General features: G+C 27.6%; 9 protein-coding genes across 40 annotated transcripts in view; 3 read left to right on the plus strand and 6 right to left on the minus strand.

The window, feature by feature from the left end:
- The window catches only part of LOC126552485 (uncharacterized), a 4,962-nt gene extending 25 nt beyond the window's left edge, over positions 1-4,937 (minus strand). Inside the window, exons 1-2 of the mRNA XM_050207185.1 lie at positions 2,376-4,937; positions 1-2,297 (exon numbers count right to left, since the gene is read on the minus strand). The exon at positions 1-2,297 is cut by the window's left edge and continues 25 nt beyond it. Coding sequence (XP_050063142.1) covers positions 1-2,297; positions 2,376-4,937 — 4,859 coding nt within the window. The remainder of the gene's footprint in view (positions 2,298-2,375) is intronic.
- Positions 1-5,879, minus strand: part of LOC126552159 (uncharacterized) — a 14,568-nt gene extending 8,689 nt beyond the window's left edge. For 14 of the 16 annotated variants that reach the window (XM_050206776.1, XM_050206788.1, XM_050206789.1 and 11 more), the window contains exon 1: positions 5,597-5,879. The gene's annotated coding sequence lies outside the window, so the exon portion shown is untranslated. Of the gene's footprint in view, positions 1-5,592 lie in introns of all 16 variants that reach the window. The other 2 variants (XM_050206777.1, XM_050206778.1) reach the window with 2 other exon arrangements.
- Positions 5,880-33,777: 27,898 nt separating this feature from the next.
- On the plus strand, positions 33,778-39,334 carry LOC114121019 (uncharacterized). Of its 3 annotated transcripts, none has more exons than XM_027983159.2 (7): positions 33,778-34,016; positions 34,097-34,269; positions 34,342-34,622; positions 34,692-34,724; positions 34,791-34,922; positions 36,085-36,356; positions 38,084-39,334. In XM_027983159.2, exons 1-7 carry the CDS (start codon positions 33,881-33,883, stop codon positions 39,223-39,225), a joined length of 2,169 nt encoding a protein of 722 aa, XP_027838960.2. In that variant the 5' UTR covers positions 33,778-33,880; the 3' UTR covers positions 39,226-39,334. The 3 variants fall into 3 exon arrangements, with proteins under 3 accessions (XP_027838960.2, XP_050063444.1, XP_027838962.2); XM_050207487.1 differs by having other exon boundaries at positions 38,087-39,334; XM_027983161.2 differs by lacking the exon at positions 34,097-34,269 and having other exon boundaries at positions 33,918-34,016.
- Positions 39,335-41,928: 2,594 nt separating this feature from the next.
- On the plus strand, positions 41,929-45,726 carry LOC126552683 (uncharacterized). The gene is made up of 2 exons (XM_050207397.1): positions 41,929-42,189; positions 44,429-45,726. Exons 1-2 carry the CDS (start codon positions 42,178-42,180, stop codon positions 45,095-45,097), a joined length of 681 nt encoding a protein of 226 aa, XP_050063354.1. The 5' UTR covers positions 41,929-42,177; the 3' UTR covers positions 45,098-45,726.
- A 5,932-nt stretch (positions 45,727-51,658) lies between these two features.
- LOC114121021 (uncharacterized) lies at positions 51,659-59,849 on the minus strand. The gene is given in 20 exon segments (XM_050205299.1): positions 51,659-51,957; positions 53,734-53,810; positions 53,893-53,951; positions 54,104-54,189; positions 54,251-54,379; positions 54,467-54,592; positions 54,653-54,872; positions 54,989-55,115; positions 55,201-55,408; positions 55,482-55,750; positions 55,856-56,143; positions 56,205-56,309; positions 56,391-56,501; positions 56,576-56,610; positions 56,680-57,017; positions 57,111-57,331; positions 57,539-57,790; positions 57,793-57,831; positions 57,927-58,326; positions 58,905-59,849. Coding segments are annotated over 19 exon segments (3,147 nt in total). The 5' UTR covers positions 58,282-58,326; positions 58,905-59,849; the 3' UTR covers positions 51,659-51,855.
- Positions 59,850-60,048: 199 nt separating this feature from the next.
- On the minus strand, positions 60,049-68,531 carry LOC114121011 (uncharacterized). Of its 4 annotated transcripts, none has more exons than XM_050205309.1 (4): positions 68,226-68,531; positions 66,098-66,184; positions 63,698-63,763; positions 60,049-63,614 (listed from the first exon to the last, which is right to left on the minus strand). In XM_050205309.1, exon 4 carries the CDS (start codon positions 63,556-63,558, stop codon positions 62,371-62,373), a length of 1,188 nt encoding a protein of 395 aa, XP_050061266.1. In that variant the 5' UTR covers positions 63,559-63,614; positions 63,698-63,763; positions 66,098-66,184; positions 68,226-68,531; the 3' UTR covers positions 60,049-62,370. The 4 variants fall into 4 exon arrangements, with proteins under 4 accessions (XP_050061266.1, XP_050061267.1, XP_027838946.1 ...); XM_050205310.1 differs by having other exon boundaries at positions 63,693-63,763; XM_027983145.2 differs by lacking the exon at positions 66,098-66,184.
- A 3,034-nt stretch (positions 68,532-71,565) lies between these two features.
- LOC114121010 (uncharacterized) lies at positions 71,566-79,501 on the minus strand. The gene is made up of 14 exons (XM_027983144.2): positions 79,314-79,501; positions 77,672-77,723; positions 77,465-77,568; positions 76,167-76,358; positions 75,467-75,616; positions 75,210-75,404; positions 74,898-75,126; positions 74,554-74,830; positions 73,636-73,829; positions 73,082-73,189; positions 72,888-73,014; positions 72,149-72,379; positions 71,910-72,074; positions 71,566-71,832 (listed from the first exon to the last, which is right to left on the minus strand). The coding sequence occupies exons 1-14, from the start codon at positions 79,322-79,324 to the stop codon at positions 71,687-71,689; spliced, it is 2,181 nt and encodes a 726-aa protein (XP_027838945.2). The 5' UTR covers positions 79,325-79,501; the 3' UTR covers positions 71,566-71,686.
- A 1,652-nt stretch (positions 79,502-81,153) lies between these two features.
- LOC114121012 (basic salivary proline-rich protein 1-like) lies at positions 81,154-85,999 on the plus strand. 10 transcript variants are annotated; one of them, XM_050205306.1, is made up of 6 exons: positions 81,154-81,538; positions 83,252-83,348; positions 83,436-83,699; positions 84,552-84,659; positions 84,775-85,183; positions 85,355-85,999. In XM_050205306.1, the coding sequence occupies exons 1-6, from the start codon at positions 81,536-81,538 to the stop codon at positions 85,704-85,706; spliced, it is 1,233 nt and encodes a 410-aa protein (XP_050061263.1). In that variant the 5' UTR covers positions 81,154-81,535; the 3' UTR covers positions 85,707-85,999. The 10 variants fall into 10 exon arrangements, with proteins under 10 accessions (XP_050061263.1, XP_050061264.1, XP_050061265.1 ...); XM_050205307.1 differs by having other exon boundaries at positions 84,775-85,129; XM_050205308.1 differs by having other exon boundaries at positions 81,158-81,538; positions 84,775-85,354; positions 85,589-85,999.
- Positions 86,000-88,071: 2,072 nt separating this feature from the next.
- Positions 88,072-99,450, minus strand: LOC114121015 (cysteine protease ATG4B-like). Of its 3 annotated transcripts, none has more exons than XM_027983153.2 (10): positions 98,547-99,450; positions 94,126-94,306; positions 93,158-93,322; positions 92,288-92,465; positions 92,140-92,219; positions 91,926-92,050; positions 91,302-91,380; positions 90,505-90,659; positions 89,114-89,303; positions 88,072-88,893 (listed from the first exon to the last, which is right to left on the minus strand). In XM_027983153.2, the coding sequence occupies exons 1-10, from the start codon at positions 98,643-98,645 to the stop codon at positions 88,832-88,834; spliced, it is 1,314 nt and encodes a 437-aa protein (XP_027838954.2). In that variant the 5' UTR covers positions 98,646-99,450; the 3' UTR covers positions 88,072-88,831. The 3 variants fall into 3 exon arrangements, with proteins under 3 accessions (XP_027838954.2, XP_050062239.1, XP_050062238.1); XM_050206282.1 differs by having other exon boundaries at positions 98,799-99,448; XM_050206281.1 differs by having other exon boundaries at positions 98,766-99,447.
- Between the last annotated feature and the right edge of the window lie 2,836 nt (positions 99,451-102,286).

The raw sequence follows: 102,286 nt of genomic DNA on the forward strand, positions 1-102,286 counted from the left end.
GCATGTGCTGTGTGGGGTTGTCCTACCAGGAAGTGCCCAGGAGTTAATGCACATAAATCGTTCGGATCACTGGAGACACTTGTGAGTGTACGTGAATTTAAGATTCCTTCAATCCGAATAATTAGTGTGGTCAATTCCTCCATGGTCATTATTTGATCACCGATGACTTTTCGCAAATGTGTCTTGACACTTTTAATTGCCGCCTCCCAGATCCCTCCAAAATGAGGGGCTGCAGGTGGATTAAAATACCACTGACACGGGATCCTACTCATTAAAGAGTCTCGGGTTTTTGCTTCGTTGAACAAGGATTTCAATTGCCGAGCGGCGCCTACATAATTTGTTCCACAGTCAGAACGTATTTCAACTGGAATTCCACGACGAGCAGTGAAGCGATCGAAGGCAGCAAGAAACGCTTCTGTGGATAAGTCGCTTACCACTTCCAGATGGACTGCCTTTACTGACAGACACACAAATAGAGCAAGATAAGCCTTGTTAGTCTTAGCACCTCGTCGACGGCTTTCTTTCACAATAAACGGTCCACCGTAATCCATGCCAACGAATGCAAATGGTCTATGAGGCTGTACTCGTACTGGTGGCAGGTCTGCCATGACTGGTTGTGGGCAAGCAGCTCTATGGCGCACACATCTAACACATGTATGTATAATTTTCCGAATGGCGGCACGTCCTGACACAATCCAATATTTCCTTTGAATCATACCCATAACTAATTTTGGACCGGCATGTAGAAGGCTCATATGATAATGGATTATGATTAACTGCGTAACATGAGCAGCCTTAGGGAGCAACACCGGATGCTTAGCTTCCTCGGTCAGAAGCGAAAAACGAAGTCGACCGCCGACACGTATTAATCCTTCCTTGTCTAAATATGGTGACAACTGAGCAAGTGAATTGGGGGTTATCGATGCCGATGTATTTTCTAACTGCTTCCGTAAGTCTTCCCAATAAAAATTTTGCGTAAGCTTAATAATGTTAAGAAGTGTTCGATTGAGTTCAATTTGAGTAAGTGGGCCCCTGCTTACAGGCCTCCGTTTGCAACGGTCAATGAGGCGCCATACATACGCAAGTGTTCGCTGCATTCTCGTTAATGACGAAAAACGACGGAAAATCTCTTCTGATTCTTTACATTTAAGGATATGCAACACACACTTGACTGGTTGTTTGTAATCTGGAAGTTGCTCGGAAGGAAGTCTTGTTAAAGTTTGACTCGGCCATTGTTCTTCAGCCTGCCGTAAGAATTCCGGACCGTTCAAATGCAACGGCGAAGCAACTAATTGGCTTGGGAGTAACCCTCTTGATGCCGGGTCCGCTGCATTTTCCGTAGTTTTTACGTGATTCCACTCACATTGTGGCAGTAGCTCCTTTATTTTGTTTACTCTATTTGTAACAAATATTTTAAAATCCTTGGGCTCGGCCTTTAACCATGACAAAACAATCGTTGAATCAGAGAATGCTTTGATGCCTTGTACAGATACTAATTCCTTTAACAGTGACATCTTATGTGAAAGGAGACGTGCTAACAAAAGTGCGGCACATAGTTCTAACCGGGGTATGGTCAAAGACTTATCGATCTTGGATGTCTTTAGCGGAGCAACCTTTGACTTGCAAGCAATGAAATGCACTTTAATAAGACCTTGATTGTCCGTTACTCGTAGAAATACCGTCGCAGCATAACCCCTTTGTGACGCATCTGCAAACCCCACTAGCTGAGCCCTTATGCATTTTCCAATGCTAATATGACGAAGTAACTTCAAGTGCGCCAACGATGTAAGTTCTTCTATGAACATATTCCACTTGGAAGAGATCTCATTGGAAATTGGAGTGTCCCAGTTCAGTCCTTGGTGCCATAGCTCTTGCATTAGGCACTTAGCCCAGAAAACCATTGGGCCTAATGTTCCAATGGGATCATATAATCGAGCGAGGACTGATAGTACTGATCGCTTTGTAGGTTGCATCTCTGTAATATTTGACCTGTATCCGAATGTATCTCCATACGGGTCCCAGTAAAGTCCCAATATTTTTATAGCCAGTCCAGAATGAGGTTCATAGTATGGGTTACTGGCGCAGTCTTCCTTCGCAATGCCTTCCAATACTTCGGGGCAATTACTGGCCCATTTACTGAGCTGAAAACATCCTTTCTGTAACAACCCAACGACTTGACATTGAACCTTCAATATGCCTTCCCTTGTATCGGCCCCTGCAATAATGTCATCCACATAGGTATATGACCGCAGAAATTGCCTTGCCAATGGAAATTCTGGACCATTATCTTGTTCCAACTGGAGAAGACAGCGAATTGCTAAAAACGGTGCTGAATTTATACCATAGGTAACAGTGCACAACTCATATTCCTGTACTTGCTCGTGTGGTGAACGTCTCCAAAGAATGTGTTGGTAAACACGGTCTTCTTTTCGAACGAATATTTGTCGATACATCTTAACTATGTCCGCTATGAATATGTACTTATAGAATCGACAACGCAACAAGATGTCACCGATATCGGTTTGCAATTTAGACCCAGTTGCTAAGCAGTCGTTTAGAGAACGTCCCGACGAAGAAGGGGCGGAGGCATCAAAAACAACTCGAATTTTTATATCATTCTCCTTCCGTTTTACAACTGCGTGATATGGTATGAATATTCTCCGGTGCGTTCCAGCCAACTTCATATGGCCTAGTGCAATATATTCATCCATAAAATCACGATAGGCGTTATATAGCTCTTCGTCCTTACTTAGGCGACGTTCAAGATTATATAAGCGATTCAGAGCTAATGCCCGGGACGATCCTAGGCCTAATGAATGAGCGTCATGCTTTGTATTTCCCTTATCCATTGAACTAGAAATTATGGATTTGAAAGGCAAAGCAACATGGAATCTTCCATTACAATCCCGCGATACTGTTTCTTGAAAATGTCTTTCACATGCTTCATCTTCTGTGCTTGGGCTATGGTTTATATCAAGTTCTTCAACTTCCCAAAATCGCTGTAAAAGCTCACCTATATTTTGATTATCTGATGCCGCATGAACCACCAACGATGAAGCCGTAGAGTATTCTCTTGACCCTTCTATGGCTCCGACTATTACCCATCCAAACTGTGTGTTCAATGCTGACGGCAGACCGGGACTATGGACAATGTCTGATCGCGATTGCAAGATGAATGGATATAAATCCCCTCCAATCAGCATGTCTACTGAACCTGGTACATCAAAATCGGGGTCAGCGAGTGGAAGATGCCCGTATCGCTCACGAATTGAAATGGGTAATTTTTGATTCGGCATAAGAGCGGTGATTTTTGGTAATATTACAATGTTGGTGGCCGATATTTGCGGTGCATCATACAACAAAGGAATAAAGCTACAATTGGTTGAACCCTTAACAGTTCGTACGGGCTGCTGTGCCAGACCACTAACCTCTACTCGTCTCTTATGACGTGGTAAACCAAGTTGGATCGCACACTGATTGGTAATGGCCGAAATTTGTGATCCAGTATCTAATAAAGCTCGCACTGGCACCAGCTCACCAGATTGGTCTCGTATTCTGACTATCGCCGTAGCCAGTACAACACTAACATCCGATTTCACAGCGCCTGAAAAGTTAGTAGCTGTACAGTTCTGATCCGTGGTGCTTTCAATTGGTTTTGAAATTGCCATTGCATTAGGTGTTGATGTTTTCCCTGAACCCTTATGTTTTGAATCTAAATGGAGTAATACACTGTGTCGTTCTTCACAAGTTTTGCACAAGTACGCCGACTTACAGGAGTTTGCTTCATGATCCGGACGTAGACAAACAAAACATAATTCTTTCTTAATGACAAACTCCCGCCGTTCGGCGACCGATTTCCTCTTGAACATTAAACATCGAAATAACGGGTGATCACGATCGCAAAACGCACATTTGTTCTTGGCAGTGGCAGTAGTCGATAATGAAGTCTTCACGGACGTCTGGTCGCCCTTGCCCTTTCTAGAACTACTGTTGCCCACTGACAGTGTACCCATGTTAGCGCCGACGTTTTCTAAAATCTTACACCGATTCGCGGCAAAATCCAACAATTCATCCAGCTTTGGTATGCTTTCTTGAGGTACACTTGCTTCAAATAATCGACGAGTATCAGGATCAATGACGCGGGCTCCGATGTAGAATAGCAAGAATCCAGACAAATCAACAACACCAAGTGCCTTTAGCGCAGCCACATTCTCACGAAAAGTATTAACAAAAGATGATAACGAGGATACCGATTCCCGTTGTAAACGTTCAAATGAAAATAATTTATCACAATGTGCTGTAGCAAGAAGCCGCTTGTTATCATAACGATCCCGAAGCGCACACCAGGCGATTACATAATTATCTGAGGTTAGTGGAACTGATTTGACAATGTTCAAGGCCGATCCTGATAAGCAAGACACCAAATAATGAAAGCGCTCTATATCCGTTATTGACCAATTTTCATGCACTAGTGACGTGAACATATCGCGAAACGCGCACCAATTGATAAGACTACCGTCGAATTTTGGAAGCTCAATCTTCGGCAACGACAGCGATGCACGAGAATTATACGTATTTTCGCGTTCTACGATTGCACCTTGTTGTGTAATTGAAGGATATCCACGTAATTTCGAAAACACCACTTGAATTTCTCCACACATTTTTTCCATATCCTCGGTAATTTCTAAATCTGAACTTGTAAATTCGTCAGACCTGTTTAATTCAACCAGTGAAGAAAGAACATTTCCTTGCTCCGCTTCAAACGACTTAACCACACGTTCTAATGTCCCGTGACGTGCGAAAAATATTGGTCGTTTATGCTCATCCGTGTCCGCTTCCATAGCCAGTGCATGTATTTTCCGTATTGAATTTAACGCCGCGTCCCTTGCGACGCGTGCTCGCGTTAATTCTTGTTTCGAAGATTTTGAAGGTGCCATATTGATAACAAAATATCCGGCTCGAAGGACCAAAAAATGTAAGCGAGGTCCCTAGCAAATCGTTGTTCGGGGTAACCACGCTTTAAAATGAATATGTCTAACGACAAGTGGACTGTATGTATAATTAAGATATATATAATGTGTATAGACAATGAGATGTATTAAAATATAATATAACAAAGTCAATATAAATTATCAATTAATACATCAAGATATAATTGTATGAAATTACAATACAATTATTACAACAAATTATACCAATATATATAAAAGAAACAATAAAACAAAATATATTAAACAAAGTTATAAAAAATTGTACCAATATATATATAAGAAACAACAAAAGAACAAAGCTCTTACCGCGTACTGCGCCACTGCAACAGCCGACAAAAAACACCAATAATTACGTGGAAATTACCAACGCAAAAGAATACGGTGACTAGCGAGTCAAACGGTCGCGGCGGCTCATATATATAGGGACCGTCGTGGATAGATCAGCAGCGGGGGAGGGGGTGTCGCGTCTAGAATATTCGAGTTTGTCGCAGTGGCCCAGGCGCGTTTATCGAATGATCGAGAATATCGTCGATCATTCCAGAGCTGTATCCAACAAAATCTAATAAGTAAACTCAAGCTTCTAAAGAATAGAAAAACATACTTACGTAGACATTAATTCATCCTCTGAAACATCTAGTTGTGGTTTATGTAGAGTATAGACGTGTAAAACACTAGAACACCACTGCTAAAGTGCCCAATGAACAACTTTCTTTATCCGTCTTTATGACTCTTCAAATAGGAAAATAGAAGTAATGAAATATTTTATAAACAGAATTTGGATGGATGAACTATGTGAATTAATAAATACTGTTTAACAACTTCTCTATTTACTGTGACTTTTTTTTCGTTCATTGAAATCATTACGATTATTAAACATTTCCAACGAATAGCAACGAATGTCGGTTACCATAGATGATACCTATATATATTATAATATTCAAATCATGTGTTGTTAACATAACTCTATATTACTATTACTAGCTGACCCCGTGCACTTCGTTGCCCGTTAAAAATGCCAATTCTATAATATTATTTTAACTCTGTTTAATTTGTTATTTAATAATCGGTTAAACGATGTTCAAAACTTAGGCATTTTCATTGACCATTTTAAAGAAATTGTGCAAGCGCCACTTTAAAATATGAATTTCGTAAGATTTGTAGCAGCCCACGTGTGAGTAATAGTAAGCGATGTTCAATATTAAACTGGTCCTACTATTTTGTGAAAACATTTTGAAATAATATCACAGTCATCAATATAGCGGTGAACAATTGTGTTCACATGAGCGAACACGTTTGCTCTGTGTCACTAGATGTAATTATATTGTCATCGTTTTGCGCGTATCTAGCAATTCTACAGCTGCATACGGTCTTAAACACGGTTACTAGACTACAATATCGTTTTGTTTATAGCCCGATTTCGGCTCAGCGCATTTTCTTCTATTCCTGGCCGAATCCCAGGAATAAAATATATAATCAAGTCCTCGGCGAGAATAAATTAAATATCAAGGTGTGATGACTAATGGCGACAGATGAATATTACTAACAGTTTCTTTACACCGGTAGTCGCATGCCTTGCGCGTACAGTTTAACGAAAATACTTCTTTCAAAACATTACAATGTGGACTAATAACAAGGAAAAAAAGTTTTTATTAAAAACTCAGACCGCGCTAAGTAATAAATTCAGACACATTTTCGTTAAATTAAATATTATGCTGGTATTACGTTAATACTTCATTTTATACATTTGTATGGCTTTGGTTCTTGTATGAAATGCGCGTTGTATCTGAAGGGTTTTAAAAAAAAAATAAGTACATAAATACATAATGTCATAATGATAACAAATATTATTCGTATGCTTCCTGTATTCAGTTATCTATAAACACAGTATACAAAGCAAGAGAACTTAAAATTCAACCTTCGTTGTCCTAATAAAACAATCAAGTACCTAACATATGGATAGGTCCAAATATAATGTGTAGTATAATCCTTTAAAAATTAAATAAACAACGATTACAATAAAGTAAACGCTAATAGATAAGTTGAAAAAATGAAATAATAATTAATTTAAAAAATAGCTCATAACAATAAAGATTTTAATAGGTACTATTTAACGCCCTCCCCTATAAGTAATAGTTTTTTGGAAAAAAAAACGCATGAAAAATAAATATTTACATAATATTTTATTTTCAATTAAATAGTTGCATATTTACATATACCTAATTGATACTACGATATGAATCATAAAACTGAATATTTAAAAACACATGGTATAATTTATAAAACAAATATAACTAATAGTTAAATAAACAAATAAAATAGTTGACAAAAGGAGTAGGTAATATTGAAAAAACCTTCAAAATATGATTATAAAATTATTAGGTATTAAAGATTATGCTATAAAATATTTATTTATTCTTAAATATGTGCCTACTTCAAATTTGAAAATAGATACAATAACAAAATTTTAAAAGTTACAACTGTCAATTAGTACGAAGTCGATATTGATTGATGTACATTCGGATAACCACATATTTACTATCTCTAAAGTAATAAATAATAAGATTCAAGGATCGATCGATTTGTTGTCTGAAGAGTGCAAATAAGTCTACTTTATTCTATTATACCTTCGATGCAGGTTGACACTCGATGTTTTAAAATAATTTTTATTTCAAAATGTAATTTGATGTAGGTAATCATATTGAAAATACTTGATAAAAACAAAAATTATGTGCTATGAAAATTACAAATGTGATTTAAATATAAAAATGTAAAAAGTTAAAAAAAATATTCAAAAAATATATGTAAAATTGTAAAATAAAATGTGTGTTATTTTAATTAGAATAGTTTAAATTATGCAAATTTCTTATAAGATTTAGTATTATGTTACTCAGTAAAAAGATAACTTGATTAATAATACATGTTCTGATAGATACACGTTGATGAATAATACTTCATTTACGTACCATATTCAAAAAGAAATTAAGAATCAAAACTATAATATTGTGACAAACTGACAGCTTAAAATATCCTAATATCTATACCGTTTAAATCATATAATACAAACCAGTAACAGTATTGATAATAATAAATATTTTTAAATTTAAATTGTTATAGGTACCTACTGTTTATTTCATTAAATGTATCTATATTGTATATAATATATTATTATATCGATATATTATATTTTGTTGATAATATATATCACTATACCTAATAATTTATTATAACGTTGCCTTATACTTATAATAACGTAAATATAAAAAGATTATTCTATATTATGAATAAAGTATTAGTTATACTCGTATATTAAATAACGTTGGGCTTAAACGTATGTCATCTCACCTCACTTATGTTCAAAGTGTCAGCCATATTAGTTTATAACGTTATTAATTGACAGATGCACTAAAATATATAGGTAGTAATTAGGTACCATATTATATTCATAATATTACAATTTACAATCAATATTATATTATTATTTGAATAAATATCAATATTAATTTACAATTAACACATCATTAAAATTCGGTGATTTTATAAACGATTATAAAATAATTTTGATAAATAATATGAATTTTACATTTTACAAAAGACGTTAGGTATATAGTATAAACTATATAATATTATGTTGTTTAAAAATATGCTTAAACGGATACCGGGATACGTGCTGCACATTATAATATTATGTAAGAGTTCTTATTAACGTAATGTTTATAATATACTAAGGTATATATTGTTATTGCTTTATTATTATAATTTTAAAATATAAACTAATATGTCTAAATATTATAAAATACCCCGACTATCTTAAAATTAATGATTTCGAAAATACCTGTATAAGTACCTACGTTAAACGTATGACGAATAATAACACTTTTGTTTTAAGTTACATGTCAAAATACGGTAAATTTAAAAACGTAATTTCATATTAAATATACCTATTGAAGGGGTTGAGACGACTTAATATCGATTTATACCCGTGGGAAAATTGAGAGCAGATTATATTCATAAACCAGTTAATATAGGTTTATTGATGTAACCCTCACTTTTTTCGAATTCCAAGTTTTGATTGAAGTAAATAATAAAATGATCTTACGATTCTTATAACTAACAAAACTTGGCAAACAAAAATATAATCGTTCAACTGACACGGAACTCCAACTATAACATATCAATTAAGGTTATTGGTTTGTTACGATGTAGTTAGACTTTTTATTTTCAATTTCTTGCCTTACTGAATATAATTATTAATTATCTATTTTAAAAATTCAATTTTAGTAGGTATAATTTATTTATTAATATTTTACTTGTATAATGTACCTTTATCTTATATGTGTTTTATTTCATTGTCGATAGGTAAAACGCCCTTGACGAGTGTACAAGAAAATATTATTATTATTAATAAATTATTATCGATGGATTTTCAACTAAAGCAACGGAATTTCACTATCGTTCAAATGCATGACGTGGAGCACGTGCATATTATACTTTATTATGATATGGGTATGTAAATAAAATAGTATGATATAATACACCCACAATATTATTATACACATATTATTTTCTCATTTTTCATACGTATTTCGGCCATTTATCACGGTTAGTCATACCTCGTGTGTCACGTCGATCGGAAGGCTGATCACTCTCCTCCTGGCTCCAATATTAAAGGTATATTTTAACTGCATTCCGTATATCAAACCTTTTTTTTTTATTCAACTATTATACATTCTGCAGTCGTTAAACAATATAATATAATATAATATAATATACGTGTTACATGTTCAGGTTTATAAGTCATTATTGATCGAGGTTATAATATATTATATGGTGGTAGTCAGTAAAAATGTCGTGTATATACTAGTTTAATATACTCTTTGCCATATTTTATGTTGGTTTACTATTGATGAAAATTTATTAATATTTTATTAACTCAAAAACGGGAAAGTTAATGAAAATAATTATCTTAAGTAAAGTTAAAACTACCTAGTGAACACAAAGTTATTAAAATAATATATTTAACTGGCCAAATTGAAAGATAATATGGTTAAAAATATTAAATCAGTTTAAAAAAGTATGTCTACTTTTTAAATGAGTGGATCGTATAATGGACTATTTTGTGTCAGTATAATATTATTTTATCTAAAAACATAACAGAAATCATAATATTACCAATATTACCTGTAATGCACAAAAATTACATATTGGATTGCGTTTTGATGTTAATTTATAAGTGTACTACTTTTAAGTGTATACTATATGTATTATAACAATGGATATTTTATTTTTGCGTGTATAAAAGGAAGCCAAACTGTAATAATTTAATAGTTTAAAAATATAGCAATATTACTCTTGTAAAGATTTTTACATATTCTGTATATTTTGTAAAAAGTGTCAATGCCAGCTATTATTATCTCAATATCATAACTATCAAACCACATGTATCACTGACAACAATTTTGACGGTTTTCCCAATACAATTGATTCTCTTTTACTGGTAATTTTTAAATATAAATGTATAATGTATATTAAATAATGTTATAGTCTTATATTTGCATGCATGTTGATCTGTCGTGAACAGAAGTCAGCCACTCCAGTGATCCATGTTAAAAATGGAATGGTATAGCAGTTGCAGTATTTCTACTTAATTAAAGGATTTAATTATAGAATAAAATAAACAAAACCATTCGTTATTAATTTGCATTGATTTTTATAAAAGAAGTTTTGCTTAATGGACAAAAAAAATATATACGTAAAATATAACCTAATAGCGTAAAGTTGTTAAAAAAATTAATAAAATAAATAGACAAAAAACGGATAATTTTAACAACATTAATACACCATTTATCATAATTTAAAATTAATAACAAACAATTAACAAAGTTATTATTTTTTTTATTATTATTATGAAATCAAAAACAAAACATAGTATAATATATAGTTCAAAATTAAATTAGTTATAGAATTGATTAACCTACCTGCTACAGTAAACGTAGGTATGCAACTTGTGTTGGATATAGAGAGCTATGATTATAATGTTAAACAAAATAAATAAAAATATAAATTAATGTTAAAATTCAAAACTAAAATTGTACAAATTTAAAACCTTAAATTTAAAATTATAAAAAATATTCCTAGAAGAGAAAATAAAGTCATAAGTTATAAAATATAAATTTCAAATAACATCACGAATAACGTTAATAAAATTAATGTTTGTGTTTTTTTATTAACTACTATTATATCAATGATGACATTATCATCATTCCAATGGAAATTTTGAAAAAAAGATGTGATCAATTCAAAGTTGGACATATTCTATTCACAACATTTAGATAATATTTTATTACCAGTTTTTATTATTGTTATATTTTATTAAATTTAACCAATTCTTATGTTTATATTTAATTTCATTGATGTTAACTATTTTATTTTTATTTTTAACATTTAACGTTTAACGTTCAACTAAAACAGCACTTAAAAAATATAATATCTTTAAACAAAAAAATAAAATAATATGGAACATAACATTTTACAACATTTAAACACTTAAAAACGTAAAAATTATTTATATTTATATATATTATAATTATTTAAGCCCTGATATAAGAGCATATTTTTTCATATTAAATTTGTTAACATTTTAAGGTTTTTCGGTTCAAAAATGCATGTAGGTAGGTATTATATTTTTAAGATTTATAAATTCAAATTTTGTGTAAGCATCTAAATAATATGTAGATAATAAGCCACATGCATAGTTTTTATTATAAAATAGTTATTATTTATTTATTTATATTATAAATAATGATACGCGTTGACTTCAATATAGAATTATTATATTATAATGTAAAATAAATATGAAATACACGATACTATATATTTTTAGTAGGTATTGAATATAAGACTCACCTATAATATAAAAAAAATAAATAGTTTAATAAATAAAAGTAAGAACGCTATTAAATTTATCATTATTTTCTGTCGGCTGTGTATATTCAAGGTTTACGTTTAAAGCTACTGAAGACCGTTCGCTGCGAACAAACAATAGTGAATAAAATACCGAATTATTGCTATAAGAATAGTATCGTATTACTCGAAGAATAGCGTGTCATCTACTCGTCTATCGTCTATGACCTATGTGACTGTGTCTCATTTACTTGTGTGCAAGGGCTTTTACCAGAGTCCACACAATTAACAATGTGTAAACTAAGAACAGTTAATGCTTTTAGTTTGTCTCGGGGAAATTTTATATTTTTGGAGATGTATGATAAAAATAAACTGATTAACAAAAAAATAAATATATATTATGTATTTATCGATATGATCATAAAACTGTTGTATAACTATCGTATAGTATCAACAATCGCAATATTTTACACAATCATCAACCATTGTACAAATATCTAAAACTCTAAATCATAATTATATTACGGTGTAAATTATAGTACCTATAGAACATCGATAGTGTGATTAAAGCATAATATATTTTTATATTTTTCTTATTTTTTTTTTTTTATTAATATGCGATAACTGATTATTGGAACATTTTGAGATAACTCGTGTAGAACCCCAGGGATAGACCAGGGTTATCCTAACCTAACTCATTGTGGTACTCAATGAAGATTTTTATTAAATTGTTTGCTGTTTTCAAAATCTGGGTTTATTGAAATTATTTTTAGAATATTGTCTTAAATTAAAAAATAAACAATTACTTGAATTGTATTTTTTGTAAAATTCACATAGAAATCGAGATGTGACATTCGCTCGTTTTTCACGCTCGAGTCGACGATTTCAAAAAAGTGGTGTATCACATCGATTTGTATGAGAACTCTACAAGATAAACGGTGATGAAATTTGTTTGTTGTTGTTTAACATACATAATTAATTAACACAATGTTCTACATTGTACAATTATCATAGTCATACTATAATATTATAATATACCTATAATATTATTTTGAAAACCAATGTTTATCAATAAAAATATTCAATGCGACCTCTGTTTACTTCGATGCACTTAACCTAACCATATCTGCATATTAAATGTTAGTGTATTCAATTATTCAAAATTTAAATAAAAAACTTTTAAATTTTAAAAATGATTTGAAAATGTACAATGGTTAACGATGGACAAAACTTCAATAAAAATAACTAACGTTATTTATGCATGAAGTTCGGTGAATTCAATATTAACGATAAAAGTACACTAATAATAAGTATAAATAAATAAATGTTTATCTAAACGAATAAAAACAATTATTTTACAATGACAATAAGACAGTGATAACCAACAATTTTTAATTTCAATATAATATACACACAAATAGTTTCTTTTACCTCTAACTTATAAAAATCAGCAGAAAATCTCGATCCCTACGAGAATACTATTCAAATGTTGATTTATACATTTAAAAATAATATTCTAAAAATAATTTGAATAAAACCAAATTTTGACCTGACAGGCAAAAAATTCATTGGATCACCGCACTGAGTACGATTATATTACTGACTATGTTCGTTTCAAAAACACTATGTTTAATCCAATAAAAAAATTGAAATATCTTGATTTTTTAAGATAATAACATAAATAAATAAAATAAAAAATACCTATAAAATACATATAAAAAATATTTGACATCGAGTTATAAAAATATATCAATTTGATTTTTATATATTTCAATGTATAAAAATATATATAGATTTATATATAATACAAAATGTGTGTTTTATAAAAGATAATATAATATGTTGGTTAAATTGGTTGGCATTGTATTGAATAATTGGGTGTCTGGGTCCCAGTTATATTATTTGGTACCGCTCTGTAATTTAAATGATACTGTTATTATTTTTAAATATATACGGTGTACGATATACGTGTTTACAGACGGTAAATTAATTGTTAGTCATTTTATTAGTATATAAAATTAATTTTGAAATCGAAATACAATTAAGAGTGTTAAACTGATCAAAGAACATTGCTAAATACCTGCCATGATCATTCTGTTAATTATCTACAAGTGGGGTTGTCCCTAACCTGACAAAGTTCTAAACAACCAGATTAAATACTCTAAACATATACCTACTAAATTTAAGACTAACTACAATTTGTTTTAAACCAAATATATAAAAACTGTTTAGCGAAAAATAAGGTAAATGTAAAGACCTTCAAATTCAGTATAAAACAAACTTACACTTTTCCGCTTTATTTTTCGTGAAAATACGTAGGTACGTAAATATAGAACCATAATGTTTGTATCGTTTCCGCATTATAATAACGCGAGATGTTGATTCATACCAATAATGATTATAACGCTGTATAATAATAAATAATAATTAATACTTTGTGTAAGAAAGTAGATACCTACCCAGTTTGTCATTTTATATTTTTATAAAATAATTTTGTATCACATAATTATGATGGTATTTAAAAAAAAATTATTACAAATATACCTTTAAAAACAGAATCGTTTTCAAAATAGATATTTATCCAATAATCGTTTCCATTGCCGCACTATTGCACTAAATTAATTTCTAACCGCTTCATTCTGCAATCATATTGGCCAAGTTTTATTATTTTTGTCTATGTGTTTATACATTTATTTTGAAAACTTTTTTCTAGTCTATAATGTTAACATAACTGCGTGCACGGTATACCTTACCGGAAAACGAATCTCAAATGTTACTGGAGGAAAAACAAACCCATCACGTACCTAATTTATATACACGGTGCATTAAAAAATTACCGACGTTTCAAACAATATATTGTGTTTCTAAAACTGAAAACTTTAACTATTTATTCTTTATTCTTTTCATTGACTTCAGTTTATAGCTGTTTTAATATTGGTATTCTATGTTTTACGGGGCCAAACTTTTTGAAAGTTTAAATTATGAATTATTCCATGATTTCGTGATCCAGAAATATATCACGTAATAAGACATACGCAATATTTTAAAAATGTATTTCGCGTGGTCAACTAACAAAACCGTATCTGTTTGTATACCATTCACTATTTGATGTGTAGCACTTTCTTCGAAAAAAAAGGCTCAACAATAATACTCGGCAGAATACCAAAAATAGTTTGAAAAATAAGGTAAAAGATAATGTATTCGAATGAAAAGTTCTAGAAATGTCGTTGGTTTGATAAAACTTATTGTGTTCGTCGTTCGAGTATGTTCATGGATTGAATTTTATATTTTTTTTATTATTGTTGTTTCATGGTTCAAAGTATATTTTAAAAGTTTTATGTATTAATTAAATTGTTGGACTTAAATCATTGTTTTAAATTATAAATTGTACATCGGCATAAGAGCTATAATATTATGTAAATATTTATGTTCTAATTTTCTAAAACCAACGTCTTTTACAGTTTTACATTATGTGGCTAATCGTTTTGCTTTATTTTTTTTAAACTTATTTATGAACCTGCTTTGTATAATCCACGCAATATTATTTACCGTTTTCACTTTTTTGGAACTTTGACAACAATTTTTGACTTCAGACTGTTTTAATATAAATCTAATTTTAAGTACTTAAAAGTAAATTTACTAATTTATATATATATTTGATATAGGTACCATATAAACAATAATAATAATAATAAATATGAGAATGTATAATTCGTAATTAAACACCATTACTTACTACTAATGTACATTAAATTATTTAGTCAATTAATATTTATTTACTTTTTATTATTTATTATTAATCGATCATTATTCACCCAATCGATCTACTTAATTTTATATAAATAAAAAAAATTTTAAATAAATTTTGCAATTTTTAGTACCTAATTTAAAATATTTTTAAAAAATTGTATACAAAATAATTTATGAATAGCACAGGTAATCCAGTCGGTGTCGACTAGAAACATAATTAAATGCATAAAAATACATAATATCGTCCAATATGTAAATTAATGAAATCAGTACGTGAAAATCAATCAAGATGGTAGCTAAATAAAGAAAAGATATCTTAAGTTGATACATAATAATATACTTTTAAGTATCTAATTTTTGAAAAGACGATAATTATATTATTGTTGTGTATATAGTTATCAAAAAAGTTAAGTTATCATATTATTTATTACTCATTGAATTTTCAGCAGCCGTTTGGCGTATATATTAAAAATAAATAAATATAGTTTTTAATTTTAACTTGTATACATAGTTTTAGGAATAGAAAAAAAATGCAGATATGATAAATATAATTTAATATAAATATACTAGAATGTATCTATTATTACAATATAATTAATATACCGATAAAATTAATATAATGTAAACGATTTTACTTTTATCTAAATGATCTAAACATTTTTAACTATAACTAAATTTATTAAAATATATTAATTAGAAAAGACTTTTATCTAATTAATATCATGGATAAAAATTAAAATCAATTATATAAATGTATTTAATAGATCTTATAATATTGCAATGGGTTATGAAAGCAAAAATAATATAAATAAAATAGAAAGAATGTAGGTAACTACTCTTTTATACAGAATGAGTAGAGTATATTATCTCTTCAATGAGTATATCACTGTAATGTATGCGTTAAGTTTTAATTCAATAATAAATCATTGAATATGAAAACAATTTTGAGTGTAGAAGGTATGTCAATTTATATTACTAAGTATATGATTCGAGATCATTTTTTTTTTTTTTTTTGATAGCTTTATTAAAGTAATTTATTATACTTTATCGGTAGGTTGATTTTTTTTCTTCCAAAAACCTAGCATTTGATCTATTTTATTAACATTTAATTACTTAATGTATATTATTATTATTATTATTTACTTTTGAGTCAATACCAATTCGCCGTAATCATATTAATGTTTTGAAAATCGAAATGTCATACTGTATATAAAAAATTTTAAAATACCTAAACGTTTCAAATTTCAACGAAATACGTTTGAATTACAAGAAAATAGCTAAGATCTTTCTTCCTCGTTTAAATAACTAATTTCGTCCGAATTTTAACTTCAAGTATCTATAAAATAAAAAAAATGTTGAGAAAATAATCAAGTAAAAAATGCTAGTATAGCATTTCATAAAAATTTCAAGTAGGCACCTACCTACGTTTATTCGTTTTTAAATTACAAAAAATAAGATAGTAAAAACTCGATTTTGTCGAAAACTGGTTAACGGTAAAAATATCCGTTCTTGGTACCAACTACTAAAAAAAATATGGGGAATTTTTCACTTTAAACATCCCCTCTACCCCATAAGTTCTAACTTCATTCATTTTCTTATCAGATTTTTACTGCTCGAAAAGGCAATTACAGACATAAAAAACACATTATTCAAAAGCAATATATTTACTGTACCGTTTAGAATTTAAAAAATGTACAACTTGAAATATGTTTGATGTGTTGAGTTTTCACTCATTTTTATTATACAATTGTTCAGATTATTTAAATATAATTAAAATAATGTATTTTTAGTAACTCAAGCATTCGCGTCTGATGAGGTCACGACGTAGTAGACCTGAAAAGGATTATTTAATGATTGGACTAGAGCTTGGTCCAGTCTTTGATTGTCATATTTGACTCCGTGATCGAAAGTTAAAGACGCGTGTAGTATCTGTCGAGTATCCATACATGCCACTGATTTTTTATCCGTTATTAAATTAAATACCTAAGATACACTTCTAAATTTACAGCTAGTTGAAATACCACAAATAAATATTACTATCCAACAGCTGAAGCTACTAAGTATAAGTATTCAACACGCGAATAACAAAATCACAATGTTGTTTGAGTAAGTTAACGTGATTAACGAGTCGAATAAAAGTATCTTAATTATCTTATATAGTTATATATTATTGTATTTTAACATAAACAAATGTATAATTTAGTTGAATTTATTTATTAATATTATTTTTTTAAATATAACTATCGATACCAAAGTTAATCGTGTTAATCTTATCGTCAATCCGAAAATCTCGTCACCGGGAGGAAATCGTTTTGAAGTCGTTCAAGTAGGTACTTTGAAGCGATCCATCGCTGTCGATGGGAAACCCTGAACAATGCACTCGCGTACTTATTTGATTATTCAGATAATAATCTGGTTTTATTTAACAATGTCTTATTATTATTATTATAGTGCTTTCGTGTTTCCACAATGCATAGTATTCACTAAACTACTAAAACTATGTTGTAGTGCATATATAATACAGGTACTCGAGTATAGCCAATATAGGTCCCATATACTATTGCTATAGCCATAGCGTCGTCGTCTGAACTCATCAAACTAGGATTTTAAATGCATTGTTTTATAACTAATTAGGTAAGTACGATACTTAAGTTACCGACTTAGTTGTCTTAGAAATTCCCGTACAGTTGACCCATTTTCGAGAACGTTTATATTTGGGTAAAAATAATATAAAATATTAGTGTTTTGGTATAGAATATATATTAATTGTATTAATGTATATTATATTGATTATTGAAGAGGTTTGCGTATTTGCGCTTAATGCATTTCATTTTAATTTCACATTTTATACCTAATATACTTAATAAAAGTGTATAATAAAATGTACATGAGAGATTAAAAATTGCATTAGATAATATCCGTCCATCATTTAAATATCTATTTATTATATGTGTGTATTGATATCACTCAAATCTAACATAACCTTGTTGATGTTGGTTTTAATAAACCACGTAAAAGTACCGATACTGTTATAGAATATTGACTCCAAATTATAAATTAACATTTTAAATGCAAAAATATATTTAACCAATCAATCAGTAATCAATTACTTATTGTTATAATAAATAGGTAATCACTTATAACTTATAAGTCTTCAATTTTCAATTATTTCAATATAGGTTTATAGTTTAAGTATAATGTATGATAAGTCAATATTGGTGAAATTAAATGATTAGATAAAAACCGTGTTTTCGTACCTGAAGTTAAAACTAAAAGGTAAGTGCGATTTGCTTATTTATATAGGTGATCAGAATAAAATTTTTTTTTGCTCGGGAATTTTTTCCCGGCGCTGTTCTTTGTTATGACGCATGCGAAGGTAATAATCAAAAGGCAGCCGTCTCTGAGTTTTTTAAGTGACGGTGATGGGTTGGCCAATGGGTAATAATTTAGTATTATTTAACTAGTGTTTTAGTAATTATTACGACAGGTAGTTAAAAATATGACAGTAAATGCCTCTACCCGGTTTCTAAGTGGGTGGAATATTATACCATAGCCTCTGAACAATTTCAATTTCACCACGCCCGCACCACAACCACTGTGTATGCGCACTAATAATTTTAATTTTAAATAATCATTTCTTTTCAAAAAAACGCATCATGACGTAATCTAAATGTTATAATAATAATGTTAAACAAGAAATAAAATCCTATTCATAATACGGCACATGTCAAGCTTGGATAATAATTACGATAAATACGAAACTGAGCTCAAACATAAATCAATTTCGAACGTCTTTATAATTTTTCACAAAATACACATGACACTTATTTACGATGGATGGTTAACTACCACAATAAAATACACGCATATATAATATTATAATTGAATAATGCTTTTGAAACTACCGTACTAAAACTCTTATAAAAATATTAGTTTTCTCTTATTCATGTTGGCGGTGGTAGAACTAGGAAAATGATTGAAAACTTTAAAAAAGGGTCAAAAAATCTAAAAGTAAATTTTTTTTCGTTGCGTTTAGTTGAAATTCAATTTGTTCCATACACAGTTCAGCTCATTCTTTGTAGAAACCTTTTTTTTATCACGGTGACTATGCTATAACAGCTTCCCAAGATCCATTTTTTTCTTGTAGAAAAATATTATTTATAACGTTTGAAGTTATCAAAGTTATGCAGAATATGGAAATGATTATTTCATGTTAACAATTAAATATACTACATTATTTTTTTTTATAATAATAAATTACTTTCAAAGTCTCGAAAAATGTATTACAATATTTTCGTTTATAGTTTTTTATCATTTTTACAAGGAAGTAATTTTTCAGGCCTGCTAATCTTATATAAACTATTATTTGAGCTCAATTTATTCTTATTTTATATTTTTAACATCTGCAGAAGCTAAAACGTGTTTTTTATTTATACCTAATAGGACTTCAATGCCTTAGTTATTATTTTATTTTTGTGACCCGTTTACAACAGAATATCAAATTTGCATTCAGCAGAACCAACCCTGTGTTCTTAGATTTAATATTAAAGTGACTTGATATGTTATCAAACAACCTAAATTTAAAAATGTTATCTGCGTTAGTCCGTTGGTTTTTAGTGTTTTTACACGATATTTCTATTTTTCTATTGATTATGAATATCTATTTAAGTATTATAATTTCTTAAATGTTTACATCTCGCTTTATAGGTAATCGAAATATCGTAAAAATGCACACATTTTATAAATTGTACATAGGTATATCTTTCAATTGAGAACACAAAAATTCAAATTTTTGATAAAAATTTTAATCAACCTACTATAATTTATACTATTGGTAAAATAAATTACTTTATATCTAGTAATATTGACAATCGACATAAAAAAAAAATAATAATTAGAAACGTACCTACTTAAAAAAAAAATTTAATTCGACGTTTCCGTTCAGAACCGTTTTTTCATAAACAATGTTATATCATCGAATTCAAATTTAATACAATTATCACAATGACCCATTCGACAGCATAGAAGAGCGATATCACGTATTTTTTATTTTTACAGTGCGTGCTTTCATGTCAATACCTACATATTTTTGAAAAATATTCATTAAATACATAATAGAACTCGTCGTATTCATTAATTTGAATGAAAAATACTTCAGATGTTTATGGTTAACACATATTCTATAACATAGGTACTTATGATCATTGATTAAAATGTAAATTGAAATCTTATAACATTATTTGGTAGTTGGAAAAACAGTGATTGTGTGAAAGTGCATAGAGATCCATCATCGGCCATAATATTTTAATAACTATAATCATATAAATACCTATATATTATTCAATGTAGTGCGCTTCGAGAAGAAAAAGTACCCGATTTGATCACATAAATCGTTGACTCCAGTGTTGAATCCAGGTATATTTCAGAGGGGGGGGGGCGAATGCACCCCATCAAAAAAGTGAGCACCCCAGAGGAATTGTCTGGATTCAACACTGGTTTACTTTTATCAAATTTATGAATTTTGAATTAAGATGTTTTTGTTTTGTTCACTCATATATATTATAATTATTATTATTACTATATCGTTATTGTATAGCCCGGTGACCTATATTATAATATTACGGTCGTAATTTTCGTATTTTTATACTAACTATCATTATTACACCCAGTGACGCTGAACACATACATAAGGTGGTGCATTTGCATTTTTCACCACCTAAAGGGTGGTACTGGGTCTATATAATTTTGAAAAACTTACACTTAGAAGTAGGTACTTACTTAAAATGAACATAATTATAATACAAATGATCATTCATGGCCAAATGAAAATAATATTTTTGAGGGTGTCTAGGTAGGTAAAATGTGTATTTGTACCACCTACTAAAAAGTAGTTCAGCGCCACTGAAGCACACCCATACTATTATCTACTATTGTGTATAGGTGGGTGTCCAATACACATACGGTAAATACGGACTTGCATCGTTCTGTAATAGGGAACCCCGAGAAAATTTTCTTTTGGAGTCGATAGCGCATAAATTATTTATCGACTTGTTGAATTTAATATATTATATATTTATTGCATAGACAATAATAGTTCGTGCAAATACGCTATGGTCGCCTATAAATTATTATTTATTATTATCAGCCTATAGCCTTATTCGAAGCAGCTGCCAGAGCGTTTATGCTAGACTTATTCTGATTTTAAAAATAAATAAAAATATGCTTTGCCACGTTTCTAATACTCTAATACCTAACACGTATTGTATTTGAAAATCTATACTCTCACGGGAAATCACAAATGAAACCGCATAATTTACAATTTCAAACCTGTTCGCGTTGTAGAAATTTTGGCTATACTCTATATTATAATATGTAGTATACACCAATAATAAAAAAGCCGTCTACAAACATTAAGTCCATTAATAGTATTCTAAACTTATTTGAAAGTATTTCAATAATTGCAAAAGAAAGCAAGATGCAAAGTTGAAAAATATATTTTGCGTGTTTGATGTGTTTGTATTTTAACGATTTACTACTTTTTTTTTATTAGATACACATTTGAATTAGAAAAGTTGTATTAAATAATAATGTTATAATAGTGTCGGATGAGAGTAAACAATTACAAATATATTTGAAAAATTATCGGCATAAAAATAACAATATTTGACCTATTGCGAGTTAGTGTCTGACATAATATTATATACGAGTAGGTATTTTGGTCAAAATGAAAATACCATAAGCAACATCTTGTATCATAAATATTTATACATGCAACGATCACAACGCGTGTAGGAAATAAACTTGTCCAGCATAATTTTTTAAGGGATTATCGTCATGCGCACCCACGGAGAATTTTCACCACGTTTAATACGATGTAGATGTCAAGAAAAAACAATTAACTTTAACGTTTTTAATTTTTTCGAAGTGACTTTTTTTTAAATATTTATTATAATTCATATCATATTCCAACTACAATAATTAATTAACTCCGAATACATTTTTTAGAACACATTTAAAATTTTCAAATGTATACTTCGTATTTTTTAAGTGCACAAGCTCGTACATATTTTGGGAATTTTAATTGATGCTATAGAATTCCTCAGCTCTAGTAGAAATGTGTAGTGTAGAGCTAATAGATGAGGATCGTATCAATGGTTGACAAATACTCACTACACCATCTTTCAAGTTCTTCTGCTGTGATCAATTTTTGGTTTTGATGACGTCCGTTGAAGATAATGTTGCTTCAGAATTCATTTACATAGGATGTAAAAATGGCAGTAAAGCATTCATGAAACATAATTTTTATTTTACTACTTATCAAGAATTCAAGACAATACGAGTCAGGTAGCCGTCGATAAGAAAATCGTTAAAATGTTCTTACTATTGAAATAGTACGTAAAATGTTTATTATTAATAACCATAATGACATTTGGCGGCACACCTGTGGATGCTTCACAATACATCGATTGGGAAACGCTTACGCCGTTTTCACACATAGCCACTCAACGTGGACGTATGATGATTAATAACTATAATATACTTTGTTGTTGTGACAAGTATTGTAATATATTTCTCTGGTAAAATAAAAACTGGTCAACGAGAAAACAATGATATAAAATCGACAATGCATTTACCTCGTGAAATAATTCCTAGTTTCGTATTAATTTTACTACTGACAATTACGTACCTTTATGTCGCTTGTCTAAGTCATATCATAATCAATTGGACAATTTTTATTTAAATTAAGTACCTATTATGCTATTTCTAATTGAAAGAGTTTACATTAAAATGAACGTAATTAATAATGTATTACACTTTTCAATTATGATGATAGTCATCTGTTGATCTATATTAATATATTATTTACCACCTTGCGGGTGTTAAACCCTCGAAATAAATAAATAAACCACACCTTTGGAATTCTACGCGACTGGTATATAATAATATTACAAATGTCGTGTGTTTTATACTCGAGTATAAAATGACAAAGTAGATCACAGCTGCAGATATCTCAGTCGTGATCACAATAATAACATCTTTTTATTTTTTCTCCGGCCGTTTCTTTTATTCGATTTTGATTTTATTACTAGTTCGATACGACAAAATCACTGGCTCGAAATCCCCGCAATGCCAATAAATTTTAATAAACCGAATTGTAGACACGGTAAACACGTCGGCGGCGTAGGTAGGTACATCACGAAAAACAAATACAAGTAAATTACATATATATATATATATAGGTTAATAGATACGCCTGTACTTTGTCAACTCGCGGTGAACCTACTTAATACATTGAATGCGCTTGACGTCGGGTGATGTATGCGCAGGGATTATCGTCGCTGTGTAGTCCACGAGTAACCGAAAGCTCCGTGTGGGCCGAATGACAGTTATACCGGCATTATACCAATAACCTGGTGAGCGTGTCGTTAACTTCAATGAAACTCCGCCGGACAAGAAACCGTACACTGACGCGACGTGTGTGAAATTACATTTACGGCTAAATGACAATTTGACAATAATATAATTGCCGTTCTGCAGACCGTTCAGTGGCAAACGTTGTTTCGAAGACGTCGCACGTTTCGTCGTTTTCCATTTTCCATTTAAACTACCGACAATTCCCGAGTATTGAGTAGATGTAGATACACTGGAAATATTTTCGAGTTAAAAATGATTAGAAGCAAACTTTGGTACTGGCTGACGCACGACTACGTAATCAATGCAATGTTTTTCTGAATTTTTATGTTCAATATAGCTTGCGTTTTATTTAAAACAGTTTTCATTAGTTTATGTCAATCCTTTGTCACGGATAGTTCATTTTTAGGGTTCCGTACTTCAAAAGAAAAAAACGGAACCCTTATAACATCACTTTGTTGTCCGTCCGTCCGTCCGTCTGTCAAGAGCGTTTTTCTCAGGAACGCGTGGAGGTATCAAACTGAAATTTGTATATGATACTCAGGTCTACTGTCCCTGGAAGCTGTAGAAAAATCAACCTTCTAAGCCAACGCAATCAAAAGATACAGCCATTTAGGCCGCAAATTTCCGCAAATTTTCGAAACTCGCACGGGAATCAAAACCTACAGGGTACTTCCCGTGAACTTAGAATCTTGAAATTTCGTACGAAGTCACGTCATATAGTACAGATATAGGAAAAATTACGAAAACCGTAAATTTTTAGTTTCATCATATAAAAAAAAAATATTTTTGAAAAATATTTTTGACAATTTTGAAAATTTCAAGTTACTACTCCTTATCTCATGAACGCGTTGAGGTATTAAATTAAAATTCATATTAAATACTTAAGTCTATAATACCTTTAAACTGTAACAAAATCAAACTTTTATGTCAACGCAATCGAAAGAAATAATAACAATTTAAGCCGCATATCGTCCGTCCGTCTGTCAAATTTTCGAAACTCGCACGGGAATCAAAACCTACAGGGTACTTCCTGTGAACTTAGAATCTTGAAGTTTCGTACGAAGTCACGTCTTATAGTACAGATATAGGAAAAATTACGAAAACCGTAAATTTTTAGTTTCATCATATAAAAAAAAAATATTTTTGAAAAATATTTTTGACAATTTTGAAAATTTCAAAGTTACTACTCCTTATCTCATGAACGCGATGAGGTATTAAATTAAAATTCATACTAAATACTTAAGTCTATAATACCTTTAAACTGTAACAAAATCAAACTTTTATGTCAACGCAATCGAAAGAAATAATAACAATTTAAGCCGCATATTTTCAAACTCGCGACTACTTGCGAGGGAATTAAAACCTTCTCTGTAAACGATATTTGATGTTTATTGAAAAAATACAGCCGTGAAATTTCATTTTGCAATAAAAATAAAAAAAACTTTTACTTATATACCTACAGGTTTGTACGGAACCCTCGGTGCGCGAGTCCAACTCGCACTTGCCCGGTTTTTTATTATGAATTTTAAAAATGTACGTATGTTTTAGAATGCAATCCATATAACATCAAGTACAATTAGCCTCGAAAAATAGATTAGCTGAAAAGTCTATATCAATATCAGTATCGTTAGTTCGTAAAAAATTAATGATGTTAATACTATTGTCATTACCTATGATATTATAATATAAAAAAAAAATAGTTAATATGTTTTTATAAATGCCAAAAAAAGAGAAGTACGAGTGATTCGTATTTTGTGTAGTCTTACCAATTTTTCGATTTCGTACGTTGTATTGCCTATATATGAACATTTTACAGGCGTTCATAATATTTTACGATTTGTACATATTAATATTATAAATTATAATAAATTAGGATAGTTGCTGTTTGGGTTTACATTTATGTAATTTTGTAATTTAAATTATGTAAAATCATACTAAAACTAGTTACTAAGTAATACAACTTACTATAGTAAGAAGAAATAGTAGGATAGATTTTTATTATTAATAAAAAAAAAATTACGTAATCACTATAATATGTACCTATAAAGCAAGTAGTAATCACAAAAATATAGAATTAACTTATTTTCAACAGAATTAAGTAGGTATATGTTAATTAGCTATTAAAAGCTTTAATAACTTAAAATTTAATGTTCCTAACTTTGGCTTAACACTAACTCTAATTTATACGTTTCAAATGTTTCAATAAATGACCAGGATACGTTATTTTAAAATTTTACATGAAACACGAAACAATTTACCAACATTCGATCGTCACGACCATATTATAAATACTGCCAATCATATCACTCGTATTTTCGCAAAATACTATTTATTTTAAATCGCTATTTAAACGTAACATTAAATAAATAATCATTAATATATATTTTATTATTTTTTTTTGAATAAAAATTAAAACAATTGGGTATAGGTACATATGTGATATGCATTAAAAAAGGATTATGATTTATGACGATAGTAATAAATAGAACGAAACTATTAGGTATTTATAGTAAAATGTAAACCTTTACACCATTACAAATGCATCGACAGCTTTTTTGAGACAAATGTTGTACAAGGTTCTTTTCTTTTAACAGCTTTAACCATCATCACTGATCGTTAAGTAAACTGTAAATATAAGTGAGCTTTAGGAAATCATCCATTATACATTATTTTATTTTCATTTTGCACGGGTAAAGTTCGAAATTATCATAATTGTGGGTTTATACATTTTTTAAATTTCATAAAATGTAGTCTAAAATTTTGATGGAATGTATTTTCAATTTTGTAAGTATTGTATAATATAATATTAAAATATATAAAATTGTTTTTTTTTTTTTTATTGAAAATGATTTAAATGAAGGAAATTAATATTAAACATATAATTTTAAAAAAAAACAGCACTATATTATACAGTAAGAATCTACACTTTATTAATAGTAATTATTATATTATAATCATTATAAAAGTGCCTAAACTTTTATCATCAACAATATCTTATTAGTACTATCAACGTATTATTATTATCATCATCATCTTTGCTAGCAAAAAACGCACTTATATATTACTTATCAATTTTAAAACACTACGATAATATAGCTGCAGATCCTACAGCATATTATTGTGTTTTGATATGCAGATGGATTTTCGCACGCAGAGTAGGTTTTTACCCATGCAAAGCGTTTTTTTCATGTTTATTACAATAATTATATATTTACATATTACACACGTAACAGCAAACTCCGTCGTCCGTACGTGCCTTAATATAACTATCTGTTATTATTATACATAATTGACTTGTACACGGATAGGTATATATCATAATTACTGTAATATTAGAACGCTATAATAGAAATACTAGCCAACTGCAAGTTACATTCGCCAGGAGAAATCAGCGCCTTTAATCCATGGGTTGGCAGTGCTTATGTACGTATGTACCTCAACTATTTTACGGTTTAAGTGTTAACTAATAATATTGTTGTCTGCAATGAATTTAACAAATTAACAAATTATTATATTCTCCTATTATTATTATATTTTTTTGTAAGTTTTGTTTTGAGTACAATAATTGATAATATATTATGATTATTATTATAATTATTATTAAGCATTTACTAACTTTTTATAATTGTTGTCTGCATTAATACACAAATTGTTATGTTCTTCTATCATTATTAATTTTTGTTTTAACTTTAAAGTATAATTGATATATTATTATTATTAAACATTTACTAACTTTTTATTGCTGCTTTTAATAATGTACCTACTAATTACTCGAATTATGGTGGTGGTCAACAAAGGCTTAGGGAGTAAACATTTTCGAAAGATGTTAATTAAACAAAATTTTAAGTAATAAACTGGAGTTTAATAAAAAAAAAATTAAATGCATATTGTTGAAAACACTTTAAAAATTAAAAGGAGGATGAACACCAAAGCTCTCTTTGCATAACTCAAACAAAATATTATTCTCCCCCCCCCTTCCCACTATATTAATAATTCTGGTCATATACCGGCACTGAGAGATATTACATAATAATGTAATTATGTTTTATTACTATTTCCTTGACGCGTGCTTTGTGTTTTTTTTTACTCCAATAGGTAATTTTTTCATATTAATAATTATTAGTTTCAAGAAATTGAAAATTTAAGAAAAATACCCTGTAGTGTAAAATAAAATTTAATTATTATATGTCATACCAAACGAATCTATAATTTTTGTATAAAATTTTTGACTTCGATAAAAAAAAGTAACATATAATTTTACAATTTGTATTTGAAATAGCACAATGTGCATTCAGTTAAGTTAGACAGTAGACACAAACTGTTCAGTTGATAACGATAAACCCTTACTGTCTAACTTTTTTTTATTCTTTAACATAGTTATTCTAGGTTATTCTTAATATCCTAGTTTAAAATGTTTAAATTATTATTATTAACAAATTAGTTTTTTTTTTTATTTAACCTTTAATTTATATTTTATACATTAAGAGTGATGCATTTTTCCTTTTATCAGTCATTGTTATTAATCATAAGTATTTTTAAGTCAATAGATATACAAATAAAGTATAAAATAGTTAATAGTACCAATATGAAAAACTACAATTTAAAGTATAATCGTACTAAGATCCAATTACTCGACATTAAAACATGATAGAACAAACTAGATTATACCAGTAAATCAATCAATATAATATAAAACCACCTATGTAAGTACAGATTTCGTTATTACTTTCAAGTATCATCTGGTTTTAACACGTATTTATGGGATATAATATATGTTATGTTATTATTATTATTATTGTACTTAACTTCTTATCGAATATCATATTATATGACCCCAAAAGGAAAGTAAGTTCTTAACTGTATAAAAAATGTACGCGTGAACATTGTGATCCGAATAACTGTTTATCATAAGAATAGTTGGTTGGTCGTAGATAAAGATATCGGGAAATCTTGCGGGTTAAAAGTATATTTTTCATAAGCGGTTAAAACTGTTAAAAATCTATTGCCGTGACGCTGTGGTCACCGACCAGTGGTCAGTCATATTACTCATATTCGATAAATAAAAAAATCCTTAACAACAGCATGGACGTAAGCACCTATAAAAAAGGATGCTCAGTGCTCGCCCACATTTTGTTCTTTAATTATGAGTACAATCCAAATTTTAATTTTTGGAATTTTAAGTATATATTTATGAGGATCATATTTTCAAACACTTAGATTTTTATACCATTTACGAAATGTCCTGTATAGACTAATACAAACATTTTTGTAAAACAAGAATCACTTATTTTTCTATACCTAAACTTTATTAAGTAACCTAAAATGAAGACGAAAGTACATAAAATGTGCTGTAATGAATAATAAACAATTCATAATTAAGTTTAGGTACGGTACTTATATTTATATAATTTTAATGAACAACAAAGTCAAATTTAAAAATCGTATTTTAATAAAAAGGGCAAAGTCGTTTAGGCGTGCAGTGCTAAAAAATTTACGAAAAATTACAACAACAAATAATATAGGCCCGCTGTAAGCGTGTACAAGTTTCACACGGCTCTAAGAAATAATTCACGGCTCAACACCATTGCTGTCAGTCGAAATAATCTAAATGAAAATGCGACTGTATAGGTAATATATGGTTGTTCGGACGTTTAAAAACACTTCCATGGTGTCGGCGAACAATTTACCTGTTAAGTGTTAAGACTTTGTATTGTACACTGAATGATTTATTGAGTATAGGCATTATATACGTTATGTTAGATTTTTTTCGATGCGGGGCAACGTCTTACAAATAAAACGTTCACTCTATTTCGTGTAACTATACATATACCGATCGACAATACCACCTCTAAACCGCCTATATTCCCATTCATGAAAAGTACACGATAAGTTGCGAAAGTACAAACTTTTGTCAAAATATAAACAAATTACACGGTAAAAATGAGTATATCTAATGCTGGTATAACATTATATACAATAACGTACCTATTGTATAATGGAGGACGTTTAACAACTAGACGAAACATTATAATATTATAACCTATACACGTCTATTAAAAAACACATTGACACAAGACGCATTAATGCATTATAGTGTAAAAAAAAAAAGAAGAAAAAGAAGAAAAAAAGAGCTGTAATAAAAATACTTTATACATTATTTTATACATCACTTTTAAACGAACGATTCGACAGTCGGTGACACGAACGAAATAAATAGTAGTGAAACTTCTCGCATATTAATATATTAATATTGTGATCGTGCAGAAAGTGTCACGGGGAATAATATAACACACATTCACGTCGAATAATGATATAGAAAAATACGCGTAAGCTTGAAGTGAATTTGTTTAAATGTCGCCTCACGCGTGTATTTTTTTACTTGAAAGTTTTTTACATAATTATTATTATTACTGCTACACTACCTATACTGCGGGTTTTCTATCGATTCGAGAACGTTCACGCGATTGTTTTATTATTATTTTCGTTTATTTATTACGCACTACGCAGATTGAAAACTCTGGTCAAACACTCTCGCGGGAATTTCTGCCCTTACCTTTCTGCGAAATCGTTGTTAAAACATTTAGGTACGTACTTTAAAATAGAAATCACAAGTATACAACAACTTCATTGACGGTTGATGATGTTATATTATTCATTAACTGTTATAAACTTTAATATCAGTGACTATTCGTAAACGAACAGTAACTATATATGTATATTGGGTATGCAGTACTACTATAATACAGTATAATATTATCTCGTTGAGTACAGCATATACAAATCAAATATTAGTGTTGAATTATAATACATCCCATATTATATTTAATTCTAAATACTTAGAAATAAACTGATTATAAGCTCTATTATCCAGTTTATAAAACATGTAAACATAATACGAAATGAGTAGTACATTCAATATGTTGTTAAATGGTACTTAATTTTAATATGCATTTAAGAATTAAACAACATGTTACTGTACCTAACATTATTCCTGTACAAATAGTTATAACTTAATAAAACTGCACGTTAATATTATCTACTTAAAATATTTATCTAGCAAAGAAAACGATAATACATAAACATTTGTTGAACATTTCAAACGTTTAGTTAAATAATTATTTTCAAATCTTCAAATGGCTTAATAAAACATTAATTTGGCTTTCTGTTAAAATTAGTTATCCGTCCTCGAGTTACAGCAAATAAAAAAACAAAATCAATTTTGCCGAAAATTATAGGTTTGCATTAATTTATTTATTTTTAAAAATATGAGGTATAGCGTTTAATTTTGATTCCTCAAAAGTACAAACTATACATCCTATTTTCTACCCAAAATCACCTTCATAATTATTGAACGTCGAAGCATTTATCGACTACTATTATCGTGTACAGTAGCACACAAAAAAAGACCACACACATACTATTGCAAAAATCGATACATTGATCCACTTGGTCCACTCAGAATCTCAATTGATTTGGTGCAGATTTTAAAATCAGTCACAACGAAAACGTATACAGACACCTGCCCATATACAATGTTTACCGCTTATATTATTAGAATCATACCTGTAATAAGTAGATCGCTACCTAAGTACATAACTCCGTGCTTCCGTATCAGGTATTACACTACGTATTATATTTCGTATAGCGACGTAATACCGCGTGTTCATCGCAAACTGTCAAGAATAATAATATAATTATAATACGTCATAATATAATATAAATATAATTACGGAAATTATGATTTTTATGCTCTGACGATTCGACGTCGTCCGATTATAGACGTGTTTGGTACCTACACCGGTGAATGTGAACACTAATAACAACAACTATACGTGTGTGTAATACATACATAAGGCAGCAGGTTCCATAATAATCGTAACACTATAATTATAAAAAATAATATGGTCGTTATGCACTTGCCGTTAATGTTATCACTATGATATCCTACACCGTTTTGATGATGTAAAAACGGGCGTTTAATCCGTAGACTGTACTACAATATAGAGATGTTTGTTTACTCGCCGCACGCATTGTACTCAGAGTGCACATCCGACTTTCAGATAAATATAAGTACCTAAAATAATACAATAATATACTCACTATTGTTGTAGATATACAGAAGCCCTCCGAATAGAGTTAGATCTATAAACGAAAGAAAGAGGTGTCTGCACAGTGCACACAAAACATTCACTCATAGAAAATAAAGATTATAATATACTCGTATTCAATAGGTAATTAATAAGGCATAGAATTATATGCAAAAAAAAAAAAGTAAAAATCGTACCAAATATGCCTGCATTAAGTAATTATGCATTTATTGTCATTCAAATTTGATAAATAAGCTAAATAAAAAAATGTTCATACAAAATTTGGTTGTAGAAACTGTTGACATTAATTAATTTAAAAATTAAAACAATACAATCTATTTGGATTAATTTTAATTAGCTACAACTAATGTTTGGTAGTAAATATTTTGTTGAATTGTTTTAAAACTGAATTATATTTATCATCAAAAATAAACAAATAAATCTAAATTGTACGACAATACCTTTGCTCAGTAAAATAGAATTTTGAATTGGGAGGTTATAGCGCTATGGTATTAGGTGTATAGATATATATAAACATACAGACTCGTATTTATATTTTTGTGTACAATTGTGTTGTAACTTATCAGTTTAAAAAAAGAAGAAGTACATATTATATCGTTAATAAAATATATTCTTTTGGCTTTAATCAGCAATTCAATTTACATATTAATATAGCAAATTTATTTTGTTGAAATGAAAAAATAGTAGAAGTTACTTAAAAAAAATTCAATAAAATTAATTTTAAAAATCCTCCAAGCAAAATATTAATTATTCATTATGTCTTTATACGGTAAATAAAATGTTCACTTATTTTTTAAAATTAAGAATGAATTTATTAAAATTCTGATTTTTGGAATTTTTAAAACATATTATTATTTATTATTATCAAGACCTTATTTTAAAATTTTTAAGATTCTTTATACTGGTTAAGGAATGTCCAGTGGTGTAAAACTTCTGTACTTTAATTAAGAACTCTCCTTTTTTATTGTAAATTATTTAGTATACATATATATTATATATATATATATATTTTTTTTTTAATTTTGCTAAAATTAGAACGATTAATTTTTCCGTTATTAAAATGTTGGAAATTAGTTCTTAAAAATGATCTTACAAAACTAATATCTAAATGTAGTATTGGATCTAGTATTTATTATACATATTACTTGAAATAAATTATAAATACTGATAGATGATATATAAAATGATTAACATTTTCTAAATATAATATTTTATTATTTTAACTCTTTATTTCCGGATCTTTTGAATACATTATTACTATCCTTAGTACCTATAATATAAATAAATTGATTTAAATAACTCAAAACCTACTAGTTCATATTTTAATTTTTATGTGTCAACTTACCCAGGAAAATAATACCATAAATAATTTGTTGTGTCTAAGTATGATTGATGAATCATTCTGTATTTATACAAAAAAAAAAAAAAATGTTTTGTAATTCTATTATAATATTTATTGGTCTATACAATTTAAATGATTAATTTATTATAGTCGTAATTCTAATCATATACATTTTAATAATTTCTCTTATTCAACGTAGTTTTTTTCTTCAAAAACTCATGGCTACTAATAATACAAACAACAAATAGCTTATTTACTAACATAAATATAACAAATCTACTCCATGCATTTTTTATTTCATGAATCAACAAATTATAAAAATTTGATACTTTTAACAAAATCTTAATTTTAGTTTTAATTTTTTTTTTTTTATAATGAATAGTCGTAATGAATGTTCACCTAGAATTATAAAAAGAGTAAACACAAAAAAACCAATAGACAATGCAGCTAAATATGATTTTTACAGACAAATTAATCATCTATCTATTATGAAGCTAGATAATGAAACAGGTATTCTAAAGAGAAATAATAATAATATAAGGAGTATCTTCGTTGAAGATATAGTTAATATATAATAAAATTTATTCTAGATAAATTGAATTATTCTTCGTGGTTAACTCGATTAGATAATGAAAATTCAGATTTAAAGATGCATCTTATCAAAATTTTATTTATATCATTAAGAAGTGATCGATCACTTCGAATGTTTTTAAAACCTCCTCCCGATGATCTTAACGATTTAGAATTGATGTCTGATAATACAGTAAAATTCTTAATCTGATTTATTTAATCAATTAATTTAACGTTCGTTACATATAAATATATAAATACACAGATGGAAATGGTTAAATACTTACAAGATAATAATGTAGCTGATGAACCTATAACCAACGAGAATGACCGAGAACAACTCAAACACAGACGTTTTGCAGCTGTAGCTACAGATATGCGTTCTTATACAACAACTAAAACTGCTCCTTACTTCGTCCAATCTTTCTATGTAAGGTCGGACTTCCCAATTTATACATGGTATAATCCAACGTCTATTAATGTGCCAAGTAATTTTGATCATAACCAATGGGAGCTATACTTAAATCGTTTTCAAATTTTAACCGAGTATGTATTTTAAAGAAATTGTTTCCTTTAAGTAAATCCGTTAATTATATAAAAAATTTAATTTTTCAGGAGTAAGAATTTCAATAGTAAACACAGAAACCGGTAATTATAATCAAATTTAAATATTGTATTAAGTGTTTAAATTTCATCGTTTTTTGTTCTTTGTAGATGTGAAGATATTATTCCAATTGACCAAATATCAAAAGAAGTTGCAACCGCTTTTAATTGGCATCCTTATAGTATTCTGGGCAATGAAGAAAATAGACCCAAACGAACACCAGCCTTTATTGAAATTGATGTGTAAGTAATCTAGATAACTATAATAGCTGAGCGATTGATTTTACGATGATGTGTGTGTTATTTTTTTTGTGTGTACTATGTATACAAAAAGGGTAATTTAAAAAATGTTTCAAATCCTAACTTAAATGGAGGTTTACAATTTTCTTTATTGAAATATGTGGGAAAACAAATAACAAGTAAAAAAAAACCAAAGTTTTTACGTAAATCTAGTTATCAACAAAATCCTATTTTATTATTTATGTAACTTGAAAATGAATAACCCTAAATATTTGAAATGTTTATCTAATGTTTATATGAACGTTTCCTTTACATAATATACGTTTTTTTAATATCTTGATTCTCTTTAGTTTGCTATTTATAGAAATTTGAAATTTTTCATTATTTTAGTTTTTTTATAAATATCAATAAAAAAATGTTTGCCGTATAAAAATATTTAAAAAATATAAAATAAGATTTCTCATAGGTTGATTATTTGCCAATTAAAAAATACTGAAATTTTAAAAGCACAATCATTTTTTATAAACATTTAAATTTAGATTATAAACAAAATTTGTAAAAATCACTAGAAAATTTTCAAATAGTTTTGCAGTTGAAAATTTATAAGAATTTATATTATAATTAAGATTTGACAATTTAATAAAAAAATTTTTGTGAGTAATTTATAGGGATTAAAATCTAAAAAATATCTTTATTAGCACAATTTTAAAATTTGGATAAAATTGTATAATTAAACTGTAAATAACGATAATCAATTTTTTATTTTTTTTTGTTAATATTTAAAAACATTATTCATTGGGGCATAGAACTTTTATATATATAATTATATGTTATACTTACTCACAATAAAATTTTAGAATGCACTGTTTTAAACAAAAATTAATTCATTCTACTGTATTACGAGTAAAAAAACTTACTTTATTATTATTTATAACTATGTATCAAAAAATATAACACAAAAATAAATATACTTAGTGATATTATAGGCTGATAGACAATCTTCGCTAAAAATCGTTTTTTTTATATAAGATGATATGATCATTAAATTCAAATATAAAACATCCTTCACAATGACTCACTCAATATCTACTGTGTACAGCGAAGCATACCCACTTGCCTACCTTTTTTTAAATTTTTAAATTAACATTAATTTTTAATTTTTCAGAAATATAGCAAACCAACAGTGCAATCAACAGCAAATCGATGATGCTGCATTTGCAATAGTATATTGTAAAGTATTCCCTGGTAACAAGATTTTAGAACCAAAACTGTATACTACTACACTAATCCCGGACGCAAAATTTATTTTTAAAATGACTGGTGTAACATTAGTTAATTATTCAAATTTCAAGTCAAAAAAAGAAGAACAGCCACCGAGTGGTTGCAAATTAAAACTAAAAAAACAGATTACAGAAAAAAGCTCTGATGATAATGACGGTATACTATGTCAGGGTTCAGTAACTTGTTAAAAATAAAAATAAATTTTTTTAGAGGCCATAATTCGAATACACCTTATTTTATTCAAACAAAATATTATAGACGTATCAAATTTAATTTATTTAAGTTCATCACTATTTCATTTATTAATTATTGAGGTATCTACAAGGTTTAAATTATAATTACTCGTCATAATAATAATAATAATAATAAAATACATATAGTAAAATATAACATTGGGTTTGGACCCGTTGAAATAAATAAAAGTTAAAGTGGTTTTTGAGTTTGAATAATATCAACAAGCGTATTGATAGGATGTCTGGTTTTCGATATAGAAATACACCGTTTAAGGAACCATTAGTTAATTACCATGCATACCTATTTGCTTTTTCGATTTTTCATTAGAGAAAAAATTTGCTCACAAATATACGTGCTTCCAAACACAGTCAACATTTTTTTTTAGCAAAATATTTTATTTTGCTAAATTTTGTTTCACAGAGACTCGAATAAAACAGAACTAAGTTATGGCCATCGTGAAAAGCGGTTTTAAGACATTCGTCACTTTGAAACTCAATAATTTCCATTTGTAAACAACTTTGAATGTCATCAATATCAACTACAAATGGGTTCCAAAATAATTTAATTTTGAAGTCAATATTTTAATTTGACCGAAAATGATTTATTATCAGTCATCAGAATACATATCTGGTAGGAACTAGTTTTCTTTTCCTCGTAATTTTACATTTAATTCGTTAAAAAAAAATAGTTATGCCAGTTTAAAAAAGCAAAGTCGAGTAACTATTTGCTATCAGATAATTGGAGTACCTATAATTTTCTTTTTCGTTCATATTTATTTCCTCCCTAAAAGTAAAATAACATTTTAAAGCTGCGCTTCTCATTAACTGTCAAACTTTCGTAAAATAACATCATTTTATTCAACTTCAATTTTTTTTAAAAATTGTTGGAATTATCGATGGGCCAACCCAATTTTTTTTGTGTATAGTTTATGGTTGATCTATATCCATAACATTTTTTCAAACTAAGAATTCGCAACATAATGCTTTTAGGTAGATATATTATGATACAATAGAAAAACCATAAAATTTCGGATTTATTAGGTATTTATCATTATTGTCTTGATTTACCAAAAAAAAAATCTTGATTTATGCCACTCATATTATTTCTTGCGTCAGTAGAAATAATACTTATTAAGTCTTTCAAAGAAAGCTCTAATTTTTCGAATGAATTTTAAATGTTTTTAAATATATCTTCACCTGTTTCAGTATTCTCTATACTATATATGTCTACCAACTCTTCATAAATATAAAACTCCTTGTCTATACCACCTATAAACATTAAAAGTTGAACTATGCTAGAAATTTCAGTGCTATTGAGAAAGCCTAATGGCGGTATGATATTATCTTTTAATTGTGAAAATAAATTATTTCCCAATTCCTCAGTTCACCACACACACAAGTTCGGAGTCGAAACACCGATTTTTTTCAAATCGTTTTATTTTTTCTGGGCATGCTTCACTCGCTATAACTAACATGCATTTTTAAAAATAACTCAATGTCAGTAAAAAGACGATTATTTTTTTCCAACGTTTCAGCAACCACATAACTATTATTCGTACAGACTACTCGTTAAGTGTAATTTGAGGTTTAAAGATATTTTTCTGGCTATTATTAGAGATATGTTCAAAAATGTTTTGTTTTGTTTTTCAGCAGCAATCCCGAAACAACAGCCACCACCAACGTGTTTGAAGAAAAATGCCATTCAGCGTGGACAATCCAACCCAGACGTCAGTTGTAGCCTTGTCAATTTCGAGTTTTCAGACAAGCGCACTGCAGAAGACAGGTCCCGGTTTCTGACGTCTGAGAAGACAGTCAACAACCGTCCAGCGGTAACGCATGCACTGCCGTCACCACCATCACCGTCGCTATCACAGCCACCGCCATCGCGGCCATCAACACCATCACCACCGTCGCGGCCATCAACGCCATCACCACCGTCACCGTCTCCATCAACGCCATCTCCACCGCCACCATCAACGCCATCTCAACCGCTACAGAGAACGCCATCTCAACCGCCACAGAGAACGCCATCTCCTCCACCATCGAGACCACCGACGCCGACGCCGGTCAACGATTTTCACGCACCAGCCGTCGACTGGAATCCAGACGTCAGTAGCTATTCCGCTTTTTCAGACAGGCGCAATACAGAAGACCCATCTCGGTTCATGACGTCCGAGAGGATAGCCGACGACCGTTCAGCGGAAATGTGTACACCGCCGTCACCACCGTCGCCGGACAACGATTATCGCGCCGACGACGCCGACCAATCGGAGGACGTCAGCTCTGCCGCTGCGAGCGATTGGTCCACCGAAACGGGGCCCGAACGATGCAACTCGAATATCTTGCAGACCAGCCAACTCCATCAGGACGACGACTACGCTAGTTCGTTGTCCACGTTGACGTCGGCCGACAGTTCGATTGAAATGCAGCTCGCGGGACGTCGCGATCCCGACCCGTATGTGAATTACGATCGTCGAACGGACAACTTCGCGCTGGACAACAGTGATCGATATCCGTTCGATGGCAGAGAGACGTTGAACACTAGCCACGACTTCAGCTTCCAAGACGACTTCAACCGTAGCCCAGACGAATACACGGCCGACGCCTGGCCGCCCCGTTACAATCTCGTCGATGACGTGAGCATGCCGGGCTCGATGGTTATCGGTCCATGGTCGTTGTCGGGCAACATGTCCAGAAGTGGCCGAGATGCGGAAATCGATAACTCAAGAATTCCGGATCAGTACGATACGTCTTGTTCGGAGAGTGATATCGCGTCGGAGCCGGACGACTAAGACGATCGCCCGAACATCTCAAAATACGAATGACGACAACACGACGATACTAGTTTAAAAAATGGATTTCAACACAAATGTTCGAAAAATAAACTTAAATAACTTTTAACTTTTAACCTAACCCTTTTGAAAGGGTTAAAAAATGTTATTATAATCTTATTTTGGGAACGTGTTACGCCGTACTTACAGATAACACAATATTGGTGAACCGCGTTGTACGTAAATAGCTCTCAAATAATCAAATTAAAAATATATGTGTATTGTATATAATGTAGGTAGTAGGTACATTGAAACATGGTACGTGATGAGAAAATGACTCGTTAAATGTCATGAAGACATTATGAATTTACCAAAAATACTTATAACCTAAAACGAATTTGTTAGAAATGTATGTACTTTAAAGTATTAAAACATATATTTTGTAGTTTGGAAAACATAGTATCAGGCGACAGGCAATCTGATAATCTAATAAATAATAATTAATAACATTAGAAATTTAAGATGATATTACCTTATACATGAAATTATATGATATGAGATTTTTTAAGAAATAAAAAACCTTATTTTATAACATAATTATGTGAAAAATACTGAATTCCCAATATTTAATATTTAATAAATCATTCAATTTTCATCTTACTAATTTAAAACTATTATCAAATGAATCAAATACTAATTTTAGTAATTTTACACATGGATAATATTAAATATTATACATACCGTCACCTTAACTGTTACAGTATACTGTATCAATATGGTACTATATAACAGTCGATAATCTAGTAAATCTTGTAACTTTGATTAGATATAATTTAGATAGACATACACGTGCATGATACACACAATAGGTTTATAATAATTTAATAATTTCCATCAACTTAATTGTACAAAAGTTTCAATAAACAACATTTCTTTAAAAATTAAGTTAGGTATATAATAAAGTCATGTTTATATTACTATGTCCACATATTTTATTTTTTAATATTTTAAATTAGTTATTAAATTTCAAAAAGGGTTACCCTTGAATCATAGGGACAAATCCCACGGGAGTTGGTAATGAAACGAGCTCGGAGCAGAGCTACCTAATTTTAAATTCAAAAAACTTCTAATGCAAAAAAACAAAAGTTATTTCATATATCTCATAATGTCAGATCTTTGTGTTGCATCCATATATTTGTAAATATGAATTGCTTACGTTTTTTCTTACTACATATAACACATACTTTTCATTTGTTGTTATAATTATTAAAAAAATAAATTAAATAAATTATTAGATTTTAACAGTTTTTTGTTTATCTAAAAACAAAAATTGTAAATACCTATATATAAATAACACGAAATGAGCAAAACAAATTGTAAAAATGGTAATATGTAAATAGTTAGTAATACTATTGATTATACATAGTATATACAATCAATGGTATAATACTTATAAATATTTTGATGAACATTTCAAATCTCTTCGATAATTTATTTTTGAATCAAGACAAAAATATAAAATGAATTACAAAACGAAAAACTAGTTTTGATTATCAATTCCCACTTTAACCTAATTTTTTACTTTAAGCCCACTTAAGTAATAACTAGATCCAATTCGCTACCAAAAGTTATTTTTTAAATACTTTTTTCTTAGATATAAGAATAAAAAAATTAATAAAAAACATTCACTGTAGTGCGTACTACGTAGTATATAACAATACGATCATCGTTCCACTTAGAATCTATAACAATTAACAGTATATTTTTATTTTTAGTAAAATTACAGATAACGTATAACTTTTTGATATTAGTTATTTAATATACACTTAACAAAAACAATATTTATATATTTGAAGGTAATTAAAACGATTAAAAACATAGTAAAATAATGTGCAATTTATTTATTTATTTTTTTTTTTGTTTTATGTTTATCAATAATGTTGTGTACCTATTCTTATAGAATATACGAAAAAATGTTAAATAATTTGATGTAGAAGACGAAATAATATTATGCTGTGATCGAACAAAAATGGTTTAAGAGAAAAAACCAAAGCCAAAGTACCCAAAGCGAGGAGGATGTTTGTCATTGACTCGGCCTCGGCGACTAGGATCAACGATTTTGGGTTGGGCTTATGCGTAACACCCTACGGCAATTATGACCGTATGATCCGGCAAGTGGACCGTCCATTTGGTACCGTCTTTTTCTTAAGGGCCGTCGGAACGAAGACCCCGCGAAAGTTCTCCGGTGGGAGGTACTCATCTATCATTATAATATAATATTGTAATGTATTCGCGGCGACGAGAGGGACGTAATTAATTTTTCCGTCATCATACGTATACGGTGCACGCGCACAAATAAACCATCACGCGGGTACGAATAGAGTTATACATAATATAGGTTAGGTCCCACATTAAAAAAAAAAAAGTACCTAATACGTATAATATAATAGCCGCGTCGTCGTTACGCCGCAGTTAGGCGAGTAACCAACTATAACGATATTATAATGATGTGATATACTCGTATAATATGCGTAGGTATAATATATAGTGGTCGACTCGAAGATCGCGTTTGCCGCCACGGCGTGTGCCCGCCGTCATCTCGTCTGAGGAAATAAAAATATACATCGTCCGGTTACGCCGACGTGCGTATAGGTGCCTCATCATACATAACCGTGTTACAGTGCCCGCGGACGGGGATTCGCATTTGCGGACGTGTATAAAAGGCACGTCGTGCTGTCGACCGCCGTCATACCCAGCCCGAAGTTGCGACTGCAACGTTCGAAGTCGACCGGACCGCAACACCGAAATAATAATATACCTATACGGTACGAGTCGGTTATTCATAGGAAATCATAGGTAGGTACCTACTTAATTATAATACCGTATAGTCGTTGCGGTGCCTGCAAGTCGGAGATATATCGAACGATTTTTATTCGGGAAGAAAACCCGCTTACACGAGACGACGTCGTCATCATGACTGCCGAGGTGAGTTGAAATGAGTTTTATATTATATTATTATATACTTGTAAACGTGCTTACGATAATAATATTATATGGGTATAGTTAGAGAGCCTATATAATAATTATTATACAGGCTCTCTAGGTACCTATAGTTATACCGACCTCATCTATCGGTAAAACTGTGAATTTTATATTTTTTATAATTGATGATATAGTTCTATAATTACTTATCTATGAGTAGAGTTAAGAGTTGTACATATGTAAACCAATATAGTTAATAACTTACTAAATGTTATCTAGTGGCTATTTGTACCCATTAAAAAAAAAAACGTATAAACAGACAATAGATAGTTATATATAACTATACAACTAATATATATAATATATTCGCACTGAAAAATTTCTGGCTAATGGTGGCCACAATAATTGAATTTAATAAACACGTTTTTGACTTCGTATTTTGTGTAGGTAGGTATTATAATTATACCAATTACAGGCTACAGCTGTACCTATTGTATTTTATTTGCATTTAATTATGTGTAAATAAACGTATAGCTCGGATTTTATTGAAAGTTACTAGTTACGTTTATTTTTTAACTCGTTTGCATTTTCTTCTCGTTTTTCTTATTCTCTTGTGTATTAGACTTAAGTTTAATAAACCATAATTTGTTTTTAAAATAACTCATATAGATATATATAATATAAATATATTATTAGCTTATTAATATATATATTATATTATTATATATATATTATTATTAATACCCATAGGTAAGCAATGGGCATTAACAACTAATTAGTGAATTTTTTGATTAACTTAATAACCAAACAACAGTTTAAGTATCCTTGGTAATAAATAATAACATATACTCCGATACTCGTAGCTATTTTCTGATTAATTAAAAAAAAAAAAAACTTGTATTAAGTTACGTATTGAGTTTATACGGAGTTCGGAAAGTTTACTTGAAAATGTAATTCCTTTACGTTCGCGTTCAATGCAAAAAAAACTTAAATAGTTTACGTAAATTTGTTTTTAGAGAAACGTCAAAATAAATTTTCTTTAAAAAAAATAAACTCGTTCACGTGGACGTATGTTTTGATGATTATTTTACAAAACCTTTAAATACAACTTTGAAATGATATAAATTATACTTTGAAAAGTTGATTTTTTTTTATCTAATGTACCTGCCTATAATGATTAACATATACTCTGTATTATTTATTAATAAAATTAGCTATAAAATAAAAAAAACCTTTATCTAAGCCCATTACTTATAATCACAAAGCTCAAAGCCAACTTTAAAACTTAGGTACTAATATGATGTAAAATATATTTTAGAAATGTCTGATAAGTTAAAATTGTATCTTTTCTCTAGATATCAACATATTTAAATAATATACACTTAACTATTATAGTATTATGTTTTATAAAAATGAATTATATACCAATAAGATATCTTATAAAATACACTCAAGCATTGGCTTGCATGAAATAAATTTAAAAAAAGTATTTTATTATATTTTTTGACTTCGTAAAAAAAAAATTGTAATTTATTAAATAAACAAGTAGGTATCTACCACTTATTACAATATAGTAAATAAAAGAAAGTACCAACTCTATGGAAAATAAAACAAACATAATTATACATTTTGATAACATTCATGGGCTAGATACTCTCAAATAATTGATAACTTCGGTACAAATATTTATTAGCCACCTTCGAGCACTGTCATTTAAGCACATATTTTAAAGCATAACTGCTAAAATACCTGACGGCAACAAGATCCCGTAATGATTTTATTATTTAATTTAAAAAAAAAATTGTATCTTTGAGCTGTATTAAATGAAAAAGAAATCGTTTTAGCTGATGTTTTCTCCTTCCTTCTTCGGGTCGACTATAATAGTTATCTCGTGCAACACGTCATTATCATAAGTATCTCGAACAACGATTATAAAAACTATATACCTATATCCGTGCAGCTGACGACTGTATATATATATAGAAGTCGACCTGGGTAAATCGTTCCCACGCCGTGATTTTTCCAATTCTTATACCGCAAAAACTCGGTAGATTTAAGTACCACCTGTAACTTACCTGTATATACCTATATTATAGTGTGTCCACTTTCGTAATGACTCGAACACGGTCACGCGAATCCGTTAGGTTAGTCCGACACAGCAGGGTTTCATTTTTTCGTAATGACACCGCCAAAAAAACGACGATAAACATATAATAATCTCGTGATCGTCTTACCTTTACAGCCGCTGTTCTACGTAGCGATGGCGGCCGCGTGCTGTGCGATGACTTCGGGCAGGCCGTCGCCGTCGTCGGCGACGCCGCTTCCGTTCGCCCCGCCGACGGAAGTAGTGTCGACCGCGTCGGAAGCGCCCGCCGGATACGACTTTGGCCATCCTCGCGTCGACGTTGCCCATCAGCATCAGTCGTCATCGTCCGACCTCGTCGACCACGACTTCGGCTATCGCGTCAACCAACTGCAGCAGCCGTCCGAACACGACGACGATCGCTTCGATCACCTGCAGCACGTAGACGAAACGCCGTCAGTCGGCTCGTCTTATCGCTTCGCGTACGCGGTGGCAGACCCGCTGACCGGAGACGTGAAGAGCCAGAACGAAGTGAGCGACGGCCGCGGAACGGTCAGGGGCACGTACAGCCTGGTCGAACCGGACGGGTCCACCCGGGTGGTGGAGTACTCGGCCGACGACGAGCACGGGTTCAACGCCGAAGTGAAGAGGATCGGACCGCAGCACAGGTACGCTGCGAAGTCCGCCGACTCGTCCGACTTGGGATTCGGCCGACACGTTCGCGGCGGCGGCGGCGACACGTCGGTGGAGATAATACGGTCCACCGACCAACAAAACATGCACTTTTACCTACCCGAACAGTACGTCATCACGTCAGTGAGACGATGATTTTTTTCTCGTTTTCAGTTTTCGACCCCTAGGAAGTAAAGTGCCGTGACCGTGTTGTATACCTATATTCATAATATGTATAGCGGAAAATGAAATATTATTAATACACGACAATATTATGACCGACTTAGAGCTCGGCGCAGGTTTTATTTTAGTTTCTATAGTTTTATATACGTATACGACACGAATCGCTAGTACTCTGAATTAAATTGGGTAGAAAACTTAGCGACGAGACTTAAATACTTATTTATTTTATTTTATTTTAAACTAAGCATGTGCAATTCCTCCTAAATAATACCATCACCACGTTCTATGGTAACATAATGCGTAGCCATAAACATTTTTTCTTTTATCGTCAATTATGATGATAATAGGTAGGTAATAATGAAATTGCGTGCCTACTTATCTAAATTTTTATTGATATACGAGTACGTTTATATATTATTATCGATTTGAGTTATACATTTTTAAAAAATAATACATTAGGTAGGTAGGTAATCATCGAAAAAAACTGTTTAAAAATATGACATCTTATGCTATTATTGTAGTTACAAGTATATAGGTATTGTATGAATTGTTTATTTTTCAGTTGTTTTTGTTAATAAAACGCTTATTATTTTAGCTACCTATCTATTGTATTAATTATGTTGTGCATTTGTTACCAATCTGGATTCCTTATATAGTTATATCAATTAATCATATAATATATGTATCATCTAGTAACTATATTATATAATATATAGTGTACCTACCTATATAATATCTTAAGAATTATGATCATAATAATAATTAGCCAAATTCATAACGAAGAAAAGTCTTAGATTTATTTTAGTAAAAACAACAAAATTGTATTCAGAAATAAATTATTAGGTATAATTTAAATTATCACAAACGTCTCCGAAAACCAATCACAGTGAAAAATATTACATGAAATTTATTCGTAATCATGAATACAGAATTAGAAAAAAATCTTTGATATATTTTAATTAAAACTAAGAAATAACTCTTGATCTTAGGTAAGTACCTAAATATGCTTTATTGGGACATTCATGAATTATGAATATTATTATTTATTCAAGTATCTTTATTTTATTGTATGTAAATAAATCAAACTAAAATAGGTTTTGTACATCATATTGCAAATCATAAAAATCTACCAATATTTATATATTGTTTGTCAACGTTTTGTAGATTATGAATAACTGTGTTTCATTATTTAAATTATGTTCCAACCTGTCAAAATTCCACCCAGGCACCAAGTGACCAGTGTTTGAAAAAACATATACGATTGATCAAATCATCAAATGTCTAAATACTTTTTAAAGACTGTACAATATGTTATTTTAAGATAAATTGTATCTTATAGGAAAGTCTAGCAGGTTAACTACATTTTTAACCCATTAAGTTAAGTCAATAAAAATAAAAATAAATAAATAAATTGAGCTTTCGACATTAAGTGTATTTCATAATATTGCTATGAAATTAATTCATTTTACTTAACTAAGATTGCGGTAGGATGATTTAATGTTTGCTGAAAACGTGTATTTATTATATAATATATTATTAATATTTAATTAAACAATAATATCTATTATTTTATTGTTATTGACTTTTGAGTAAATATCACTTTACTGTAAAACTTATACTTTGTATAATTAACATTTTTCTAAGTAAACTATTTTTACCAACATACACAGAAAAATAGTTTTAAAAAAATGATAGTTGTAAGTGTCTATGTATAAAAGGTTAACAGTTTATAAGAAGTCAAAATGTTTTTAAAATGTTATGATGTGTAGAAAATGGATGTTTGTTTTTGAGTTAGGTACACCAACATGTTTTTCCCTGTTATCTTAAAAAGTACCTACCTATATACAATCATTTAATTTTTTCCATCCAAAATACCAAATAAATCTAATTTTTAATGCACCAATGTATTCATTTACCAAATACTTATAATGACGTGTTGTTTAGAGGTCAAAATTAAAAAAAAATTAAGAAAAAATAGAAATTATTAAACATATTATCTAGCGTTCAAATTACTTATTTATATATATTTAAAATTATCCATTTTTTTTTTGTTTTATATCCATGATTCGAAATTTGATACAAAGCTTCTTATAAATTTTAAACTTATAGTTAAAAAAAAATTCTATTAAGTCAAAATTAATATTTTATGAACGTTGAAATTCAAATTTTTATGATATTGTTAATTCACTTTTAAAATAACTATTTCTCTTCAGACGTTTTTTGATATTTAATTGTACTTAAAAACGAATAAACATAGATATTTAAAATGCTCACAAGTTTTATATAATTATTATTTTTATACGTGATAAAATTTTAAATAATATTAAAATTTTTTTTAGTTTATTATTTCTACAAATTTTTATAATTTTTGCTTGGTCATAAAGCTTGAAAATGTAATACAAGATCACATAGGAGTTGTTCTTATAGATATGTAGGTATATAAAAATATTTAAAATACATATACATAATTTATTTTTACAAACATGTTCAATTTTTGACAAAATTCATCAAAATCACGTAAATTTGCAAATTGTTTTTCATTTAAAAATGTATAAAATGTACAATTTTTAACACTTGACAATATGATACAAAATTCTTCATAAGTACTTCATACTGAGAAAAAAAACACCAAAAAATTATATTTTTTTTTCATATATAGATATTTTATTTTAAAGTTTGGACCAAATTAGGTACATATTTTTAACTATAAATAACGATATTCACTATTTAAAAAAAAAAACATTACACGTGAAGACATAATATCTTTACGTATGTTATTATATTTTCAAATGTAATGTTTTCAACAAAAAATAATTTAACCTTATATTATATTAACAGTAAAATAAATTACTTTACCTAATAGAAGTTTCGCAAAATATAACATCCATCACTACAGAGACCCACTCGACACCTACCGTAGGTCCAGCAGCCTCGCACAGTATAGGCGTATTGCGGTACCCACATCTTTTTTTTTATATTGTTGGCTGTTGCTATATTTGTTACAGAAAATAAAATACTTTTTGTAATAGAATACAATTGTAGGTCTGTATTTCATAATAACGTAAAAATAGGAGGATAAGAAATATTAAATTAAATAGCTAAAGACAACTAAAACTTGAATAAGTCTTATTGGACTATAAGCCTGGAGGATTATACCCAACACTTTAAGTAGGTACTGAAAAATATAATCACCTATCAGATACAAATATTAAATTCACGTTATTACCTTCCTACTGATCTTCGGAGGGCTTCGAGGTCATTCATTCGAGAATTTGATCAAGTACGCAGTATAATAAAATGTGTATATTATATTAACTATAATATTAATATGAAATGTATAATAAACATGCACCTTATCTGACTCGCAGCTGTGTATATTTCGTGCTGTAATATAGTAAGGCGTACATTATCGTACGCAGGATCCGTAGAGAGGTGTCGCATGTGCTATGCATTGGCGAAAAAGACGACATGGTCATGTTGACTATAGAAAATGTCTGTCGGCTTTATATCAAAGGCTTTTTAACCCTTTCGTTTCCAATAAACTACGTTTCTCCTTGCCGGCAGAGACCCTAATTCGGCTATCCCTTGTCTCTAGTAGTACATAAGAAAGTCATACATCTTGTGCAAAACAACACAAACGCGTGTTAGTTTATACGTAACCTTACAATGCGAATCGTTCCTTCGTTGATTTATATAAGGAGTTACCGTTATCTCAACCCGATAACCTGGCCATTGTTTGTTTATTATTTTTAAATAGTTATACAATATATATGTGAGCATATCATTAAATTTTATAATCGGTAAAAAATAAAATTTAAATAACTTTGTTAAAAATCTGCGAGTTATCAAGCTCTGCCGCGAGACTACTTGTTCATAATAGGATGCCCACTATGTATTATACTAGCATTAGTATCAACACTTGACATTAATGTTAGCGAAATTCCTATAAATTGACTAAGGCAATTTTCAATGGTGTAGAAGGCTTCCCAACTATTTTTGAAACACTAAAAGGATAAATATTTGTCTTCACTATAAGGCAATAGCAAGTGGCTCCAATTGCATACACAGATTTAAGATGCACTGCTACAGGCTGTGCTGAAGGGAGAAAATTCTCTTTCGCTCTCTTGACGACTAGTATTAGAGTTACAGTAATACAAGCCGGAGTAGTTCAAATTGCACTTTACAAACACATAAAGTGGAACAAAGCAAGTTGTGAAAGTCTGTCCACAGCCAGGACTCAAATTAAACCAACACAACTTCAAGGTGGCTGGAATGTACAGGATTGTGACATGTGTTAACCACACTGTTGGCCACTGCAACGACCAATGATATAATTATCATACTTATATAGTTGGTATTTAACATTTATTTTATTTTTATTTTTATTTTTTGCATTTATTTTTACTTGTTAATTATATTATATTCACCTTTTGTCTAGTTATTTCAGCTACAATTTCTAAGTTCAATTAATGTTTTGTAAATATTTTTATCTAAATGTTTCAAATAGTCTAGACGTACCTACAACGAGCAATAAGTATATTTTTCCTTTACTTTGACACACACAAGTACCGTACTTAAGTCTCTAGGTTAAATTATATTAATATCTGCATAGTAATTGCTTTTTTTGACTGTTTATTGATCAATTTTATTATACTAAATAGTCTTGTACGCATCATGTGGGATGCTCATTATTCTTATTATTATTGTTATTTAATGAATTGAATGTATTAAAATCATTTTGTACGTCACCAGGAACATAGGTATAATATTTATTATTTACAGTCCCGATAAAGTAGTTAGGTTACGACTGTACAAATAGTAAAATAAATTATTTTATACTTCATAAAAATATCTAAAAATATAACATGAAATATACTTAGTGGTATACCGGCTAATAGACCGCCTTCTCTCAGAACCATTTTTCATTAACCATTGAATTTAAATTTCACGTATCCATCACAGTAGCTCACTCAACACCTACTATACAGCATAATAGTACTCAATATTGCTCACCTTTTTTTAAAAAAAATTTTTATAAAGGATTATCCATGAATATTATTTTTCTGAGTACCTACGTCTTATGTAATTACCTACCTACTAGTTTTTGTTAACATATGTATTAAAAGTGTGCAATTAACTCGAGTTAGTGTGATTCAATCATTAATTTTATAATAGAAGTAACAACCTATCCTATCACAAAATCAATGGTTAAATCAGAAGCTATAACTTAATATAAGTAATTCCAAAATAATATATTTATCTAAAAAGTTTAAAGTAAGTATGAAAAAATTAGAAAAATATACTTAGTTAAAAAAGGTAACTGTAAACTTTTCCAATGGTACTCTCCCGGGTCTACTACGGTACTCCCTGAAGAATACAAGTAAACTCTTCTGAGTCTATAATAACTTCGTTTATATATTATGTTATTATGAACATTCAAATTTAAAAAACATAAGGTGTCTATTTTTTGTCTTTAAAGTACTTATATAACTTTTTCTTTACTTTTGGTATGAGAGTTTTTATTTGTTTTATCGTAACTTTGAATTTTTTATGCATATTTCAATTTAAAAATCTTTTAGAGCATTAATAAGTACAAACAGATATGGACAAGTATTTAAAAAATATAAATTGAAACGTAAGTTGAAAATGATTACTTAAGGCCAAATTACTAAAGGATATGATGCATCTTCATTCTTCATCAATTATACATCAGAACTAAGAACAAAGAAAAAGTTGCTAATTTTTTATTTTTTAGAAGCATTATTGCAACTAATGTTGCACCTAATATGAATAAACATTTTCATATTTGTTTAGATCGATGAAAACTAATCCAAAAGTATAACAAAATCATTTTAAACTTCGGTAATGTCATCTCTGTACATTTCAAACAGCTTGAGAGAGTTTACACAATTACTTCAAGTAGACATTATGTTGACCCAAGAAAGTTTATCTCCACCAATTTTTTTTTTCAATTATCATTTATCACTGAGATCACACATAAAATATATTAATTATTAGTAAAAATTGGGAATATAATAATATATACATAACTCATTGGATTACCCATGCAACATTAAAATTTTTCAAATATCAAACTATTTTATACTATAATGTTTTATGCAATTATTATATACAAACTACTGGTAACTAGACATACATAAAAAAAAACATAACTCAGTATCTATAGCTGACACTTAATCATTTTATAAAATTTATATACACAATAAAAAATAACAACCTCCATAAACAATAAACTCTCGTAATAAATTAATGAACCTATCACTGTAACAAGCCATTAATTATTAAATTTACTATTTTTATTTATAAAAGTTATGTTTGTAAATATATATATATACTGAAAAATTAATTGTTAACTATATCCTTTAAAAAAAAATAGGTAATGTGATGGGTGTTGTTGCTATTGAAGAATCAATTACTCGTTCAGAAATAATTTCTAGTTTAAATTAATATTATTATTACTGTAAACTATATTAAAACAATTTTAATTTTTGAGTAACCAACAAATGAAATACATTTGAAAAATATGGGCTACCTTTATTTACAAAATCCAAAAAACTAAAATTTAAACATAACATGTATGTAAATCAAATAAGTAATATAAATTTGTTTAAATAAAATTATATGATATTAATAATATTTTTGAACATAATATTTATAAAAACCAAAATAAAATAATATATTTAAGTATACCTATGAGATCAGTTATCAGGTTACTTGATGACTGTTCGATGATAGTCACTTATTTTATCACCACTTGATTTTTCCATCATTTTTTCCACTTCAATTTGCGTATTTTGGTGGATGTTGCAAGTCTAACAGATAAAAATAAAGTACAAACTATTAACTAGGATAATGTATAGATAAAGAATAATTTAATAGAGTATAACTTTAAGTGTATTATTAAAATATTAATAGTTAGGTAATTTATTTATTTACTTATACTTAATGAATTATTGTGATAATAGTTAAAAAATAATATCAGTGGCGTATACAAGGGGGGTGTTTGGTGGATATGACACCCCCTTTGAGCCGTATCATATATTACATTATTATTACATATATTATATTACAAAAAATATACAATTAAAATAAAAGTTTTAGTTTATACGTATTATATATAATATTTAATTTTTATAATTAACACCCCCCTTCAGAAAATCTTAGCTACGCCACTGAATAATATCATTATTAAATATTTAAAATCAATTTTATTACAAACACATATTTATCCAATACCCACTTAAATATTGATTAAATAACACTAAAACCAACTGACTAAATAACTAAAACAAAAAACTAATGTTTTGCATTTAAAATGTATATTATATTACCAAACATTAAAACACCTAAAAATTTAAATTTAACTTATATAAGTATTTATTTTTATTTGCGTTCTGATTTTGTGTAAGCAAAATTTATTTTAACATTAAACAAAATATTTTATTGAAAATTAAGACTTAAATCAATCCATTCAGATTCAGAAACATAATATGAATTTAAGTAACAGTTCAAGTATTTAAACATTATGATACCTAAATTATTTGATGATTAATATCAACTATAAACATGTATTTAAAATAATACTGATAAAATGTGATTGAATTATAACTACTAATAGCCTAAACTTTATAAATTATAAAAAATAGGTAATAGGTACTAAGAATTTTACTTATACCTACAGTGTATAAACAAAAATAAAAACTTTAATGTTTTATTTTATCTGATTTAAATCTAATGTACCACACTACTTAATACAACATGATTTTTTAACATTGTTACAAAAAGCTAATAGAAAAAAAACATTGATTTAAATGTAAAATGTTGAAGTATTGATTTTGAAAATAATTATAATAAATTGCAATTAAAAAAATTAATTTTAAACTTAACAAAATTATTATACTTAAATGTGCGTTTCAACAATAATATTAATATTTGTTTTAACTAAATATTTGTTTTAATACAAAATTTTATAATAATAATTAGTATAGTATATAATAATTTATAAGTTATAATATTATAGGTATTTGAATAGGTTATAAAATTACTACTTATATTTTTTTTTTATGAAAACCAAAATATTTCATAAAAACTCAAGTAAAAAGAAAGATGTTTGTTTAAAATATATATTTTTTTATAATAATTTTTAATAGAAAAAAAATGTACAGGTTTAACAATATTTGTTTTGTCTTATAGAGACAAGAAAAATACTAATTTCTTAAACTTAAAGAGTGGTTTTGAATGAAAATTAGATTAGTTTAAACTTTAGAGTTAGATAATATGTACACAGCTCCAAGTTATATAAAAAAAAAAAATGAGCTTAAAATATTCACCCAATTTTTTAGTTTTTTCTAGTGAAATTAAAACTACAAAAATAACTTAATACTATAAACTAACACAAAATTAATAGTTAAAGTGCGTTAAATTAAAAATAGTTATAAATAGTATGACTTGTTGCATTTTTAATTTATTGACAATTTAATTAAAAAATAAAAATATTTACATGACTTATAAGTACTTAATTATTTTTCTTTTATAAATATTTTTAAATGTATTTATAAATAAATCTTAATAATTGTATATTATGTTACTTTTGATTGTTCATTATCATTATCTGGAACTTCCAGGTGAACTTTTGACTGGCATAACTTTTCTAGCACAGCAATACCTTAAAAATAAAATTATTATTATAAACTTTAAACTTTTGAAGTGAATTAATATCTACTTTAGGTTTTAATAATAGTCCTTACCTTCTCCTCTGTTGTTACCATATTTATTTTCCCATGCATCAAAAAGAATATTATAATATCTGAAGCCAAAAAAGTATTTATGATACTCAAAAGATGAAGTGGTTGGAAATATTTTTTGAAAACTAAAATTATAAAAATCTTTGTAGTATATTTACCTTAATTACCTAAGTTATAATTATAACTAAAAATAATGAATTGATGAAATACATACGAGCCAATTTGTGTAAGTTCGTCTTCATATATACACAGATGCCGAATATCATCTGGTAATAGATTATCTAATATGCTATCAATATACTAAAAAAATATAAAGTCTATAATTAATTGATACTTATAATTGTAGTTAACAGTTTAGTACTTCTTCTCTAGATTTAACATTTTTAAAATATTCTTGTTTTTCTTTTTCTTTAACAGATAAATTGAATGTATATAATCTCTTATCATAACATAATGGGGTTTTGACACCTAATACCTTGAGTAAAGTATTCTAAACAAATAATTTAATTTAATAAAAATATTTATTGAAATTAATTATTGAATTAAATAATATTTGTCTAAACTAATTAAAACTCACATGTGTACTACGGGACATTTTGTTTGGGATATGATAGCCAGCCATATTCAATAGATCTTTCACTAATGGTCCTTTGACAGCTAAGTCAACTGGAGAAGATGAATGCAATGAAGGAGATATATTTACCTAATATTTAATATAAAACCGTTCAATAATTCAATGTTATAATCATACAATGTCAATTACCTCTAATATCCAAGGCTTAAGATATTCATCGAACAAAACATCTATTCCAAATAACTCGTATGCGTTATATCTATTGCTCAGATTTGAACGACATATCTGACTCATAGGTAATTCACCACTAATGACAGTTTTTACTACCACATCTTTTAAGCTATCCCACAAATTTTTAACATCAATATTGCGTTCTTTCTCCATATATGTCCATAATGATCGTAATGTCCTAAGTCATTGTAATTATTTAATAGTCATTAGATTTTTTTTAAATATAAATCCTAACATTAAATCTAAAATAAATACACTTGAATACTTAATACAATATATAGGTATATTGTTTACCATTTATGACCTTGGCATGCATCAGCATCTTCATTTTCAGTATAATGGCTACTAAGTCTGTTTATACTATAGTTTGTTAAATGCATATATCGATCACATATTGTGGTAAGATTAGATGAATACTTAACTATATAAAATACATAGTAATATATAATAATCAAAATTGTATAAAATATGTGATGGTCACAATCATAAAACAAAAATTATTATACCTGAAGCAAACCGTACAAGCCCATTATCATAAAGATATAGACGAAGTGGATTGATTGATGTGATGAGTATATAAAGTCTTAAATCAAATTTGGTATCATTGATTAAGTATGGATTATCTATGTATCTCTGTACAACTAAAGGTACTTTCTTTGGTATTTGACCCCATTTTGATATAACACGAATTCCAGTTCCTCTATATGATGCTGGCTGTTGATTAAGAAAAAAAATCCAAAATCAGAAGTTTTATCATTATTTTGAGCAATAATATTAAAAACAATACTGGTTTAACAATCCATTTTTCTTTATCATTTTTCTCCCAAACTTGTCGTAAAGTTTTAGCTTGTCTAGGTAATATATATGAAATGGGTATGAAGCCAAATTGTTCTTTACCATATTTTAACCTTAATCTATTCAAGTTTTTCCATAACTTATCTTTGCGACCAATTTCAAAAGTACCAGGAAAATGGTTAAGTTTCTGCTGTTCCCGAAGTGTTTTGAAACAAAATGATTTCATATGCTTACCCCAAGTTCCAACCCAATCATTAGACTCTTAAAAATAATAATAAGAAAAACCAAAACAGTAACTATTATTATTATTAAAATTTGTAAAATACAAAAAGAGTAAAATGTAAAATAAAGTATAGGTACACTCACGAGATCGAGGTAACAATGGTACCATCATTAATTCATTTGGTGGAGGAACTACGCCACAGAAAGCATCAACAATAGGAGGTGTAACACCATAGTCAGTTTGTAAAGAAATGGGACTTTGATTAATTTTTTCAGTTACAACAGAAGGATCAGTAGCATTTTGAACTAAACAATCTTCACCCCTAACAAGTTTAAAACCACTATTTTGAATCGTTCGCCGTACAACAATTGGGGTTATAGAACTTAGTTTCCACTTTAATATATTATGCAAAGATAATGGAAATGATTCACCTATAATAATAATTATTGAAAAATAATAATTTTAATCTAAATAATTATTAAATAAAAATACCTTTAATATCATGTGAATAAAATCGTATGTATGGTGGCATATAAGAAAATAAACTAGGTCTTAAGGCTGAATGATAATCAATATTACCACTCTGTTTTTGAGCACCTGTAATTTTTAATATTTTCAAAGTTATCATTATAATACAGGTATACTGTTTACATTAAATTTTTATTTGAAACATAATACCTGAAAACAAGTGATTAAAAACTATTTTAATTGGTTCTTTAATTATAAAATCTTGTTCTATACTCTTGTTAAGGGTTTGCATAACTGGAGATTCTAAGCTTTTTCGAACATCTATTATAGAAACAGAATGTAATTTAATATTAACATATACATATGTATTAAGACAAATTTTAGTCAATATTTACTTTCTGATGTTAAGTCCACATGTGTTTTTAATGAACTGAAATTAAATATTACAAGAATTAGATTTAAAAATAAAATGATTATGTTTAATTTATTTTACCCTTACTTAAAAGGAAATGCAGTTATGTCATTTATATTATCAGATAATTTTGATTTTTCAAAGATATCAGTATTAAGTAATAATTCTGGTTTTTGACTTGTTTGTTCTAGAATTTGTTTATCTTTTTTAGTTACCATTAATGATTCTTTTACCTTAGAATTATCTGTAATATTTTTAATAGATATAAATGTTTCTTTTGATTCGACAGGCACAAATGTAGCTCTTCGTACATGATTTGGAGTATCCATTAGATCTTTATTCTTTGGATTTGTATGATTAAAATGACTATCTGTGTTTGAAGAAGAGCATCCTATATGTTGAATACAATTTGTAGAAATAGGCGCCTTTGGAGAAACCATTGATAGTATATAAAAAAAATGATTGTTTATAACTTAAAATATTGATGAATAAAAAATTATTTTTACTTCAATACTTACCATGTCCTGACAATAAGTAGGCACAAGTCTTGTATGCATATCATAGTTTTTAATTGATGAATAATTAAATTGATCAATACTTTTTAATTCATCTTCGTCTATACAGTTTTCATTTTCTTCCCATTGTCTTGAATTATTATTATATTGAAAAAAATCATTATATCTATCATTCTGTTTAATTTCATAAATAGATAGTGTTGGATAATCTTTCTTTTTATTGCCTTGAAAAAAAAAATTGGCATTTTATTATTCAGATATTCATAAAACTATGTAAATTTTAACTTTTTTATTTTAAAAAATTCAATCTTTTCTTTGTAGAATGTAATATATAATATGACACATTATTAATCAATAATATAAATTTTAGTAAAAAAAAAAAAAAATTTAATTATCTAAATAGGTAACTAAAAATTACTGATCTTATTTACCTAATGAATTAGAATATCTGGAAAATCTATTTGAGTAGTTTAAATTGTTTAACGTAGGATCAGTATCCAAAATTAAATAAGGATTTAATTTTAGCTGTTTTTCTGAACTATGATCCGCTGTTTGATGTAAGTTTGTATGAAGAGTTTGTAAACGATTTATAGGACACCAATGTTCTTCAGTACTATCTGATAAAAATACATTATGTTCTTGGTAGGTATCAAATGTTTGAGATCTTTTTATTCCATTCATATAACATTGCAAACAGAGCAAGAAACATTTTCTGGTACAATTCCTACATTTGATAGATTATTAACCAACAGTATACATTATGAGTTTAAAATAAGTATTTTTCAAGAAATTAATTTAAAAATTAATTTTCTCATTTACCTAATGAATGAGAATATCTAGATAATGCATTTGAGTATTTTAAATCGTCCAATGTAGGATCAGTATCCAAAATCAAATAAGGACTTAATTTTAACTGTCTCTCTGAACTATGATCCACTGTTTGATGAAAGTTGGTATGAAGAGTTTGTAAACAATCTTTAGGACATAGACATTCTTTAGTCCTATCTGATAAAAATACTTTATGTTCTTGGTGGGTATCAAATGTTTGAGATCTTTTTATTCCATTCATATAAACATTGCAAACAGAGCAAGAAACATTTTCTGGTACATTTTCTTTATGATTAGAATTATTGACAATCTGTTTAGTTAATATTGGGTATGATCTATTGTTCATCTCCTATTAACTTGTTTATTGCTACAAAATAATCATTAGATTTGTCTGTAAAATGAATAGCATAATAAAAAATTAAAATATAAAGATCATAATAAAAATATATTAGAATATAAAACCATGTTATAAATCTTAACTTAAAAAAAAATACTATCATTTAAAAATATGTTATTGAACAATATAGAAGAGTATGTAAGGTAAAATGTTTATAAATAAACAGTAAACTGGGCATAATATTGAATAGGTACTTTGACTTATACCAATTAGCACTCTATAATTTAAAGAATAACATTAACAAATGTTATAGTTAAAATTATTTAATTGAGAAATGTCTTTTAGAATTCTTTATGAAATTCAATAAAAATTATTATATTTATAGGAAATCAATTAGTATGTTAACATTAAACATAATATATACCATATTATTAAATGAAAGTAAACAAGTAGGTATTTGTAATATGTTGATTAAAATTTCGAATTATCTTATAAATCTCGTTACAACGAATTGTTGGTTTATGCTCTTGACATAACGAATTTCCGAACTTCCGTAACATAGTTATATCGCGAGTTGATTATAATCTATAATAATATTGTTAAGTGTAACTAGTACTTGACTAGGTACTTACAATGATACGATGTAGGACTGTCAGGTATAGATGTTGTAGCAGGCACCCACTGCGAACTCGCAATCGATGTAAAACCAATTTTAAGATTAAAAAAAATAATTTATTCAAACATTCTGTAACACATAAAAAATTTGAGTTTTATTTAAACAAGTGTACATCGTAAAAAGAGCTATATTAACTAGGAAATAGACTAAGGAAAACATGTGAAAAAACTCACTATGGATACGATTACGATGGTAGGTAATACACAATAATAATAAATTGTTCGACTAAACTTTAACGAATACGGGCGGGACCTTTTTCCTCCAAAAACGAGATACCGTTTTCCTCCAAAAAAAAAAAGTAGGTTTCCATTTTTCTCCACATTATTTTTGACTAAAATTATGTCTATTTTCCTCCAATATTTTAGTCAGAGTTGTAGTGTTGCGTTCCGTATTATAAAAATAGAGTATGGCTAGGATCACATTTTGCTACCCCTTACTAATTTATTAACTTATTTATTGATTGATGCATTTTTATCGACGTGCCTACTTTTTTATTATGTTTATTCTCTTTTTACTATATTTTATATTTTACATATTGTCTACTTACGTTATCACCAATCCCTTATTATTAACTAATTTTTTATTATTATTTTATTTATTGATTGATGTATTTTTATCGACGTGAGTACTTTTTTATTATTATATTATTTTTTTTAGCCACCTGCCTAATTCAGCGCGTACGGTGTATTATTATATTATAATTATACTTTACCTAAATATTTGATTTGTTCTTTTATTTTTATTTAACATTCTGTAACGAATGACGATTTGATTATTTTATTTATTGGAGGAAAATGGATATATAACACACATTCAATAATATGAAATTGTTCATAATATCTGTGAATAATTTAACGTTGCCTCAGTTAGAAATGTTAAATATAAATTTGAGACAATTAGATGAAATAATTTTATAAACATAAAATTATATAACTAACTCGGACTTGATCAATACAATTATAAGTTTGTTATATGCACCATAAATGTCATTACGGTATATTGTATAATACATACTACTATTAAGATTTTTAAAAACTAAAATTATTAATGCATATCATTGTATTAGTGGAAAAATACATCAAACCAAAGATAAAATAGAATGCAATATGTAGATAAAAATGTACTCTGAATAACAATTAATATAAAAAAATGTATATTATAAAAAATGTATTCTGCATAACAATTAATATAAAAAAATGTATATTATAATATAATATATCGTTTAACAATGTTAGATATATTTTGATTACTTAACAAGTATTATAATAATACTTCAGCCTATTAACATACACAAGTTGAAATAGTCTCATTGCTAGCTCTAAGTATTGATATTTGATCATCACATAAGTACATTACATTACATTAAAATTTAATTTAAATATTTGTATAATTTAACTCAGTATAGCTAAGTGCATAATATTGCATATATATAACAGAAAATCACCTAGTACTTATTCTACATTTGTTATTAATTTTTCAATGATACACCATACAAGAGAAAGGCAATATTTTATATTTATTACTTATTCCTAAAGAACATCACCACACTCCAAATTTGCATTCAGCAGATACAGTATTGTGTTATTAGTTATAATATTTAAGTGAATTGTAATTTTTTGAGAACATAAACAATATATAAATATATAGTTTACATATAATATAATAAATATATATATATAAACTGAGTAAAAGTCAGTATTTAACAATATTTAAAAAAAAAATCAGTAATAAATATTTGTTACAGAAGGGAATTATAAATCAGCTGTAATGTAGATTAGAACAATTTAAAAGACTGAGTTTAAGTAATTATTATTTATTATAATTTTACATGGTATATAAATATACAATGCATGGAATGAATTAACTTATGATTTTATAGGTTTTCTTTTTAGTTTTTCAAAATAAAATACAAAGGTTATAGATTAATATTTAATTCTAACTTAACTTGCTTAAAAGGAAAAGTAATTATAAACATTTTAAAACTCATAAACAATATTGAAATTTACAATTACTGTTTAAGTTTTCTTTAAAATTAAAATAAAAAAAACCTAAGAGATTCACTAAATAATAATGTTATATTTAAATCTAAATTTAATAATAAGTACATTAATAATCTGTAACATTAAGTATACAGTATTTAAATTAATATTTTAGGAAACACAATGAATTATATTAGCGGTTCTCAAACTTTTTTTTTTTTGCGTACCACTTAAGTGTTTATTATTAATTAGTCACACTACACTATTTTTAATTTTTCGTTCTACACCATGCAGCCTTCCGCATACCACCATGTTGTCCAGTAATTCTCAACCTTTTTTTATTCATGTCACCTTTGACCCCTAGAATCAAATACTAGCCACCCTAACATCAAAATAATAAACAATCTTAGGTTTATATTTAAAAATTATTCTATTATTAAAAAAAAAAAAAAAAAATACAGTACACAGAAAACAACATTCAAAATATTGATATTAATATGAATATAATAATAGAATTTTTTGGCAAAAATTTATTTATTTTTAAATTTATTTTCCTTTTCTCTTTGATTTATCTTGTCACCCCTGAGCTGGGTTCATTTCACCCCGGTTGATGACTACTGATTTAGTCTTTCGCATACTACTAATGGTACACGTACCACAGTTTGAAAACCGCTGTATTATATTATAGAATTGTAAAACGAATAAGAACACATGCATGCATAATGTCTTACTAAGCCTAAAATTAAGTCATGTGAATATAATATTTTAATATACCTAATTATATATTTTATTCCAAAGTCAAAAATGATTTAACTTATTATTGATTTATTATTTACTAATACATAATAAAGAAAACTTGGAAATTTTTGTATCATGCATAAATATATTATTTATACTTATTATAGAAAATGCCCAAATTAATAAAACTTTATGTAATGTCAATTGAAAATAGCACTTTTAACTTACTTAAGTTTTTTTTTTAATATTCCCTCCCTTAATAAATAATACTGTGCATTTAATTTGTTACTCTTCAAAATGATTGATGTTTTATCAAACCTTTTTTTTAAATTCTTACAGTAAAACAATACTAAATATACTTGAATTAACACTTTACTTATTACAATACATTTTTATAAATTATAATTAGTTTAAGTTTTTATTTTGGATTAAGTGAAATTCTGTTAATTTAATTATCTAACTAAATAATAAAAAAAAAAAAAAAAAAAAAAAAAACAATAAAACACAATTCAAACCAACTTAATTCAGAATTTTTATATTAATTTAAATTCAAAAGAAATATTAAATAATATAATAAATCAAAACCTTACTAAGCATTTTTTACAGTATTAATTAAAATTATGTACTATTCCTGAAAAGATTTCAGCAAATTGATAAAATAATACTTATATAATTACAATAATCCATCTGTTTTTCATAAATTAATTATAAACAGTCCTCAAATTGTCCTTGATTGATAGCCCATCGACGTGTTTTTTCATCCCATGGACAACCATTTTTTCGAGCGTATCTTAAGCAATCATAGTGTCCATTCACTGCTGCCATATAACATGCATCTATATGCCATGGACAACCATTTTCGTGGGCATAACGGAGGCAATCTAAATGTCCAAATTTTGCAGAGCCATATGTTAAAAATGAATCCCAACCACATTTATTTTCATGCAAATACTTTAAACAATCCAAATTTCCATTTCTACCGGCGGCATGAGCCGTTTTATCATCAACCCCACATCCATGGGTAAAAGCATAAATTAAACAATCTAAATTTCCACTTTCAGCAGCACAAAAAGTAGTACATTCATCCCACGGACAACCATTTTCATGGGCATACATCAAAATATTCAAATGTCCATTAGTGGCAGCCACGCTGCATGTTTTTTTGTCCCATTCACACCCGTTTTCATGAGCATACTTTAAGCATTCTATATTGCCTTTTATTGCAGCTTTGGTACATGTTTCAATAGTCCACGGACAACCATTACTATGAGCATACATTAAACACTGCAACTCTCCACTACTTGCAGCCCATTTGCAAGTATCTTCAGCCCATGGACACCCATTTTCATGAGCGAATTTCAGACAGTCAAGATGTCCATTATGAGCAGCCAACATGCATGTTCTTTCATCCCAGGGACATCCATTTATGAATGCGTATTCCAAACAGTCAAAATGTCCAGAATTTGCAGCCCAGTTGGATGTATATTTGTCCCATGGGCATTTATTCTCATGAGCATATTTTAAGCATTCCAATTGGCCATGTTTTGCAGCAGTATAACATATGCTTCTATCCCACGGACAACCATTATTATGGGCAAATTTTAGACAATCTAAATCACCATTTTTTGCAGCTTTCATACAAACATCTTTATCCCATGAAAAACCTAATCTGTGAGCCATTTCTAAACAATCTAAATGCCCAACATCAGCAGCTATAGAACATACGTTAGTATCCAACTTACATTGATTTTTTTTTTGTCCTTTTAAGTATAGTATTAAAGTTACGCAACAAGGATGGATAACAATTTTAATTACATTATTTGGTGTAGTATTATACCAATACTTTTGCAATTCGTTACTTTCAAAATATGCTAGTTTTGATAAGGCAAACATAGTCAAATTTTAGTTTCCAAATGTCCAGATTTTTTTAAAATACTTGGTATATCAACCTAAAACATTAAATTAATCATCATTAATTAATGATACACATAGATTATTATGATAGAAATGTAATTATGATTAGAATACTTACTTTTGAATTATTGTTATTTATCGGCTAGCTTAAAATCAAATTGATTTCCACATCACATTGTATAATCTATAAATAAATACAAAATATAAACAAGTTAGAGGTTAGATTTGCATTAATAAAAGAGAAATAATTGTTAAAATTTAAAGAGTTAATTATACTCAAAATTAGATAAAAAATCCTCCCTCTTTATTAAAACACTACAGATTTTGTTAAAAACTAACAATAAACTGGTAGTTGGTATATTAATTAAAATTGTTTTATATTTTTAAGGAGTGCTTAATTATACAAGACTATTTCTAGTATAGACATCTGTGAATTATAGGTACATACAATTATTAAAAAATTAATTAATTTAAACAGAATTATAATGAACCATAATTAAGGAATAAAAAAAAGGTATAGAAAAATAAATACAAACAAATAAATTTTAACGACATTATACTCATAAGTTGTCGGTCCTGAGTCCTTGGATGTTTTATTTTCCAATAATGTAGTATACAAATAATAAACAAATTCTATTGTTTTGTTATCCCTGGATATACAATTTACTGCTTTTTCAAACATTTTATCAAACACGTGAGTATTTTAACTTAAAAACGTTTAATTCTTTTTTTTTTTACTTTATATATTTCAAACCAGGTAGTTTGGTTTATATTTTATTTTATATTAATTTTTCTTCCAGGCTCAATCAACATACCAGATACAATGAAATCGATGTACCTACCTATTGTAAAATATTTTGTTGTAGAAAACTCATAACTCTCTGATTTCAAAATAAATATTTTTAACACAGCTTTATCAAAATTCAATTGGTAATTATGAACAAGTTTGGGAATCATTTACTCCTGTCATCAAGAACTAAATAGTTAAATTGAAATTATACAAGTTTATTTCATGTGCCTCATCAATACTAATTACATCATTCCCGAATCTCCAAAAGGTTAATTTTGAATTTTTGATATTATAATATTAATGCTTGCTGGACAGTACCCATTAATTAATTTTGTTAAACTAATTTATAAGACTTTAATAGCTGTAAATTTTATTTTCAATCTTGGAAAAATCAAAATGTTTAACAATATATTATGATTAAGAAGAAACTTCAACTTGACTTCTCATCTATATTTAAAAAGAGAGCAATTTGTCTTTATATAAGCTTTAGATTTTTTTTAATTTTAACGTGTTTTAGATTTAATAAGTTAAAATAATTTTATACCTAATATTAAAATGCATCTATATAAGACATATTATACTAAATATACATTTATTCATTAACATTTTTATTTTCAAAATTAACAGCATTCTTTTACCTTTTTTTTTATTTACATTTTTGTTAATTGAATTAGGTTGTGTCCCTAGATTAGGTTAGGTATAGACAGAAACATATTTTCTATGTCTGAAAGTAAAATTTAACAGGTTAGCACAATTTTTATTATATTCTATTTGTAAGTTCATTATGTCATAAATACAAAAGAAAAATGAGTTACAATCAAATTATTGATATGAAATAGAGTAATTAAAAAAAATACAATGAAAAAAAGTTGAAAATCCCAATTATAATACAAATTTATATAAAAAATTGATTATTAAACTTTAAATTATTTACTTGTTATTATTATTATAAAATATGTATTTTAAAATTGAGTTAAAAGAACAATCTATTTTTTTTTAATCATTTTATGCAATAATATTTATAACTATTATTAATTAAAATTAAACCTAGGTTAATTTTAGATGTATAATTTATGTATTTATTAAATGAAATATACTTACCCAGTATTATGTATTTAGGTAAACTAAATTAATGATTAATTATTTTTATTTAGATATTTAAAAATATTCTTAAGTGCATCCCTGCTTTATGAAAATCCTATCAATATTTTAGAAGATTTTAATAATCGCCAAAAGTTAATAATTTATTAGGTATTGTGATCTATGCTAAAAAGCAGAAAAAAATTATTGTTAAATTACGTTAAACATAGTAGAAAAACTTGAAAAATATATTATAATAACTAATAAGATATTATTATGGTTGGTGTTGTTATATATTAGTAGGTATGTATTGTCAGAGAGCTATTTTTATGTGTCCTTATGTTTGATAAATGGCCATTAATAAATAATGTGTCCTATACTCAGTCCTATAAGAACTTTATCAACGGACAGAACAGCAAGCTACTCTGTCACTCGCTATGCAGAGTTCGGACTATAGCATTCCTTATTGAATTTGATAAATATATAAAGAATATATAGAAAAAATCAGAGATGCCAGAGACGGATTAACCAAAAAAGTAGTCTCCACAGATTCTGAATTTCATAATTCTATTGGTGTTATTAATTTTTTAAATTATATTAAAGAAATACAATTATTTAGTAATTTTTTCAAATTAAAAACCATCTTACTTTGTAACAAGCAGCTGAACACAGTTAAAATGTTTGCAACTACAAGGTACAAGGAGGGAGCTTTCTTCAATTCATTCACATCCTTAGCTATAGCCAAAATAAAAAAAAAAAAATTACTCAGACATAAAAAAATGTGTAAAACCTAAACTTCCATTGAGGCAACAAGATTGTTCAAATAAGGCTTAATAAAATTAAAATGTCAATATTTTTTTGACCTTCCCGTTAGATAGTTCTAGAAGATAACAGTTGGAACCACCTAGGAATAGGACACACATCAATCACCCATCGACATTTAATGACAAGAGAAAGCTGCCACCCAAATGTCTGACCTACAGTGTTCAACTGACTATCAAGTGTATCCTTACTGAATGCCGCAATCACCAAACAGAGCAAGTAGAAATTTTTCGCTTTATACATTAACATAAAATTCTCAGTCTGGACCCAAATAGATACACTTCTTAATATAATAATGTTTTTAAAAAAATTAAATTTTTTTCACAAAACATGAACTCTATTAAGTTATATACATATCTTAATGTAGGTATTATATGTTATAATATTTAAGTTACTATACCAATATAGCTGCTGTAGTGTTATTTGTTTTAAAATAAATAAATAAATAAAGTTAACAAATGTACAAAAACTGATGGTCAGACATTAGCCAGGGCGGCTATATTACCTAATAAAAGTTATGAGTGGCCCAGATTTGTGAAAAAACAATTCATGGCTTTTGCACCACGTTAATGCACCTGCCACAATTCATTGCTTGTTTGTGAATTTTTGGCCAAAAACAATACTGTAACAATGCCATAGTCTCCATATTTGCCAGACATATGGCTGCGTGTGACTTTCTTCTATTTCCAAAAATAAAGAAAACCTTCAAGGGCAGTCTTTTAACAACCATAGATGACATTAAAAGCACATTGCTCAAAAAAAAAAAGGTTATTTCAAAGATCGAGTTTGAGACGTGTTCCGACGATTGGAAGAAGCGACGGCACAAGTACATAATATCTAATGGAAACTATTTTGAAGACGACAACATTAATGTAGACGAATAAACAAAGGTGGGCGAGTTAATGAAAATAATCAGTGGTCCAGGGGTGGGGTTAAGACTTAAGAACCTTCTCCCTCGGAATTTCTCCAAGGCCACAGTACTCGTTCACGTCGGTACAACTGACGATATATTATAATGCATTAATGTAAACCACCCCCCCCCCAAATTTTTTTCTAGTTGCGCCACTGAAAATAATTAACAGTTAAAAGTTAAGCAAAAAATAAAACTAACTTAACTCAGTTAAAAGTTAATTTTTTTTCAAGTCATAATATTCATGTCATAAATTAAACTGGCATTTTAATTTATACAAACATTTACCAAGACGCTTAGCACTGTGTAAACATAAAATTTAAAATTTTTTATTATAATACATACTACATTGTTACTAGAAACTTATAGGCTATATCTATACATAAAAAAAATTTAAATTAACTGAACTGTAAAACAATGATAATTAACTATAAAAAGGCAATTTGAAACCATATAAAATTTAACTGAATAAGTTAAAAACAAAAATAACTAATTAGTGGAGTTGAAAAGTTAAAAAAAAATTGACTTTTTAACAAGTCAACGTCCACCATTGCGAGAATAAATTGATATTTTTTTCACACAACGAAAATGCCCATTATTTTATGAACACACTTCGTACCTATATAATAATTAAACCGCGTAACACAATATGGTTAGATATTCATATTATATTATTATAACACACATTACTTCCGAGTGTATATAGGTATTACTGTATTTTCAGTATACATTTTTTGGTGGAAAACACCTCAAACACAGACTTAATAATTACTCCACTACTCCCTTACGCCCGTCGCACCCACACGGCGCGCGCGCGCACACACACACTCACACAAAGACTTATGACGTTTTTCGGAAAAATCTCGAAACGACGAACAAAAAACGACATAGATACCTAATCGACATGCTAATCGCACGAGAGAGAGGGGCATCAATCGAAATACTTCGTCTACGAAGTCGAGTGCGATATGCGGACTCGGCGTCGTTCGTCATCAAACAGCACGAACGTAACACACTCATACTATTTTTCATAGTCACACTCACGTATAACGCGTAGCCGGGGACTCCGGTGTGGACTGCACTGCAAGCCGGTCGTCGGTGCGATTTCTGACGAATTAATATTCTCGTGTCGACGACGTGAAACGAAACGCAAAATCGTTCGGGACTGACGATCGATCGGACGGTGACTCGGTGACGCTCAACGGATATCCGCGATCGTCGAACAGTCGTAGAGAACAATAAGCGTCCGCAGCGAACTATGCAGCAGACGGAGAAGTCGTCATCGACGACCGGCGATCGTCGGTAGTCGCGCAGCCGCCGATCAACGGATTCCACGGTATTTCCTTCCGTCGCGACTGCGCTCGACTCGCACGACAGTTGTACGACACCTCGCACGGCAGTGTTAACTGTTGTGTTTTTTGTTTTGGACTTTTGGTCTACGACAGTTGTATTGATAAAACGTGTCCCGTTGTCGGAAAATCCGATAGTCAAAACGTACGAAACGTCTACACCCCGTCGGAATTCTCCAACAATGCAGTAGGTACTATATATAATATTGTTATAATAATTAGGAACGCCGAACGCCGCGGCGGAAATCGTTTACTCACACAGTCACACACGACGTTGTTAATATTATAATATTATGGAGTGTTCGATATTACGAGTTTGGAAACTGTACTGTTTATAATCAGACTAATCGAGACCAATAAACGATAATAACACAATAGAAATAGAGAATCACGGACCAAAGTCCGCGGATATAACATAGTATAATAATATGTTCATGGGCACGACAAATAAGATTATTATTTAATTAGGTACTATTATTATCATCGCTACGTGGAGACGGAATTGTTGCACGTTACTTGGTCTCAAAATAATAAATATATACCTAATCATCAAAAATAAAATAATATAATAATAATATTACAATACCTACCCGATTAATGGAGTTATTCAATATTTTGAACGCACCGCTGTGTTATCTATATTGCCCCGAGAAGGCATACGGAAATTAAAAATTTCCAAACTCATTGAACGCCTGTTATACACATTGTATACTTTAAGTTGGAAGTTTAAAACCTTTAATTTTAAGATCTACAATATTACAGGCCACTATCATAATGTTTTTTATAATCTCATAACATGGATTGCACGGAAATATTCCATAAAGTATAGTTATACGCATGAACTAAGATTATGACTTATGTACCGACTTGTATAATAATATAATGTAAATAAACTGTATACCTACTCAATATTGAACTGATCGGTAGACATTCGATACACTTTTTTTTACTTGAAAATCGTAATTTTTAAATCTGTCTCCTGATTACACGGAGGCAAATTTGGATCAAGGGATTATGGATGCTACTCGTCGTTCAAGAAGATTATTTTTCGAGATCGTTTTGTTCGTCTGCACGTGATTAATAAAATGATTTCTTGATAGAATCATTTTTAGAATCATCGCTTGACAAAATCGGTACTTTTCGGTTATCCCGACTACCGGCCGATGCCGCGACCGTCGTCTTCAGTCGATCGCGACTGAACCTAGCCAAATAATTATTACCAGCCGTTGTTAACAAAATTATGGGCATCATTTTTAACCCTGTGACCATGGATTAATCCTTGTTCGTGACCTACTTTTGGTGGTGTTGCATTCGAGGCATATTTTCGTTTTGAATGTCCGAGCGAGCGAGTGGCAACGGTGGCCCCTAATTCACATCTAAGCAGTTATTTAGTTAAATTCATTTGGTGTCAAAGGCACGATAATCCATTTATAAATGTTTTATTTTGCACGGCTGAGCATTTTCATCCTTGAGTTAGTTATTAATTTTGAATTTTATTTTTAGTTTTTGTAATAGTCTTGATAATTTTTAATTCATTTTTTAAAATTAGGTATGTCGTATAAAGAAATATAGGTAGTCGAGATTATGTGATAATAAAAGTTATACTATAATATACATTATATTAATTATATAAATGACAAATTCATGTTGGTCAGAGACTTTGTCTAGGTAGTCGAGATAATGGGATTAACGGGACTCGTGGAAGTCGGGATAACCAAAAAGTACCGTCAAAAATCTTAGTTATAAATTTTTTGAAATTCACAAATTCAAAATCATTAGTCTATATCGACTATAATTAAGTTTGAAATATGAAGGGAATGTCTAACGGAAAAAGTCTTTAGACTTGAGTTATTTTAGTTTTTAATTTTGCATTATGCATTTAAATTAACTGAACCAAATTTTAACAACTTTTTTTTATAATCTTTCCAAAACGGCACTATAAAATCTGAATACATTTCTATGAGTAGATTTTTAATTGGAATGAGTGTAATTAACTGATGTCATATGAAATTTACTACGCATATTATAATAATCCATTTTATAGACTACATACACAAATAAAAATGTTTTCAAAACCAGTGAGATTAAATTTTTTTTACGAATTAAGTTTATTATAGTAGCTACCTAATACCTAAACTCGAGAATTCAAAAGTTATTTGTTTTAAGCAAATAAATTGTTTTCTTTTATATGGAATATAATAAGTATGTGCATAGTCTATCCCATTTATTACATTAACACATATTATAATAGTCTTAATCATAAGTAAAAAAAATTAAGGATTTGGTTAAATTTAATATACTCGAGGCTTACACATCATAACGAGTATAAAATAAATATCAATATTAGAACTAACGTCTAACATATTATTAAAAAAACATTTAGTTTAAATTTTCAAATACATTTTTTGTAAAAAAAAAAAAATATAAAGACCTATTTTAAACATTCAATAGGTTTTTAAACTAACTTAATAATTTAAATGATTAAAAACTTACAGCACTTACAAGTTTAATCTGTGAAATCATTCATTATGGGGAACACAAGTAATAAGTAAACACAGGGTTCCAATTGTTCAAATAGAAATACTAGCAGTAAAAGCAGCTGAAGCTATGAAAAATTATAAAACACCCATAGTTAATAAGACAATAGTTGAACATCAACAATTTGACTTATTTATATTTTACTTAAATATTATACTAATAATGATTATTAAAAAAAAAAAAAACATAAATGTTTTTAACAAAATTATTTATTTTATAAGACAAAATAATAATTTTTATTCAATAACAAAGCCTTTACAACTTTTGTAAGTGATCAAATATCAATTATGTATTCAAAATGTTAACCAAGTTAAATTAATAAATAATATAAAAAAATTAATTATTGTATTACATTTATATACTAATTTTGAGCTGTTTACCGATGTATTTAACTTGTACTAAAAATTATTAGTTAAAAAGAAAAAGAAAAAAACCTTTTTTAAATTGATTACTATCAATTTTTAGAATTTAAAATAATGAAAATAGTAACTAAAAAATATTTTTGAATGTAGCTTATAATAATTAATAAATATAAATTGTTTATGTTGTACATATACATTAATTAATCTTAAAACTAAAAGATCAATATCACTGTTCTTAATGCTAATATATAAAAAATCATTGAAGAATATTTTCCAAGAATGGACAGTTGATTGAATAATGATTTTTACCTCCTAAATTTTTCACAACAGTTACTTCACAGTCTGTATTTTCATATTTTTTCAACGATTCTATATTTTTTTCATTTACCTGAATGGAAGAATCTAAAACATCAAACATGTTACTGTGTAAATAAACTTGACATTTATATAATTTTAAACATGAACAATTCAGTATTTACCTAAAAGACACAGAGCAACATGAGTTGGTTCAAATAGTAATTCTGCTGGAAGTTTTTTTAAATTTCTAGTATTCAAATGTGCGACAATTCCCAGATCAATAGAATGTACTTTTACCAATACACCAGGTTTTACTTGATCACAAATTACTCTGTACCATTTACCATCTAAAATTATAAAAACATGCATGTATAATATTAAATTACTATACAAATAGTAAATAGACTAAAGTAATAAATACCTGGAAATAGACCAAGGCATACTTCATTAATATGTGGTAAATAAGGACTTAAATTCAAACCACAATACTCTCTTATCATGTCAGATAAAACTGAAAATGACTTTCCAAACAATTTGTCTCTCATATAAAAAACTCCATCATAATGCACAACAAACGTCATTTTTAAAACAGATTTTTCGACTAATTCAGTCCTTGATAATTCCATGTATTTAAAATAGTGTACAGAATCATCTATATTTTACAAATTGAAAAATAAATTAAAACTTAAAATAACAATATTCATAAATTGGAATGATTTTGTAATTAAATATTCTAATATTAAACTACTGTTTTAGATTTTACAGCAAATATTATCATTAAATTTTACAGATATTATAGATAATTACATGTAAAATGATAATAAATTAAATGCCAATAGGTAAGGTTCTATTAACATATTCAATGCTCAAAAAAATAATTGAACAATAATAGTTACACTGATAACTTAGAAGAGTATTGTATAATATAAAAAAAAATACAATTTTTGTACATAAAATAATACATTAAAATAAAATGCTTATCAATCAATTAAAAATATAATTGATTTAAACAAAAAAGGTTAAGATTAGAACATTTCATTTTGGCATATTTGGAGTTTAGCTACTACTTAATTTTAATTCTTTTACAATCTTTATTAAATACATTATTTAATACTAAACTATGTTAAAAATAAGTATTTATTATACAATTGAATACATACCATCTACGTCATCTTTCAGCCATATAGGTTCAACTAAACCATATAATATAGTATTGAAGTTTTCTCTTAAAGATTTTATAGTTAAATCTACATTTTTCCATCCATCTGCTTTTGATTCGTCAAAAACCTAATAAAATCATTTTTCTATAGTTAAAATTATTCTAAGTTTTTTTTAATTTGAAATGTCAACTTACTACAGAAAAGCGAACACCAGTAACATTATTAACTAAACATTGAGCGTCATACTGGACAGGATAGGGTAAAGCATCTTTCAGTCCTACTTTTAAAACGCTTACAGGCATCTATAACAAACATAAATTACTTAAAAATAATCACACATATTGAAATTGCTGCTAAAAAAATATTCTTGTAGCATACATTACAATATAATAAATATATATATTTAGCCTTATTAAAATATTTTAAATTATCAAACAGAGAAAACAAAAGCATTCAAATTTTTTACTAGTGCCCAATGATACAGACAAATATTCTTTTTGGCCATTTTCCTTAGGGATAATAGTTCTCAATTATATTAAAAAAATATAAATGGAGTAAATAAATGTTATAATTATGTAATCAATTTATATAATTTTATAATACAGCCAAAACTCAATTTATTGAAGTTTGTATTAGATCATTTTTTTTTTTTTTTGAACTAATTTAGTTTAATTTGTATGTCTTCTGTTTAAATAATTAACAAGGTACATGAATATAAGTATATCAAATTATTGCCAAAAATACATACAATTTTGTGTTCAAACTGTAATAATATCATTTCGGATGATCTGATATTTTCTTTAAAGGGATCATCCATATGTTTCACAGAATATAAGTCGCCTCCTAAGTATTTATGAACTCTGCCCCTGACATAATTTTTAGTCAAAGTAGATTTAAATCCTACAATTTCACCATAAACTGGTTCTCTATTTAAATGTTGAGCTAAAAAAAAAAATGTTTTTAATAATTTAGTACAAAAAAATATAATATGCATTATGAACTATACATTGACTGTACAATTGTTATTTTGAATTAATAATATATTATGTATTTATTTTTATTTGGTTATCATGTAAAAATAATGCACTAATTTCATGTAATAGTTTGGTGAAGGAATAATTGAGAGACAGAGCCTCTGTGCTTGTTTTAAGAATAGTGAATAGATGAGTTATGACCCGGGGATAATAATTTAGTATTAACTATGATAGGTAGTTGGAACTATAAAAATAAATGTCTTTACTAGACTTTAGATAGATTGGTAAAATATTAAATTGAAGCCTTTGAAAAAATCAAATTTTACCAAACCACAATTTAATCAAATAATTTTTGAAATTTACTTCACTTTTTTATAAAAAGCAATTAATTGATACATATAATATATAAAATTAATATTAATAATTATAATTATATGGTAACAACAATTGTATCAAACAGAAATAGTATAAAATAAGAAAATACATTTAAAGTTAAAAAAATATGAGGGTAACATTTTTTCCTAAATAAAAAAATAGTTAACTTGTAATTTTATTGTGTATAAAAATATAAAATTAAATATTTACATATTTTCAAAATATTTAAAAATTTTCGTGTACTATATTAATTAATATGACATGGGGTAAAATACGTATACAAATGTATACATAATTAATATAAAAATTATAATTACAGTTTTTATAGCAATAAGCAGCCAAATTGTTCCAGCATGAAAAAAAAAATTCAAAATGGTGCTTTTCTTTTGATCTAATAAATGCAGAGTTCATATATTTTAACTTGAGCAATTCTACTGAACTATTGCTCTTAAAATCAATATATGGAACACCAGATTCTTCTATAGTAGGTTGCCATTTTTTCAATTGCACTTTAATTTCTTTATTTTCATCAAGTAAAATCAACACAATCCTTTCGGGACAAACACTACGCACTTTGAATAAATAAGAAGTTTTCTAAAACAAAAAATAAATAGGAAATTACAAAGTTTCTGATTAGAACTAAGAATAATTTTAATCTCACTTTTAATTGTGGAACATAGTCTCCTTTGGTATGTACTTTAAATGCATAGGCCGGTAACTGAGTATATTTTGTAGGCAGTGCTCTAAGTTTTACTGTATTTATTACTCTACCATAATCACTCAAAGCAACATTTACACTATTTCCAGCTACCAAAGTCACATATCCACGACCATACAAATTAGTTGCACTATCAAATGCTCCAACTAACATTCCATACTTTAGATTATTTCTAAATTTCATAACGAATAATTATCAATTTAACATAATATTAACTACTTACTAATAACTAATTATAACAAATTTATCACTTACATATTTAGAAGATCAGAGTTCTCAATATCATTGCTAATAATCTTTAATTTATCTTGTACATTTTCACCGTTATTAAAAATTGTAGCCAAACCAGTAAACATATTTGGACTTAACTTCTTTCCAATTTTAATTTCACCATCCGTACAATTTTCAAAACGCTTATAGAAATCAAGATTATTTATTTCAAATTCAGGCCTGCAATTTAATCAGTAATATTTTGTAAAATTTTATTCAATTCATTATATTATTATAAATACTTCTTTATTTCTTCCCATTCTGTATTAAGAGGCCTCCCAAAAAGATCATCATTTTCCAAATTATAAGGTATTTTTTGATTTGTTTTAAATCGTTTGCATTCCTCTATTAAGCTTTTTCCAGAAATATCAGGTCCGAAATAAACTGAAGCTCTGAAAACAGTACAATCAATTATATTAATCAATGATAGGTAAAACTATATATTATTTATCAAAAATAAGTGTATGAAAATAAATTTAAGAAATATATAATGTGGATTTTAATTGCACGCTTAACAGTATAAATAATTTATAGAATTTTCAATTTTTAAGTAATAAATAGTTAACAAGAATTAATGATCAATAATTATTTACTTTTATAGTAAATGGTCTATTATTATTCTAAAAAAATGTCATTTTCTTCTAAAAGAGAGTTTTTAAGACTCATGTATTAAACAAATATTTTCAACTTCTACAGTTGATGATGTCAATGGTGAGTTTTTAAGGAGCAGCAAATATGCTTGAATAGACTTGCTATTTGTTAAAATTCTTTATATACTCATCCATTAATTATTGATGTTAGAGAAAGAACATAAATTATGGAAACTCTGCTCAAAGAATTGTTTTATCATTAACAGAACGAAAAATAAATTAATAGTAAATCACAAATAGCTAATTAATGTTATTTTTGTAACACACAATTAATTAATTATTAAAAACTAACCCAGTTTCAATTTTATTACTTTCATCTTCATAAGCACTTATTTTTAAAGTGCTATTAGATTCACAATCTTCAACATCTTCATTATTTTCTTTTTCAATTAATAAATCCATCTTTTTTTGTGTTCGGTTGGAAAGGTCCACTGTTATGAAAGATGGAAAACTTGATTTTTCATTTAAAAGTTGCAACGCTATACTGTAAAAATAATAGTTATTAATGCATACTCCATTTAGGTTAAGAAAATAATGTATAAATTATTTATGTTATATTTGTTTCTATATAATATTACACTTATATCAACTATATACTGCCTCTATGTACAAGTAAATTAGTAATTAGTAATTAATTATGGTTTTTAACTATAATTAAGTATAAATTAAAAACACTTTTCATGTTTCTCATTTTGTATAAAACCACGCTAAATGAGTCAAATTATACCATATTATGAATATTACCAAGAAATTATTGAATATTGATCTAATATTTATTTTAATAAAAAGTTTAATATGAAGTATCTTTAATACTGTAAGTAATGAAAAAAAGCCTTTAACGGGCATTGGATTAATATTTTCATAGTAATATTTGTATTAGGTTATCATATCAAGCCTTAGTTAAATTATAATAAATAAAAATGATATTATTTTTAACATTTTGATTGCTATTTGATAGTCATACTTTAATGTTTATCAACATGCTACTTATATTTTTTCATTTTATTCCTAGTTTGCTAAAAAATAAGAATAATTTGTTTTAAATGAACTGTAAATATTTCCATTATGTTGCTTGGTTTTTTTTTAGTACATTGTTATAGCGACATAGAAAATGTAATAATTTAAAACCATATTTATTTATGATTGACGGTAATTATGTGACATAATAGTAATAATCAACTATGGTTTCCATATACCGGCAGTCACAAATAGTGTTGAATCCAGGTATACTTCAGGGGGGAATGCTCCCCCTGTAATTTCTTTTACACCCCCTGACAAATACAACTTTCCACAAAATGTACCTATTTATCAAATGCACAATACCCCGTTACGATTACCACACCTAATGGTATTCAATAAAATATAATTTATTTATATCAATGTTTTTATACCGTATTGCCAGTATAGGAACTGATAACTGACTGTATCACAATTCACCAATGAAAAAAAAAGTGAGCCCCCCAGATAAATTTTCTGAATTCAACACTGATCAAAAAAGTATAAAATTTGAGAATTACAGATGAATGTAGATGGTTACATGTTATAAAACACCAATTGTATGTTTCATTTATAAAATGTAAAATTACTAACTCATTAGTTTCAAACTGAATAAACGCTTGATTTTCATGAATTGTTTTATGAATAGTTATATTTTTAACTGGACCATATTTTTTGCATAAATTAATAAAGCCATCCTGAAATCATAAATAAAACTAAATCAATTTTTTATACAATAATAATTTTAAATTTAAATTAAAATTTATTTGTAAATTATAAAAGTTATAATTATTAACTGACCTCCAGTAATTTTTTTGTCGAATCAACCATACATATCTCATACTTACAATCCCTGAAAAAAAAATCAACTACTTTAAATTTTAATCATAAATATTTAATGTGCTTAAAAGTATATAGCATTACTTAAAATTTAAGTCACATTTTAATGTGTAGTAATGATATTCATACTTTTTCATTTTTTTTTTTATTGCTTTTACAAGTTACTATATGTCAACAATATATACAATTTTTCTATGTAAATCAAATGATGATGTCTATATATTTGTGATTTATAAAACCAAAAACTACTAAACTGATTTTAATTTAAGTTCTCAAGAATGTTCTTAAAAATGTCCAGAAACTCATCATAAAAAACTAAATATCTGTGCAATTACATATTTCCATATGACATTTTATAAATCCTATAAAAACAAGCTACAAATCCAAATCAGGAGATGTAGATTAATTTAAAGAAAGTTTTATTTTGTACATAATTACACTCAACAGATTTTTTTTTTTATATATATATAAATGTACTAATTACCTAATACTTTCGTACAAATATTTTTGCTTCATAATCTAATTATGTACAGGGTGATTCTTTTATCAAACAACACTCATTATTTCAAAAAATCAGTTGACTTTTTTCTAATTTTTAAACACATGGTTTTCTACAACTGTAAAACATTTGAATTTTTTTCACTTATATTAAATGAAAAAAAACTATTAACTTTTGATTTTCAAATGGCAACTTATACTTAAAATTTCATTAACTAATAAAGCTATGTTTTTTATGAATTATCACAATCAAATTTTCATTTTTTGTTAATCCGTTGATTTTCTCAAATCCAAAAAATGTGACTGCACGTGTTTTGGCACATTGCTCCGTACAAATCGAAAATATCCATCGATTTACTATGTAATACCAACTCCAGTAGGCATTGGATTAAAAAACATTTTAGGGTACTACTTTTATAATTCAAAACATTAAAAATAATTGCAAAAAATCTCCAAATTAAGTAATTACTGAGGTATTTAAGATGCATACGATATACAGTAATAATTATAAGTCGTCATAACTTAAAAACTAATGATTTCAACCAATTTATTTCAGTTCCATCGCTCTTAACTCGTTAAAACACCCATTTTCAAAAAAAAAAAAATTGAAAAAATATGTTCGCGTGGTAAAGTAGTCTTATACCGAAATAATTATCAAAATTAAGTTTATAGGTATCTACTGCGAGCATACACCTACACTGAGCATGTGTTAAATTATTTAATCTATAAGCAAAAAATTCACAATAATTTTAAATAAAACAAAAATGTTGACAAAGATATTTTTGTATAGTATCACAAACTTTAAAATTAAATTATATATTATATTAAGCGGATATTATGATTTTAACATACAATCATAAGTTAGTCATTATAAAACAATATAGATATTTAACTCGTGTATAGTCGGTTATTGTAAACAAATATTGATCTGGGTACCGTAAAACTTAACATCGACTCAGAATTAGGTTTATTTATTAACATATGCAGTGTAGTGTACTAGCGTAAATTACCAACTAGATACAGTAGTAGTAATAACTTTATAGCTGTAAGTATATTTAATAAGATATATTGTGATAGAAATTATAAAAACTAGATTCTGACTTACGTATTATCCATTTTTCATCAAGAATTAACACGTGTATAAACGTTTAATTGATTCTGTTCTACACCGACGTCTATCGACTTTGTAATCAGAAATCGAAATGATATCACATGAACAAACAAATACTTGTGAAAACAACTAGATAACTAAATAAAAAAAACTAGTGCACTGTAGGTACTCGTACTGTAAAGTATAGCAATTCACGACAATACCACACGGAGTTCGGACAATGAATAACTGATAAGTGATAAGTGATGAGATAACATTACCTGTAGTCCACGTTGTAGCTGATAGTAATACAACAACAATCGTGGTCCGCATCAAAAAAACAGGTGACTGATCGTTCCGCTCCAAGCAAAGTAGTTATATAACATTATATTATATTATAACTGCCTTGGCTCCGAGCGGATTATTCGAGGTAATGGTTAATAACGATTTATTCAATTTTGTAATGAATTATCTGAGTATGACGATTGTCTTAAAAAAAACATTGATCTATTGTAATTGTACAGTAGCGTCAGTAGGTAGTAGGCATGCACTGCTGTTCCGGACCACAACAGCTATAATAGTGAGACGATTGTAATAATGTAATGAGAACAGTGTCGGATTTAACCGTTGTGCCGCTAAACAAATTGCCGCCTTTTAATATAAATATTTTTCTAGTTTAATAAATGTTATTAAACTATTAAAACATTACAGTTTTTCGGTTAGGTAATCAATACATAGGTAACATATTATACGAGTTATATAGCCGTATCCACTTGTCTGTTGTCAAGTCGTATATTTATGTATATATATATATATATATATATATAAAATATATGTATGACATGATAACGAAAAATTTATAAATAATGCAGCAATGCTATACATATACAATTTTTCCATTTAACGATTTTTTTATAAATCTTTTCATAATAGATTCCTATACTGGCTTTACTACTCTAAACCTATCCTGCAGCGTTGATGTCCTCAGTCAGGTTTTAAGTTTTCACGTAGCAGAAAAACTTCTCTCACACTTATCCGAGTTAATAATAGATACCTATTGTTAAAGCTGTATTAAATAATTTGTATATATTTGGAAATATTAAATAGTTTTCAGACAACCTAACCTTCATACATTTATTAAATGTATATTCGTATCAAGCCCAAAGTTTTAAACAAAAACATTCTTAAAACTAAGATTTCTTAAACACTGTTGTGTTAATAATTTTTCCGATTGGATAATTGTATTAAATTTATTACCCAGTGGCCAGTAGTAAATTGTAGTGTTTGTTTCTATTATAAAAACCTACTGTCTTATTACTAGTGTTACTGTGTTAGGAAATATCTAGATAAAGTTCAAGTCAGTTATATTTATCTTCATCTAGATAAAATTATAGTTATCTATGAGCATTTATCTAGATGATTTATTAAAATTGACTAAAAAAAACAACTTGAAGTTACAAAATATGATCTTATAATTTCATAGACCGCTATAATTGGGTTGCAGGCGAAAAAAGTATTATTTAATGGTATTAGGAAATAGGAATAGCTATTGCTGTATTTGTCAATGTGCTTTGGTTAAAAAAGAAGATCCATCCAGTCATTTATGTTTTTTAAATTGGAAAAAAGCTTCAACAGCTATGGAAGCCGATGCTATAGACCTATAGTAGAAGGGTTTACACAAAGTTTCAATATGCATGGATTGCAGTACCTACAACAAACTTATTGGCAATTGAACACACATTTTTACTGATTTATATTGCATATTTGCATTTACAATTATTATATTTGTATATTGTTTTATATAATATACTATATAGCATATCTTTAATTCTTAAATAAATATAGAATTATAGATTTTTGGATTAATAATATAATATTAATTCATTACAGTGCTACCACTAATACTTGTAAAATATAACGTACACTATGATCGAGAGATAATTCCTCTAAATGGGTCATTTGTAGATAACCTATAATGAACTATATCATGCCTTCCATGACTAAACAAGTTGTGTACCTATTATACGCGCTGCTATTTTGTTATTTTCTACTGAGCTACATTTGCTCACTAAGTGTAGTCAATTCAGTTGAGAGTGTTTCTCTAACTTACCTAAACTTACAATAGACAAAAAAATAAAATAAATTAAATTATTCTATCATTTTAATGAATTGTGAACATTTAAACGGCTTTACTCAGCGGTTTATTGTACGGCATAATTTTTGCGACAAACATAATAATGGTAAGTACATATTATACACTTGGTTTCGATAATTATAAAAAGCTATGTGTAGTACCTAATTTATTTACTATATTTATCATCTTTTTAATTATAATTTATAAGAAATTAACGAATTAACTACCTATCTTATATTAGTGGCATAATAACTGGTATTATTATTATATGTAGGGCTCGGAAGTTGATGACCTAAAAAACAATAAACAATGATCTAAAGAAAGTACAAATATTAGTTTTAAATCAATAAAATACATTTTTTTAAATATTTTACTCTATTTTTCTATAAAATTCTTTATACATTCATCAAAGCTCCGGATTACTCAAGATATGACATAAAAATGACAAAAATGTCCATAAAATAAGGAAATAAAAAATTTAAATATTTGTTTGTCGTAACTTCCAAATTTTAAGTTATCGGCATAATGGTCGATAAGAAACCATAAGAAGTGAACTAGTGTCAAATCATTAAATATGGCTAAAAGTGTGGGAAAATGACTTTAACAAGTTAAAAAAGACTTAAAAAGTAAAAAACACCAAAAAATTCAAAATAAAATTTAGTTATTCAGATTCATATACTAATGAAACAGATTTGTTGTCAGGAGAGCATCGTCTAAAAAGTTTCAAAAAAAAAAAAAAAAATGCAAAATGGATCAACTTCCAAGCCTTAATTAAATGATATTATATTAGTAGGTACCACCACTCAATTTTAATGTATTAAAATTACATATTTGTATTATTATAGTTTATAGACAATATATTTATATATTTATATTATAAGTAATCCATTAGATTATAGATATCATACCTAAACGATTCAATTCTAATAAAATTGCACATTGTAACATATTTAATACATTTATAACCTTTTTGAGAATAGTGGTTACTTAAATTATTTAATATAAATAATATTAAACAAATTAGTCATTAATTTAGTAGAAATTGATTTAATTGATTTGGGAGTGTCATTTTAGAATTTTTTTGTGAAATATAGAAAATGTAACAATATTATCAAAGCCGCTAGTAAGTATTAAATATAAAATAACTAGGCACTTTCAAATTAAAAAATAATTATTAAATATTACAATATAATAATAATTGGACTAGTTAAACAAGAATAATGCAAAAGTATCATAAATATATTTTTTAATAAAAAATAATTAGAAAACTTTAAATTCAGAAGATTAGATAGTTTATATTAAAATACATCAAATAAATGTTTAAATAGTCTAATAAATATATCTATAGCTACTACAAGAATAGAAGTTAAAAAAAATAATCAAGTTTAACATTTAGTATGATTAAAATTTAAAACCACCAAAGTATTATTATTTATGTTTAAAAAAATGTGTATTGTTTTCAACAACAAATCTGTAAGATGTAAAAAGCACTTCATATGTAAGATGCAGTTGCACACCCTTATATCTCAAAAATGACTCTCTTGAAGTGATTATAAAATAACACAATTTAATAATAATTATGTGAGATGGTATAGTTATGAACAAATATAGCACAGTTGTTTACCAGTATTAAATTTTAGAATTTATTGTAATATCAGTTGGTTTAGAATTTTTAAATATATGGAAATTTTTAGGTGCTTAAAAACTGGTGAATGACAAAACCTTTTTAATGTTTGGCGTATGGCAATGCTGTTTCATTACTTTTGAATTTTCAATATTGGAAATCTTGTCGTTATTAAATAATTTATATTTGTTTTAGTTGTTAAGGAGAACTAGGAGTAAAATGATGAAGATCATCGACTGTAAAATATATGTTGTCTTAAAAGATTCAACAATATTTGTCGGTATACTTAAAGGTATTTTGTTTAAATACAATTAAAATAGTTAAATATTTGATAATTTTCTTTACATCTATATAATATGGCTTTGTACTTATTTTTCAGCTTTTGATCATAATTTTAATTTGGTTTTAGCCAATAGTCAAACATTTTTGGAACACAACATACTTGGATCTCCTGCTCTTGATGAGTCAAACAGACAAAAACGTTTACTTGGCTTAATTGTAATACCGGGGAAAAACATTATATCTATAGATAATAAACTGGGATCTGATGTTCCTAAAGTACCTATCACAGATATAATTATTTGCAGACTGAAAGATTACAGACGTGTTAAGACAACTATCAAGCCTTTAGTATCTATGTGCAGTAATATCATTAAACTACAAATAACATATAATGTCTTAATAATGCTATAACAAATATTATATTATTAATAGTTGATCAATATTTTAATTATTTATTTTTATATTACCACGATAGTTTGTTAGATGGGTAAATGATCTATAATAATATACATTTAACTTATTAGTTATTAACTACTTTTGGTTAGTATATTATGTTTTTTTAAAAATTTTAATTACCAAAGTAATTTAAAAATCTATTCAACAATTTTTATTTCCAACAAAATAATTTAAAATGGAAACTTTCCAATACTTAGGTGTTTTAATTCAACCATTTTTAGTTTATACTTATTATTATAAGTATAGATACTTATTTATCTATTTATTGTTCAATATGTATGTATTTATTTTAAATAACTTACTTAATATTAGATATTTGAATATGATGAATTTTAAAAATATGTGATGAGAACTTCAACGATAATAATTGAAAATAAATCTGTTAAATTGTTTTAGAAAAAACTTAAATGGTATTGTGATTTGTGGAAACTTTAATTAAATCTATGTTTTGAGTTTAATTATTAGGATGATTATCTATTGTTTCGCGAAACAGTTAATCTATGTATTTAAACCGTTTTCATGTAATAATTTCGATAGATGTACAATGGAACTGTTATTTTAAAAAAAAATGTCCAAAGAATTTATATTCCATGCATTTTTTAGTTATTTTATAAATATAAGTTTTATTATCCTCTTATTTCTTTAATTTATTATTTGTATGTTATTCATTAAATATTAACTACCTAAATGTTTTTCAAAACACATTATTATTGAATTATTATAAAAAATTATAAAATTATTTTATTTGTAACTATAGATGTACGAGATCCAAATTGGAATATTGAAGATTGTCAGGCTGATATTATATTTGAGAAGGACTTATATCATATACCTATGGTAGATCCTACAGCATACATCATAAGAGGTATATTATTATTTACTTCCTAATTTATTTGACTCATAATAACTGATAACTCAATACTTATTACTTAATTAATAAGATATTTAATAATATTTTTAAATATATTTGCCTGATATAGGTCGACACAGATCACTACCATTAATGGCTTTAATAAGTGAAGATTGCCAACAAACAACGAATAATTGTTTAGCTACAAATGGACTATCAGTTCAAGACTACCTAGCTGATATAGATGAAAACGAGCCATTGCCATTGATGCCTTCTATGGGTATTGGTAAAGTAATAACAAAGCCTGGTATGAGTCAAAATGGACCACCATCAATGTCTGGTATGGCTCAAAATAGACCCATAATGGGTTACAATGGATCACCAATAAGGTCTGGTATGGCTCAAAATAGACCCCTAATGCCTTATATGGATTACAAAAGATTACCAATAAGGCCTTTTATGAGTCAAAATGGACCACCATCAATGTCTGGTATGGCTCAAAATAGACCCATAATGGGTTACAATGGATCACCGATAAGGTCTGGTATGAGTCAAAATGGACCACCATCAATGTCTGGTATGGCTCAAAATAGACCCCTAATGCCTTATATGGATTACAAAGGATTACCAATAAGGCCTTTTGGACCACCATCAATGTCTGGTATGGCTCAAAATAGACCCATAATGGGTTACAATGAATCACCAATAAGGTCTGGTATGGCTCAAAATAGACCCCTAATGCCTTATATGGATTACAAAGGATTACCAATAAGGCCTTTTGGACCACCATCAATGTCTGGTATGGCTCAAAATAGACCCATAATGGGTTACAATGGATCACCATTAAGGTCTGGTATGAGTCAAAATGGACCACCATCAATGTCTGGTATGGCTCAAAATAGACCCCTAATGCCTTATATGGATTACAAAGGATCACCAATAAGGCCTTTTATGAGTCAAAATGGACCACCATCAATGTCTGGTATGGCTCAAAATAGACCCATAATGCCTTATATGGGTAAAGGAAAATCATCGACCATAAATAAATATGCAAATCAGTAATAAGCGCCATCATCTACATAAATAAAAGGTAAACACTAAGTATTATTATACACTTTTGTACATCAATTGATCAAAATGTTGTTAAACAACTATTTGTTTTTGAAAATTATGACAATTTTTATAAAATAGAATATGTGCCATTTGATATTATTATTAAGACAATTATGGAAAAATGTATTATTTAATTATTGTAAGTGTTTTGCATAAATATTCATTTTTACTACACTTCTAATTGTTTTACCTACTTATCTATTTGTATTTTTTTTTACCACAGTTATTGATTTAATAAAATAAAGTATTTCTCAGGTTAAAAGCTTTTTCAACTTGTATTATTTTTACAAATTATTAACAACATTAAATGTTTCTATCATTAGATTTAAAAAAATATATTTCAACAAATATGTTGTGAAAAGTATGAAAAAGAATGTGAATTAATCATGGATTTATGTTAAATATCTTTTAGGTATTGGAATTCATATAAATGAAACAATTTAAAATTTAGTTTGAGACATAATGTTAACGGGTGATGTTAGTTCTGTTTATAATATACTGCACACACACTTATGTATACAATTTCTAATGGTAAGTCAATACCTGTTAAATGATAATTTATAAATATAATATAGTATATTATACCTACCCCTGTAATATACTATACAATGTGCAGGTGAGTATCTGGGTATACATAATTTTTGAATATCTACGACCTACGTATTATGCATTATAACTTAAAAATATCATAAATCATAATCCAATCTACTAACTTTTGAACAATTTATCAAGTCGTCAACATGTTGCAATGCAAATTGATTTAAAAGAATTTATTTTTTGTAAACAGAGGCAAAATAATCAGAAAGCAATTTGGCAATAGCTAATGGCTCATCAGAATGCATTATTTTTTTTATAAAAAGCATGCAAATAGAAAATATGTAGGTATATTACGAATTACATCTTTATTATTACCAGCATTTTTAAACTTTCTATGTGCTATCTTGTTTATTTTATTAACTCATGAATTCTAAAGAAGAACCAAGGCTGTGTGAAGTGTCTGCACTTAATTTTCTTAGATATATATATTTGAGGGATGTTAAACACGCCCCTTGAGAAGAAGTCTATTGACTTTTTATTGTTAGATTTACTATACCAACAACTCAACAAAAATTATGTAACATTTTAAAGATTAATTCATTACCATCTTTTTTTAAAATCATAATCTAAGAAATTACATTCTTTACTATTTAGTTATAATAACCGTAAGCTACACTTAAAACAAGAAGGCATTTATCAGGAGAAAAAAGGACTGCCTGAAATAGAAATCAATAAATTTAAAATATTGAAAAATGGTAAGTTAAACTAAGATCCGAAAGTATTTTTAAAAGTGTTAAATTGTTGAAAACATTAAATAACATAGCATCATAAACAACTTATGGAACTTCAACTACCATTTATTTTAGATAAAATATGTTGAATTCATTCAACATGATGGGTATAAATCTCTGAAAAACTATTGGTAAACACGATTCTTATATCACTTTTACATATTATAGTTGTTCGACATCATTATTTATTATGGAGAATATCAAAGTGGATATATTTAAATTTATTATTTACACTGATTACTTTCGATATAACCGATAAATATTATACCCAGAGTTTTAAGAATATTGCATTAGAATATTTTTTGGGTATCTTAAGACCAATTTTAAAAGCATAAAAATGATACTTGTTCACTCTTAAGTGTAGTAAGTACCACCATCAAGCATTAAAAAATTCTAATGTAAAAGTTGATTTCCATAATTCTAATTTTTCTAATTACTTATCCATATTTTTCTGATCATAAGAATATTGGATAGTTTTTAAAGAATTCCAAACATTATTTAAAGTAATCACTTTTTTAGAAGAGTTTTAGTTTTAATTTTCTTCATTGGGTTATTATTTTTGTATTCTTTGAAAAACTCATTCTGTTACCCATTAAAGACTAAATGATAGTTTACAAATTGATTGAACTAAAATTACGCCTTAGTAGGTGACATGCATGAAAAAAACCGTTTATTTAAAATACAGATGGACGAGAAATAATTGGTCACATATTTAAGATCAAAGATTTTCTGAGAGTTGACTGTATTTAATAATTTAACAATAATACCTATTTGTAACAACATGTATCTAATCATGTATTTGATTTAATATTTTTCCAAAATATACAATATAAAACACTGTTGTATCTCCAACATAAGTTTTAAGTTAAATAATAAATATATAATATTAAGTTAATACGCCTAAATTATTGTTATTATTTGTACATCAATCCCAGTATTACGGATTATTGTATTTCTAGGTTTTGATAAATTAAAATATATGCAAAGAATAAATAAAATATATTTATTTTAATTTGGTTTCTTTTCATAATAATATACATTTATAAATTAAATTATTTATTTGTATTACACAATTTAACAATTGTTATAAACACATTTTATTGTAATTTGTAGATGTTTTATTGCTACACAGAAGCCAAGTTTAACAATTATTGATTGTTTACCAACCAAACATATAACATACAAATAATAAAATAAGGTTATTTGGGAAAAAATAATAAACTTAACATACTTAATGTGTATAGGAAACAACTTGTTTCGTTTTCTTTTGTGTAGTTAAGTATACATATATACGAGAAATTAAACATAACAGACTAGTTTAACATTAAGAGCTTTTAAGCTGTAATAGTTTCCTATATAAATTATATGAAAATTAAATAACAAAATCAATGATCATTTAAAAATCTTAAAATAAAGATTTGCACATCACTGGTCTTTCAATGAGTTTCATAATTACTTAGTAATTTTTAAAATTTTTATATTATTACAAATGTTATAAAACAAAATATTTAATAAAATAAAATATAATTGATACTAATAATAAATTAATAATAATTATGATAATAATAATAATAATAATAAAAGAACATTTATTTGAAAGGGCAACCAAATTATTTACTGAGGCACCAACCAGGAATAGTACTGAACATTATACCTTCAAAAGTACATTTTATCATTTTTCGATGTTTGCCATATGTAAATACAAATGTTTAGGATTATTAAGAATCCTTTTGGTTCATATGAATATCACAATAATTCAAAGTCGTCGTCTGAATCAGTTAGCAATTTTTTGTCATTTAGTTCCAAATCTGAAAAGAAAAACAATTGGTACATTCATGTATAATTTAACAGAAAGTGACTAAACTATAATAAAGAAACAATATAAACGATATCAATCATCCTTAGGTATTAAAAAAATCTCTAACATTTCATAATTTGAAAATATTTAAATATGTAAAATGTATAAATGCAAACAATTTATCCTTAAATTTTTAATTTGATGGTCATTTTTAAGTTGATTGAACCTACCCGATAATGACACAGCAACATTTTCAGACGATGTAGACAGATTTCCAGAGGTATCCAACATCCAATCAGATGGCCGATCATCACATATGGTGATTAAAGATTGTGATGGTGATTGATCAGATTGTACTAGATGTACTTTTAGCTCATGACATAAAGTATTAAAATCGTTTTCAGTCTTGCACATGAAACACTAAAATTAACACAAATATTATTAGAATATAATTAATATATTATTATTTTTTTTTACTAATTATATTAATATAATATAATTATTACATTAGATAATTTAATTTGCAGCTTTAATGTTTGTCCAAGAAAATAGTAAATTATCATTTGTGTACTATACCATACTGTGTTGGAAATTTTATTTTATTATAATACAATGAAACAACATAATATTCTATACTGTGTATACAGCTGAATAAACCAAAATAACAATTACAGACATTAAGATATTGATGCAAATCCAAAAAAAAAAATCTTTCCATTCAAAAATCTCAGAGAATAAAATAAGCATACAAATTATTGATCATAAAGTTATTACTTATCACAAATATACTCATTTTTTATTAGTACTAATAATTTTAGGTAAGGTTGATTTTCATTATATTTGTATTTAATTAAAATATATTAAAGAATTTTAATCCCGTATAAAACATACGCCTAAACTACGCATCTGTGGCAACCAATGAAAATCCTCCTAGCTGCGAATAGGTCTTCAACTTAATAGACTGTATACTACAAAAAATTACATTATTGCCATAGGTAAACTTATCTTTCCAAAAAACATAGTTTTTGTTCTAGAATCCACTTAAAATATTATTAACGAACAGATGAATGAAATTCGCCGACTCAGTAAACCATCTAAATAGGATAGTTATATTCAATGTCTGTCCCTCTATAATCTATACTAAACCAAGTCATTCTTGATGAACTCAAAAACATTAACATTACACTCATATCCCTAGTCGTTCATCTCAAAGCTGGTATCAACATCGAGGGATACGATCATATTTTAAGCTTTTATCCCCAACTATTTATTAAACATGAAGATGCATTAAAACTTCTAGAATCTCTACCTTTGATTTATATTCAAACTGAATTCAAAGTATTCTTCAACCAATGGTAGAATTACTTGCTTTCTATGTAACTCCGCCGGTTTTTTATTACTAATTTAAAAAAAAAAAATTGTTACTATAAACTGTAACTAATGGATTTTGTTACCAATATAAATTAAGATCAATAAAAATAAAAAAAAATTATTAGTAATACATTAAAATACATAAGCAGAATCCAATTGCTGCAAACAAAGAAGTTATTCCATACTAAGGTAATTTTAGACAAAACGCATACATAAATGATGGTGTCAAAAAGATCAAAAAACCACTTACAGCAGCAAGTGATGGATCCATGTTGAGGATTGGTAATCGATTAATTTGTTGGCAGTGATACGAATGATCAATTTTATGTTCAGTTTCTATATCTTTGTTCGGCAGCATTCCTATTTGTTGTGTTGTATGTGGATCCAAAAATATTACATCATTACCTAATTTACAGTAATTAAATGAAACTTGTATTATATCACTATTTAATATCTATGTAAAAAAAAATATATATATAATAGTTATGAAACCTGCATATTATTTTTATTAAATGGCACCTCTGTGATAGTCATAAATTATTGTAAATATGAGGAACGAGTGTAAGAACTATAACTTGTAAGAAATTGGTAATGACTAATGAGTTATAGAGTCAATAAAGCAAGTGCATACATATATAATCAGTACAGCCAAATGGAAAAATTACAGGCATGGTTTTATTTTCAAAATAAACATTACAAGAAAAACTCTTACACCAGTTAGATTGAACTATTTTAATTATTATTTTTTTAGTTAGAAAGAAAAAGATTTTTTGCAGGGTGCATGAAACTTAGATTTTGATTATGTCACTAAACAAAAAAACGTGTGAGAGTTGGTGAAATTCAAACTTTTATTATAGGATTTAGAAATATAATTTTGAATGATCAAAGTTCAATGCACCTATAAGATCACTTAAAAGAAAAAAAAATTTCAAAATTGGATCATTCTATGAGGCATGAGTTTTTCTTGATAAGTTTTTGAGCAAAACACAGGTCATTCACAGGCCCCTTAACAAAAATATAAAAAGCTATTAAAAATGTTTTATTTACCTACAAAACCTATAAAATAAAGAGCGTGGTTTGGTCTTCCACCAATCACACCCAATGACTGTGGAAAAGTGAAACACATCTGAAACATTTTAAATAATTAAAATCTATTTCTATTTTAAATTTATAACTAGAGTCTGGGTTTATTGATATTCCTGGGTGTAACTGATTATTAATAAATTAATTTAAAATACAAATATTGATATGATATTAAATTTTTAGTATAAAAGACAAAATTGTGTAGGAGAAAAAAAAATGATCAAACTAAATTAAAATAAAATTACAGAAAATAAGAAATTATATTAATATTTTAAGTATCATAATTCATAACATTAATTAAAAACTATTAAATGATTTTTGTTATAACTATAACTAGCATTTAATTATGTAGACATTGATTTATATTTTAAAAATAATTAACACAAATTCAACAAGTTCTACAATACATTTCAGTAAATATATATCAACAAAATGTAATTTAATTTAAGTTTACTAATTAAATTAATCAAGTAATTAAATAAGTGTATAAGCTATAAAGTAAATAAATTATATTCATTGAACTTCTAAATTGAAAAATACAATAAGTATTAATACTTTATAGTAATAAAATATTATAATATTACTCACCTTGACACCCTGAACATAAGCAGGGTTAATTGTACTAATACCTAAACGTAGTGGTATTACTAGTACCAAAGGTTTCCAAATTTGTTTACTAGAGTTAGTTTGTTCCATCACAGTACATAATTTTTCTAAATAACAATTAAGTAATTAAAAAATATATATATATTATATAATCAACTAGAAAATGAGATTTTAATTATAAATATTGTGTACTCACTGACTTCATTAATGACTAGTGTGTTGTCTAATGCTACATGAAAAACAAGAGAGCTCAATTCATCCATAGTGGCTAGTTTTCTGCATAATAATAATAATACGAAAGTAAAATCTGTTTAATTATTTATTTTATCAAAAAAAAAACTCACTTTAACACTTGAGCGATTGTATTTGGACCAAACCACTCGCCAACTTGTTTACCATGAGATACACCCATAAGAGCTATTTGATGAATTGAATAAGGTGCAGATCGCTTGTCTTCAAACATTCTTAAAATTTTTAAGTAATCTATATCCCTCTTATCCGGGTCCCAGCGCCAATCTCTTCCTAAAAAGTTTGTTTTCTTGATACACATTTATAAATAGGTATTACACATTTTTATGTTGAATAAAAATATATATATAATAATTTATTAAAATAATAAGTTATTTTATATTTTTTTTATCTTCATTGATATGTTACAACAATTATATTTTAATTTTAATCTCAAATTTAATTTTTCACTTGAAAAAAAAAATATCTTAAATAGAAGTATTGATGACATAATTAAAAAATAATTATTTTAAATATTGAATGATTTATTTAAGAAAGAATTAAAAAGAAAATTTCATTAGTACTTTATAATAATGTACAGTTAGTTTTTTAAAAAAATATCACTTGCAAATTTTTTTAATACATAAGTTTAGATGTTTTATAAAAAAAAAAGGTTCAGAAATGTTTATTCTAAAACTATACTAATATTTTTATTTTTATGAGTTCTTTATCAATATCAAATTGAATATTTAATTTTAGACTTAACTGTTTATTACATTGTGTTAATAAAATCACAACAATTTATTTAATAAAGATTTTAGAATATCAAAATATCAAATAGGTACCTACACTGTATAAAGCATATTTTCTATTAATTTAAATATTTTTAAAAATTAAAGATTTTTATTTAAAAAAACACTATCCCATTCATCATAATATTGTATATTTTGAATGTTAAGTTATGTTTAAATACTTAGATTACTCACCAAGGTGTAAAAAAATTAAAGCTTGGCCAATAACCATCTGTCCACAACGTAACATACATCCCCAACCTCTGTCAGATGTGAAATTTGTATTACCAATTTGAAGAAAACCTTTACGATATGTAAACCACAATCTAGACTGAATATCATTCCGAATTTGTTGTATATCTACACACAATAAATAAATATAAACAATATTATATAAATACTAAACACTTTAAATTTAATGGTTTTAAAATTTTTTTAAATAGGTAATTTTTGGCAGACTCATCTTTCCATTCATTCAATACACAAAAAAAAATTTAAAAAACTAAGGAAATTTAGATTAAAAAAACATCTCTCATTTGATTTTTAAATTAACTGTGAAATATTTTTTATTTTTTTAAATAACAAATCCCATAATTTGAATAAAAAAATTACATTTAGGTTGATTTTTGGTTTTGATTCTGTCAAAAAAGTAACAGTAATATTTAATACTAGTTAAATAAAAACTAATAATTAATAGGAATATTATTTTGCAGCTTATGTAAATTAAAAATGTAAATATACAAAATGTTTTAAAAAAAATCATAATAATTGTTATAATAGTCTGTAATATTTAAATTTGTTCTAATATTAATTATAAATAAACTATAGTGAGAATCCAAAACTTAGATTTTCTATGATACTCTAAATGCTATTTCGTGGATTTAGAAGAAACCAAAAGAAATTTTGAATTTTATGAAGTTTCTGTTTAATAACTTAAATTGAAATATTTCATGGTTTCTTAATTAATACCTGTTTTACAATATAATTTTAATTTATGAAAATATGAAAACTATTTTTAGTGTTATTAAGGTAATTAGGTACTAACATACTAATATTTTTGTAATCAGACATTATACCAATAAAAATATAATAATATCATTTCTCAGAGAAAACATTTGTTCTTTTTTTTTTTTAATATAATAAATAAAATATCTCTTGATTACCAATAACTGTATTATATTTTTTTCCCAATATCCATACAGGATCAACTGTCTGTGGTATATCTTCCAAATCCATTAGGCTTGATTCATGTGTTAAGTACGCTTCTAACATCAAGTCCATACTTATTCTATTCAAGATCTTACGACTATGTTTTTGAATTATTTGCTTCCAATCCATGCATGTCTAGATAAAAAATACAATATAAAAGCTTTGAAATATATGTTAACAGTATAACAATTTATAAAAAATAAAATTATTATAAAGTACATTATTTGCAAAACAATATAATTATTAAATTGAAGATAATAAATAATTTGAGTGTTGCCAGTTTATGCCATATTAGAAAAAACAACATTCCTATTTCAAGTACTAATACATTATAAGTTTTTACATTTTGGAAATCAATTTATGTTTAATATTTCTAATGCCTAATACTGAATATATTATTTTTTTACATTTGACTGCCACATGGCCACCGGCGGTCATCTGTAATTTTCAAATTGTATACATTTGTGACCACCGGCGCCCATAGTTCATCATTACTACCGTGTCATATGACCGCCGGCAACCATTAATGTATTTGGTTTTATATTATTAACTTTTCTATGGCTCTACAATAATACACCAAAATAAGGACCGTGGCGTAGTGAGAATCATTACAATTTTTTTGATAAAATACGTTTTTTTCAAATTAGAAGTAAATTGAAAAATATGTTTGGTGTATAACAAATAACAATTGAATGACCGCCGGTGGGTCATGTGGCAGTCAACGTGTTAAATGGCCACATACTATATATTGGTATACGTATTGTAATAATTTTATCATAATGTTTTAAGTATTATCATTGTGTTAATAAATTACCAGATTGTTTCTAAAATGATATTATGAGTGACGAATACCTTATAATATATTTGTAAATAAATATAAATATACAAGTATATTTTGAGTTATTTGTATTAAATTAGTGCTACATAATACAGGAATAATATGACAAATAAATTATAAATCATAAATAGTAGGTATAATTTACTTTCACTGACTTTTGGCAGAATATTTGTATTATATTATATTAAGGTTAAGTATATTTCTTTTTTAAGCATTATGCTATATTTTATACATTCATAATGATTTATCTGAATGACTATAAACAAACAAACAAGTAAATTGTACGAATATCCAAAATTTAATGATTTATAATTAATATTTTATATATTAATATATACATTAAAGTTTTGGTATTTGTAAATGAATTACTAAAACGTAAAAACCTATAGCCAGTAGGTTATATGTAAAAATATAGTTTTTCAATTAGTCAGAAACAAGTAACACCCAATAATCTTTAATATATTATTATAATAAAATATTTTTGCAAATAAAAACATCAAAATAAATATTAGTATAAATAGCATTAATTTATTATTGATATTAGAGTTTTTAATAGCTAAATTATTATTAAATTATTTTTGATACAAAAGATTAAGTTAAATATTTAAATAATAAGTACCTATTATAAGTATATGATGATTCCATTTTTAAACAATATTCCATAAAAGGGACTATTAGTTAAAGTCAATGTTTAGTAAATGATGTTTTATTGTTATATTTTTCACTAAAAGAAATGGGTCTTTAGTAACTGAATAACTGTTATTCATTCAGTATAAATTACTACCTTCGAAAAATTATTATACTATAAAATAATTTAGTAAACAAAATACAAATGGTTAAAACTCAGATTTAAAAAAAAATCTATAAAATAATTGTTATTTAGTAATAGAATCAATTAAGTTAAACTCACTAGATTTATTTTACTTTTAACACTTAATATTTAATATAACTCAATTATATTAGTTATCATTATAAATATTTACTCAATAGATGACGATTATTTTAAAATGTATCAATAATAACATAGGAATACATAGGAATTAATTTAAGGGGTTGTTTTTTTTATGGTAATAAATATATTTGGTTATTACCTACCATGAACTATCAAATATAAAATCGGTTTTTAATCATTATATTATGTAGTATCTATGTCCTATACAGAAACGTTAAAATTGCTTAGGGCAGCTAACATCCTAAGGCCAACCCTGATTGGAAGTGGCAATTTTTTGTCTTTTTCTAATGCATGTAAAACTTAGAAATCTTGGCGTGTTCTTTTTTTATTATATCAATTGATCTAAAGGAGGATTAAGAATTCTAGAAACAAATTTTAATTTTTTAATAGTTAACTTTAAATTAATTTTATCATATTTTTTATTGTATTCCTCTAAATCATAATAAAATTACATTCAAAATGTAAAAATTAAAAAATAATCAAACATATATTTTTGAAGAAGTTCAATAAAAAAAAATCATAAAATAAACGTGAGATTGTTAATCTTAAGAAGATTTGAAAATAAATTTAAATCTGTTGTCATAATTATTATTCATTGATTAAATCAATTGATATTATGAAAATAGAACAGGTTTAAATTTCTATGTTGGATATGTATTAGAAAAAGATAAAAAAATTATCACTTCCATTTTCTTAACATATCTAAAATAATATAGGTAATATACAGAGCCGGATTGGAAAGATATTGATCTACCGAGTTTTAGAATTTCTGACGTTTGATTACAGCTACTGTACAATTTAAATAAATTTTATTTCAAATGTTTGAACTAATTTATCAGAAAAAAAAATATATATATGAACAAACAATTAAAACCGGTCCATATTTTGAGTGACCTACTGAGTTTTACTCGATAGCTCGCAAGCTCGCCAGACCAATCCTGCCCTGGTAATATACTAATTATTATATGTTTTATGTTAATATATTGTTTTATACCTAGGTCAAATATTTAAAAATTAAATTATTCCACTAGAAATATATTACTTGTACCTTTATGTATTTTTTTTTTTTTTTTTAAATAACAAAACTAAAAATCAGAAAAATATTTAGAAATGCAGGTATTTTACAAAAGCTTTTAAGATTTTTTACAAAATAAATTCATTATAAGTTAATATTTAAAACTAATAAATAGGTAAAAACAAAAATAAAATAGGTAAGATAAACTAATAATAAGAGAATTAATAAAATGTATTTCAAAATATATATGCAAAGTTAAATATTTTAAAACACAGTTTGCACAATTCAATGTTGTAACAATTAAACATTTTACAAACTAAAAAGTGAAGTTTCATATACGACTTTTAGGCCTAGATATTAATTGACATTCAATGAAAAACACTTGTTATACAACACTCAAAGAGGTCTTATCTGATGTACTACTTAATAATTATTTTAAAAATGTGTACGAAAATAGTATCTAATTTCATGCTTATCAAATAGGGACTGATTTTGTTTTTACAAACAAAAAACAATTACATGCAAACCCAGCATAGGTAGTTAGTAAAATTTTAGTTCAACCAAAACAAAATATATCTTAGTAAAAAGTAATAGGTGCTTATGGATCATATCATATTTCAAAAAAATGGCTAAAAATTGAACTTTAATTATTTATGTATCATTAAATTTTCATAATTAGAGGATACTTGTGTGGTGGGACTTTCCTAAAGATAGAATATAATATCAAATTGTAGCAAAAATCAAAAATATATTTTTTTTATTGGTTTAATTTTTGGTATTAACATGTGTGATTTGATATTTCAAAAAAATACACCTTATAATCTGATAAGTATTGAAATTTATAGAATTCAAATTATGAAGTATGGTATTATACCTGATTATACTTATGTATACTACAAATCAACTAAACCTACTATAATGTATTAACTATAAGTAGGTTTAACATCATATGATATAAATATTTAATTCATTTTGTATTAGTGATGGTACCTAATTCCAATTTTTGATGTACCATGTCATTAATTTCAAAAAGAAAAAAATAGTGATGCAGTTACCATTTTATGATAAATATATGTTTTGGTTTAAAAAGCAAGAGGCAACCCAAAAATTGGCCAATTATTTCTTTAAATATTGTCAGACTATACTCCGGACTATACCTACATATTTTATTCGTAAGTTACATAAACATGATAAGTTATTGTAAATGTTTTATGTAAAACTGTAGGTTAGGTATTGTTAAGTCAGGTGGGAAAGGAAGGTATGAGAAGCCACGATTCCACATTTTATTTTTAACTCTGATTTATCAGGTTTATTGTACCCAGTCACAAAAACATGGCCAGCAGTCGGATAACATGATTTTGATGAACGTACAGATGAGTTTTTGTTAGGTAACGATGGGACCAGTGTTTTATTGAACTTTATACATTTTAGTTTCACAAGTTACTCTGAGCTGGTGTTAGTCGGATACGAAGCAGTGATGTCAGTGTGTTCGCATTGATTTTGCACAAAGAGCAGCCACGGTACAGTAAAAAACATTGATAAAAATTAAGCTCGCAGGTGGTGTACTTACGGCGAATGGTGAATGTTTACGTCCAATTATGAGGCTCGCAAATACACAACAACAGTACCTATAATAGCAGTGACAACAACAACAAAAAGCGACATTCATGCGACGTGTGATGCGTTTAGTGTGCCCAGTGCGGTGACGAAAATACCGACGGCCAGCAGTACGTCCGTCGGTGACGATGGTCGCCAAGCGGCGGCCCACAAGTCATAATAAAGTACCTACTGTGCGAATATTATTGCGTTTTCGGGTAGGTACCTAACGGGCGGACGGTCGACGAACAACGGAGCTTTGTCTGCTATCTACGGGACGCGATCGGATTCGGTTTCCGCATTCGGACGTCGACGACAAACGTCCTTCTGGGCGGCGCGTACTAAAAAACCGTAGTCGAACGCGAACACATCTGCCGGACGACGGGGACGAAAGTCGCCGTGGGTGATTCGACAATGACGACGACGACGGCGACGACGACGACAACGATAGTACGAGCAGTATTGCTATTATCGTACGAACTACTGCGAACAGTCGACGGTCTTGTCGAGGTCGGTATGGCGAGAGGGGGGTGGGTGGAGGTAAGCGCAACGGTTGTGGAAACGATAAGAATACGACGACGTTGTTATTATTGTTGTTATTATTATTATTATTATTATTCAATTATTTATTTATATATATATATATATTTGTTTTTGGCAAACCGTCCGCTCGCCGTGTATAAAACAATATAAAATATCCAATTGGTAATTACAAATTTTTTTACGGACGCGTCCGGTCGGTGTAATCGTCGACGCCGACGATCGTCGTCGTCGTTTTCGCGGTCGTAAAGACGGATCGCGTTTTTTAACCGCAGTGATAAGAACGCATCCGTTTTGTCGTCGGCGCGGCTGTGTAGTCGCTGCAGCTGCAGCTGACGACGGTGCAGGAAACGGTGGCAGGACCCGCGTACGATGCATTCGTTGCATTCCGAGAGATGACGGTTCACTGCGCACGCGTTGTCGGTCGTCGTCGTCCGTGCGGACGTACGAATATTGTCTGATACCTATATATTACACTTACGACTTACCCGCAGCTTTGTAAGATTTTTGCGTTTTTTTTTTGTAACCCGCCGACGGTATGCGGCTGTCGTCCTTCTCTTTTCCTTATACCCGTTTTATCGGTCGACCGTCTCACAGTTCGACGCATTGTATAATATTTTATTTTATAATCACTCAATTCACGCCTAGGTAGCGAGTTCGCGATATAGATATCCGCCTACCTACCTAATTTTATTAAAAAAGTTTCTATTATTATTAATATTTAAAATTTGTAATAGGTACCATTACACTACTTATAGGTTTAATAGGTAATAATTTCTATGTATACCTAATTAGTTTTTCAAAAATAGATGGCACGTCTGAAGCACTTTCGCGATTTTCATCATTGTCGAATTCATCTGATAAATAAATTAATATAGTCTAAAACATCCATTACAGACGCGATGACCAAATAAAATACGAAATAATAATTTAAATAGAAATTTAGAATTTCATAAAATAAAAATATTCAAAAGAGTAAACACGAGATACAAGAACACAAAGTATCACATCGATAACGTCATAAGATCAATATTTGAAAATAAAGTAAACACTAACTCGAGTGCCACAATCAAAAACTTTAACGGGCTGTATAATAATATTTATTTACCGTGTGGCATCGGTCGATAAGCATAAGTTAACTAACAAATATTGATATATTATGTGTCGATTATTAATCGAGTAATCGACCCTTTTTTGTGAAAAATTAACTGTACCAAAACCGATTGTATATGAAGCTCCATCTTAGTTCGTGATAGGTATACCGATTAAAGTTTGTATTTTAAAATCATATACCATAAATATGAGTCTATATATAATATGACTATAGGACATAGATACTCCAATACATAAATAGATGATGATATAATACAGTCAACAGTTTATATTGTAGTATTATACCAATGTACTGTGTCATAACTTTTTTTTTTGCTTTTCAGCTTTGTTATATCTGATATTATTATATAAGCGCAATTAAATTATATTATGTGAGCAGTTGCAATATTTAGATTGGTAGACTATAGGCAGTATAGATATAGCAGTATAGTCTGTAGTAAGCTGTATTATTTTTAATGAAACTAATGAAACTAATTTTATTATTTAAATAATTGTGATGTGATGAAAATGAATGTGTAATAATAAATAATTATTTATACAGGTAGGTATAGTTATAAATTTAAGATTTTAACATGAAATGAATTTTCATGTATAAAATCAACACACCTTTCACCAGTTTCACCCACATAAATGTATCTCAATATTCACTGGTCACATTTATAAATCGGCATAGTTACTTTTATTTATCAATTGGACACTTTTAGACGTATAACACGCATAAATCTTTAAAACAACAGTAATTTTAGATTACGGATTTATCGTACAATTAGTAAGTATACTGTATAGAACTTATTGGATAGGCCAGCGACCGACCTCGAGGTAATAAGGCAGTATCATTTGAAAAAAATAAACATTAGCTGCTATAGTGCAGTACGAACACTTATCGGATCACGATACGATAAACTCGTTCACACATTACTATAATATTATAATCTAGAGATATCTACCTGATATTAGATTACACGATACAGTTGAATTGTAGGTACAACAATTAATATTATTGTATTGTACAATTATTATTATATATTTTATAGATATTGGTAAAGGAATTCACCGTTCGTGAAATACCTATATATATTACATATATATACCTAATATGTTTCAACCGCTACGATGTTACCACGCCTAGAACCAGTGGCGTTGCCAGGATATTATTTAATTTATTGGGAGGGGCCCTTATGTTTATTCGTACTGTACGCTTGTATTATAATATAGTGTTTGTATATTATAAAGTCGTAAGATTGTGAAATAGGTATCTAAATCGTTTATTTTTCTTGTCTCTTGATATAAGTGTTGGAAATAAATACGGTAGGTAAATATGGGTATTGTATAAAATATGAATGATCGAATATGAAATATGTATATTAATGTTATAATAATTTAATATACTATACATCATTTACTTAACGTATACTGCGTATAGGCATTTACATAACAATATATAATAGGACGAGTTGAAATCATTATTATAGCCATAGTCGTTTCTATATGTATATAAGAGGGTATAATACTGTATAATACTATAATAGTGAGTAGTGGTAGTCGCAAGTCAAGGAGTGCAAATCGGTAACCAAGGATAACTACCCTCCTTCCACAATCCTATTATTAGTAAATTATATGTTACTAAATATATTAAACTAAATAAATCCTTTATAATAGCCTTAAAAATAATACTCGTTATTCAATATTGACAAAAATTGTCTACTATATTAGTATAGTATTACTTGTAAGTAGTATTAGTATATTACATAATATCGTCATCCGGTTGAGCGGTTCGTGCGTATACGTATCTTAAAAACATATTTTTGCCGCAATGCATGTACTAAATATACAATACCAAATATCAAATAACTTCAATTGAATACACATATTATTAGAACTATTGTCTATTAATATAATGTATAACTTATGTGTAATTATTACAAAATTGACTTACAAAAATAGTATAATAGGTAGAGTCTTAGTAAGTACCTATAATTCTATATTACCTATTTATTAATATTTAATATCTGTATTGTCAAATACAAAATAAAAAAGAAGGAAAGTAGGTAACTTGTACCC

The sequence above is a fragment of the Aphis gossypii genome, chromosome X, assembly GCF_020184175.1.
Source record: "Aphis gossypii isolate Hap1 chromosome X, ASM2018417v2, whole genome shotgun sequence".
Taxonomy (NCBI): Eukaryota; Metazoa; Arthropoda; class Insecta; order Hemiptera; family Aphididae; genus Aphis; species Aphis gossypii.

What these genes read in the sequence shown, in the direction of transcription:
- LOC114121019 (XM_027983159.2), top strand. Translation starts at nt 33,881, where the DNA reads ATGAATAGTCGTAATGAATGTTCACCTAGAATTATAAAAAGAGTAAAC. An exon ending in AATTGATGTCTGATAATACA is followed by an intron (nt 34,270 to 34,341) that starts GTAAAATTCTTA and finishes ATAAATACACAG; the next exon opens with ATGGAAATGGTTAAATACTT. An exon ending in AATAGTAAACACAGAAACCG is followed by an intron (nt 34,725 to 34,790) that starts GTAATTATAATC and finishes TGTTCTTTGTAG; the next exon opens with ATGTGAAGATATTATTCCAA.
- LOC114121012 (XM_027983149.2), top strand. An exon ending in GCCTTTAGTATCTATGTGCA is followed by an intron (nt 83,700 to 84,551) that starts GTAATATCATTA and finishes TTGTAACTATAG; the next exon opens with ATGTACGAGATCCAAATTGG. An exon ending in TACAGCATACATCATAAGAG is followed by an intron (nt 84,660 to 84,774) that starts GTATATTATTAT and finishes TGCCTGATATAG; the next exon opens with GTCGACACAGATCACTACCA.
- LOC114121010 (XM_027983144.2), bottom strand. An exon ending in TACAGTTTGAACACAAAATT is followed by an intron (nt 73,190 to 73,635) that starts GTATGTATTTTT and finishes TGTTTGTTATAG; the next exon opens with ATGCCTGTAAGCGTTTTAAA. An exon ending in TGTTGCTCTGTGTCTTTTAG is followed by an intron (nt 71,833 to 71,909) that starts GTAAATACTGAA and finishes TTGATGTTTTAG; the next exon opens with ATTCTTCCATTCAGGTAAAT.
- LOC114121011 (XM_027983145.2), bottom strand. Translation starts at nt 63,558, where the DNA reads ATGTTTGCCTTATCAAAACTAGCATATTTTGAAAGTAACGAATTGCAA.
- LOC114121015 (XM_027983153.2), bottom strand. Translation starts at nt 98,645, where the DNA reads ATGAATGTCGCTTTTTGTTGTTGTTGTCACTGCTATTATAGGTACTGT. An exon ending in CTTATGTTCAGGGTGTCAAG is followed by an intron (nt 91,381 to 91,925) that starts GTGAGTAATATT and finishes AAAATGTTTCAG; the next exon opens with ATGTGTTTCACTTTTCCACA. An exon ending in TTATTTTATAGGTTTTGTAG is followed by an intron (nt 90,660 to 91,301) that starts GTAAATAAAACA and finishes ACTGTAAATTAG; the next exon opens with GTAATGATGTAATATTTTTG.